We start from the raw sequence: 144179 nt of genomic DNA, 5'->3' as shown, positions 1-144179 counted from the left end.
CATGCTCTCACAAGTATGAAAACGACTAGGTAGAAAAAGAAGACGATCCTAGCTTCTCTGTGACCAAGATTAAATTCTAGGTGATAAAAGAAAAGCAACATTTTACAGAGAAATTATTAAGAGACAAAGATCTCAGCACAGGTACAATTGAGTTAGTAAGTTCACCCTGAATAATAATGGGACTCCACAAGAAAAAGGAAGAGATGGGTCGCTTCCAAAAATGTGCAGAAAAAAAAAATAAAGATGATCTAATTTTGGCACGATTTCAAACTAAAGGATTCATGTTTGAAAAAGTCCCACAAACGCAAATCTCTGAGTCCTAAAATGTAGTTTTGTCATATTTTCTAAGATCGCATTTTTTTTCTTAAATCTCAAGCGACTAGCTAGTCAAAATAAGACACAGCATATGTCACTGAGTCAGGGTTGAACAGATGCTAACTTACTCTCTGCGATATCACTGTATCCAACAGCCAGTGTGTGTGATTGGGGCGGTGCACAGTCAAGTCTGTGTGCATTGTATCTGCAAATTCCCACAAACAGCAAGCTACACAAACTGCATAATAATATTAAACGTCCTTACTAATTCTCAACTATAGGGCTTTCAGCTAAAATCCTTAAAATGTACACTGTGATTTCCCCTAAATATTTGTGTCAACTTTGAGAAGTCTTTTTTTTTTTTCTTCCCGTAAGGCTTAGTTAAAGATTCTAAGAGGAGTCAGAGGGCTTATGCCCTTCTTGCTCTCTGATTCTAATATTATTCATCTTTCTTTCTCCACTCATTCCATAAAGAAAGCAAAGCAAACAAACAAAAAACAACATTTCTGATGCCTGGGACATAATCCAATAGTAAAGAAGGCATTCCGGCAGCTAGAGAGCCAAGGTACTTACAACAAAGGAGGCACAGAGGGGACTTGTTTGGGACCTAACTAAACACTCAGAGGATATGAGGAAGCATCTGAGGAGAGGGACACTGAAATAAATAAATAAATAAAAAACACTAGAGAATATGTTCAGAATGCCAAAGTGTATTGAAAATGTGATGCTGCATTTAGGTGATAAAAACCCTGTGTCTCCTCAGAGGGCTTTTAACTAGGTTTTCATCATCAAAGGGATTTTATTACATTTTTTTCAAATTACGTTTAATTACATGTATTTATGTGGTCTAGATTGTGCACTCAGTGCAGTTGCTCACAGAAGCTGGGGATGTCTGTTTTGCTAGACCTGGGATGACAGCCTATTGTTAGCCTCCTGGCTTGAGTGCTGGGAACAAACTCAGGTCTTCACAATAGCTTTATGGGCTTTAGACTGCTGTCCTCACCCAGCCAAGGTGAACATTTACCTAAATCCTAATTGTTTAAAGTATTACAAAAAAATTATTTACATGGTCATCACAAATTTTCTGGATATAAGAAATAAAATATATTTAGCCACAAAATTTTAAGTATTTTAAAAGAGTTTCATACGTGAATATTGTGTCTAAACCACCCCCATGTTCCCACTCCCATTTCTAACTCATCCTATACATCCCACTATTTCCTGTTAAATTCAACAGTTTTCTTAATTATTAGTGTTACACACACACACACACACACACACACACACACACACGTGCGCGCGCGCGCGCACACACACACCATCCTGAGCTCATTTATTGTTGACATATACACATTTAGAGTAATCACTTGGGATTAGATAGAGTACTTAGGGTTCCTTTTTGGAGAAAGCAGATTCACCTCTTAGTGGCCTTGATTTTCTGTAGCTTTTCATCTAGGGTGGGTCCTTGTGAAATTTCCCCTAAACATACTGAAATGATGACTCATGTTTTCTTTATGTCATTATGTGATTCTTCTTTAAGCAATTACATTTTTGAGAGTTGATGGGGAAAACTTCCCTGTTGTGTCTAAAAGGCCCTATATAAGTGCAGGGTTCCAAAATACTCACAGAAGGAAATAAAGGGATGAAGAGTAGAGAAATAGCTCAGCAGTTAGGAGCTCTTGCTACTCTTCCAGAGGACTGGAGTTCACGTCCCAGAATCCCTTTAACTCCAGCTCCACTGGATTCCAACACTGTCATTCAAGTGGTTCGAGGAACATGCATGTATCTGCACACATGCACTGGAGCTCATATATGCATATATGTGTGTGTCTATCTCTACATATGCATATATAGAGATATAGTAGGAAAAACCAATATTTTTATTTTATTATTTATTTTAAGTTTATTTATAATATATTATTTATTATAAGTCATTTCATTTTTTCACCCATTTTGAGATTATAATGTAATTACAACATTTCTATCTGCTCCTTCTTCCCTCCAAAGCTCCCAGGTACTTCTTCACAGTCTCTTTTGGGTTTGTGGCTTCTTTTTATATTAATTGTTGTTACATGTATAGATTTATGTGTATATACATATATATTCCTAAATATAATTTGATTGATTTATATAATGTTACATATGTGTATTTTTTTAACATTGACTTTTTTGGCATTAGATAAGCAATTGCTGTGCTCTTCCTGGGGCAAATGCACACACACACAAAAAAAATATAATTACAAGCAGTCATATGACAAATTTTCTCAACCACACCAAACATGAATAGACTTAGAGAAAGCAATAGCTAATGGCCCAGTTACAGTACTACACCTAGTAATTACTTTTACTTATGCATTTCTAGACAATGCAGAGAGAGGTAAATATGTACAGCTTCCTCTTATGGCTTCCAACACATCCCTGACAACCCTCTCTAAGCCCCAAGCCAACCACCTGAATATTACCATACCATCCACACAATCTCAGAATTAGAATGTATCCCTACATAAATCAGAATATCTGGGAAATGCCATTGGTTAATGATGAGATTGGATTTATTCATGATTAGAAACATGCATGTAGTAATTATACGTTCCTCATATTTGTGATTCTGCCCTTTACATTCTCTTTATATTCTTCTAAAATTCCACGTGTGTCTTTCTTTAGCATAAGTTCAATACAAAAAGTCACTGGGTTACTACTGATACAGTTTAGCCAGTTTAGTTAACAAAACACTATGTCAAAATAAAATCAAAAAGGTTACGTGGGGAGATAATTCTTTAGACTTCATTGTCTTGTTTTTTTTTTTTTTTTTTTACAGTTTTGAAAAAAGAAGTGATCCCACAATATATGTGGTAGATTGGTTCCAGAAATGCACCCATTTCCCTGGGTTCTTATGCCTTGAAAAATATGAGTAGCATTTATGATAGTCTGCCAGATCCTGCTGTGCATGTTAAATCATTGCTAGATTATTTATAATCCAGGATGTAAACTAAGTTATATACAAGTAATTGTTATACTTGTTAGTATGGTAGACCCTGAGAGGGACAAATGTGTGTGGACACATTCAGCAATTTCAATTACTGTGGGCTTGGTGGATTCTTTTGACATTAAGTATAAAGTGTCTGAGGCAGGAGGTTGACTCCATTAAGGTGGGGTAACAATATTCCCACTATCACTAGACAGTCTTACACTCACAGAAACTCTTCTCCACATGATAGATTGTATGCACATACTATTCCACATTTCATTGTTTATATCAATAAGACTGGAGGATGTCTATGTAGTATTTGAAACTCAGGTCAAGTCCCATTGTTACTCCATATTTTTAATCTAAGTTCCAAATTGCAATAGACTTTCTGTGCTTGTATCTAGTTAACTGGTACATAGCCTTTATTGCTTTGTAATTTATCTATCTAAATACACACAGATGAAATGCCAACACAAGGTAATATAACTCTGTATTAATCACATAAAGATGCATTCTCTGTGAAAATCAAGTGTTCGTTTTATACATCTTCCCTAGTGCCACCAAGTGGGGTCCTCATGACACAAGAATCACCATTTGTCTACACTGGCATATCTCAAGTTGGGTTGCTAAGACCCTAAGGCTGAGAAAAGAGCATCCAGGGTTGTTATACATTGTGCCAAATTAAAAAGTGGGAGGAGGCCTAGGGTAGCAGAGCATCTGGCCTGACTCCTCAAACACCAAAAATCCAACTAGGGGGCTTTCGAATTTACACTGACTTCTAATCTACAGCTACCTTCCCATCTCCATGGGTTTCAGATAGCTGAAGGACTAGAATCAGAGGACATACAAGACTTGGGTTCATCCCTTGTCTTTGTTGGTTGTTCTTAATAACTTCTAAGCTGGAAAGTCCACATTCCTGTGCTGTCAGCCACATTTTGCAATCATGTAACACATAGAGTCATAGTACCAATACAGAAAATCCATACTCCTTTATCCCCATTGCTTAAAGGGATAGAGTCATATAATGTAGCCTTACCTTGCTGTTCTTCATATTGATTGCAGGAGAAAACATACATGTGTTAAGATTAACAAAATGTAATGTGGCCATGGCTGATTGTAGTGATTTAGCATGCACAAGTTCATGAGCTAATTTCTCACAAATACTGACAATAGTAAATTAAAATGTATCAATTGCCTATAAAATTGTATGTAAATTTAACTTGTTCATTTGATGAGTCTTTAAATAAACACCAAATATGAGGCCATATGGTAGATAAGAAAGGAAATCCAGAGGCCTGCCCACTGAATCAGATGTGTACACTGTAAAATCCAGGTGTATCACTGAGTAAGAACATTGACCTGTTTGTTATATCATCCTTAAAAGCGGTGACATATGAGGCTTATAGAGCAAATTATTGTAATAATCTTTGCACTTTTAAAGATTCATCTATTTCTATTTTACGCATAGCTGTTCTGCTTGCATACATGTCTCTGCACTATCTACACATATAGATCCCTTCAACCGGAGTTCATATAGATGGCTGTTAGCCTCCATGTAGGTGCTAAGAATCAAACCAGGTCTCTAGAAGAGTAGCCAGTGCCCACAACTGCCTAAGCATCTCTCCAGTCAGTAATCACTGTATTTCACAGATACTCAACAAGTCGGATCAAGTTAAAAATAAAAGGGGTAGAGAAAGAATGTTTTAGGGAAAGGAAGTAGATTGAGAAAGGGGTGGAGGAGACAGTGGGATAGGAAGAATAAAGTAGGAAATTATTACGCTATTTTGTGATTTCCTTCAATGATCCAACCATACCCTTAAAACTGCCTGTTGATTGTACGCCCATGCCTTGGAGTAATGTAGGAAAAACATAGGCCCTGGCCAAAATGACATCAGTGTTTACTGGAAAGCAGACCTTTATCAATAAACTAATTTCTACTATAAAACAGATTAAAAATCTTTTAACCTTTTGGAAGCTGAGAGAAAGTCAACAAGCCAATGAAACCAAATAACCAGTATGTTTTTAGGTAGTACATGAAATTGTGGGAGTCCTGGGTCTCTACTCAGAAAAAAAAAAAAGAATTTAGATTTTCAAAAAAAAAAACTGTGGAATGATTCTAAAAAAATTCTTGAAGCTCGTGAATAAAATAATCATCGCGATCTTTGGACACTTGGTGTTTTTCTACTACCACTTCTTTTAAAAATTAATATGTTCAAAACGGCAACCAACAGAATGGGAAAAGATCTTTACCAACACCACATCAGATAGAGGCCTAATATCCAAGGTGTACAAGGAACTCAAAAAGCTAGACACCAGAGAATCAAATAACCCTATTAAAAAATGGGGTACAGAGCTAAACAAATCATTTTCAGTTGAGGAATATTGAATGGCCGAGAAACATCTGAGGAAGTGCTCGACATCCTTAGCCATCAGGGAAATGCAAATCAAAACAACCCTAAGATTCCACCTCCCACCAGTCAGATTGGCCAAGATCCAAAACTCAGATGACAGCAGATGCTGGCAAGGCTGCGGAGAAAGAGGAACACTTCTCCACTGTTGGTGGGGTTGCAAGCTAATACAACCACTCTGGAAATCTGTCTGGCGATACCTCAGAAAATTGGATATAGTACTACCTGAAGACCCAGCTATTCCACTTCTGGGCATATACCCCAGAGACACTTTAATACACAACAAAGATATATGCACCACAATGTTCATAGCGGCTCTATTTATAATAGCCAGAAGCTGGAAGGAACCCAGATGTCCTTCAGAAGACGAATGGATACAAAAATTGTGGTACATATACACAATGGAATACTACTCAGCCACCAGAAACAATGACTTAACCAAATTCTTAAGAAAATGGCTACATCTAGAGAAGATCATCCTGAGTGAGATAACCCAGTCACAAAAGAACAGACATAATATGCAGTCACTGATAGTGGGATGCTAACCTCAGAGGCTTGCACTCCCCCAGAAACAACTCACAGACTGTATGAAGTCCAAGAAATAAAGAAAACAAAAAATATACATATATTCACAAAACAGGAAGACTTTGACTATTTCCATGTTGTGTTTTGTTTTGCGTGTACTTTACGCTTATTGCAACTAGTACGTTTTCAATGCATACTGTCAAGCCCTTGAAAAAAATCAAGTACTAACTAAAAAACATATTCACATGGTTTTATGTAAAATTTATTTTAATGTCTGAAAAAACAGTACTGACAAAAATGTATAATTTTAAGCAAAAAATGTTTAAAATCTTTACATTTATCTTTGTTTTGCAAAATAAAGTCGTTTAAAAAAAATAAAAAAAAATAAAAATAAAAAAAATTAATATGTTCAAGAAAATCCTTCAAGGGAAAAAATTGAGCCTTACAGTGCTGGGTGTATTAAATATCACAATTATATCTGCAAATAGCAATGTTGACTGACCACATGATGTTCTTGCATGTTGTCCATTTATACAGGGAAATTTCACACTCCCTGTCTCCCAAACACACAGACGAGATTAAAACGTAAGAGAAACACATAAAAGGAAAATCAAGTCCAACTTGTTTTGACAAATCACCTGCTAGGCATGCATGCGATGTTGTAAATCTTCCTTAATACCCTGCAAAGAAGGACTTCATCTTGTCATAAAGTTCATCAGCGTATGTGAACTCCCCTGGAGCACGGATTCTCCAACAACTTAATGTAATGTTAAAATAAGCTTAATAAAAAGAATGTTGTGGGCGGTGTTAAACTTGAGTGGATTACTTCTTGATAATTTTAAAATGTGCTTCCCAAACATTCTTGAACTTTAAAAGAAGAATAATACATTTAGCAAACCTTTTATTCCATGCAATTCATTTTGTCGGTATACAAATCTAAGGAAAGTAACAAATTTTGTCCATATGCTACTTAGAAAAACAGAAATGTGTACTATACAAGTGGTCACAGGGGGCTAGATCATGTTAAAAAGAAGAGTTTACTCATATGAAATATCAGATTGTAAGACAATCTGTTATAAAATTTTTCTAATTAAATATAGTCTATAAGATAAGACTAACAAAATATCTTTTATTTACTGATACTTTCATTTAGTTTGCTTTAACGTTTTTGTTTCTATAAAATGTAGTAGCTGCCCACACAAATAATAAAATTACAAAAATATCTCTCTATAAAATAAATTTCTAGTGACATGTTAGTTTTTTCTTATTATAAGCTATGCTCTGTTATAATTCAATATTGATTAACAAATTGAAGCTAAATTAAGAATAAGTTAAAAAATTAAGAATAAGTAAGTACATTTACCCCAGAAACAACTCACAGAGTATATGAAGTTCAAGGAAAAAAATGAAAAACCATTATGCTTAATCTTTACATACCAAGAAAACTTTGACTAATTCCAGGTTACATTTTGTTTTACATGTACTTTATGCTCATTATAACTAGTACGAACTTAATGCACACTATCAAACCTTTAAAAAAAAACCAAGTACTGACAAAAATATATTTGTATACTTTTATGCAAAAATGCTTAAAATCTGTACATTTATCTTTGTTTTTTAAAATAAAGTTGTTCAATTAAAAATGTACAAGTCATAATTTGTGCAAATTCTACACTGTTCAAATAAGACATGTAAACAAGTAATTCTATACCTGTGTATAGCTTATGAACCCCACACTACACCTTAGAAATTCTGTGTATTCAAATGTTACCTGAATACAGCATCCAGAGGTCTCAGATCTGTGAAGCTTTAATCTGATCCATCAGCTTAGAAAATGTTTATAAAAAAAATTTTAAAATGCAGTGTAAACATTTCAGCCCTGAGCCTTCTTTCTGGGCCTTTGAAAGTTCGCTTTCAAGTGCTGTGCCTGGAAGCCCACTGAGAATATCCACAGAAAGCCCCAAAGACAGGTAAAACAGAATTTCTGACTCAGGAAATAAAGATCAGCTCAACAGGATTCCCATATGGCAATCCAGATCAATGGGAAAGCCAGATCAGGAATTTACAGTATCTATCCTACACAGTAGAGCATGCAGGTTGTATTTCATTATTTCATTTCTGGTAAGGAAAATCCCAGTGGCAGAAATGGGAGAGGGGAATATATGGCGGGTAATGAACAGCTGTACTTTACCTTAGGTGGAATTAATACTGCTATTTTTTAAAGCATTGATACATTGAATACTTTTTCCCTTAAACAACTACTGTTCCTTAAAAACAAAAGCAGTTATAAAAATGGAAAATACTTAAATAAAATTATGACAGAAATTGCTAAGATATCCGTTTTGTGATGAAAAAGCCAGTGCACACTAAATACCAAGAAGAAAAATAAACTAAAGAAAAGAGATTACAAATAAATGTTTGAATGCTTAAACACAATTGCAATGCTATCAGCTCTGATGAGCTAAGTAATAGGACAGGTTCAAATGGTCATTGAAAGACCTCTGTGAAGACCACTGCTCAATAGTTCAGCATACCCTTACAGTGGCATTCATCGTGTGTGATGAAGTTTTATTTTCTGCATGTATCACTATCTAACCTCAATCTATTCATTCTCTAACTGCTGACAGAACATGAATCCCACATTCTACATTAATGAGTTTTAATATATTGGACACTATCACACCTACAGACATCCCATTAACCAGTCAGGTTTTATTCCAGTCTTTTGGTATGACTCTTGTTCTTTCCTCTTTAAACCTAAGTGAGATATCCAGACCCTCTTCTCTCTTAAGTTTTACTGCAAAGTACAAAACACAAGGCAGCTTGTAATAATAGCAACTTACTTGTCACACTGCTGGACTCTGGCTTTCTGTGATTACTATGTAGAACAACAAAGATCTGATAAGGTCCCTCCATGTTTATATTCTCACACGACAGAGAGATGGAAAAGATTGGTAAGGGCTTTAAAAAACATAAAGAATAAAATCCCTTTCATGACTGAACTAGATGTCTAAATTCAGGGATGCCATTGTATTATGGATTCAGGTGTCAACACAAGATTTCCAGAAGGAAATGGACATTGAGCTCATACATCTGCTTCTCAGCTTCAACATACATGCAGAAAAACAAATAGAATAAACACCAAGGCAACACCAACAACAAACACCACTCACTCCCTACTCCTCTGTAGCATGTCAAGGGTATATAAGACCTAGGACCTTCTGGCATCTTCATATCTTTCTCTGCCTTTCAGTGTACCATTGACAACTATTAAGTTCATTTAGCAGTATAAGGGTTGAAATTTTAAGTCAATTGGTAAAATATAAACTCCTGCCATTTGCTTATCAACTCTGAAACTTTAAAAGAGTTAAAATTTGTTCCCCTTGACATACTTTGCTCATCTATATGGAGGAAATAACAATATAATATTTCTCTCTGAGATACTATAAGGATTAAGACTAAATTAATCCCAACGCATAAAAACCTAGAAAGACCAAAGACATACAAAAGAGCATTACCCACTCTGAGTATCACTGGCAACTTAATTTTTTATTTATTTGATTTGTTATTATCATTTTATTTATTTATTTACTTTACAGCCCACTTATCTCCCCTTCTTGGTCATCTACATACAATTTTTCCTCCCTCCTTCAACTCTTCCCCTGAGTGGGTAGCCCCCAAGGCATGACTTATCAAGTCTCTGCAAGTTAGGCCCATTCTCTCCTACTGAGGCCAGACATGGCTGGCCATCTAAAGGAACATATCCAACATAAACGCAACAGCTTTTGGGAAATCCCTGATCCAGTTGTTCCAGACGCACAAGAAGGTCAACTTGTACATCTGGCACATATGGGCAGGGAGGCCTAGGTCCAGCCTGTGTATGTTCTTTGATTAGTAGTTCAGTCTTTGAGAGTCCCAAGGCCCAGGTAACTTGAATCTGTTAGTCTTCCTGTGGAGTTCCTATCCCCTTAGGGGCTGAAATCCTTCCTTCTATTCTTCCATAGTATTCCCAAGCTCCATGTACTGAGAGGAGAAAGGTTCACTGGTAATTTTTAATCACACGAACACAGTGCTGCTTTATTGCCCATATGTCTTTAGTCTGAATCTCCACCTTTCTCAATCTGGATACATAAATTGAATGGAATATAACATAAACCATTCTTATCCGTAGCTACAAAACTGATCATCCTGACTTCCTTCTCGCTATAGTCTTTACTTCAAAATTTTACTCATGCATCTCCTACTTTCAACAGCTCAGCTGAGTTTCTCTTGCCCTCCCAAAGGTCTACATGTAATATTTGAACAAGGCATGTTGAAAGAGTGGCAATCCAGTAAATCTCCCCAGTTACATGTATCCTTTATAGTTCTAACACGTGAGTGTTTATGACACACAATTTGTCTATTCCCCCAGTATGTGACTGAACTGGACATATAGCATTTGAATTACAAAAACCAACATGTTACTGATGTTAGCCTATGAAACTGAAGCTTTTGTGAATGTGTGTTTTACATAGAGTTTCCTGTGGATGGGCACAAGAATACGCTTTGTCGTGGACTTTCTGGGTGTTCTTGCTCAGGCCAGTGTGAAAATCACTAATAGAGATGATTTTTCCAACCATTTTTTAAGACATACAAGTATCAAAAATTACTACTAGTATATCTAGTGATGCAGTGCTCAGCGCATTAAATAGAGGAAGACATCCCCAATGCTTTAAAGGATGAGTCCCAGTCATTTACATGTTACAGATACTTAAGTACTTTACAATTGGTATGGAGAAAGAAAGGCTCCAGTAGAAACACTGAAAACTAAGAATGATGAAATAAAGAGAATTACTTAGCTCTCTGAGATTATGGACTCCCCCCCCCCACACACACACATCCTCACATTTACTTCTCTTGTGTTAGCCACATTCATCTCCATGAGATTCTAAACCTGACTAAAACCTAGTAAGAACAGCAAAGATGGAATAAAATTTTTAAAACTACAGATAAAAAAATGTGCCTTTGATTGTTATCAGTTGAATATTTCCATGTTTGTCAGAGAGAGAAAGCTGAGTAGCCCAAGCACTTGTTTGGATGTACATATATAAACATACACCATCACATATACGCATGCAATAATCATTAAAGGAAATGGAGACAATTCTGTGTGAAGGCACAGTTCCTTATATTTCTCCCATTCTGGAGGATGTGATTTGTTCTCTGAGTCTTGTACAAACTTCTTTGTCCAGTGTGGAGGAATAACCAACTCACCCATGTATCTTTCACACAGAAGATCAAGAGGTATGTAGGACCTTAGGTCTTTAGCAACCACCAAAATTATATGGCACATAATCAGAAGTCACTTAAAGTCAATGAATGTCATCTCAAAAGATTAAATGAAGTTTGTAGTCATTTAAAACATATAGGCTACAAGAATTTTTATAAAATGTACAGAACTACATATAACTTTACATTTTTCAATATTAAATTTATTCCTATGAGTTTTCAACTATTCTAGCCTGTCAAGATCATTCAAAGCTTTATTCTGACTTACTGAAGAAAAAGGTAGTCAAATTTTCAGGCTAAAATATAACCAGTCATTCATTGACTGTACCTGTCTATTCTTAGCCCCATCACACATTTTATTCTATCATTATTTTTGGAAAGAAAAGGTTAATAGTCTCCATTTTTAAAATCATACTTTAATGGTGGCAAACTTTATCTAGAAAAAGAAAATATGGATTAAGAAGGTATAACTGGTATAAACTCTCTACTAATTCAATTGTAATCCATAATAAGTACGTTTTGGAAAAGAATTTGTTCATTTTGTCATTTTTTTGTTCATAAATGTTTCAGAATATCCAACTACAATGAACCCAAGGAATATTAAATGAAGGTAATTAAAGAAGAGATATTAGACAGGCATTAAATGTATCTACCTAAATACGTGTTGGCATTCTATCTCCCTGTTTTTATTGCATTAGGAGGTGAGGCTTCTGGAAGGTGGTTAGGACTTGATTATGCCATGAGTTCTCCTGACTCCTCTGCTCAGCTTTTTGTACACAAAGATATGTGTAAGAACACACAAGCCGAAAGACCCTTAAGATACAGTCATGCTCTCTGATCTTGACTGTCCAGCTTTGAAATGCAGGAGAAATCCATGCCTATGATGTAAATGCTTGTAGTATATGAAAATTAGCTATAACCGCCCATATCAAAATTCTTAAGAATTCACTGACAATATAAAGCTCAAGTAGAAGGAAGACAAAATGTGGATGCTCCAGTTCTTCTTAGAAGAAGGAACAAAATACTCACAGGAGAAAATACAGGGACAAAGAGTGAAGAGAAGACTGAAGAAAAGGTCATTCAGAGACTGCCTCAGTTGGGGATCCATCCCATACGTTGCCAGCAAACCTAGTCATTATTGCTGTTCCCAAGAAGTGCTTGCTGACTGGAACCTGATATACATGTCTCCTGAGAGGCTCTGCCAGAGCCTGACTTATACAGATGAGGATGTTTGCAGCCAACCATCAGACTGAGCACAGGAACACTGACGGTGTTTGCAACCCCATACGAAGAGCAACAATCTCAACCAACCAACCTCCCCCAGGGCTCCCAGAGACTAAAACACCAGCCAAAGAGCACACATGGAGGGACTCATGGCTCCAGCCACATGTGTAGCAGAGGATGGCCTTGTTTGGTATGAATAGAAGAGGCCCTTGGTCCTGTAAAAGCTCTTTTCCCCAGTGTGGAGGAATGCTAGAGTGGTGAGGTGGGAGTGGGTACGTGGGAGAGGGAGCATCCTTGTGGAAGAAGGGGAAGAGGATGTGGGAGAGGGAAGAACTGGTAAGGAGGAGGATAATATTTGAAATGTAAATACATAAAATATCTAATAAAAATCAAATGACCTTGTTTTCATCTCAGTTAAACTAATGAATCTTGGTTGAAAGAGATCACCTAAGGTTCAGATTCCACAACTGTAAAATGGGAAGTTAAATATTAATGTTTAGAAGATCTGTCAAATATCACGATAGTCATATAATTGTAAAATATGGGGAGAAAGTATTTGTCATAATTTGCTTTCTATTGCTATGATAAAATGTCATAGCCAAAAGCAGCATGAGGAGGAAAGGGTTTTATTAGGCTTATTCAGATCATAGTCCATCAGGAAGCAAAGTCAGGAAGACACCTCAGGTAAGGCCTGAAGCATTTCCATGGAGGACAGCTGCTTCCTGTCATGACCACATGGCTCTACTCAACTTGCTTTCTTTTACAGCCCATGTCTGTCTTCCCTGGAGTGGCACATCATTCAGTAACCATTGCCCCAATGGCAGGCCCACAGCACAAGTTCATGAAGGCAATTCCCCAACTGAGATTCCCTCTTTCGAGATGTGTCTAGGTTTGTATTTAGTCTATGAAAACTAGACACACACACACACACACACACACACACACACACACAGAGAGAGAGAGAGAGAGAGAGAGAGAGAGAGAGAGAGAGAGAGATTTCAAGCTATATAGTATACAAATTTGTGGGAATAAATTGCATAGAAACATGAAACAATTCACCCAAAGTTTGCTAACCTAGCATCACAATTCTGTCTTGGAAATTGAACATCAGTTTTAGCAAGTCACATCAGAGGACAAGTTATTTGGTTGTAGGCTCCTCCAGCTTACTTTTTTTTTAAAGTATTTTATTGGATACTCTCTGTATTCACATTTCATGGATGGGACAAGGGGTGGAAAGGGCATAACATCTTGAAGTTCTCTGTGCATACTATAAAACTGGTTAAAAACTTGGAAATTGTAAAATAATGTGTCTCTTTTGCAGGTATTCTCTCAAAGGGAGCACCTGTGTCCAGTCAGGTGATTTCAAAAAAAGATCCTTTGCATTGTGGCTTGAGATTTATAATGTTTTCTATATAGATAAGTGTGAGTGTTGCTGAGAAAGATGGGGCAGTTAATCCTTGACTTCTGGTAAAGGTCCTTCTGCAGAGCATCCCTTGTCCACACGTCTTGCATCAGCTCATATCCTGTTTCTTCCACCATAGTTTTCATGGGTAATTAGCTGTACATTTTAGTCTCATACACTTTTAGTATCACATTAAATATTGTACTTCCTCATAAAATCTTCATATTTTAATTTTCACGTTTCCTATTGTCATCTACCTTTTGTCCGAACTTTCTCAACCTTCAGTTTTATTGTGTTGATTGTTCTTATCGTACTTATTGCTACAATCGTCAAAAGCATCTACACTGTTATGTACACTTTCTAATCCTAACACTGATTTAACCTCACCCATTTCTTTCTTTATTCCATTAGGATTTTGGATGTTTGAAAAGGTGTTTCCATTACGACGAGTAAGAACATGCTCAGAGGAACCACAAAGTAAAGAATGACATCCTGAGCCACTTTCAATATGAGCATTTTAAATCTCAAAATCTCAAAAATTATATAACCTACAGGTTTTGGAATGAACACAAACACACACACACACACACATATACACACACACACACATACACACACACACACACACACTTTATACCACAATCAGAAGTGCTTTACTTAGAACTGTTGCCTTCACTGACATCATCTTAAAAATCATTCTTGTCAAAAGCAAGAATATTTCTAGATAACTCATTTCTTGATCTGGCCATTTATTTAATAAACACTTATTTAATTCCTTCTCATAATATACCAACTGATAGGCTAGGTGCTTTGTCCAAACTCAAGGGAAAAAAAAAAACTATCACTCCCTTTTGTGAGCTGTTGTCTAGCTGAAGTGTGGAAGTGCAAGAAATTAATCAGTTGCCCTGATAGGTGTGTTTCTGTGGCCATGAAGTAGGACAGGTGTTTCGGTGGTCCTAATGTAGGACAGGACATGGGAGTCATTACTGCTTATCGTATAGATGGGGTTTGGTTAGGAAAGATGTTCATGAGGAATCCATGTCAGAACTAAGACACAAAGGAGGAATAAGGAAGCAGTCCGGAAAGGTTGTATACTTTTTACAATGAGCAGATTCAGCTCCTATGTAGGCTATGAGTCTAAACAAAGGTCACAATTAGAGTAGATAAACACCACAGCATGCTGAAGATGATGGGATAAAGAGGAGAAAAGATCCATGTCTTTGTTGTACAACTCTGAAGGCCATGTTAAGAAATCTAGTTTTCACACCTAACCATGGAATGAATGCAGTTGATAACCTCTGAGAGACCAAGACTTTTTCCTTTAATAGTGTGACCTCTGATTAGTTGGACGCATTCCAGGGTAAGAGCACATGTAGGTGAGTATTCGGCTAGAACACACTTGTCTGGCGTATGTTTGTAACAAAACTGAAACAAGGGGAAACACATATGGATGGGCAGAGAAGGAAGGAAGAATACAAAGATGAAAAAGTAGTGTCTACTCTTTTCCCTCCCAGAAATGACGGTCATTTCAATGAGACGGATGACATTGAAAATGAGGGTTGTGTGGCTGTCACACTAGCTGCAGTGTTAGATAGAGGACATCCTAATGAGGCTTTCAATGTGCTTGAGTCCTTTGCTCACACAGATTTACAAAGGGACTGCGCATGTCTGCATTTTATTAGGACACTGATACAGCAAACATGCAGACACATACACACTGTACACGTGCAAACACACACAAGCACACAAACAATAATAATAACAACAAAAAGACAAAAGAAATAGACAAAGCCACAGAACAAACACTGCTTGGAGATGAATTTTAGGGCACTACTTTAACATGACAAGCAAGAGCACCAATGCTCATTACATGGCTATGATCCTGAAGATGGAGACAATGAAATGGACTGGGGTAACTTTGAGGATGTTAATTGGACAGTATTTGATGTTTAAGAAGAAACACAAACAACAGGAACAATTGTTTATTTTTCATTTTACAGAACTGCACATTTTCAATTGATTAAGAAGATATTTTCATCAACTATTTGTTATTTTGATTTTCCCCCATGTTTGCAAACATTTCCAGTAGTTGCTCTGTTTATTCAATGAGCCTTTAAAGGTACAAAAGTCTAGAATATGGCTTCAATAATTTCAAAAGAGCAGATTCTCAATCCATCAAATCTCTCCCATTAGGTTTAGTCTGAAAACTGATGACCAATAACTGTACAGAAACCTAGAGCTAATTTTCAAACAAAATTCGGCCTTAGAATCTTTACACACCAAGAAAACTTTGACTATTTCCAGGTTGCATCTTGTTTTACATGTATTTTATGCTCATTGTAACTAGTGGGATCTTGATCACACTATCAAACCTTTAAAAAAAAAAAAAAAAAAAGTACTGACAAAAATGTATTGTATACTTTTATGAAAAAAATGCTTAAAATCTGTACATTTATCTTTGTTTCTTAAAATAAAGTTGTTAAAAAAATAAAGCTATGTAAGAAATGAGAAAAAAAAAGAAAAAAAGAAGAAAAAAAGTAGCAACTCACACAAAAACCAGAAACTCCAAAAAGAAACTAGATCCTGAAAGATAGGCTTGGTGCACTACAGGCTAAAAAAAATCATTTGCATACAGTGCAGAAATCAGAACACCGACAACTAGAGACATTGTTTCAAAACACAAAATTGAAGCTGCAGAAATTAAAAAGTTCAAGTACATCACTCTAACAAAAATACAATGATGCGGCTTATATGCATCAGCCGCTTTAATTAAGCACATCACATTGGAATTTGATGGCTTTTTTTTTTTTTTTTTTTTTTGCACTTTACAAAAACAGATACAAGAGAAACTTGGAAATACCTGTTGCTGAAATGTGGTCAGGGGTATAACCTGTTATATTACTCAGCACTGCCAGGCACGGGCTATGAACTATCTGCCAATATAAGATACGTTCTTCAATGGTGGATCTAAGAAATGATGATCATTTTCTCATGAAAATTCTTGTACGTCCTGTTTTTTTTTTTTTTTTTCTGCCAGATCGGTGGGAGAAGTTCACATGAATGTAGAACAGACAGCTTCATCCTCTTCTCATACTGCTTCTACTTAGAATAGCTTTGTCAATTCAGAACTCTTAGTTCTGGGCCAAGCATTTAACCCCACACCAATCTTGGGATTTTTATTGTTGCTGTTTTAAACATACAGAAAACTTTGCAAGTACAACTAATTTTTTTACAAGCACTCTGTTCCTGTTCCTTATGTCTGGGCATGTGTGTGTACATGTGTGTAGTTGCTAATATACATGAATATGTTTACAGGTGCGTATATGAGTACATGCATGCTGAAGCCAAACATGATGGTACTTTTCTTTCCCAAATGCTCTCCGTTTCAAAGGCACAGCCTCTTACTGAACCCGGGGTTCAGCAATCGGCTCCAGAGAGCGTCCTTCACAAATTCTGCAGCACAGAGGTCGGAATGCACACTGCTTCAATTGGCTTCAGCTTTTATATGTTTGCAGGAGATGCAAAATCATGTCTTTGTCCTTGCGCAACCAGTGTTTTACTCTACCATCCTTCTGCCCCAGTTTTTCACTTCCTTCCTTCAGTGAGAAGCTTTTATTTTTAACTCTTTTGTTTCCTATCACTATTTCACACTGGATCTGTGTTAGTCCCTGCCTTGGCAGCCTTGAACAAGACAACCTATCGTTACAGAACAAGAGATCACTAGGGAGACTATGTTATCTTCCAAGCTACCAATTCCAGTTGTTCCAGTTGTTTCCATAGCTTCTAGTTCATAAACCATTTATAATTCTATTTCTGAAGGATTGATTGACATCTAAAATACATATAATATGCCTAAGGAAGTTTCTAAAGTTAATCATAATGCATTCTGTTGTTTTGATTTTACTACTCGGTTTATTTGGGGCAATGTAAACTGGATTAATCGAATACATACACACCTGAGACACATCAACCTTGGGATTCGAGGGCCAAATTAGTAATGGTGAGAGTGTACAGTAAAGACCTCCAATTCCTTCAAATGTCCCACAACTATATTAGAAACTATCCAGAGGATAGACATGGTGTTTCTTTACTTACTTCTCCTAGTTCTTCTGGAACCTTCCTATTTTGCTTCTTTAGACATTAGCCAGCTGTAGCCTCAGGCAATGTGGACTGTGGATTTCATTTTAGCAACATCGTATTAGTAGGAACCATCCACAGGGAAGCAGCAACATTCTACTTCCTTGGCCCCCTCATTCTCTAATGCAAGTTGTCTATGTAAATCCCTAGGTCACTTAATATCACGGCCCCTAGTATTTCCAGTTCCATAATTACCTCAAAATTTTGTGCTCTAACTTGACTTTTTAAAGTAACATTATTATAGTAGTCAAAGATTTCCCCAATTACATTTGTGGTAGAACCTTGAATATAATGACTCAGTTAAGAAGCAAAATTCTGTCGTGTCTAATCAATCTTACAGGGACCCTTGCTCTGTCCTTTTTCCTAGGACTGTAACAGCATCTACATGAAGCTAACAGCAGTCATCTGAGCAGGTCATAACATCTGCTTAAATACACAGCTACCTGATTCATAATGTCCTTTGACCGTGGAAGGCTATGTAAACCCAGAATTTGTCTGTTAAGTTGAGTAAACCCCCATAAGGATACAATTACCACTCGGACCCAGAACACACTTAGAGCAATTCTCTTGGATTTTTATGAGTGCTACCCTCACTCTGACAACCCTCCCTCCTTGAAAAACCAATGAAAAGCATTGGATGTTATGTGTAAACTGTCTGCAACCAGATGCAATGTTTTATATATAACACCTCTTGCAGAAATGTTGCCAAAGTAACTTCTACAAAAGGAAGACAAAGAAAACATAAAAACGAATTTCTATATCTAGACAAGTTTTTATATCATTCATGAGATGTTTAGTATCTGGTGGCTTGAAACAAATATACGCACATACAATTTCTTAGGGTCTGGCAGTTATCTGGCGTGTTGAGGAGAATGCCCTCATGGTTTCAGGGCAAAGGTGTATGTCTTCTTCATGAGACTATACTTGGTCTCTTCACATAGTGCCATCAGCCTTTCAATAAAGGAAGATCCAATGTACAAGCGCTTGTCGTGCCTGGACCTGTATCCTTTTCACTTATAGCCCACTGAACAAAGCAAGTGACATTCCTAAACCAGAGTCACGATGGGAAGGGACTTCAGCAAGACAGTAGATCTAGAAAAGTTTGGTTCCCTGAAAGCCATCAGTACAGCAGCCAATGGGAGCTTCCTTCTAGGACTGTTGCTCATGGCCAACACCCTGCTAATACTTGGCTCATGATATTCCTTAACAAAGTGTCTTTCCTATTTTGGTCCATACCTTCTCTGAATGAATGCTTATGTGGGATTCAAAAGTACTTTAAAATTTAAAATGCACCATATGCCGGAGCAAATGCTCACTACTAAATTCTTAAAAGCTCTTATGGAAGGAATAGAAATTCTTTGAATATAAGTGCAAAAGCCTTTAGACACATCAGGGCGAGCAGTTCCCCCACCAGGATGAAACGTATCATTCACTATTGATGCTCCCGGTCAGGCTCTAGAGGCACTTTGGGTCTGTAATCAATATTGAATGGATTATCATACAAAATGTCCAAAATGTCCAAAGCCTTAAACTTAGAAAAAAGAATCACTTTCTTCTGGTCTGTCTGCCCAGTAATCTGAAAGGCAGGATAGAATATGCCAGAAAGTTTGCGGACGTCAACCATCTGTAAGTTTCAGTGCTGACAGCTACTGTTAGGTGAAGCTCTAACAGACTCTTCCATGTTATTTCTCCATACAGAGTGTTACCACTTTTATGATGCTCCCTGATGATGGCATGATGAATTTAACAGTCGAGTTGATAATAATGTAGAAGCTTTGAAGTTGTAACTACACTTTTGTGATCAGGGCTGGTAAAGCTATTGTGCTTTTTTTTTTTTTTTTTTTTTTTTTTTTTTTTGTAATCACCAATTCAAGCTCATGTCAGTTGACTTTTGTAAAAATAAATCCCTTTCAGAAAAAGTTATGTGCCTGTGCTTGAGACTCAGGTGGGTGTATCGGGCTGAGGAAGTTATACTGACTGGGGCTAGCACAGACTACCATGAAAAGAAAAATAAACTCCAAATGGTCCTTCTGACTGCAACCTTGCCAAACAGGGTGTTATTCTGTACGAGGTAGCAACATGCTTGAGAGATTTTTCCAGCAGGGGAGGAAAATGTGGGACTTTACTTATGCACAGAAGACTTTTTTTATGTTGTTGTTAAATTAGGCCAACAGCAGAGTTATTTTTAGATTACTTACTTCACTTTCTCTTCGTAATGGGCTGGTATACAAAATAGGACAGAAAACGCACCATATGGCGCAGCACGTGCTCACATCCTAAATTCCTGAAGCTCTCGTGGAAATAAAAGAACTCCATCAAGAATGTAAGATCTGCATTGGGGGAAAATTAAGACTTAAGAGGTCTGAAAGCTTTCCATCACTTAAAGGCAAAACGTTCATGTTATTTTTAAGATAATTTTTGAAAATACCAGGTCAAAATAAGCTGTAAGAAAAGAAACTCAGTTGGAATGAGTCTGGGTGCCTTACATTTGAGACTATAAGTCAGCATATTCCCCACACAGTGCTCCAAATCTGATGGTGGGAGATCAAAATTCCCCAAGAGTTACAAATCTTACATCTTTTTTATAATATAAAATATAATATCAATATAGTATCATCATTTTTTTAATTTTGTAGAAACATGAACATTTAAAACTTTGGTTTTGTTTTTCAGTGTGTTCTAATCTAATTTAATGGCTTTTTAAATTTAATTTTTGATTTACTATATCAGAACAGAGCGCAAAGATGGGACATAAGGAAAGACACATACTTTGTCATAAAAGGATAAAGGACAGATTTGTAAAGTGTTTAAAATCAGTTCAAACAATTGTCATTACATAACAAACATTCAATAAGCTCTTTGCGATGCTCTGCTTTTATTGACGCAAACAAATTACATCTCAAAAATAAAATTGTGAGCTCATGGGCTCAGTGGGGTCTCTACCACTAAGGGACAGCTAACAGTGGAGATAAAGAATACAGAGTTCTCTCTCTCTCTCTCTCTCTCTCTCTCTCTCTCTCTCTCTCTCTCTCTCTCTCTCTCTCTTCTCTCCCCCCCCCTCTCTTTCTGTCTGTCTCTCTGTCTCTGTCTCTCTCTCCCTCTCTCTATTTCTCTCTCCCTCTCTCTCTGTCTCCCTCACTCACTTGCTCTCTCCCTCTTGCTTTCTGTCTCTCTCTGTCTCTGTCTCTCTCTCTCTCGTTCTCTCTCATATACACATACACACACAATATCAAAGAAAATATTAAATAGTTAGCCATTTTCTTGTACATTATTTGATTATTTTTTGCACAGGCTCCACATGTTAAGTATAAAGACCTATTTTTCACTTAAAATTGGGGCAGACAAACTTTCACCATTCTATGTAACCTAGATTTAGCAAGTTAAAAGCAATCCAATATAATAATCTAAATTAGTATAGGCATTTATGGATCTGCACATTAATTTATCGATAACAGTGTTATATTCACTAAATTGTAATTCCAAATAAATATAATTTAAACATACCTTGGAAGTTAAATGTATATCATAAAACTTGGAAACTAATGGGTATATGTATTATCGGTGTTGCAAGATGGATTTTTATGCAAATATGTTACTTTAGACATATTCCAACTCTTATTCTATCAATATTCTTAGATAATCCATATTTTATAACATTTTATATGTTTATTTACCTCTTAAAAATAATAATGCCTTAAATTAAATATGTGGCTAAATACACACACAGTTCAAACCACAGAACATTGCCAAAAGGAAAAAACAGCTGAGACAGCAAAACAAAAATGGCTGCTTTTGGAAGAGAGGATACTGGAATGAAGTGAGGGAGTGGACACATCTGTATACACGTGGAAGTGGACACATCTGTATACACAAGGGAGTGGACACATCTGTATACACGAGGGAGTGGACACATCTGTATACACAAGGGAGTAGACACATCTGTATAAAAGAGGGAGTGGACACATCTGTATACACGTGGAAGTGGACACATCTGTATACACAAGGGAGTAGACACATCTGTATACACAAGGGAGTGGACACATCTGTATACAAGAGACTTGACTAGAAAATAAATGTTCATATCTAAATTCTGATTGAGAAACTTTTGAAGATCAAATCAAATAATCCAAAAGTAACTATCCCGGAAGTTATCAACAAAGCTAAACCATCACCAGATTTTAATGGACATTCAACCAGCATTATATTTACATCATATTTTAGTCAACTAAAAGCAATGGCACAATTTTTTTTAAGCAAGGAAAAAAACTACTAATATTTTTAACACATTATTGGACCTGCACTATATCTAAGCAATTTATTTTTGCCTTTTATCAGTTGCTAAATGAATATAAATTAATTAGCACGTATCATTGCTATCTCTTAAATTTAAGTAAGCAAAATATAACAGAACCCAAAGTTTCAAAGTTTCTATATTTTATGAACAGGTTATTTTTAAGGCTGGACTGGATATTGAAAATAATTGCAAAATGTGTGTATATGCATAAAGTCAATTATTCCCAATCAAGAAGTGCCCAATGTTACAATACTATGTAAGAATAGCTACTACACCACACAGTAACTGCGTTTAAGCATATGCTTCTCATTGTAGATTCACTAACACATGCTTACAACTCCCGTGAGCTAAAGAATATGCATTACTTGCCAAACCTTTCCTCCACTAAGCACATATCTCCTCAGCAAATCATTTCCAGATAAATGGAAAGAGGAATCCTGCTTCTTTGACTATATCATCCCATGAATTTTCTTGGTATCACTGAGCAAGAAAGACACAAGAGAAGAAAGGGTTTTTTGTTTGTGTGGTTGGTTTGGTTTGGTTTGGTTTTAGTTTGTTTTTCAATTTTTATTGGTTCTGTTATTTATTTACATTTCAAATATTATCCCTCTTCCATGTTTCTCCTCTGGAAACCCTCTATCGCATCCCTTCTCCCCCTATTTCTATGAAGGTGATTCAGGAACAAACCACACACTTCTACCTCAATGCCTTATCATTCCTTCAAGATAGGGCATCAAACCTTCACAGGATCAAGGGCCTCTAAACCCATTGATGCCAGACAAGGTCATCTTGTGCTAAAAATGCAGCTGAAGCCATGGGTCCCTCCATGTGTGCTCTTTGGTTGGTAGTTTAGTCCCGGGGAACTCTGGATGTTCTGGTGGGTTGATATTGTTGTTCTTCCTATGGGGTTGCAAAGGGAAATGCCTGATGTCTACAATCCAACTTCCCTAAAGCCAACATGAGGCATAACAGTCAACAGGACACATAGGACATCATATTGAAGTCCAGATGTTGCTCTGTAAAGAGTTCACAGCAAAAAATAAAATAAAATAAAACAAAATGATCCAGACTACGGAACACAAGAAAGAGGATTCCAACTTCCCCTGAAGCATGCTATCAACTTTATTAGAAAAAAGAAAACATGAATTTTACTTCATCTCAGATTCAAACACAAAACAAAGTAACAAACAATAAAACAGGCATTATGAGGGAGAGATTTGGGTAGGAGAATGAAGGGGGAGGGGAAAGGGGATCAGCACAGTATAGGAGAGATACAGGAGAGAAGCCTAGAGGGCCAAGAGAATGAATGGAAATATGCAGCAGTGTGGAGAAGGGGGGAAGGGGAACCTCTAGAAAATCTCAGAGACATGGGATGTGAGACTCAGTGGGGATGACCTTAGCCAAAATGCCCAACAATGGGGAGATGGACCCTGAAGAGGCCACCTCCATTGGAGGAATTGGGCTACCCACCCATCTTCAAAAATTTTAACCCAGGACAAAAATGGAGTAGAGCCTGAAGGAAAGGCCACTCAGAGACCGCCCCAACTTGGGATCCATCCCATGCGTAGGCACCAAACCCTGACACTATTACTGATGCCATGTTGTACTTGAAGACATGGCGAACATGGCCATCCTCTGAAAGGCTCTACCTGTGGGTGACTGGGACAGAGGCAGATACTTACAACCAAGCACTGGACTGAAGTTGGGGACACCATGGAAGAGTTAGGGTAAGGACTGAAGGAGCAGAAGGGGATCGCAACCCCACAGAAAGACCAATGGTATCAACTAACCCAGATCCCTCAGAGCTCCCAAGAGACTAAGGCACAAAGCAGAGAACATATATGAGCTGGTCTGTGGCCTCCAACACAGATTTGTTGCCTTGTCTGGCTTCTGTGAAAAAAGGATGTTCTTAATCCTGTAAACTTGATGCCCCAGGGAAAGCAGATGCAGGTGGGGAGTGAGGTGGAGAAAGATTGGGGGGAGCACCTTCTCAGAAGCAAAGGGAAAGGAGGGTCCAGAAAGAGGGAAAATATCTGGAATGTAAATAAATAAAATAATTTAAAAAATAACAAAACAAACAAAAGAAAAAAAAACAGAAAAGCAAAAAAGCAAAACAGGCTTCCCTAACATAAAGCATAGTAAAGAGACAATTCCCACCATAACTACAAGCTAGAAAATAGCTTTCAGATCAGAACAGGACCTACAATAACAACCAAAATTACAATAGACATAAATGGTACGAAATCCTGCTATCTAAACCCACTAATGGAATGCTAGGCATATACTAACAGGAGTCAAAACAATACTCAAAAATGAGACTTTTAATTTATTATTTAATAATTTACAGAAAATATTTCTCCAAAAATTCATCATTGTGTAATGATTAATTGATTAGTCTAAAATCATTGTCTTTAAAAGCAAATCGAGGTTGGAGGCTTTTGATAGAGCTTTAAAAGAGAATGCTGGGAAACTGAGATAATCTTAAAGCAAAATAGAGCAACGTCCAGTTTTGCCACATCTAATAGCTTCAGAGAACTTCATGAATAAGCAATTGTAACATCACTTGCCAATGCCACAAACAAAACACAGAATTAATTTTTAAGTTTCATGTTTCAAGTTTCTAAGAATATATTGGTTCGGGGCAGAGATGATATCTGACTTCTGAGCATATCCCTGAAATTATTTTTTTCTCCAAAGAATAATCCTGAATCAGCATTCCTAAGTGAACTGCCTAACCGAAGGGGACAAAAGGGAAGGACAAGATAACTCTGCCTCTGGTAACTGATTCCCCTTCTTCCAGTTGCTCATCACTCCCTGGGTCATGAGGAAACCTTAACAGAAAGAATTGCGTCATAAGCTCAACACTTTCATTTGTAAGATGAAAAACATACAGGACAAAAGAAAATTTATTTTTAAAAATAGGAAATCCAAACAATCTTACAGGAAAGGTGGAGAGGCTGAAAGGGGAATTTTAAAGGCAGAGTGGTCACTGAGTTATGGCAGCCACTGTGCAAAATCACAGTGCACACTTTAATTTAAAGGAAAGTTCTACAGGATGTTTTCCCACACATACTTGATAGATTTTAAACATTTATATTTTAGGTTCAGAAAAGTAAATAGCACGTCTGTAGAAATATGACTGAGATATGGCTAAGCCTATGATTTGCTCCCCCTTTGATTCCAGACTCTCAGTATTTTTAGGTCTATATCTCTATTACCAAAAGACGCAGTGAGGCTTTCAACATGCTGCAAAGGCAAAGGAAGCAACAGAAGAAACCCAGGTAGCTAACATTCTGAAAACGCAGATGCCCAGTTCATGATAAGCAGTGTGGGATATCAGGAAGAAACAGCATGAACCACCAAAAGAGACAACTCTTAGTTCTAGGGTTTGCTAACTACATAACGATGGAGAAAGAGTAATTTATTCCCATCTTTCAGAAAGACAGGATGTATCTTCTTTTATTTTTTTCTTAAAGATTGTATACAGCAATCCAGGTAGAAACATAAGGACCATATTATCTGTAAAATGGTTACAAATATGAAGTTAATATTTATAGTCAAATGCTCACAGAACATTTCAGAGCTGCTAATATATATCTGACTTGGTTAATAAAGAGGTTAATGAATTCATTTTTAAAACTTCATATCCTTTGTTTTGCTTTGCTGGCTGGACACAGGGAGTGTTTGGTTATCGCTCTTGCATTTAAATTTCAAGAAAGTAAATTCAATGTAAACACTAATATTGCAACCTAATTTTCTATCAACTTTGAATCACCAGTTGATTGTTTTAAAAACAGTTATTTTCAGTGGAAAAAAAAGAATTCCCAATTCTATATAGCAAACAAACTCAAGAGAGCTTTTTAAACTTGAAATGTATTTTATTCAATATAGTAAATTTCTCAGAAAAACAAAATCCAAATGTTCGTTTATTTTTATATTGTTTGAAATCAACGACTATGATATTTATTCAGTAAGAAAAATGGACACAGTGGCTTCTAAAAAAATCACTGACTTTGGTTCTGGTAGATTATTTTCCATAAACTTTCACAATATAAAACGTTTCACCTTTAGCCACACGGATAACTTAACTATCTTTGTCTCAGTCTCTTGCTTCTCTTTTTCCAACTCTGTCCTACTTAAAGAACTCTAGTAATATTGCTTTCTTTATGTCATTTTTTTCTCTATACATGAACTTGCATGTTTCTGTTCTATTCAATTGAGGAACTGAAAACCAGAAAATCTAGATCAGACTTGGTAATCAGCCTTGTAACAGTTTCTCTCAAACTATTCTTGTCAGCAAAAAATATCACAGTGAAATTTTTAGACTGACTTAAATTGGAGCCAAGTAGATTCCTCAATAGCATCATGTTTAAAATTTCAGAAGCATATAATGTTCAACTGTATTAGAGCTTTTTTGTTTTTGTTGAATAAATGTTGTTATATCCTAGCAACAAAAGATGATTGATCCCTGCAACTAATGGTATATTTAGTTTGGTATGACATAACTTACTTAGGCATTGTTTTATTTGGGGTTTCTATTGCTTCAGTGAAACAAAAAACGACTTGGGGAAGAAGGGGTTTATTTGGCATACACTTCTGTAACCTAGTCCATCACTGAAGGAAGTAGGAGTGGAACTCAGAAACAAGGAAGGAACCAGAGGCAGAAGCTGATGCAGAAGCTCTGGAGGAAGGCTGCTTAATGGCTCATTTCCACAGCTTGCTCATCCTGCTTCTTTATAGAGCCAGAACCACCAGCCTAGAGACGGCACCTGCACAATGGACTCATCCCTCCCTATCAACCACCATTTTTTTTAAATAAAATTCCTAATAGGCTCAACTACAGCCTGTTCTTAGGCATTTTCTTAATTGTGGCTGTCTCCTCTCAGATGACTTTGGTTTGCGTCAGGATGACATAAAATTAGCCAGGACAGGTGTTTTGCAGGAGGACACAATGGTAGTATGAGAAAACACACTAAACTCACTTTTACATTTACTACTATATATTAATTGAGGTTAATATGTAACTTGTAGTATTAATACATAGTGCTATTAAATTGCTCCTATATAAACTAATCTAGATGAATTAGGAATTATGTAATGGGACTATGCCGTCTTGTTAGGAAGAGTGATTTCAAAAAAGAAGGGAACACTGTGCAACTAATACAATTAGGGCTACATAGGGAAAGTAAGAATCAATAGTTTTCAACTCAGCCTTTCTTAAATTTGAATCACCTTCCCCATCAAGCAGTTGTATTTTCCTTAACCTCTGGTAACATTTTCAATAAAGAAAAAAAAAAGAAACCAAAAAGACTCAAGAGCAAGAGCATCACACAGCATTAGCCATGGATGTCTCTGCAGCCCTCACACCTGGCTGCATTAGGTCTTTTGCACTTTGGGTCTTTTGGGTCACACAACTACTGTAAGTAATGTACTGAAACCACAGACTTGTCTGCATTCTCTCATAAAGCCGAGCTCTGACTCATAAATATTTCATTTCTTGTTTTCTTAAATCTAAAAATGATTAGCCTGATTTTTCCATAAATGCTTTTACTTAGAATATCTTCTTGTCTCAAAGCTATTCTGACTAAAACTTTGATAAAATACCATGTATACTATCATAGAACCAATTTCAAGCTGTATGGTGGTGTCGTGGGCTTTTATTCATTTTTTCCTTTTTTCCTTTATTGGATATTTTTTATCTACATTTCAATGTTATCCCCTTTCCCAGTTTCCCTTCCAAAAGCCCTTATTACAGCCTCCTTCCCCACCTACCTACACATTCCTTTCTGCCTCACCACCAAGGCATTTTCCTACACTGGGGCAATGAGCCTTAACAGGACCAAGGGCCTTTCCTCCCATTGGTGCCCTAAAAGGCCATCCTCTGCTACATATGCAGCTGGAGCCATGAGTCCCTTCATGTGTACTTTTTGGTTGCTGGTTTAGTCCCTAGAAGCTCTGGGGTGTATGGCTGACTGATATTGTTGTTCTTCCTTAGGGTTCCAAACCCCTTCAGCTCCTTCAATCCTGTCTCTAACTCCTCCATTGGGGACTCTGTGCTCAGTCTAATGGTTGGCTGTGAGAATCCACCACTGTATTTGTGAGACTCTAGCAGAGTCTCTCTAGAGACAGCCATATCAGGCTCCTGGCAGCATGCACTTAAGTCATGTGCTTTTAATTCAAAAATCAGAAGGCAGAGGCAAGCAAGCCCTGTCTAGAAAGTGAGTTCGAGGTCAACCAGAGCTAAACAGAAAAATCCTGTCACAAAAAAGCAAACATGCAAACATACAAACAAACAAAATTCATTCCATACAATGATAACCACTTCAGCCAAAATTAAATCAAGAATTTAAATATTCAATCAATAATAAAATTTATCTCTGGCCTACGTCATTTCACAAGGAATCGAACTATTACGGGACTAAATATTTTATAAGCCTCTACACAACAAGAACAGAGTTTTCATAAGAAGACCTAGGACAAAGAAATTCAAAGTGAGTTCAAAGGTCAGGATAGTGGAGGTGAATAAGTAGTTAGCTGGAGGCCAAAAGTCACAATTTATTTAAGATGTTGAACAGTAAATACATATATGTATTATATATATATACATATATTTTTATGAATTAAAAATGTTTAATTTCTTTTATAAAAAACTTTAGGATGATATTTCTAGGTCAGACCTCTTTGTTAAAGTGAGGTTTGTGAAGTGTTGCGAGTAGAAGAAGTAAAGACTGAAAGAAGAAAGGTAGAGGAAGAGAAGAAGAGGAAATATTCCATCATCCACTACCTAGATTTGTGGAAGAAAGAATATGAAGAAAAATAACCTTCCTTTCCTTATGATCTGTCTTCACATCCTCTATCACCTTAAGCTTAAATGAATGACTTCCAAATGCATGCCAAATATTAGAACAAATTCTGCAGCATAAAGAAATACCAGGACATATAAACAGTGCACACAGATGGAAATCTTTCTTACCTAAAGACTAAGCAGGACATGTAACCAAGGGACCATCTTGGTGATACCAGCTTTCAAAGGTCTCAGCCCAGCCACAAGCTTCCCTCATATCATGTTTCCTGTACCCACAGCCTACCTAATCTCTGCTTTACATATGAGTATGTGAGCATTTCTGGGACATATTGGGATTCTACCTACCTCAGGATGCTCCTGACATTTTGTTGTGCTCTGACCTCTGGCAGAATGGCAGTACATCCCCCTTGAAACAGTATCTAAAACTCTAATGACTCAACAAGTTGTGTGTCCTTGTCAAAATATATATTGAAATGTTAATTATGCCAGAAATTGGTCATAGAAAACTGTCTGGCTGATAACTCTCTCTAAAGAATATGTAAAAACTCCTTACTCGAGATTCAACCACATGGAAAAGAAATAGTTATTTTAGGAAAGAGCTCATAAAACAATTGTTAAAAGTCCATAATTATTTTTCTTCTATAAAATGGCAGTCCCCCCCCTCATTTTTATTGGATATTCTCTGCATTTACATTTCAGATGTTATCCCCTTCTGCCAATCCCATTCCCCCTACCCTTGCTTCCATGAAGTTGCTCCCTCTCCCAACCACCCACTCTCACCTCAGCACCTTGGCATTCCCCTACAATGGGAAAAGAAGCCTTTCCTGGACCAAAGGCTTCTCCTCCCATTGATGCTAAAGAATGCTATAATGTTTTAATTTCAAGTGAATAAGTTGAGATGTGTTGTGTGTCTTAGATTATGTTTACTGTAAAACTCTATGCATCTGTAACAGATCTAGTTCTTTGTTAAGCTGGATCACTAAATGATTTTGAATACTCTATAAGGCAAGCATGGATTTTACAGAGTTAAATAAAAAATAAGGAACGTCTATATTTTATGAAATATAAATTTGATCTAACATTAAAATTAAAATGTCCAAAAAGAAAACTTAGAGGAACACAACTACATTCATACATTTCAATATAATTCACATCTCCTTGTATTCATATAATGGGTAATTTCAACAGAGATAGTGGGTTTGAACTGTCTATACCAACAACTATCTGGCCTTTTACAAAAAGGGTATGCTGATCCCTGTTATATACAATACCTTGAGATAAAATGTTAAGTGCCAGAGTAGCTTTGATAATTCATTTATTAAAATTATGCATTATTAAAAGTAAGGTTATAATCCTTTAGCACTGCAAAGGAACAAGTGAGAACACAGAATAGAAAATGCATAAGGAGTACTCATTTCTTTGGGAATCTCAGAAATGACTCATGTGCCAAAAATAGTATAGAAACAATGCTCAGCGCTGGGGAACATGCTCAAAACGGACTGGACACGATCACAGAAACATTTCTACAGTCATTTCCTTATCTATTTGGGTGTGGGAAAAATACTAAGAAGAAGCTAAACCTTCAATTTGGTGACAATGTTAATTATCATTAGATAACAGAAAATAAACCTCTTGAATCCTGCATGGTTTTAACTTTTTAAACTAGAAAATAAAAATATGGATGGAAGGAAGTCTCAGGTATCATTAAGAAGAAAATCAAAGGTCAAGAGGAATACACACCAATTTAAAGGCAAGTGTACAGAACTAAAGGATCAAAGCTTTGATACACTTGTTACCAAGCCCAGAAGTGTTATCACTGAACCATAGTTCATAATCTCAAAATTGAAATCAAAACAAGAAAGTACACATGAGAAAAGCATTTTATTTTTAAGATTAAAAGATTATAGAAAATAAAGATTAGTGATCTTAGCATTATCCTCAAAAAAAAAAACTCAGAACAGGTTATTAAGCAGATGGTTTGTGAGTTCATACAAAGAGATGGATAGATAGATAGATAGATAGATAGATAGATAGATAGATAGATAGATGATAGATAGATAGATAGATAGATAGATAGATAGACAGACAGACAGACAGACAGACAGACTGACTGACTGACAGACAGACAGCAATCTGACATTGACTGGTCTAAAACAAATTGTGTTCAAACTTGTTTTTGGTACTGTCAATGTTACGCAGAAAGTGGACCAGGGAAACGCCTTAGCTGCAGAGTATCTGAACCAAGAAAATATGGAGAAATTTTCTCATGGCCAACTTGGACTTAAGCCACTACTATTTGTTTAACTTTGAATTTTTTTCTCAACATTTGGGATAAGAGGTTCTTTTCCATGGACCTCTCCTATTTCTGCATATGTTCCAAGCAACAGCTCTTATGTCTTCCAATCTGCATTAATTGCCCATGGCTATTTAAACAAGAGCCTCAGAATACAGGGAAGGTGCCTCCCAAAATAGAGGACAGGCTTGCTTAACATTAGGTATAAAGGTTTAACTTTTGTAAAAGGAAGATTTGTCTCTGGGAAGAATCTCCCCAAGTGTGCAACATTATTAAAGCCACAGGCCCCATTCTTGGGCACTTTCTGCCAGTGTTTTTAAAACCTAATTAAAAAAAATATATGATAAATTAATAAAGGTTATTGGTCACACAACTGCACACACACACACACACAGAGAGAGAGAGAGAGAGAGAGAGAGAGAGAGAGAGAGAGAGAGAGTAACCAAAAGCTCTTTAAACAGTAGACAGCTGTCAGCATGTAAACTGGGTTAAAGCGTAACAAATTTCCCCAGTGTGCAAATCGTATGTAAAAACAATTGCTTCACACACTATACTAACTAAAATTTATGTAAAATAAATGACAGGAATGTTAACAAAAGAAATGCTTGTTAACAAATGTTGGTCAGAGCCTACAGACACTGTGCTATGCACAGCTGAATACATGCTAACAAGAAGCTTCAGCAAATATAATTTTTTAAAGTGTGCATTATTTTGGCACATAAAGAATACTAAAGAAGACTAACTTCATGAGGTCAAGAAAGATAGAAAAATATTGCAAAATATAACTCCAGTTATGCAAAAGGAGGTCACTAAGAAATGTTTTGCAAATAGAAGGCACACAGGTAACATGGAGACTGACTGATTGCGGCCAACTGACTCCATCCAAGGATAAAGGAACACTGCAGAAATGGATGCATCATGCACATTTGGACATTATCACAGTGCATCTTTCCACAGAGATACTTGGAAGTCACTCTGAATTACATAGGGTAATTTTGACAGACATGAACACATGCGATATGTCCCTACTCTGCCCATGTTCTTTCCAATCCTCGCTCTCTGGGTTCTTTTCTATTTCAACTTAACCCCCTCAAACTCATTTTTTTTCCTAAAAGCTTCTCAGGGCATTCCCTTTGTATACTCATCACCACCCATAGACAATCAGAGAAACGCTTTCAGATAACAGTTTCCAAGCTGCATTTCTATTAGGCTTAGAATGGGATTAGAGAATTAATTTAACTTTATTATTTCAAAGATCTCTTTCTACTCTAGGATTGTCGTGTTCTTATTACCAAAATTTCCAGGAGTGCATGTGTGGTTGAAACAAAATACACCCATGATAGATAGATAAGCAAACAATTGAATACTATTAAATGGGTGATAATGAGCCTCTTCCTTTTGGAAGAAATAATTACATGAGTAGACCTCATCTATTTCAATCAAACAAAAGATGCCAAGGGCTGAAAAGGCATAAAAATAAACACCTATGGGAACAAGGAGGTTTTAAAAAAAAAAATGAGAACAAGAGGGGGAAACTTCTGATAGAACAAGGGTTGGAAAATGTTTCAGCAAAACCCTAAGGTTAATTGTAGATGTTGTTTGTTAAACAGAAAAGAGTCCTTTGTTCACAGTCAAGAAAAAGACATATGGGTTAGACTCTCTCTCTCTCTCTCTCTCTCTCTCTCTCTCTCTCTCTCTCTCTGTGTGTGTGTGTGTGTGTGTGTGTGTGTGTGTGTATTAAACAACATCTAAATAAAAGCTAAGAGAATCCGTAACTCTAAGCAATTATAAAGAGTAAACAGCAAATCATCAACTCTGGCAATCTCCAGAATGGTCTACCTACACAGGGTGTGAAACTCTCTGATTCCAAAGGTTACATTCCCCAACAAGAAAAGAAAATTTCACAGGTTTTGAAAACAGGCCAGTAGTCACAGGGACTAGGATTCAGGAATCAGGAAGAACTACTAGTCACACTACATGGAAGAATGGGGTGAAGGTAGTGAAGGCTGCTCTGTACTTCAGCTGTGGTGACAAAATGGCACAGCCCCGAACTCACTAAAATGTAGTCACCCTGAAAATGGGATGAAGTTTGCCATTCACACAAAGAATATGTTTCACTAAGGATGGGGAAAGCAAGAGAGCTTGAGACAATAACGAAAGATTAATTTAGCATTTTACATCTACATGGATTATCATCACCAAAACATATTTAAAGTGATGATTTCCTGAAAAGAACATGAGGCACAGGAATACGGAAAGAAATCTTTTATCTTAAAGTAAAATTTCGAATGTATACTAAATTTCCTTTTTGTAAATAATCAAGTTTATTTGAACTTTGCTGACTGGTATCATGTGAAAGTAAAGTCTTCAACCACATTCAAAATTTAAATTATCTTTCTATAAGAAATGTAAATCTTGTGATAATGAATAACATTACATTTGTTATCCATGAGTTCTGTACCTTTGCTGGCATGTTTATATGTATACACTCAAAATAGGGGCTTGAGAAGTGGTTCTGCAGTCAAGAGCACAGGTGGGTCTTCCGGAGGACCCAGGTTCAGTTCCTAGCTCTCACAGCTGTCTGCTGCAGAGGATCTGACATTTTGTTTCTGAGCTTTGTCAGCACCAGGCACATGGGTCATACACAATCATAGGCAAAAACACCTATATACTTAATTAAAAAAAAAAAAAGTAAGGTGTGTCATTAGTCAGCAAAGCAAAATGTTTCCAAAATGCAAATAAAACATACAATGTCAGTGCTTTCTATTATCACGTGAATAATCACATGCTTATATTTAAGATTTCATTTTGTTTTAGCTAATGGAGATTTTTTTCAGAACCATTATCACATGGGTATTAAAGAGAACAGATAATGTGAAACCTAATACCACTTCGACCTGAAAAGGTGAATTACCTTTTACCTGCTTGAAAAATACGATGAGAAATAAACATGTAGTGCTACAATGGCTTAATGTTATTGAACATTATAGCTGTCTGAAATAGGAGCAATAAAAACATAAGCTCATTTTATTGTACTGATGTGCTCACTGTGAGTATATCCATGCATGTGCCTGGCATGACACATGTATGTTTGGAAAGCAGAGGACAACTTTCTCGAATACATCCTTTCCTATCTTCTTTTTATTTTAGATGCATTTAGTTAATGAACAAGAGTGTTTTGATGCATTGTGTGTGTGTGGAACCCGTGCATGTCTGGTGTCTGCTGAGGCAAGAGAGTATCAAATCTCCTGGGAATGGAGTTACAGACAGTTGTGAGCCATTACATGGGTGGTGCGTATCAAATTTCGGTCCTCTAGAAGGCAGCCGGCACTCAAGTATTTAAGGAAAACAAAATCCAACAGTGTAACTCCGTATCTGTCACTGTCTGACATGTAGGACTCATGATTTTCTCATGTCCCAAGGACCTGGGCAACTCCTGGTTTCTGGCTTTTCAATTGTCAACACACACAGCTTGTCTAGCAAGCTCCGCACTTACTGCAGACCTAGGTAGTCATTCCAGTGCTGGAGTCACCAGAACCAAGGAGTCTACACTGAAATTGAGCCTGTATCTTCATCAGTGGTCCTTATGCCCTTCAAAGTGCCAAGTCTTAGGCTCTATCTGACCCCTCCATGAATTCAAAACCAGTACCACACGGGAGACTCATAAACCTTCTAAGTAAACCTTCTTGCATTCAACACAGCCTTGGGGCCCTCTAGACCACAGATACTGTGTGTTAACCCTGAAAGAATGTACTTCCCAAATTTCACCTCAATGACACGGCTGCTTGTTAATCAAAGTTGATTCTTTAGCACTAGCTGGCCAGTGTCTTAGGTTCACAGTGGAGCGCAAATTTCCTTTCTGCCTGCCCATAATAAAAGATAGGACACACACAGCCTCCAAACAGTCGTTGCTTCCCTCTGAAACTTCACAAGTCAGATCTGCATTGTGTACATTTCTTTCACCATTCTTATCTTCCAAGCTATCACAGACCTGGTCTTTAAGTTCCCAGCACTCAGGGACTTTTCCAAATGCTTATATTCAGGTTCACCGTGCTAATAGCCCAATTGCTGGCACCAACTTGCATTTTCGTTTGTTTTCTTTTGCCGGGAGAAATACCATGGCTTAGCTGTAAGAGGGGAGGAGAAAGTTTATTTGGGTTATAGGTCATAGTCCATCATCAAGAAGAGCAGAACCTGGGGGCAGGAACTGAAGGAAAGACAGGAAACACTGCTTAATGGACTGTTCCTTAGCTCACTTGGATAATTTTCCCATACAGTCTGAACCCACGTGTCCAGATGTGGAACAGCCCACCATAAGTTTGGCCCTGCTACATCAGTTAGAAATAAAGATGTCACACAGACATGCCCATGGGTGAAATGTAGATGCCATGACAAAATGAAGTCTCTTCCAGGTATAGTTAAGTTTGTGTCAAAGTATCAAAAACGAACCAGCATCAGATATGAAGTATATATGTTTCTGTATGGCCCTAAATGGTTGTAGAGGTCAGAAAACAACTTTCAGGATCCGACCCTGTGAGTCTTGGGGATCCAACTCATGCCATTGGGGCCTAGACCAAAGCATCTTTACCCCTGAGAAACCTGACAAGCAGGTGCACTTTTAAATGTGTTTTCAAGGTAAAATTCATCGAATACATTCCCAGATATTTTCAAATCAGTGCGAGTAACAGCTAAATTTATGACTCAACAGAGGACCAGGGCAAAATTGTGAGTAAGTTAACTTAGAACATGAGTTTCCTGACCATCAGGGAAGAGAATACTGCGTGGTGAAGTCTGATTCTGGATCTTAGTGTGTTTATGTTCACATGTTCACATTCACCCTCCCACTCCCCCAGCCCCCACCCCAGTTTCAGTATCCTGGCTAAAGAAGACGAGGCTTCACTTTCTGTCTGGGATGAAGAGTGATCTAAAGATACCTCATGAACAAAACAACTTGGGGGGAGAAAAGCCTTGCACTTTAATTCAACTTCCATGCTTCTTGCTATACAACAGAAGGAAAGCAACAGAGGTGATTTTTGTTTCTATTTTAGAACCCATTGCTTTCTTCTTCCATTCTTATCTGTAGGTTTATGTAGCAGTGAGTAAGAGAACAGTTTGTAGCTTCGAACTTGGTTCCATATGTTCCTTAAGATGCTTTACTTGGAAGTAATCTGAAAGCTAATTCAGTATCAATTTTTTTTAATTTTGGAAGAAGTATCATCTAAAAATCTCACCACACTAATACATACAGTTAGCTGTCAAGCTGAAATGTGGGCCTCTGGGTGCTTAACATGGGATCTGCATAGGAAGGCAAGCTGGCTACTTTTATTATCTGGGATAGCAATTAAGCTATTTTCAAAACTTTCATCTCACCCAGACATGTGGAATTATTATCAGCAAATCCTTGACTGGAATGTTTCTTAGCTCCAAACAAACACAGAGTACACTGGCAAATAGAATAATCAGAGAGAGCCACAGAAAACACTGAGTATCCAAGGGGCAGTACTGAAGGAGTTCTGCAGGGCTTTGTAGTCCTAAGAAAGTATCTGTCTGGCACTACATGGACGGGTTTCATTTCTTATTTATGTTTCAGTAGCCACAGGCAATTTCAGCAAACCATATGAGGCTTTAAGTTTGGAGACATGGACTTTTTATCAAAGCATAAATCTTCAATTTGTTCTGTTTAGGGCACAAAGATGCATGCATGTATGTATGAACAGATGTGTGTATGTGTGTATGTATGTATGTATGTATGTATGTATGTATGTATGTATGTATGTATGAATAGACTGATGGATCAATGGATAGATAGAAAAATTTGTAAACATATGACGTTTCTCCTTATAAAGATGCAATTTTATATATAAATATGATCTTGGTTTTTCAGATTTTTCCCCATATAATAGCAACAAGTCCCAGAAACACCTGGATTACCCACACTATTTTGACCATTAGAGACATGTATAAATTCTGCTGATGCTATTGTTACAATATAAGGCAAAATATGCCGGTTTAACACCTGTTTAAAAGCCTTATGTGAAATACCTCTTAATAGTTTGTTGTCTAAATGCACAAATATTTACTCATGATTTTCAATGGTAAAATGTAATATTGTTTCTAAAAAAAGAAAATGAGGGGAAAAGAGGCAAGAGGATTGCTCTAGGTCCAGCCTGGTCTACATAGTAGTTTCAAGCTAGCAAAGGGCTAGATCTGGGGATGTAGGGAAAGTAGTCATTGTCCATACCCACCTAAGGCAAAAGCCATAAGTTTGCCAATATAACAGTAAACAGTTTTTCTAATGTGATATGACATTCAAATGTTGTAGGATGAAAATTAAAATAAAAATATTGCAAGGACAATTAGAAGTAATAATATCTTGAGGCTCTTGTCACCTACTCATTTTTATAGTTTTGGTTGTGAGCCTGCCCTTTAAGGGTTGAGTCTTCTCTCCAGCCTGAACTGCTCCCTCTTAATTCAATATTGGTTTAAGGAGTTCCTGGCTAACGCAAAGCACCGTTAGAGAACAGAGGAGCCTTTCCATATCTATAGAATATGCGTTATACTGAATGTCTGTCATCATGAAATATAAATCACACTGAAAGAACATAATCATGGAATATATACCACAATGGATGTACATTATAATGAAGAAAACCGTTCTGGGTGTATATCATCTTGGATAATATACCACACTGGATTTATATCTTTAAATATACATTATATTAGATTTTTATCACATTAGAAAATGCAGCATGCTGGATACACATCATCATCAAAGACATGCCACACTGGATGTAAATCACCAAGTTAATCACACCACAGGAGACATATTACATATGTATATGTAGTTCACTCCAGATCATCCAGGATGTTTACTATCATGGAAAATACGACACCCTGAAGGTATATCATCACTGAGTGTTCATCATAGTAGAGGATTTCTTATAAATTCCCATAGATTATGGCGTTATGGATAAAATAATACGCAGTGAAGTTGGTAAAGTGCAGACAGTGGGCATGTGCCCTTTATGAAGGACAGTCAGAATGCTCTGTAGTAGGAACAGGTTGGAGCAGGGAGCTGGAGTTGGCAAAGGCACCTAGTGTACAGCATTCCAAATGGAGAACACTAAGAAACATACCTAAGTGAGAAACAGCCCATTGTGTTCTGAGTACACTACAACAGACTAACAGCAAAAACACCAGGACCTTATGTGAGGTCTTTGCCTTTCATTCCCAGAGGCTGAGAAGCCCAGACGTGAGAAGGTGAATAGAAGAATAACTTAACAGGGCCTAATGTTAAGGAAGTACTACCCCCATACAGAATGATGTGGTGTGTGGAGTCAGAAACCAGGGACTGTAATAGCTAATGGTTCATCTGACCATTTCCAAGGCTTCACGTTAGCACACCTATATGGTGAAGAGCCTTTTAGCTGACATTTTGCCAAAGTAAAGGCAGGTTTCAAGTGTTGGTTGGGGGGATGGGGGGTAGAAATTGAAAGGTTAACATGGGCATACAGACAAAACCAAAATGTTGCATGAAGTAACTGAAGAAGAGTTTTTAGAGATGCCGTGGCTCATTTTTAAGTAGGACTTTTGATATGTTAAGTTACATGGAGAGTGGACAGTGAGTCTCTCCTTCCTCTCAGGAAGTGCTTCCCTGTTCATTCCTGCTGAATTATGTTTTGAGAAGCAATGTCACTTTTTTCTTAGGGTTTATAAAAAGTTACAAAAATGATTGCTGTCATCGGAGATAAACACTAAAGTAGTCTAGAGGTTTGCACAGGAAACACCATCCAGGAAACACAGATGCTGAGATCAAAATGGAATAATGGCATAAATAAATACTAGGGGGAAAAAAGCAAACAAACACCTTCAAGTTCTTTCTACTTGGTTCCTTTGTTTGTGGAATTCAACGGTCCTTAAGCTGTTTTTCAAAAACTGTATTACAATGGTTTGACCTTATAGACATACCAGAAAAATCTTTAAAAGCAACTGTTAAAAAAAAAGCTTAAATAAATTTTAAGACAACATTATCTTCCACAAAGTATATTTTAAGTCCTCCAATACAGAAATTGAAGAAAATGGAGGAACATTAATAAACTAAAACTACTGTGAGCTTTAAAACCCCCTGGGAATTCATTTGCTTCCCAGCAATGTGCTTTTTCAACATTAAATCTTATTCACTCTTGCTAATGAAAATAATTTACCAGAGCAGAAAGGGATGAAGATGTCAGTTCCAAGTGACACATCTATCAATATGAAGGGGAAGGATGGTGTGAAGCTCCTGGGTGAACCTCAGGAAGAAGAGAGCTGAGCAGAACTGATTAGAAAGTTGAATTCAGGAGTGCATACTTCACAAATCATGGGACTCAAAAGGGTAACCGGGGCTAGCATCAGGGGCTGATGAGAAAAATGCTTTCAAAAGAAAATTGTAGGTAGATTCATATGAACTGAAATAAATGTAGACTTCCAGTTGCAGGCGGGCAGTTGGGACAGTGAACAGATGCCCACCAAGTAAAAGAGAGCAAACAAAGTTCAAAACTCCAAACTGAAGTGAATAGGTTTTGCTGGCTGCATGTCACTTCTCTATAACACAGTTTCAAAAATAGAACCAGGATGATGCCAATATTCTCTGTTTCAGGAGAACAGATAACAGAGCCGTTGGCTTCTAGGCCCATATCACTGTGCATGAGAAAAAAAATGCTAGATCACTTCAACTACAAAATAAGACATTTTACTAAAATTATTGAAGCCAGTATAGAATGATACTATTCTTTATTTTTATAGACAATAAACTATCAAAAATACTGCTTTTAAAATATAGCTTTACTGAATGCAATTAAGGGAATCAGAGCACCAGACACATCCTGGTTGTGTTTGTGGCTTGTTTGTTATTAGACATCACAGCAGCATATCTAAACCTTCCCTAGCACCCTCTCCTCAGTCCCGGCCTTTCAGTTATACTAAGCCTTCACGTCTCACAATAAATAGTGTTGTCTGTTTTGTCTGAAGAACGTTGTGGTAGAAGATGGGTGAAGACACGGGACACATGGAGTTGCACACACACAAATAAATCAGAGGAGATAAGAACAGCGAAACAGGCAAGTGACAATAACTACTTATTTTATCAAGCAACACTAGATACGGGGAAGAACCGCAGACAATATGGGTATTGTTAGACTTCAGCAATAAAGAATTTTCGTTCACTCAGTGCTAGGGTGTTAAAAAGAACTAAGCAGATTTTTAGATAGCCCTCCCAGCATTGCTTAATTAAGATGGCAAACAAAACAAACAAAAGTGCTCCTGGGGACCCACTTTGATGTTCTGATAAACAGAGCAGCTAGAAGTTCAGAACAAAAGCCTAATAGAGCAGTAGTAGAGGACCTGATAAAGCTCCTGTAGAAATCTATAGTTCTCAGACAAAACTTCCAACGCAAATTGTTTTCCTTGATAAAGATTACAGACACGACACAACTTTAGTCTGAGTATGTCCAAGAGATAAACAGTTGGACCTAAAAATGTTTTTGTTTCTTCTAAAGGGGAGAATCAAACACAGCCTATAGAAACTGCATCACCTCTCAACTGTCTGGGAACCTTGAACAATGGACTGTCTTTCTTTTAGGTTTTAACCATGTGAGTTTTTACAGAAGCTCTTAGAATACAAATAGTAATTTTTCAGGTTTGGATTTGTTTGCACTTTAGGAACCTTACAAATTAGGGGGCAACATGAGGTTGCTTTCAAATTCCTACAGAAATATTGTAATTCCGTTGACTTCCTTTTGGAACAGAGCTTAGAACATTTTGGTGCCTATACAGACAAGTAAAACTAATTTTCACAAAGACCATTAAATACTTTAGGGTGCCAAAATGTTAGTGAATGGAAAGTATTATTAATGGGTCTGAATTAAACTACAATTTTTTTTTTTACTTTTATTATTACCAATAAATCTGCAAAGAAAACTTACTCATGATCTCAGTCCTAAAATCACATTTTCTTCTTTGTAGTCAGGGGCCTTTCTTTGATAATATTTAGAAAAGTGAAAATTGTATACCTATTACTTAATTTAGAGTTCCAAAAATACAATAGGCAGTTCAAGGTGAGATTTTCAGCATTGAAAGAGACAAATATGTTGAACAGAGCACCTAAAAGATATCAAATATTATCCTTTTTATGTAATTTAAGTTCTTCCCACCTTCTCTTTCTACCAAAATACCTGGTAAATGTATTTGGCTCAGTTCATTAGACTGTTATGTTCTCTAAGAATATGAATCAAACCAGCTGGTTATTTTTTACATTGAAATATGGCTTCTACAAAATAATACCTGATAACCATGCACTAAGACTTGTTTTGTGTGTTTGAAACTTAAAGAGAATATGACCTCTCGCTATCAGATGACATGTGCATATATCAATGTTCGCTGGCTGGCCACCATTTTATTTCCTGACATGCCTGTTATGGTGAGTTTCTTCTTATTTAAAGTTTCTAGAAAACTGCAAAGTCTTTTCAAACTAAATTACTGCACTGTGCAAAGAAAGAAAATTCCACTGTTGATGTCTCCAGTACATCTATTTCCCAAATAAGAGTCCTTCCACACAAAAATTCTGTAACAATATTCAAAAGCATAAGGCTGTGTTGAAAGACTGTTAATTGTGTATAGTTGTTATAGTCATGCATAATTTCCTTTTAATTACTTGATTTGTTATAACAGACAATGAATGATGCTAATGGCCACATTTTAATCAACCATAAATATGTTTGCTGTACTCATATTTAATCTGAATGTCAAAAATCATTCCTCAAATAAATTCTACTTTTGATGCCTAAAGGTAACTTCAAGACTATCTCTTTCAACTGCGTCTCCTTTTCTATTAACCCAGGAGGCCTACCATCAGGTTTGTCTTCTCCTGAAAAGCCAGCAACTTGATTACAGCTAAGATTTCTTTCACTTAATGTTAGGTAACAATTATGTCCAGAACTGTCTTAAGGAAGTGAACAAACTTCTAAACATAGGAATAAAGAAATGGGATGAGGAATGACAAGGAAGGAAAGAAAGAGGGAAAAGAAAGAAAACTCTAATGCAGACATAAAATATTATAGCCCTAATGATCCTAGTGCCTAAAACTATATGCACTGTATTAATGGTGATACAAATAAATCAAAATTGTAAATTGTGTTTAACAGCATTAAACAAACACTACATTTAAAAATTCCAGCACACTGAGAATATCCTTAGTCATAGCTCATAGTGACAGAAAAGATAAACTGGACTCTTCACAACATAAAACATAGCCCAAGGTATGTCACACTGCAGCCTTTAGGAGGAAGCTATCTAAAAGCCCATCTCCCCTTCAGTTTCTACTTCAGATGCAGGCACTGCTTTCTTACTCTTCTCTTCCCTGCTGCCTAGCCAAACTCTTGGGAGCTAGGACAGCAGGCAAAGATGTGCCTCCCAGGCAAACGTGTTTTCCAAAGTAAATCTCTGCAAATACTTCCAGCTGGAAAATGTCCACCTCTGCCACTCTAAAGCAGGGCATCACCTTTTCCCTTGGGGCTTACCTGCTTTATCTAACTTACTCTCCTTCCATGTTCCTGGTGGGTATGTTGGGAGCATTTAAGTGCTTCTTGAATTTGTAACTGCAAAGATACACGTCATAGAGTACCGAGTCTCTGACACACTTCATTTCTCCCCCAAGCCCCTGAGCAGAACCCACCCAGGCTACTTCATGCATGCACCTCACACCCCAATGCCTGTCCACCTGGAAGAAAGTAGCACTCTGGGAATGAGCCCCAAGATCAAGGAACTGAGTGGATTTCAACATGTGGTGCAAGGAAAAGTGGGGGGCAGGGGGGGTGGGATGGGAGCCTTGCAGATAGCAGCTGTCCACTGAGTGGTTTAAAGCTGTTGGCTAAAGAGCTGAATAAACAAATACACAGATGGGTCTAGTTCCTTGGGGGGATTCCCAATGGTGGGGAGCCTCCTAATTCCTGGCCAGCTCTGCCACTAGCCTCAACCAGGTGCAAAATGCAAATTCAAAATGATTTCACTTTCAAAGGAAGGAGACGTGCACACATCCGGACCTTGAAGTTTCTTCTGATAATAAAAGCATGGCCCTTTCCTCTCCAGGTCCTGGGATACTTACCTATATGAGTTTTTAAGAGTCTGGAGTTAGGAGGGCAACTTTTTCTCCTGTCCAAACACTACACAGGTCTGGGGAGAGGGGGGCTCTCCTTAAGATGGAGATACAGGGGCTTCTAAGCTAAGGGTAGGGAGAGGCACACCTACAGTGCCTGTGGTCACCTGGTGGGTCTGACCAGTACCTACAGTCACAAGCGCCTCTCATAAGCATAAAGTGGAAGCTGGAGATGCTCTTCCCTCTCTCAGCACTAATCCCAATCACCCAGGACCCACAGGTGAAAGAAAGAGAGGAAGGAAGGAAGGAAGGAAGGAAGGGAGGGAGGGAGGGAGGGAGGGAGGGAGGAAGGGAAGAAGGAAGGAGAAGAAAGAGAAAAAGGGAAAAGGAGAAAAAGAAAGAAGAGGAAAAGGAACGTGAAAAAGAAAGAAAAAAAAAGAAGAAAGAGGAAAAGGAAGGAGAAAAAGAAAAGAGCAAGGCAAAGGAGAAATCCTTTCTCACAAAGGTGTCTGCGCCCCTCCCACACGCCCTCCCCCAGGAACAGCAAGATGTGACACCCACTCCGAGCAAGGAGCACTTCCCAAAGTGGAATAAAAGTAAAACCAGGACAGATCCCAAGGGAAGCAGGCGAGCTGGCTGGCAGACAAGTGGAGGAACATGATCAGGAGTGGCCTGAGAAGTGCGTGGCTATCTTAGGAGTCACTAGGGGCCAGGAGTTTCTTAACTAGACAGAAAAGACCTGTCCCCTTGATGCTTCGCCGGTTTCTGGATAAGTACTTCTGAGATGATCGCAGAAGTGCCTAACTAAGACCCATGAAATGTGTGCACTTGCCCGCTTGAGTAAATAAGGGTCAGCAGTCTGATCAATAAAGTGTGCGCTTCTAACCACATGTTTTTCCTGCTGTTTCTCTTCCCTAGGGGGAGTGGGAAGGAAGAGGGAAAGACAACAAACATTTTTTTTATAAGAGTAAACAAACACATCTGGTGTTTCGACACATCCCTTCCTCCTGCCTCTCTGGACAAGACAACATTCTGCATATTCAAAACTAAAATAAATAAGTAAATAAATAAATAAGTCATCCTAGAGCCCATAGAGAAATCTCTTTTTTTTTTTTCCTGCACACTCCTTTCCCTCCTCACAAAGCAAAATGCAAAGAAACAACAAGTGGTGATTTTGGTTCCAGAACGCAAAGGCGACCCCGACCCTACGTCGAAATCTGACACATGTCACCGTGGCCCCACAGCACGGAGCAGCAGGCGCTGGGGCGAAACTTTGCTGGGCGACCGGAGCGTGGAGCAAAGTCGCAGTCTGGCCGCGCGAGGCTGTGGTCGGGACAGGGTGGGGTGCGGAGTGCAGAGCGTCTGAGTGAGGGCTAAGAAAACTTACCGGGACCAGGGACCCCGAGGGCAGCGTCCCAGGAGATGGCACCCGCTGTGCGCCCAGGCAGAAGCCCCCGAACAACACACCCACGCTCGAGTCCCGGCAGCCACGGCCGGGAGTTCGGGGACACCAGGGGAGAGGGGACCCGAGGAAGCTGCGGCGGGAAGACGCGGCTGCGGCATAAATGCCCTGGGCGGGCGCTGACGGATCAACTGCGGGTGGCGCCGGACTCCGGCCCGGACGAAGCTGCGGCCGGGGAGCTGCACGCGCCGGCGTGTCTCGCGCTTTCTCGGAGGCTCTCGCTGTTTCGAGCTGGCAGCTCCCCCCCCCCAAACCCGGATCTCTGTATGTATGTGTGTGTGTGTGTGTGTGTGTGTGTGTGTGTGTGTGTGTCTGTGTCTGTGTGTATATGTGTGTGCGCGCGCGCGTGTGAGTGCTTGTGTGTGTGCGCGTGTGTGTGTATGTGTGTGTGTGTGTGTGCGTGCACTGACGGGCGCGCGCACCCGGGCGCGCGCGCAAGTTGTTGGCAATGCAAACTATACACACACTGCGAGCGGAGCCGCTTCTCCTCCGAGGGGCGGGCTGGGGGAAGGAACCTTTGGAAGACTCTTAAGTACTGTTGGGGCACTTGTTTTGTCTTACTTTGCTAAGTTGGGGTTGTTGTTGTTGTTATTTTTTTTAAAGTGCTTTGAACTCCACCAATCTCTTCCTGCACCCCCCCACCACACACACACACACACACACACACACACACACACACACACACACACACACACACACACACACACACACACTTCTTCCAGGGATGGGAGAAATCGCGGGCCAGAATGTCGCCGGGCTCTGCGGTGGAGCCTCCTGGATGACGTCAGGTCCACCTGCTATGTAAACAACTCGCTGGAGAACTTGTTTGTTCTGCCCCGATTCCCCCACCCCCACCCTTCTCCCCACCTCCTGCTCCGCCTCCTCCTGCCGCCCCAGACCGGAGTCGGGGATGGGGGTGGGGAGGGAGGCGAGAACAAAACCGTATGCTGTATTGGCACAACCGAGTTGTGTCTGCTGCTTCTTGGCAGTCCCCAAAGTACGTCCTCTCAGCAGACGGAGCTGCTGGCAAATGAAACAGGGGATTCCACGTGAAGTGCAGAGAACCTCGAAGGGATCCGAAGCCCTTGGTGGCAGGTAGTTAAAGCACAGAGAGTATCACAGAGGGAGCCCGCGGGAGCACAGCCACGCCAATTGGCCTTTCTCTCCTGTGTGCGCCTCTGCTGCCTGGATGGAGAGGCCGAACCTTTTAACCTCTCCACTGCCCAGGCTCCTGTGTCACTTGGGGCCAGTACTAGGGCTTTCTTGTAGTCGCGCAGCCCAGATCACCGGAGCAGGACTGGGGGGGGGGGGGGGTTATGGCACCACCAAGGTGTGGTTTTTGTTTTTAAACTATGAGGCTTTGGAGACTGACTCGATCAAAGATTGGGAGAAACAAAATAACAGGAATGAAAGGAAAGTAGAAATTGCCAGAGCCCGCTCGCAGTGTACTTCAAAGCAGTGTCCCGGGTGTGTGTGTGGGGGGGGGGGGTGCTCTGGCTCTGTTTCTGCCACCAGGTCCCTCCTACCATGCCCGTGGTGGGACCCAGCTGGCCGGAGCAGGGCGGAGGAAGAGATGACAGAGAAAAGGTCGGAGGAGATCAAGGCGGGCCCTGATGGAGCCAGTGACTTGAATCTGGGTGGGTATTCCTACGATGCCCCTCTCCACCCTAGCTCTGAGAAGGAAGTTCCTTCCCGCGGTCCTACCGCCAGCCCCTCCCGGGTCGCCAGCCCCCGCAACCCTTAAACCACAGGCGTCCCACGCGCGTCGCCGCCGCGGGAGCGGGCTGCCGAGCAGTCGAATCCGTCGCACCGCGATTCCAGAGGCGCAGAAACTTTCTGACAAATAGCTAAAGCCAAGAAGCCGGGGGAGGGGCGGATGGACACGGAGTCGGGCTAAGCCCCGGAGGGAAAGAGCTGCGAACTTCAGCTGCAGCATCAAAGGTGATGGTGTGATGGGGTGGCAGACGATCAACATCAACATGTGCCTTTTTAGTCTTCGCTTTCCTCAAAGACCAACTCGCCCTTTCTCTAAGGGGCCGAGTGAAGGATCTCTCTCTCTCTGTCTCTCTCAATCTCAAAGTCTTTGTCTCTGTCTCTCTGTCTCCCCCCTACACACACACACACACACACACACACACACACACACACACACACACACACCACAAATTCAGAACCTGCGGTTCTCTATGGGGAGGAAGTGGCGGCCCCGGCACCCACATCTGTAAACACATAGCCAGGTTTGCTAGTGAAACCAACTTTTGTCAATAAGCCACAGGGCTGGTCCTGGCAAGTCCGCCCGAGTCCTGAGCGCATGGAACGCCGGTGAGCTTTGGCTTTGAATCAAGGAGCTTTTGGTGAACCTTTAAAACTCGGGTCGTCCTGAGTGCTCTGCTCGCTAATGGTATTGGTCACTCTTCCAACTGGTCTTTTTGAGAAATGAAGACTCGGGGGGAGTCTACCAGAGTCAGAATCTTTGTTGAGAGTGGAAATGGGGGAAGGAAAGCATCCTTCACAAGCATTAAGAAAGAACCCTAAAGCTGCTCGCCCGCCCCTCTAAAAGGTGGGGGCTATAAGTCCGTGCCTCATCAGCAAACCTAAGTAAAATATACTCTGAATTAATGTGAAATGTTTTAGAAAGAGAGACGAGTCGACAACCCACCCACGTGAGAATCCTTGAAAACCCAAGGCGGTACTGTTCCCTGGGCCTGGTGAATAAAGCTAACCAAGCAGTCCAAGGATTTACAGAGCCTCAGGGCTATTCCTCCCTCCCCAGTACAAACCCACCCCCAGTTACTCCTGGTTCTTGCCCGGTGTCCCGAGAAAGTGGATAAGAAACATGGCTTACAAAGGAGCCTGGGTCCTCCTAAGTTAAGTTCGAATTCCTGAAGAGAAAAGAACCTTCGCTTTCTGGGGATGAGAGAGGGGTGGGGGAGTCTTTCGCTCTTGTATCCATAAAGACGGGTTTTGAGGAAATTTGGCGTTCCTTTACTAGGACTCTCGAAAGCATGCAGTTAGAGCTGCCAGAGCGTGTCAAAGTCTGTGCAGCCCGGCGTGAACTGCCTGCTCACTGTTCCCAAGAATCTCACCAGAAACTGAGCCAGCAGCCCCCATGCGCCCCTGCTTTTCTGCGCCCCACAGTATTTAGTGCCCTACGCCACTAACCATCCCCGAGGGAAGGATACGCAGGGAGTGGAGAAAACAGGTCTTGCTAGGAACTGCTGCCCTCCCTAGACTTTCAGCCACAGCCAATGGGCTGGGCCCGGGTTCGAGAGGTGAAAGTTCAGGCTCCGGGCTCGCCCCTAGCTCCCCGGCTCAAGTCGCCTCTCCCTCAGCTCCCCCGCCCTCGGTCCCTCAGCACTCCCAGCCCGGCTACCAGGGGCTGCCACGGTGGCACGTAGTTTGTTGATGGGTGGTCATAAAATATATTTATTTGCAATTCCTTGAACTCGCCCACCACCCCCGCCCCCGACGTGGCCCTGAACAGTGCAGGCTTTGTTCACCTAGGCTGGCTGCTGGAGCTGGCCAGGGTTTTAGCGCGCAGTGCAGACTCCAAAAGAAAAAAAAAAAAAAAAAAAGTTGCAGTATCATAATAGGAAAACCGAGTTTCCGCAGCCTAGGGAAATGCCAAAAGGGCAAGCGGCAAGGACTAGCTCTCTTTTGCCCCAGTCACCAGTCATTGGCTCTCTGCATCAGCTCAGTTTGTCCACCAAAGGCTGGGTGCCTTGGAAAGAGGGTGAGTCAAATTATGACCCTGAAGTGGCCAAGCGGCTCTTAGCCACACGTGGGTCTGCGAAAGTCATTCAAAGTGCTTCCAAGGGAAAGTTGATCAGGGTTACCTGGTGAATAAGTGGTTTTCACCACGTGCACCTTGAGCCTCTACTATCGCGAAAATGTATTTGATTTGAAGTTTATTTTAGGATGAAACCGCAAATCAACAAAATCTGAGAGACTGCCCTATTATGGTGCTAAAGAAAGATAAATTCGTTTGAAGTGGTATCTGTCGGAATATTTTGCACGAAGTAAACCACACCAAATGGGGCCAACTGAAAGAAACAGCTTATGAGAATAATGCTTTGGAAGTGGTAGGTTAACATTGGTCTTTTTTTTTCCCCTGAGTGAGTCTCTTGATCTTAAGTTACTTGTTATAAAAATATGGTCATTCACACATATGGTTTCTTTTTTCTCCCAAACTTTTAGTTAAACATGAGCTACTTTTCTTTCTTTCTTCCTTCCTTTCTTTCTTTCTTTCTTTCTTTCTTTCTTTTCTTTCTTTCTTTCTTTTTTTCTTCTTCTTCTTCCCGGCTGTTTTATCGGTATAACTGTGACAACATAAAATTTAAATGACTACTTATTTCAAAATCCAGAAGCGAGCAAACCAGAATCACTTTTTTTCCTCTCTCTCTCTTTAGGTACACCATCTTTCAAGTTATGCTACTTATCCAGAAGCCACTAACAACAGATAACTTTAGAGACAAGGGAAAAATACTGTGTTTCACACAGGCAAAAAAGGGCTGGTGTCAAAAAGGCCTGTTTTTATGTGTTACAGTCGTGTGAACTTGAACAAATAAAGACATTCTTTCTGGATGGATTATGTGCCCACTCTTTCCCTAAGCCCAGAGAGGAAAAGGAGAAACATCCCTGGAGTCAGACCAAGGATAATCTGTAACAAAGTCACAATGAATAGAGTTGTGAAATCAGTGGAGTTACACCACCATCTGTCGTTAAGCACTGGGACTACAAAATTTGGGACATAAAATAAATCATAATGAACTCTCCCAATGTAAATAATAATAATAATAATAATAATAATAATAATAATAATAATAATAATCTAGATGTTCCATCCTTTAAAAAATATGTAACTTATACTCTGAAGGTACCCAATACATATTTGTTCATAGCTCCATATTTCTGGCCACGTTCTCATTCCATAAAGCACATGTTCTCTGTCTTCTCCACTCCAGAGATACCGTTTTTAAAACTGTCTGAGTCTGCAGGTGTCCAGCTCCCACAGTAAGCATTTTGCTTCTAGTAAGTTGTTGAGGAGAACATGGATGACTTCAGGAAATACGGATGTCTCCAGTAAATCAAATGGTAATTCTTTTTGTTGTTTTTTTGTTTTTGTGGAGCATCAGACCCGGTCCTTTGTTAGTATATCTGACAGTGATGGCTGTACCACATTGCATCTTTGCTTTGAATTCGGCTGAGTCAAAAATAACAAAACTAAAACTGTTTCAATGGGCAGTCGGTATTCACTTGTGGTTTGGAGTTGTGATTTTAGAAGGCAAAGATGCATTTCTCTGGAAAAGACTGACCAGGCCGAGGATATTCTATATGAGAGCAGACTTCGGCCAAAATAACATTTTTGAAAAGATAACTTTACACATGTCAAACAAAAGCCTCTATGAAGCATTGGAAGTACTTTTACTGCGACACTCCAGTGACTCAATATATTTGTCCTGTGTGTCCTTTCTGAAGAACTCCGTTCATCACTGTGGACACTGTTGCCCCTTGTTAAGAAATCACTAATATTTGTCTTACCTTCCTGAAAATATAAACAAGTGAAAGAAAAGGAAATGGATTGTTTATAGTAATATGACATTGACCAAAACTATACCAAGTCAAATCATACGAATTGTCTGGCTGACCAAGTTAGACCCAAACAAATGACTGTTTACTATGATTTAAGGTAGTGGAACTGGTATTTTTCTGAGATAGCCTGTCTATAAGAATGTCAAATACTTGCTACATTGATTCAAATTTGTAGAACTGCCTAACATAAAAGACCTTTGCCTGTTGATATTTCTAACATGCATTTAGCATCAAACTTACTATGATATTTTTAGACTCCAAGCAAACTGCAGGATATTCTAATCAAGTCTTCTAATTCCAAAAATTATAATGAAAAAGCCTGGGTTAAGTCCCACTATTAGGTATTAAAATGGTGATTTAATTATTTCTTATTTCTAAAGAGAGGCCACTCTCTTTCCTCTTATGCCAGAGAAAGCATTTGCACAGATCCTTCCTTACTTTTCTCCTTAATCCATCCAAAATGATGGGGCCCAATGGTGGCACTAGCTTTGGATTTCATCAAAACACTGAAAATGGAAATTTTTTTCTGTCATATCTCTTGTAATAGATATGAGGCAAGAAGCCTGAAGACTTGCTGCCCTAAACACCAATTAGTTGGAAGACTTTATCAGTAGAAAGAGGAAGGGCATTACTATTGTTTCTGATAGAAAAAAAAAAAAAAAAATGGCAGTGGGAGATGTAAAATCAACCCCAACACTTAATGTGTTTAGGGTTATTTAAGAGAACCCCATCAGTTTCTCTTCAATACCTATTAAGGAATAAAGGCTAGCAGGACTTGGTACAGAACAGGGCAGTGGTCTTTTAAAGTGATGAGTGAACAAAAGAACTCTCTGAAGGCTCACAACAATGGGACCTATAGGTTTATATCTGGTTGGATAACCACATAGCTCTCATAACTGTGAAAGTCTCTCCAAATAATACACAAAAGTGGTCGATAGTGAGAGTGTTATGTAAAAGTGCACTGGTAACTGCCTTCTCTTAGCCTTTCTTACCTTTTTTCATATTCTGCTTTCTCCCCGCCCCTCCCCCTTTCCTTCTTCTGTCCTTTCCTGCTCTCTGCCTGGTCTTCAGCACTGTCTTCAGGATCACAACTTTGAAATTTGATCGCAGATATTTTCTACCTAAGAACCAATCCTGTTCATTCAGCAGGTCTTTAAGCCCCCAGCCCCATTTGAATTGATAGAAAGGTATGGGTTTGCCCTCTTTCTTCTTGTTCAGCTACCTCTTACACTGCCTAGCTCACGCATGCCATTTTCCCTGCCTTTTAAAACAGCATCCCACTTTCTTCATCTCCCATGGACATCTCCCGCAGTGCTTGCCTCACTGTGGAACCTCAGAGTTCCTCACTGGATGATAATTGATAATGTTCTACCTATCCTCCATAGGTTCAGTGTCTTCCTTTTCCAGTTCATGGTCATTTTTTTCCAAAATAACAATCATTTAAAATAAGGAAAAGTTCACTACAGTCAATAATGTCAAATATTAAGATTTTTAACTGGTTGTAGTTAATCCTCACAGTAAGCATAGTTTCAATTCCTTGAACTAAAGAACACAATTTTTCCAAGCATATCTTAGATGTTAAATACATCCCAATAGAATATTGTCAGATTTCTAGCCATATATCCTTTTCGGCAAATCTATCCTCTCTGCTATACAAACATCTGGTTAAAATTTTAGTTAGGACTGCAGATTTACATTATTTTTCATATTAAAGAACATAGTAGCTAGACACAACATATTTTAAATCTGCATTCAAATTCTCAACTGCATCGTTTAACGGCTCAACAAATATTTATATGCCACTCACCCACTGTAGTAGTCATCCTGAGAATTAAAGATGTATAAGATTCAGTCCCTGCTCAGAGCTTATACTCAAGTGAGAGAAATAAAACATATAAGTAGATTATTTCAATAAAACATGAATTTCAATAAACCATTACACAGAGGTAGCTCTAGTATACCATAAAACAAGGGATAGTATTTCTTAAGGCTCCAGTAAAAGGACACATAGCCAGTTGTGTGTGTGTGTGTGTGTGTGTGTGTGTGTGTGTGTTTTGAAAACTCACAAAGAGATCTAAGAGTACAGCTTTGAAAAACATGGAATTCCCCAAAAGGCTGTACTAAGTAGCTGCCTCAAGAACTTGAACATCATGAATTTGTGATGAAATGTGGTTATATCAAAGACCACAGTGTGTTTAACACCTATGAAGAGATTCAGTACATCACCTGAATTATCTCCTTTTTCACTTACACACAATATGTTTATCAAGATTGTTTACAGTTTGTCCCGCCACTTCCACAGGAAATTAGTGGTAGAATAGGAACTGAAAAGAAAAATAAACAAAACCAAAAGAACCAAGAATACCAATACAACACGAGTAAATAAATGTTCTGTATTTATTTACCTGCCTTCTGGAAGGCAGGCACTGGGTTTCCTTCTCAGTATCTTTTCCCTGAGAAAATTTTATTTTCCGATTTCTTCCATGGCTCACATTCTCTGTCCTGTCAAGGAATATGCTGCATTTCCTCTACCCTTCTCCCTTCCCTCTCTTTCCTCCATCCCTGCCTCCTTCCATTTCTCTTTTTTCCCCTCCCTCCTTCTTCTTCTCCCTTCCACCTCTTTCCCTCCCCTTGTTTCTCCCTCCCCCATTCCTAACACCCTCTTTCCTTTGTCTTTTCCTTCCTTTCTCCTTTATTTCTTCCCCTTTCTTCTTTTTCTTATCTTTCAGTGTTTTCTACAAAGGAGGGGAAGACAGCACAAACTGGTCTGGCCTTCAACTGAAGAGCCAGTTTCCTTCCTTGGCTTCAAAAATGCAAATATTCCTCCTTTTCCTCACTTTCCCCTCTGTAAAGACTGCCCTAGAGAACATCTCAGCCACCATCCTTCTAATTTCCTAGTGGCATCTCCTCTCAATTCTGCCATGACCATTTTCTTTCTCCCCTAACTACACATGGGAGGTTCGGGGGACCTGGGGAAACACACACACACACACACACACACACACACACGGGGGGGGGGGGACAAAGTTAAGCAAAGCCAGTGAAAAGCAGAATAGGAAAAAGTAAGATGAAATGAACTAAAATAGTACCATTGGATATAAAATTCATGAAGGAGCAGAGAAACTAACACTTTTATTACCCCCTGCCCCCCATGAAGTCATTTATATATTTCAACTAGGAAAAGGCTTGGAATTTCTTTTTTTATTGGTTATTTTACTTATTTACATTTCAAATGTTATCCCCCCTGGATTTCCCTTATCCCATCCTTCCCTCCCCCTGCTTCTATGAGTGTGCTTTCCCTGCACCTACTCACTCCTGCCTCAGCAGCCTAGCATTCTCCTAAGCTTTCAGAATGAATCCTGTAAATAAATTATCAATGCAAATGAAAGATTTTTTTGAAAGGCAGTCACTGTATTATTTGCAATAGCACATTATTTGCAAACAATTCAGAAAATAAACAATATATAGTTGGATCTAGTCCTTACTCTGGGACATCAAACCTTCACAGAACCAAGAGCCTCTCCTCCCATTAATGTTCAACAAGGCCAGCCTGTGCTACACATACAGCTGGAGCCATTGGCCTGTGCTCTTTGGTTGGTGGTTCTTTCCGTGGGAGCTCTGGGGAATCTGGTTGGTTGATATTGCTGTTCTTCCTGGTGTATGCAAAGTGGGTTGTGGATCCTGTTCCCACTGTGTCTTTTTGGGATGACGGAAGCCTTGTGCAACAAGTTGACCACACTTTCATGAAAGAATCTTAGACATCAGACAACCTATTCCTGAATATGCAAATGTTCCAAATTGTGAATTGTTAAGTGACTTTTGGATTAAAGTTGACACATTGGGAAATTACCACAAAGCAACAATTACCTAACTCAACTGTAATTTTAAAGGCTAAACTTCAGGAGTAGTATTTCAGGTTTCCCTCTATTTTTAAAATTAATACCAAAGAAGACTTATTTCATTTATAGAAAAAGTAATTTATTGAATAGCTATATTTAAGCCAATTTATGAGAAGACAGTGACCTCTATGTCGTTCAGAACTCTTCCTGGTAAACATAATAATGCTGGGCTTCCTCCAAGCCTAGAGCATAAGCTAAATATAAAATTATATTTCAACCTTTACTAAAATGAGTAGGAAAACATTATATACAGACTTTCTACATACAATGCATACATAATGAACAGGCAGGTTATCTGATGCCATGTCTACTGTCTCTGACTGCATGAGTTTCTTGTTTATAGAACTGATAATTGGATACTAACCCTAGAAAGCTCTAAACACTCCAGAAATTTGGATCTAGTCCTTACACTGGGACATCAAACCTTCACAGAACCAAGGGCTTCTCTTCCCATTAATGTTCAACAAGGCCAGCCTGTGCTACACATACAGCTGGAGCTATGGGCCTGTGCTCTTTGGTTGGTGGTTTATTCCGTGGGAGCTCTGGGGGAATCTGGTTGGTTGATATTGTTGTTCAATATAACTCACAGACTATATGAAGTTCAAGAAAAAAACAAAGGCCAAAAAAAAAAAAGAAAAGAAAATGAAAAATCTTTATGTTTAATCTTAACACACCAAGCAAACTTTGACTATTTCCAGGTTACATCTTGTTTTACATGTACTTTATGCTCACTGTAACTAGTAAGATTTTAATGCACAGCATCAAACCTTTAAAAAAAAAAAACCAAGTACTAACAAAAATGTATTCATATACTTTTATGCAAAAATGCTGAAAATCTGTACATTTATCTTTGTTTTGAAAATAAAGTTGTTCAATTTATTAAAAAAAAACTCATTCACATATAGTGTAGTTTAACTTGGCAGTTTCCTGTATAAGCCTACCAGAAATCATACAAGAACAGCCACATTTAATTTGTAATTCCTTCGAAAAAGATCATCATTAAAGCACTTTCCATCTTGTTTCAGGTAAATGAAGCTTTGAGAACATAAGACAAGCTTCTCAATTCCTATTTAATCACAAGAAATTCCCATTGTCTCTTGAGGTTTTCATAATTAGGTTATAGCACAGTTACAGTACTTGATGAGAGAAGGTCACACAAAGTTCTAAATGAGTTGAAAAAAAGGCAGCAAATCAATATGTGTGTTTTTACTAAGTTAAAGTACACATACTAGAAAAAATTCGTTGTTTAACCTATTAATAACTATGCTTTCTGCCTTTACATTGCTAATTTTATGCCCAGCTAATTTCCTAAAAGTTGAACAGACATATCCGGGTTGTAATGTTGGCCATATAACCCATTTTGAAGATAACTGGAGTGTCTTGTGAATTTAGAGATACTGATACCTTAAATTTGGCATATAAGCAATATCATACAATTAATATGTTAAGTATTAGTTATTTTGATAATATTTTCAGAAGAACCAAGGAACATCAAATGCCTTGTAGATTTTATCTCAGAAATTTTTGAGACAATATTTTAGGGTTTCTATGATAAGTAAATATGCGCCTGTAGTCAGAATATATAATGTGTTAGACACATACATATATGCCAAAGTGAGAGTTCATTTCCTTATCCAAAGATTCTTACATTTCCTGAGTTATTTTTGAAGTTAAAAAATCTTTTCATTACATCTATGATCCTTTGTCCGTCGTGTTGTTGATTCATCTTCTATAACAATTCTCTTTTCCACCTCCTCACCATATTCTGTGAATCAGGATCAAAGACAAAGATGTCTGAACTGCTGAAAGAAACGTATGATATTTTAACCAATTGAAGGAAACTCATTGATACTGTCTATGGTTTTTTTTTTCAAATAAGTAGGTCATTAAGGATCATAAATCATGAAGTGCCTTTGCAAGAAAAAAAATTGAAGACCTGTTGGGCAAAATTCCTTGTTAGTTATTGCATAAGCCCATGCACAATCAAGTTCTGATACTTTATTTTGTAAATGACATAAATTTCTATGTTTAAGAATAATAATATTGGTAAAAAAGAGATTACTTTGTGGGAAACTGGTTATTTTCCATTAGCCATTTGAGACTATCTGATCTCTGAAATATGGTTTGTAAGATGAACTCTTTCTTTACAGACTTCATCAAGGAAATATGGTACACAAATGTGAGATTTTCAAAGGATCAGAAGTGAACATCTGTTCAGTGTGAAAATTAGATAACGTGCAGTCATGAAATAGAGACATTTTACTTCCTGAATTCAGCTCACTTATGTTCATTCCACAAATATTTATTGAGTCTATGTTATTTTCCTGTCAACATTTAATACTTGGTATCATAATCTTTTGGCTAGATGGGAGCTTAGAGGTCACCTAATCCAAAATTCTTCCCAAAGAAAGATTGAAGTTTGGAATTTCTTTTTCACAAAGTGATATTTCTTGGAGTCTTCATATTATGGGTAGTCAAGGACCCAGAGTTCTAACATGGCTGACTCCCCAAGCTCTTTCCAAAATCGTGTAGATTTGTAAGTGAATATGCTCAGAGCTGTCTTGACTCCATGTTGAACAGTTTGCCACTGGAAGTTTGTAGCCTAAACTGGTGTGGGACATGCTAACTTTCCACGAATCTGTCATTCCTCAGGCAAAATGGAATATTCTATCTGTAACCCTCTGTTATTACAGTAGTTTTATACTAGTGCTAACTCCGTCTGGGTAAATCAGAGTCTGGAGCCAAGCTTCTGAGGAGTGACCTGGCTTTGGACCTGCTTGTCATGACTGGTGTTGGGTGTGGCATAAGACTCTTAGCCCTCCCAGCATCATCCTTAACTTCCCACTGGCTTTCTGAGATTATTCTGTAGTTCACCTCACTGAAGTTAACCAAGGACTTGGTACACCATACGAAGTCCTTTATCGCTAAATACTGAAAGCTGAAAGAAAATGCACAAAGAGCACTTGTGTCTAAGCACTTATATTCCTGGTCCCTTCTACAGCTCATCTTCAAAATGTGCCTCCTGAACAACATCCATTGGCTGCACCACCCTGTTCTCCCAGGGACTAGATGACCTACCAAGGAGTATGTATCTGGATCCATGGCTCCAGATACATATGTAGCAGAGGATGGCCCTATCTGACATCAGTGAAAGGGGATGCTCATGGTCTTGTGGAGGTTTGATACCCCAGCATAAAGGGATGCTGGAACAGTGGGAGATGCTGTGCATCAGGGAGAGCACCTCCATAGGGGAAAAGGGAAGGGAGGAGAGGGCAGATGAATGGGAGGTTTATGGTGAGGTAACTGTTAGCTGACATGTAACCAAATAGATGATTAATAATTAAAAAAAGTTTTTCCTTAGAATATCATGAGATGTTGCAGAGATTCATGCTTAGGTTCCCTTATTGTTTACATTCTGTAAAAAATGTTATTTCTAGTGTACTCTCTAGAGAACTCAGAAGAGGGCATGATCTTGAAATGCATATATAATATAGTAAGATATATTTCTTTTAAATATATTTTAACAACCTCTTCCAATGTTAAAAACATTTTATTATAGTCTTATTTGTGTGTGTGTGTGTGCGTGCGCGCGTGTATCCATGTGTCGTGACAAGTGTCTAAAGGTCAAAGAAACTGTAGCTCAAACTCAAGTGTTTAGGCTTAGTAGCAGGCATCTTTACTCTGTGAGTTAGTTATCTTACCAGACCTATGTAATTTTTTTTTCAGAATTACACCAACTATGAGAATAAGTCTCAGAGAGTTTTATAAATCATGGACTACATAGTGATTTGGTTCAGCAGGCTCAATGTAAAGTGTTTGAGCCATAGTGTAGTATCTTTACCATTTGTAGCCATAAAATACAGTTTGTGTCCCTTTTATTTCGCCTGCTATAGAGTTAGTTGTGTGTGTGTGTGTGTGTGTGTGTGTGTGTGTGTGTGTAAAATATCTATAAAAGAAGAGAGACAATGGGAATATTAGTTGTGATATTTTGGTTTCTTGATTATTTTTCAATATATAAAAAATTCATGACAAAAAGAAAATATTAATTTTATTTAAAGTTGTTTGGGGTTGTTATATAATCAGATTTACTGAATAGTGTGTTAATAATACAAGAGTTATTAAGGAATGAGTGGTGAAAGTATTGCATATATGCCAGGAAATACTACTAAACAAATAAAACAGAACTTACTTACGTAAATTTATGAAGGATATTATGTTGAGTCATGAGAAGGTTACACAGTGTAACCACCTAGATTGCATGTTCAAATAAATAAATTGTGAACATCGGGGAAAGTTTAACAGTTTTCAGGCATTAGACATCATTGAATACATGGGCAGATCTAACTGTAAAAGGGGAGCCAAGAGGTAACCCTTGTGATGGGACATTGACCTTCCTGAAGCTTTTTCACATGTGGTCACATGTCACGGAACTATATTGAACCATGTTAATACAGTTTCTTGGTTTGCTTCTTAAACTATCTTTCAAACAAAAGTTTTGAGTGAACCCAGACGCAGTTCATAAGGCCCTCTCAAAGTATTTGACCTTCATGCTGCTATGTAATTGTTTAAAGGGAGAACATTGATTTTTTTTTTTTTAATGTATAAAACAAAGAGGAGAAACAAGGATTGGAAGAGGACACAGGGGAGACAGCTTCTTACTCAGGCCAATGCAGGCTACCTTTAATGCCCGTGGATAGTATTTAGGACCATATAAAACTCTCAAACACATACTAACCTCAATTCTCCTACTTCTCCATGTCTAAGTGTAATAGTGCTGTCCACCCCTCTGTTTTCCAGATGAATGCTGGAAACCACAGTGACACCTTCCCCATCATATGTACATGTTTCACCCAAAAGAGCCTTGAGCCTGGAAGTGAAGGGCTTTGTGTATTGTGCTGAGTAGACTTCACTGCACACAGGGACACAAGTGGTTTTTGTGTATTCCACCCTGCCAGTTACAAAATGATTGTTCCTTTGTGTCCATGAGTTTGGTGTGAGCGACTCAGAGACCAAAGGCTAGAGCCCAACCCCGTAAGAAAGAGATTGAGCAAAGAAAGAATCCAATTAATTGGGTTAATTGGATTTAAATACGATTCAAGGAAAACATGCTTCAAAGATGTAAATAGTCATGACTTCCCTTCCGAAATATGAATGTTACTACTGTTTAAATTTCTGATTATATGGATTAACTGCTAATCAATCACGGGGAAAATCATAACCAAAGAAAAATATAAAGAAACTGATTAACCCTAGTTTTGTTGTCTGGATTTATTGGGAGGAAAATATGATTTAATTTTAAAGAATTCGTGTTGTTTTTCCAGAGACCCAAAGTTTGATCTAAGCACCCACACAGGGTGTCTCACAGCCCCTGTAAATTCAGCTTCAAGTAATCTGACACCTTCTTCATACTGTACACACAGTTTTTTTCTCTCCTTTTACTGGATGTTTTATGTATTTGCCTTTCAAATGTTATCCCCTTTCCCGGTTTCCCCTCAGAAACCCCCTCTCCCGTCACTCACTATGAGGATGCTTCCCCTTCCACTCCCACGTCACCACCTAGGCATTCCCCTACACTGGGGAATCAGGCCTTCACAGAGCCAAGGGCTTCTCCTCCTATTGATTCCAGACAATATAATCCTCTGCTAAATATGTGGCTGGAGCCATGGTTCCCCACATGTGTACTCTTTGGTTGGTGGTTTAGTTCCTGGGAGCTCTGGGGGTTCTAGTTGTTTGATATTGCTGTTTTCCCTATGGAGTTGGGAACCCTTTCATGTCCTTTAGTCCTTTCTCTAACTCTTCCATTGGGGTCCCTGTGCTCAGTCTGATAGTTGACTGCAAGCATCCTCATCTGTATCAGTATGGGTCTAGCAGAGCCTCTCAAGAGACATCCATATCGTTCTCCTGTCAGCAAGCACGTCTTGGCATCAGCAATAGTGACTTCTGGGTTTGGTGGCTGCATATGGGATGGGTCCTCCCCATTCCCCAGGAGGCAGTCTCTGGATAGGCTTTTCTTCAGTCTCTGCTTCACTCTTTGTTCCTCTATTTCCTTTAGACAGGGGCAAAACACGCACATTTTTAATCTTTAAAATATACTGTCATCCGTTATATCTTAGCATTCATGTTTCCAGGTTGTTTATATAGTACAGATCCAGTTGTGCATGTGGTCACACTGGCATACATTATTTTAATTTAAATGTGTCATAGACACTTATATATGCAATTCAAGCTAGAACTCTATCAAAAATTTAAGAGCACCAACTATGACATTGCATGATTGAACCATGATATCATCAATCAAATATCATGTAAATTAGTCCCTGATAAAGAGGAAAAAAAATTCTGCAATGATATAAATGTGCCTATTTAATCTCATAACTGTTACTATTGCTTTATATCTTTGAGAAGGCAGCAATTAAACGAAAACTTTCATGATTTCTTTTATCTTCTTGATATACAGTTCTTTTTATTACTACAGAATATCTCTCTCCATTATTTTTCATACTATAAAATTATTTCTGAGGGTGACTTCAACTGTTCCAATAAATATTTGGAAGGGTGGTATTTCTGCTTGATTTTAAAGAACATTTTACTTTTTCTCAAAATTTTTTTAATCAAAATCTATTTATAGCGTTACTTTAGTCTTAGGAATTTGGTGTTTTAGAAGTTTTATTTTTCTCCTGATAACTTTATTAAGTTTTTTGCAGGACATTGTTTGTTTATTTGTATTTTAGTAGTATATATCATTTGTGCCCTAGCAGAAGAGCATTTACAAAACAAAAATGTCATGTAGGATTATCAGAAGGTTGAGCTGAGGAACGATACATATCCGCCAATCGAAACTTGCTAATTGAATTATTCAAATGAACTGGGTGCTCTCTTCTTTGATGTTAGGCTGATGTATCTGAGGAAGGCATGTAAAACCCTTGCTCCATCTATTCATTATGTAACCCTTGGATTCAAGGTTATTGTTTTTTATACAGTTATTCCTACACTAATCCGTAGGCAATATTTCTGAATCAGAGAGACTGTATTTATCTGGTGTAATGGTGCACACCTGCATTTCTCAGCAGGCTAGAAATGGAGGCAGAAGGACTGTGAGCCAGCAAAAACAATGAGATCCTCTGTCTCAAATAAACAATACAAAGAAAGAATCAAAGCAAGAAAGGAAAATAGAAATGAAGGGCTAAAGGAAGGACTTAATGAGGGAGGTAGAGAGGGAGGAAAGAGAGAGGGAGGAAGGGAGAAAGAATGCAACCACTCTGCAATGTCAGCGAGTGTACTCTGGAAGATCAGTTGCTTACTCTTGAGTCTGGCTGGTGGGCTTAGTTCTGTGGCTCACTACCGCTCTGAAGCATCAATAGGGAATAAAAGAATACATAGACCCGACGCAAGAAGACCGCAAAAATCTAATTTTCCAATATTCCGATTCTGGAATTTGAGTTCTACTGAATGTAATTTACATTAAATCATAGAAACAGTTTGTTGAAACAGTTGGATTTTATTAGTTTTGAAAAAGTGTGCCAGTTTCTGAATATTTTTGCCAGGTAACAGGTCTAATGTTGGTCTTTTTAATCTTTTGGGTTGTCTTACTTCTCTTTTGCAGCCTTGAGATTATAGAGTTAGGTCATTATGCAGCAAGGCAGGTCCAGGATAAGGCAATGCCTGTCATTTGATGAGAAGGAAAGGTAGGCAGGGAAAAGTCTAAGAAGGAGAGAGGAACAGGAGAATCAAGATGGAAACAAACCAAGATACAGATCCTGCTGGTGTATCTTGTCTAGGTGGGTTGTTTTTATCTTTATTGAGAGTACACTTGTTATGTGGATGCATTGTGGATTGAGAATTTAACATATAAATCTGATAGATATTTTGCAGCATGTTGCTAACAGGTGACTGTTAGTGGAGATTTGTCTCTAACAACTGTCTCAGCTCTGGAAACCTTGTTAGGCTTCCTATGTTTTTTTAGATACTTGGCCATTCTCAGATTTCTGACAGAGTTAAAGACTAAGTTAGTTTTATAGCCTACCCAAGCTAACTAACTTTGAGAAAACCTAGTCATTTAGAATATTTTCAAGTGGTAATAGTTACACACAGCTTACATTTGAGGGTCAAATTTGTTTTATATTTTAAGTAAACAGAAAGCGTGATGTGTAGGATTTCGTTAAGGCGATACGTGATTGGACAGTGGAGAGATGGTGGGGGGAAAAGAGGCTGGAGGAGTGGAAGAGAGGGAGGAAGTAGGCAGAGGTTGAAGGAGGAGGCAATGGAAGCAGACATGTTTCTCTCAGCGTATCTCTAGCTTGATAAGGTTGTTATTATTTCTAAGGTTTCTGTGGGTCTATTTATCTCATATAGATGGGCAGTTCATATCTTTGTCTATTGGTAAGCTTATTGTGGAGAGGGCTAGTGGATTGAGAAGTTAACATATAAACCTGTTTGATAACTTACTGGGCTGTGAAGTCATGTTTGTACTGGGGAGGGGAGGAAATATCCACCTGGGACAGAAGCAGCAGGGGCAGAGGAGGGAACCATGTCTGAGTTCTTTTTTCTTCTTTTTATTAGATACTCTGTATTTACATTTAGGGTGTTATTCCTTTCCCCCACCTGCTTTCATCCCCTCTCCCCCTCCATTTGCCTTTACAAAGGTGCACTCCCTCCTAATCACCCTCTCCACCCCACTGACTTGACATTCCCCCACATTGGGAAAACATGCCCTTCCTGGTCCAAAGGTCTCTTGTCACATTGAAGCCTGACAATGTTATCTTCTGCTATGGGTGCAACTGTATCAATAGGTCTCTTAATGTGTGCTCAAAGGCTGGTGTTTTAGTCCATGGGAGTTTTGGAGGGTTTGGTTGGTTGATAATGTTGTTCTTCCCATGAGGTGGAAAACCCTTTTAGCTCCTTTAGTCCTTTCTTAAGCACCCTCATTGGGGTTCCCGTGTTCAGTCCGATGGTTAGCTGTAAGCATGCTCAACTGTATCTACATGACTCTGGCAGAGCCCTTGAGAAGGCATCTCTATCTGGTTCCTGCCAGTAAGTACTTCTTGGCATCAACAATAGTTCTTAGAGGTGGGTTAGAAATCCCCATAGTGCCAGATGGCCCAGTGGGTACCAGCAAATCGCAGGATAAAAGGTTAAGGCAATGTTTTAATATTTACCACAACATTGATAGATTACAAGTTTCCACAACTTTGATTTTATGGGGCTACAGGGGAGTAAACAAAGTTCTGGGGGGGGGGGGGTGGCAGGCAGAGACACAGCCTCTAGAGGGCAGCTATAGAATGCCTGGGGCTAGTGTGGCCCCACACTAGAACGACCTTCAGAATACAATGTGTGTGTCAGGTGTGGTAACAAGCCACCAAGGGAACAGTGTGAAAGCTGCATGGCAGAGAATCAGCCAAGGCCTGTTGTTCTGGAGGACCTGGCTCAAGGGCCCACGGCTCCTACAAATCTGACCAGAATGAGGACATGTGGGAGTGGAAAGCCGCTGTTCCATTTTTATTTTTACTGCAACATGAGATTTTACATGTTCTTGGACTAGGTATATAGCACAATGGGAGAGTGTTTGAACATAGAGTGTAGGGATTGACCCCCAACTCCATGTAAAACCTGGTGTGAATCTGCAGGTGAATCTAGGTTGGAGGGACCTAGAGGCAGCCAGGATAGATGTGCAAAGTCATCCACAGCTATGTAAAAAGTTTGAGGCTAATTTCAGGTGAGCGAGACACTAGGGAAGGAATGAATATGTGTCCTTTATTCAAGATAAGCAAACTTGCCATCCCAATGGATGCTTTTCTTCCCAGATTCCTAGTGGCTGTATCATGAAGATTTCCCCAATCCATTCTCTACTTTTAGTGAGTGCTCATTTATCTTTTTCTTGCTTTTTGTCCCTGTGCTTTTGCCTCACACCTGACACACCCATGGCCGTTAATGATATTCCGACAAAAGGAGATTCAGGGAAAAGGGGTTTACTTTTAGCTCACAGTTCAGGGTATAGTGAGCATCGGGGTAGGAAAGTCGAGTGGGCGGAGCTTGAAGCAGCAGGTCACGCGTCATCCATAATCAGGATGGGAGAGCAGTGGATGTACTCTGCTGTTGAGTTCATTTTATCTGTTTATGTAGTCCAAGATCCCTTGCCTAGGGAGCAGCCCCGCCCACAGACAAGATGGGTCTTCCCACATCAATTAATGCAAATCAAGATAAGATAATCCCCCACAAGCATGCCCAGAGGCCTGTCCCAGGGATTCTGGATTCTGTCAAGTTGACAATTAACACTAGCCATCACAGTCCCAATTCTGGCGTCAGTCCCTTTATCAGTACTAACTCTGTATCTTGTGAAAGGCACCATATTGTAACCAGGATAAACATATTACGCTTGCCTAATTTGAATATTTGTAAAACTATAGCAGGACAGGTGGGTGAATCAGAGCCATATGCACACTAATCACGCTTAAAAATTAATAAACTAGGTTTATTTTACCTGTGTGTATAATTTATAACCAGGTGTTTAGGAGTGAGAGAACCAGGGGACTAATTGGATAATTATAGAATAATTAACATGAATTATAGCAATCATAGCTGAGATCTGCATAAAAGGACTTACATGCAATGAAGTCTCTATGGTCCAATGGTGTTTGTTTCCACAGGAATGGCACATTGCCCTTCCATTCTGATGACATTAGGAAACCAAGTATCTGGTAGGATACTGAACTTCAGTCTGATAAAGGCTCATGATTAAACCTGTTTATCAGTGATGGACTGACCACAGTTAGCAAACTATATATTTGGAAGCTCAGTACATATTTGGAGTATGTAGATTATATGTTCTTTGCTACAAAATTCAACAATGCATGAAAAATAAGATACAGGAATTAACATTCATAAGACTAATGTATGGAAATAAAAACACAAGTGAATTTCACATCATTCTATATATCACAAAGCACTATATTCCTTAATGCTTTTCATTTACATCTAAAGCTTTAAAAATGGGGAAAAACCACTTGCAGGTGTGAGTAGGGAAGAGGTGAATTAACATGATGATTCATTTAAAGAGTCTTGCCCAGAAGGCTATGCATGTACCCATTCCCAGCTTGCCTTTGAATAGTAGAGAAGTGAAGCTTAAGGCCAAACACCCCACCACAAAGAACTGTATGTCTCCAAATATTCAAATCAGAAGTTTTGGGTGACACGGTTTATATAATTGCATATTTGTTAATTTCCATATTCAAAAATTCTGAAGTAATGTACACACTGTGAAAGGTTTCCACACTGATGTATTAAAGCTAGTTTAGTATATGTATAGCATGGTTCATGGCCACCCTATAATTCTGTCAGGATTTAATAACAGATTTCTCCAACTGATTTTGAATTTTAGTTTGAAAAATCAATTAATGGAGAGTGGTGAGTTTGCTGTTTCCTTGTCATGCTCTTTACACAATGAGCAATTTCATATCAGATGTACCTGGTATTCGGAGACTCACTGTCTCTAGCTAGACTCTTTCGGGCAGCATCCTACAATGGTGATATTTGCGCAGTGGTCCTCAGTGCATTTTGGCTTTTAGCTCATCCTAGTTCTTGCTACAATCTTCCCCTTCTTCCTTCATATCCCAAACCCTGGTCCCCACAGCGTCTGCAAATTTAATACTTCATGATTTTATGTTTTGTTTCATAGATATTTATCCTGTTATATTCTATTTCCTTTTTTTTCTCCAGAATTTTTTACTTTCTAGTTTATATTTTACACTTATGTGCTGTGACTTTGATCCAAGGAAAAAAGCTTGACTCAAAATATTATTGGCTTTATTAATTATTAAACATATATATATATATATTTTAATGCATTTCTGATTTTAAAATTGATTAAAATACAAACTAAGTATAAATATTGTGCAACAGGATATGTGTGAAATAAATTTTCAGGATTCTAAAAATGCATTTTTCCTAATGTTTATTTAATTTCTTTGTAAATTATGATTTTATATATATACATATATATGCTAAGTGAAAATAACTTATCTTTTATTTTTGATTACCATTTTAAAATAAGATAAAATTTTAATAAATATAAATGATATTAAGTACATAATTAAAGGAGTTCTGTAAATGGCTTCACATTAATACATTGCTTTTTGTAAAAGATTTACTTTTTTATTATCGGAAGATCTCTTTGTTTACCAGACTCTATAGTATCCAACCTTACAGTGAAAAGCATTACTTTGTGTTAGCCTGAAGCAAATGGTTTTCCTTAGTAAATACAATAGAAGTCTTTAGTTAGCATCCCCCAGTACCTAGGAAGCTGAGGATGTCTCTAACCCCCGAGTTTGGGATGAGAGGTAGAAACAGGTGGAACCCTGGAAAGCATTGATCAGCTAGCCTAGACAATCAGTGAACTCCAGTCTTAGGAAAAGGCTCTCAAAAAAGAAGGTGTGTAGAAAGCAAGGAAGATATCTGAGGTTGAATTATAGTGTTCATATACATGCAAAAGAATGTATATATACAAGTTTAAATACTTGCACACATAGATAGATAGATAGATAGATAGATAGATAGATAGATAGATAGATAGATAGATAGATAGATATAGATAGGTTGGTAGGTAGATAGATATGTAGTGTAGATACATAGATAGATACATTATAGATAAAATGATTAAGAAAATCTGGCTTTCACTGATATAATTGAGGTGAAATAATTGAAGACTATCTATTATAGGCAGATAGATAATTTCTTTTGATTCCTAAATGGTATTTCTTTGTATAAATGTTATACAATTCCTTTAATTATTTGCTTACTGGTATTATTTGGGATACTTCAGATTTGGGGGTACAGGAATGGGTGGGGATGGGAGTTCTAGAGGTAAAAACACATAGTTGCCTATAACTATTGATTTGGTAGTCTAGCTGTGTTATGTATGAAACAAACAAATTTCGTTTTTGGGAAGTTGTCCTTGGTATGTTAATTACCCTCATATTTGTGAATATATGATTGTAAAACAGCTGAAAATACCAGATGAAACCGAAGGTAGGGGGTGAATGGGACAAGGCCGTTTCAAATGTTACCGTCTAGTACTTTCAAAAGGAACCTTCACCAAGGCTCCCAGCAGCCTTCCTCTCATGTACCATTGCTCTCCGTATTTACAGCAACCGGGAACAGAGAAAAATCTAAGAATGCCTTCTCTAGATGAATAATTTTTCATCAGTTGAAGTTGAGTCGACCAAACCTGACAAACTGAGGTAATATTAGCAAGGAGACTGAAGGATATGCTGGCAAATATGGCAGCAGTGCTGTTTTCTGTAATATTTCCACTGATCTCTTTGTACTAACTTATTTTTTTTTCTCATTTTATGTCTCTTCTGCTGTCACTAGTGTTTTTCAGAAAATGTGATTTTTTCCCCCAATGCCACTATGTAGTAAGATAGAATTTACTTGCCTAACATGTTTTACAAGGTAACAAATGTTCCAAATTTTAGGCAAAATATAACCCCTCATTTATTTTATTTTTTTCAGATTACAGTGGCTTATTCATGCAGAAGGAATACTTGGTGCAAAGGTCCTCCTCTCATCCCTTTCAAGAGAAGTGTCCTCGGTATTTTGTTCTTTTCCGAAACTCTTAACCAAATCATCTTTGGTAGAACTCGAAATATTACTTCTAATATATACCAGCTGTGAAAGGGTGACCATGAATTTAAGATATGGTAGACTGAAAAGAAAAGCTTTTATCATAACTTCCTATGTACATTTTCATCAACTCATGTGGTATACATCTGGATGGGCCTTTGATAGCTGCATTCTAAAAGAGGGATATAGTCTAAAATGTTATATTTTATCTTTTTACAATAATGTGAAAAGACAAACATTAAATATAATCAAAAGCTCTGTAGTTATAAATTATATTCTTAGGAACTAAATTTGCTACATTCAAGCAAAATCTCATTGGAAAATAAAAAAGAATGGAACAAGTGTTAAAGAGTTAAACTATTTCCAGTACATGGCCTTCATATTACATATATATATTTTTCCTATTTGCAGAGAAAAATATTTTGTCTCCATTAAGTAATTTTTTTAGGATATAAATACACACACACACACACACACACACACACACATACACACAGTTCTTACTCAGAGATAAGATAGCAATTCTTATTTATTATTATCCAATTAAAATGTTAATAAAGGACAATCAACCAACCACAAAAGAAAAATAAATATGAACATAGGTATAATTAGTTGATTTTTTTTAAACTGGAGAGTTGAAGATGAAATGTACAAAGTCAAGGAAAACATAAAACTTAATGCAGAATCTCTTGCACATTATGATTATTTTCATAAGTTAAAGCAAAATGGTTCTTATATTCTGATATCTAAGCAATGGTTACTTGCTAGCTCATGGATTTAGAGTATCAGAAAAGACATGTGAAAATTTCATTAACCTCGAAACTAATGAAATGTAAAAGCAACCAAAACCAAAGAACCACATATTTTGTGCACAGATAGTACTTGGAGGAATCATGGAGGAATTAAACACCAGTGGCATTTATGATGTTGTCAGGATAACAGTAATTGTGATAAAAGAACATACTAGTGAAAAGCAATAGTGAGAGGTAGTGAAGGCATGTCACACACACATTTATTTACATGTAAATGTATACAACTGACCCAGATGGTTTATAAAATAAGAGTTGGGTTATTTTCATACAAATGACAACTGGTGGCCAAAGTTTTGTTGAAAATTTGAAGATTTTTTTGAAATAATTATGCATGCTTAGGAGACGAATGACAAGAGTTTTATAATGGCCAGAGCAGCAGAAAGAATAACCACCCTGGTGGGGTCCAGAAGGACAAGTGCACACAGCCAAAGAAATGATGGCTTCTAAGAGAGAGAGAGAGAGAGAGAGAGAGAGAGAGGAGAGAGGTTGCATGTGTAATTTAGCATGGAAAAGAGTGTCTGAAGTCAACTGAGAAACAACACATTTCCTAGAACCTTTTATTGCTGGATAGACCACTGAGACATTACTACTAATTATTGAAATTAGGACTATAATTTTTTAATGCTATGTCCATTAGAATAAAAGACTTGTTTTACTTTTTTACCTTACAAAGGGAATGATGATGTGATTAATTTTAAGAGAATCAAGTATCTAAATTACAAACATACATCATCTCATCTAGTGACAGAAGAGATATGAATGTGGGAAAAAGACTTGTGGGGAAAATAAAGGATGGTAATGAGAGACAGTGGGGCAAGAGAGGAAATGCACTACATACATGTATGAAACTACCGACCAAGTTAATCAGAAAACAAAAAGTGAATAAAACTTACCAAGTCAGGGTTAATGATATGATACATGTTCTAGACTAAGATATAGAGTATTAAAGTAAGATAAAGAAAGTACTTTTGATTCTAATCAACTGCCCTGGAAAAATAAGGGTAAACAATGCATATTTCTCAATTGAATGGGAGTGAACCACTCAAGAACTTCACAAGGCAAGTCAAGTAAATAGTGTTTTGCCAGTGTAAATAGAAAACGTTCATATGTTACTATTCCACTGGGGGTTCTAATCACATACACTGCTTTGATATGGTTGTGGAGACTATCACAGCAAATTTGAAGATAATAGGAAGAGCAGATGCTTACCCAGTTAACTAATAAACTAATACTGCCTGAGAATTGCTCTTATTATAAATAAATGTTACAGTTGATTATTAATACCAAACCTTAGATAGGAGTCTGTCTTAGTCAGGGTTTCAATTCCTACACAAAACAACATGAACAAGAAGCAAGTTGGGGAGGAAAGGGTTTATTCAGCTTACACTTCCATATCCCCGTTCATCATCAGAGGAAGTCAGGACTGGAACTCAAGCAGGTCAGGAAGCAGGAGCTGATGCAGAGGCTATGGAGGGATGTTACTTACTGGCTTGCTTCCCCTGGCTTGCTCAGCCTGCCCAGGGATGGTACCACCCACAGTGGGCTGGGTCCTCCCCCTTGATCACTAGTTGAGAAAATGCCTTACAGCTGGATCTTATAGAGGCATTTCCTCAACTGAGTCTCCTTTCTCTGTGATAACTCCAGCTTGTGTGAAGTTGACACAAAACCAGACAGTACAGAGTCCATATATACTTTGTTCTGATATAGATTCTATTTAACTACACAGATACTTACAAACTCAAACACACACACACACACACACACACACACACACACACACACACACACACATACACACAAACTCTCACTACTGTCACAGAAGTAAATTTTCTGGTAAATCTGGAGCACTCTCAATTATCTTCAAATGAAGTTGAATACTCGCTTTTTATTTTTACTCTATTGATGTAGAGTAGGTTCTGACAAAATTATTTTAGAATATCGGGCAAAAGAATTTTTGCTGACTTAAAAATATAATGTATTAATATATACAGTCTGGATATCTTTAACTAGGGGCTTTACAAATATGATGAAACTATTTGTGCAGTAAATCTCATTCTATAATTTAGCCTGATATTGCAATACATGTTAAAACAAGTATTAATATGCATTTTTAAAAACAATGAAGAGATCTTATATTAGGATAACCTATATATTTAATGGGTATACTTTGCAAGGCTATCTCATTTCTGATACAAACTATAAAGCCAGTGTGTTCTCAAACCACATTTAAAATCCATTGTGTTAATGGATGGCAGTAGTAAACTTCAAGGCCTAGTTTATAGATCCAGTCATCCAAAGCAGGGCATAAATGGGAAATTATCTGACCTGGTCCCAAATCTCTATTATTGTTCTGGGTAATGCACACAGGGTTTACTATAAACTTCATGCCATTCTTGAGACGCAATTATAGTACAAAAAAATGAAGGTCTAGGGCAATGGGTCCTGGGATAACCTACTTTGTATAAGCATGAAGATTTGATTTTGATTTCCCATAACACACACACACACACACACACACACACACACACACACACACAGATACACATACCACAGAGATTTATTTAATAATAAAGAATTGGTTCATATTAGTAGTATAAATTATTAGTAGTATAAATTAAGGTGTTCATGGTGGTGATATTTCTGAGGCTCCAGTTTCTCTTTACTGTGACTTTGGAAAAACATATTTTTTATTCTTATTTACTTTTTATAACCAATAACCTCTAACAAATAAAATATTCTTCACAATAGGAGGAATAGAAATCACTCTTCAAAAAATTTCACAAACATTTCCAAAAGCCAATTTAAACATTAGAATATCTTTTCAAACTTCTTTTTCTACCCCATCCACTCCTCTGATTACTATACAGCAATCAGGATACCATCAACAGTTTTGGATATACCATAGACTCATGCCCCATGTCAAGAAGTCCTATCAAAGGATTCTCTTTTTTTCTGATATTTTATCCAGTGGGTGGCAAAAGGACCTGATTCATATTTTTTTTTTTTTTGATAAAATGTTAGGATAGAAATTATCTTCCTGAAAATGTCTTTATTAACATTAAGTAATTATTTTATTTATTATATCCTGATTTTTTCTCTCTTCTCAACCCCCTTTGCAGAATTCTCCCGTGTCCCACTTCACTTTCCCCTCTGAGAGGATGCCCCACCAGGCATACCCACTCCCTAGGGCAGTCTGTACAGGATTAGGTGCATCATCTCTCACTGAGGCAAGACAAGGCAGTCCTCTGCTATATATGTGTCAGGGTCCCTGAACAAGACTGTATGCATTTTTGTTAGTGGCATATTTTCTGGGACTCTCCAGGGGTCAAGGTTAGTTAACAGTGTTGGTCTTCCTATGAGGTTGCCTTCCCCTTCAACTCTTTCAATCCTTCCCCTAACTACTCCATAGGAGTCCTCAGCCTCAGTCCAGGGGCTGGCTGTGAGGATCTCCATCTGGCTCCATCGGCTGCTGGTAGAGTCTCTCAGAGGACAGCCACGTTAGCTCCAGGGATGGATCCCAATTTGGGCAGGTCACTGGTCATTCTTTCAGCCACTGCTCCAGTTTTATCTCAGCATTTCTTTTAGGTAGGAACCAAATTTAAGTCAGAATTTTTGAAGGTAGGTTGGTGTCCCTCTACTGGGGCCCTTTGTAACTATTGGAGGTTGTCTCTTCAGGTTCCATATCCCCACTATTGTGTATTTTGGCTAATGTTACTCATATTAAGTCCTGGGAGCATCCTCCATCCCAGGTCTCTTGGTCTTTCTAGAGGTTCCCAGGCCCCTGCAACCGCAACAGCTGCTTATTTACATTCATTCTCCTGGCCCTCTAGGTTTCTCTCCTCTCTCGCCCATACCTGATCCTACCTTCTTACCCCTTCCCTTCCACTCCCCCTTCCAGGTCCCTTCCTCCCTTCAAATTCTTCCATGTAGCACTGCCCATTATCTTCATTTTTGTCCTCCTTTTCACTAATTGTTACTGATGTATATCAAGTGTACACATATACATGCATAATCATACATACATACATACATCCCTAGGTGTAACCTCTTCAGTCCATATTATGCTACTTGCATGTGTTTTTATAAAACTGACTATTTGACACTGGATAACCCATAGGTATGTGCTATCCTCGAAGAAACCACTTCCTTAAGCATCTAAAGAAGAATCCACCCCCTAAAATTCTGAAATTTCATCTTTGCCTTTTTAATACCTGTATCACGTACCATTCTATACTATAGAGGATTCTGTGACCATTGTGAACTCAAACATCATTTTCCTCATCTGCCATAAGTCTTCTTCCCAAACCACATAATTCAGCAATTCAGGGATCTTCTTGGGAATGCCATGTCATGTAAACCAACTCTAAAGCATTAGCAGCAGCTACATTGTTGCAAGGCCCTCTTACCAGTATTGCTTTTTCAAAAATAAATAAATAAATAAAAGTGACAATTTGCTAGCATCCCCCAAACTTGTAAATTACTAATAAAATCAAGATTTACAGCAAGGATAATTTTTATTGACTATGGTTTACAGAAAGAGAAAGATGCTTTTTAAAACCAGTGTAAGGTAGGGAATGATAAGTGAGAGACTAGAAGAGTTCTAAGCCTCTAGTATTTTACAGTGCCCTGGAATCAGTGTGTGCCAATATAAAGAGAGACTCACATAACTATTATGTGGCAAATAGTTGTAGAAAACACATGGTTGATCTGAAATTCAAGTTGAACACATATTGTTTGACTTAAAGTCTATAAGCTGTTACATTGCTGGTCTTTCTGTGTGGCTAATAATTACCTCAGGACTATTATATGTAGGTAACCTTATCCTAGTATCATATATATATATATATATATATATATATATATATATATATATATATATATACATACATATATGTGAAAAATGACAGGTTATTATAGTAAATCCAGGATACAAGGCCAGATCTGGAAAGTCAGATTCATTACTATACCATAGCAACCAGTTTGCTGTGTTAATCTACATTTCCTTCTTCATAAAGAGCCATGTTAGTCAACTTTTTTTTTTTTTTAGTGTAATGGACATATAGGATAACTGACTGATCAAAAATGTTTATTTTGGCTCGAAATTTAGAACAGTGGTTTTCAACCCGTGGTCACAATCACTTTAGGGTCACCTCACACCATTTGAATATGTAGACATTGACATTACAATTCTTAACTGTTGCAAAATTAGAGTTAATGAAGTAGCATTGAAAATAATTTTATGGTTGTGGGTCATCATTTCACGAGGACCTGTATGTAGTAAAGATTACAGCACTGGAAAGGTTGAGAACCACTGATGTAGAAGGTTCTCGTCCATCACCCAGTAGCTTCCAACTTTGGGACTAATGCAAAGTAGAACACTAGAATTGGAAATATTTCGCAGATAGGAAATTCTCATCATATCATAAAACAAGCAACAACAACAACAACAACAAAAGCCACCCTTTTAAAGATATTTACTACCTCTCCATGTCACCCCATGACAGTCTTCCTATTGAATGGCATCTCCACTCATAGATTTCACTTACCAAGCATTACCCGAAATGGTTGCACCATTTTATCCATAGAGAAACTTATTCCGTACATCTTGTATGCAAACAGAACTTGCATGTCTGTTTTTTTAATGTACAGAGATTGCTGGTTTGTTGAACATAAGTGTGGTGGTCTGAATAAAAATGGCTTTTACAGAGTGATAAAGAGGAATTCGTAGACAGGGGTGGTCTTGATGGAATGGGTGTGGCCTTGCTGAAAGAAGTATATGTCAGTTGAGTTTGGTTTTAAGGTTTCAGAAGCTCAAACTAAGCCTAGAGACTCACTGTCTATTCCTGTTTCCTGTGGATCCAGATGAGATACCCCAAGCTCCCTCTCCAGAATCATTTCTGCCTATATGCCACCATGCTTCCTGCCATGATGATAATAGACTAAACCTCTGGACTCTAAACCATCCCAATTAAATGTTTTCTTTTATAAGAATCACCATGGTCCTGTGTCTCTTCTTAGCAACAAAAACCTAAGACAACAGGTAAGAAACAGTGTTAGAAACCACCTACGTCCTGCCTGTTCTCTGTTGCAAAGTAATCTTTGCAATTCAGACATAATGTTATTTACCAATGGGTTTGCATGACCTAGATGAGCTGTTGGGTAACAATAAATAATGTTATAATGTTCATTGAGAATGTTTCTAACATATATATATGTTAGTGCTTAAACATCAATATTGATAACAAGAACATTGTTTTTATATTTAAATAATTTTATCATGCTACACTGCTAATAATTTTGCAGGATTTTAAAAAATTTGCTAAAACATTATATCTATTCATGTGGTAGGTTTAGGACATTAGTTTTCTTTTAGTCTATGGGAATTGATGGTACAAAATTGTTATATGAAATATTTGGCTGCTGTATACCTTGAAGGCAAAATTAATGAAAATGAAAAATTTATAGAATCTAGGCTAATTTGAAAGTATGATGAAAAAAAATGTCCTCACAAATTAAAGTTTGGAGAATGGGAGAAAGTACAAAAGAAAAAAAAAAATTGCAAGCCTTTCTGATGGGTTTCCCTCCTTCCTCTTTTACTCATTAATTGTTAAATTAATATTCATTTAGATTTCAGTTGACCTCTTTAATGGCTGATTTAAAACTATAGTGGAACTAAAGGCAAACTACCTTAATTTTCTCTTTTTACAGTGCTTAAAATTTTTTTAACCAGCATTCCTAATATAAAATTGTAAAGCACAAAAAAAAGTCACTTTAGGCAATGGTTTAGTGCAATCTCCTTAGCTAAGTGAGGCTTAAGTTTTGTAAGCCTTACTTAAAATACATAATTAGAAGGACATACTCCCAGTATTTCTTCCTTGCCTATATTGGCGTGACAAAGGGAAATCTAATGGAACCTAGACAGTATAGCAAAGAATGCTTAACAGTAAAAACTCAGTGGTAAATTTTACACCTAAATTTTTAAAATGACTTGAAAAAAAACCCAACTATTTTAAATTCAACACAAAACACAATTAAAATGAAGTTTAAAGAAAATACATTGTGTTTGTGAACCTAAAAGAACCAGTTATAAAAATGAAGTTAAGTTGTTCGTTTTTAAGTTATTTTCTTAATGCAGAAAAATTGCTCATTGACGGTCAATGACGGGAAAGTGAAATGTTACGTCCCCAATCTCAGAAGCGATGGCTTTTAAAATGGAAATTATGGTAGAAGATCTACCATCCCATAGACTCTTTGTCATGGAAGACTCTAGAAGCCTCTAAAAAAGTTTTTACCATTCCATGCTTACCCTTCATAACCAAATTGTATAACTAAGATACAAAGATATCACACACATCAGCTGCAGGACACAGAGAACTGAATCTTAAAACAATAAGGAAACATCTGATAGCTTTCATACTGGAAGAAGTTGTTCTGCGTGGTGTTGACAGAGAGAGAGAGTGTGTGCCAATGATCTCATCCAGCACTGGATCCTGCATTGAGTGACACTGGTAGCCGGGTAAGATGTGCTCCCTGTTGCAATAGTGACTTGACTGGTATGAGCCCTGCTCCACAGGGGGAAATTCATGGTTAGTACTGTAATCCAAACAGCCCATGGCTAGGAAGGTCACTGATGTGGAAGAGCCAAAAGAAATCACAGAGCCAGTAAGGTACATGACTCTCCAGGCCTGGGAGACGGTTGATAGTTTCTATGGGAAAGATAACTGGTTTTTGAGGCCATGAACCCGGGTAGGTTTCCTCTTCTCCAGGATGTGGCCCCATGTCCAGACAGGAAGCACTGACTAGTTTTCATGAGTTATCAACAAACAAACACACAAACAAAACAGTGGGGGATGGACATGTGAAGAAATAGAAAAAGTAAATAGGAAATATGAAGGAAATACGATTATATTTACTTGTGCGTATGTATTAATTTCTCATAAACAAATAATACATTCCCTGTGTGTCCATTTGAAAAAGTGTTAGAAAATTAGGCATTGAAAATTTTAATTTCATGAGTCTATCATTACAGAACATAGTAATCATTCATACTGGACTTGAAATATTCAGACTTGATTTCATCAGATAAGTACAATTTTGGAAAATAAGAAAATTAAGAGAATCAGAAAGGTGTTTTAGATGGAGTGATCCTAGTCAAATCTTTACAAGTTTTTTTTTGAGACTTTTCTTAACTCCCTTTGATGCCTTTCAGAACTCTCCTTCTATTTTAATATCTTTTAAACTTATGAACAGACTTTATGATCCTGAAGATTCCGGATCTCTAACAAGTGAGGATTTGCTAATTCAGTGATGTAAGTTTCACTGACATGTGTAGCTCCTACCAGTCAGAGAGGAAGCTGTGGATCATAGTTTTCTAACTCATTGAGTCCTGCAGTCACCCAGACTCATGCATAATGCAAGTTTCTTCCATACCATAAAACTAAATAAACAAAAAGAAAAACAAACAAAAATCAAAGAACATCTCTAGTTCCACCTTAGTTAGTTTATGGCATAAGAAGCCCACTTCATTAGTAGATGGGACAGTTAGGTAGTAGACTGTTGTGGTCTTGTTCACATGGGATCTGAGCTGTAATGGTTCTCAATGAATCAGTGATTTAACATGAGTTTGTGGAGGACAGTCAAGTAACAGGGCTATTACCTCATTTTGAATTAAAACACTGATGAGTTTGTAGTTAGATGGACTTTGGGGAAGTGAGGAAAATTCCAGAAGCAGAGCACAGATGAAGGCATGCCACTGCAGGGGGTTTCTTATCCTCAGCCTATTGAGCCATCTTCCATCCCGACTGACAAAAAGATAAGTCACTTATGCTAGCCTGCCATGATGGTTGTGCTTGCTTCTGACACAACAGGATGGGAGTAGAGCTGTGGACTGACACCTACGAAAACAGGAGGCAAAAGAAAAACTGTTGCTATTGCTCTTATCGGGTATCTTGAACAGCAATTGAAAAGACTACAAACACAGAAAAGCACATTTCACAATGATACCAAGGGATAGAAACATGCCTATGAATCCGCACTAGCTGCGAGATGGGCTAAGGCAAGACTTACTCTCAATATTCAGTCTCAGTGTGACCCAAGGCATCTTTCTCATTTCTTGACCTCTAATAAAATATACAGAAGAAAGGTGTTTTTTTTTTGAGAATTTTGCACAGCACGGTAACTGTAGTTAATAATATTATACAAAGACATTAAGAGGGAAACTTTCTAAATATTGGTACCCCCAAATTGCACATACAAATATTTAGTTTGATTCTATATATATCATGACATCACTTTATATATATTACATTCTGTCACAGTTTAATACAACCCAAAGATTCTCAGAAGACCCATGAAAATGTTATGTAAAATATAACACAGCATTTACTATGTGGTATAGTATGTGGTATATAATGCATAATCTCTCTCTCCTCTATTATTCTTACTTTGGTCTTTACTAGAAGAACTAAAATAACTTATTTTATTGAAACTTTCTGATAACATGACAAATATCTAAACTCAATTTCATGGTTTTGTTTTTGCAATAGTTTTTTGCATTCTAAACTTTACCATTTCTTTCTAAAGTTTCTCTCTTGACTTCCTTCCTGCCCTTTCCTGTTCTATTTAATTGGCATTCATTTCTAATGTCTGTAATTGGGTATAATAATTCGTAGAAATGAGCAACATAAAATAACTTTGAGATGGTAAAATGCGCTCATCTTTTGTTCTCAATGCAACCTTGTCTTTTTTTATTCATAATTTTGACAAACATGAATTTATTGACTTAATGTAAATCACAATATTGGATAAAGATAACTTGTTATGTCCATTATTTTCATAACTGATACCTAGAAAACATACACATATGCACATGTGTGTGCGTGCGCACACACACACACACACACACACACACACACACGAGATACTTAGTGAATAAATGATCCTGCATTTAAATCACTTTGATCAATTATTAAACTTGGAGACAAAGGTTGACTATCAATTTATGAATCACAACATATTTATCGTGAAAAGAGATGAATAGAATATGAACTTTGCAAAAAATGTTTAAAATCTTTACATTTATCTTTGTTTTGCAAAATAAAGTCGTTAAAAAAAAAGAATATGAACTTTGTTTTCTTGTACTAAAATGAGCATGTGGAAGGCAGAGTGATTAGTAGGTTGTAGACATTTCTGTGATTGACTTCACTGCTGAGCCCTTTCTTTTGCTCAGACTTGATTAGTGCATTCTAACCCAAGGCCACTCCCCAGAACAGGATTTCTTTGTGCAATGCAATCAGAAGTAATACATGTCCCTTCTCCTTCCCAGCCCTCTTTCTGTGATTCACACACAACTGATCTACAGTCTTGTTCTCCTCCTCACCCCCTGTCCCATCCAGTTGTGTCCCTCCATCCACGTCTTACTTTTATTGCCCTTTCTTTGTGAGATTCAAGCATCTTTCATTGAGCCTTCTTTGTTACTTAGCTTTGTTGGGTTTGTAAATTGTAACATAGCTATCATATACTTTATGATTAATGGCTGCCTCTAACTGAATATATACCATATGTTTATTCCTGGTTCTGGGTTACCTCATCCAGAATGATCTTTCTTAGTTTGATTTGTTGGCCTGCAAGTTGCTTGATGTCTTTGTTTTTAACAGCTGAGTAGTATTCTATTGGATAATATACCACATTATCTTCATCCATTCTTCAGTTGAGATACATCTAGATTGTTTCTAGTTTTTGGCTATTAGGAATAAAGTTGTTATGAACATATTTGAGCAAGCCTCCTTGTGTTGGGGTGAAGCATCTTTTAGGTAAAGGCCTAGGAGTACTGTGGCTGAGTTTTAGAAGTAAAGCTATTCCCAATTTTCTGAGAAACCTCCACATTGATTTCCAAAGCTGATATGAAAGTTTGCACTCTCAACACATCCTTGCCAGCATGTGCTATCACTTGAGATTTTTTTTTCCCTCAGAATATGTTTACTGGGAGGGTTCTCACTCATCTTGTGGATGACTATAGAAAAGTAAATTTTCCTGCCACATCAAAGTCTTAATTGTAGTCAATCTTTAACACGTGATTCCTGAAAGATGATGACGCGAAACTGCAATACACTGAAGCTGGATCTTACCAGGTTGTTCTATTCAAGAAGTAGTATTGCATTTTCTATAATAGATACTGGTTACTAAAATGTTGTTCCATCAACAGCAAGATGGACTGACATGTGATTCTGCTAGATCCCATCTCCTTCTTCACACGTGCACACTGCTTACAGAATCTAAAGTGAAGATCCATATTTTTAAGGAAATGATGTCTTGTACATTAACTAGTTTTTAACGTTTTAAACAAGAAATGAGATTGGATTGTGGCATACAGGACCTCAAACTTCTGAGTTTATTGTTTTTGCACCTAAGGTCTATCTTGTGGTGTGCCTTAACTGCCACAATAAGGAACGGGGGACTTGGATAACTTACTTGAAAGTCCTTGGCAGTGGGGAATGTTATAAATGAAAGTGAATACCTAGAGTGATCGTTGGCAGTCAGAGCTATGCACCGAGCCTCTGTATAATGTACTCTGTGTGTCTGGCAATGCTAAACAGACAAGCTGTCAGAGGCTGTACTTGCTGAATATTCTGGGGTTCTTTCTCTGTCAACCAAGGTAGAGGACATGGCAGTAGTCAACCCCAAAGTGACAAAACCTGAAGCACTGTAGTAAGTCTTGCATTTTGGAGGGTGATTTACAAGTGTAGGGAGTGAGGCAAAGCTCCCACACAGCACTTACACCATAATCCCAATGCAACTCTGGACTGAGAACATCACTATTAAGTTAAAGGCACATTCTCTCAGAATAGAAGCACAATACTGTAATAACAGACCTTAGACTACAAAAGCAAGATCTCTAGAAAGGGCCACCTTAACATAAATCAAGGAAAAACATATACTATAAATGTGACAACTTAGTGGGAGAAAAGAATGTTGTATTGTTAAATTCAACAAGGAATGTTACCCTGGTTTTATTAAATAGACCACACAAGGACATTACAATTCAGCCAAAAAAAGAACATGTTTTGTTTATTTCCAAGACATTTGCATTTTTATTACTTATTATTAAAAATAGAAATATTTCAATTCGTCTTTACAAATGCTTTTTACACGAAAAGGGTTTATAATTTTGTTAGTTTGAAATATGAATTTGTTTTGAAAGGACTTATGACTTATGGCTATTTGGTGCCACCTAGTGGCACAAATAATTTTGAATTAGTTTGCATTTTCCCTGCATTTGGAAAAATTAATCTAATTAGAAAGTAACTGATATATCAAGTAAGAGATGAAAATTAAGTCTAAACCCTTTACACACAGCAGTTGTTGGCAGAATTGTCTTCTTTCCTCCACAGTGAGGACGTATCTGTCCCGTGACAATGTTTTAAAACTAAAGGGTGTAGATTAAATATTGACAGGATAGCAGTTAGTTGGTTTCTGAAGTCAAAAATAGATAAACATTACTGAAGCTTTAGAAATGATATATCACTTCATAATAAGTATTATCTGTATCATCAGTATGATAAAGACCATATTAGTGCCAACGTGTTGGCAATGTGAAAGGAACAGAAGCATTATAACATACATGTTTCTCTGGGTTGTTGTTGTTTTGACAATTCCAAACTAGGGATTTTTTTTTCAGAATTTAAAAGTAATGGACATTCCAAATTTAGTGCTTTTCTGTCTAAGCAGTCATATCTTTTCCCTCCCCTCTCCATCTTCTCTTCTTTTTCTTTCCTCCCTGTTCATCCCTCCCTCCCTATTTCTTCCTTCCTGCATTCTCCTTCTCTTTGGAATCTGTCCCGCTGGCCATTTTTAGAAGCAATGTAAACAACCATCCCTTGACTCAGTGGAGTGAGTCCTCTTGTGATGATCAATTACTGTATTATGTGTTTGATGTCACTCATAGAGCACACTTGGTGCGTGACAGGGTGTGTGGGATATGAAAGAAAGGAGGAAACTGAAGACTCGAGTTTCTGCTCTCTTCTCTGTGAGCAGGACTCTTTTTTTTCTTTCTTTCTTAATTTGATATGCTTCTGAATGACTTTCAGTTCTTTTTCTGTATTATCCAGTTTCTCCCACTTTCCAAAACTAGCTGAAGAACCTATCTTGCTTCTCTATTGAGGAGTCTCGGTGGTGTGTGTATGAGTGTGAGTGTGAGTGTGTGTGTGAGTGTGAGTGTGAGTGTGTGTGTGTGTGTGTGTGTGTGTGTGTGTGTGTGTGTGTGTGTGTGTGTGTGGTATGACTTAATGCTCTGGAAGCACTATGTTTGCAGTGGGTGTGTTTTAGGATTGTGTGGTAGAAACCTGTGTCTAGAAGAAATAAGCCAAGAATGAGACTTCTCCTTGTCTATAGAAACAGTAACATTGGACAGTGCAGAAGAGATCTTTTACAGCACAAGAGAGTAGCACAGTGTTGGAGGAGGAGCTATGTTCTGCTTCCAAATGAGAAAAGAGCAAAAGCTTTATTTAGGCAAGAAAACACATATGTCTCAGTTGTACTTCAGCCGGAGCAGCAAAGAGCACAGAGTATGTGGGACGGAACAGCCAGACAGTAAGTTCTGTTCTAATGTCCAAAGCCAGATGGAATCCTTTACTCCATCCTGTGCTGGGTAAAATCTGCAAACCAACAACAGTATCCAGGCACAACTCAGGAAAGAGAATTGGTGAGTTTTCTGGAGGGTAAGAAGAATGTGGTTTAGGAACTAAACTTGAGCTGCCACAGAATGGTATTTTTATAGGCATTAGTGCATAGTTTGAGAGAGCACATTGTGGCTCTAAAGTACAGCAGGTCTCATTGCTACTTCAACTGAATGACTTTCAAATTAAATTTTATATACACTTTATGAATACCTGCTAACACACAGCTATACCACGTTTCAAACACCAAATTAAACAGATAATAGATAGGCTTTTTCCTCAGAGTTGGATCTTGGGGTAAATTTTAGAAGAGAAATACCCTTTGGTCTTGTAATTTGCTGTTAGTTTTGAACCAATATGCGAGGGTAGCCATTAAAATTACTCTGAGCTTTAGTCTTAGCTGTTAAATTTTTCTTTTTTTAGTATTCTGCAATTTATTTGGAGATCTTTTTCTATAGGAGAAAGACACTTATTTTCTCTATGCATACTTTATAAACACTGTAGGAAGATGTCTGGAAACCACCGCTAACGATAACAGTCTTATTGACACCAATTCACAAATACTGAATTCCTTGGGTAAGGCACTTCAAACACCCTGTTTATGGGAGAGCAACTGTAATGGTAGTTCATAGTCCTGCAAGTGGGACTTAGATCATACCCATGGTTTCTAACGTGGACTTGGTCTGTAGTTGCTAATTGTCTGCTTGTTTCTTCTGAACTCTGGCTCTCCAGACAACGGCATTAAGGGCTTCATCCTTGATGCTCTCCTGTTCTTCTTCCTTATACAAACGTTGGCGTCTGATGGACTTCTACTTTATTTATGTCCTCTGCTGAGCCATTTATGGTTTCTAAGAAAATCATTGGCTTCGATATCAGAAGTCTGTGCCTCATGCTTCATAGTTTGGTGAAGAAACACAAAGAAAGATACCTGGTGGGTCAAATTGATTTAGAAATTTTGTAAAAAAAAAAAAAAAAAAAAAAAAAAAAAAAAGAATGAAAAGAAAAAAGAAAGGAAAAGAAAAAGCAGTAAGACCAATGAGCACCCAGGACTGTTCTTACAAAACTAGGACTGTCCCATGTAGCTCTCTCCAGAATCTATTCTATTTCAAGGGAGTTCTAATGCATTTCCTTAGGACCCTGTGGCTTCAGGAAAACATTAGTCAATCGCAGAAATGGAGAGAAGACCTGCTTTAGGCAAAAGACTAAAAGCCTTATCCAATGGCTCACTAGCTATGCCTCTACTTAGTCTTTGTGGGTTTAGCATTTATCAGCCAAAACCACAATTGCTTCATGAACTCATTAATACCAGGTGAGATAACATATCAGAGTAGGCACCAGGACATGGGAATCTCAGTTTTCTTGCTTTTACCATCTATAGGCATTGATGGAAAATGTATGGGTCCATATAAAATCATAAACTCTTATTATGTAAAGAATTGAGAGTTAGTATACCCTTACTCACAAATTCTTTTGAAATATTCATATTACATTGTTATTTCATAGGTAGCCTACAATTGGTTGGGCTTTCTGTCTGTGTCTCATCTCTCACCTTCCTTTCTTCTCTTGCTCCTTTCCATGTTCTCTCTCCCTGTCTCCTCCTTTTCCTAGTCTCCTTTATTCCCTCCTCCTTACTTTCCCACTTCCATCTTGCTCCATCCGTTCTCTGTGTTTTGCCCCTCCTACCCTTCCTCTCCCCTTACCTTACACACCCCCATCATTTCTTAATATGTACTGTTTCTGCAACACACACCTCAGGCTGAGTCAGAAGTTGAGCACATTATTTTTAAATATACCTTATAGAACAGCATACATTATGTAGCTACACAAGTTTTAATAGTACTTCTGTACGTTTCAAAGCTAAATGATCTATGACTGCTGAGAAAGTTCATAGGCAAAGACACCTCACAAGTCTAACAATAACTTTGGATTCTCATAACCCAGAACCCAAGAACAGTTAGAAAGAGAGAACAACCTCCACAAAGTCTAACCTCCAGAAGGGCAGCTGTACTATGTCATGTGGACCTCCTCCTCTTGTCATAATGCTATAACAATAAAAGCAAAGCAGAAAGTCAGGCTTTCTTTATGCTGTAATCTTGTCTTGGTTAAGAGTCTACAGAGAAACAATCTGTAAATGCGTGTATACACATGCAATGGGATAACCTGTGCTAGTGTTTTTAGAAATATTCTTTTAAACGTGTATTACATTCCTACACAACTTCACAGATACTCCCTCCTGGTCTTGAGTCTCATATTATTTTGAAAGAGCATAGTTATGGCAGATGGTAGCCTTGTGTTGTTCATGAAAGTGCACAGGTGTGCTTCACTGAGCTCCATACACACAAATGCACAGTTATGAAACCTGCCATAAGCTTTGGGTTTTTGGGGTGACAGGCAAGGCCTGGACTCAAATCTTCCACCTGTTATCCTTCCTACCACACGTTTTTTATCAACCCTGCTCTTTTTAATATAACTAGCATACACCCCATCATTACTCTCATTAGTTCCCGAATGCATTCTTGTTAATTTTCTAATTGAAGTGAGCGATCAGGAAGCAAGCATAAGGTTCAGGTATAATATGAGAAACACATAATATACCCTATTACAATCCTTGATTAAGTCATTATACATTTATCAAACCAAGACATAATACTTTTATTAAATATGCATGCATTTTGGCTAATTTTAAAACAATCTTTTACATTTCTATTATGAGTATAATATGTTCACTGTAGGATATTTGATAAGTGCACACAAAGATGTAGAAATTATAGAGATACTAAAAGGATATCACTTAAATAATTTTTGCACCCACATAAATATTTTGTGTGCTTTCTGGATAAGTTAAGATTTTGTTTTATTCATTTTTTTTCAATTTTCACTTTATGACTTGCCATATTAGTATGACTTAATTAAAATGTATTAGAGTAGTTGAGCAGAACACTTAACTATGCAAGGATATATGGTTTTAGTACATGATGGAATCTGCAAAAAAATGTATTCTGGCTGTAGAGATGCCACATCAGTTATGAGCACTGACTACTCTTCCAGAGGTCCTGAGTTCAATTCCCAGCAACTACAGTGCTTTTTTATTTTATGCAATAATTATAGTGGTATTCAAAACACCTCATATGCATATTTTTGTATACCAATACAGTCTTTAAAAATGTTGGAATATAAATGTTTACAGATTCCATTATATTCTAAAAACAATACAAATATGCAGTTAAGTGTTTTACTCAACTACTCAAATCTATTTTAATACTGTTTTGAAAAAAACTGTAATTTGTGGATATTTTAAAATAAAACCAAGGCTTAACGATGTGAATAGTTCAAAATAAACAAATCTCTTCCTTGAGTTTCTGCCACACTTTTGAATATGCATTTGATTTTAAACCTATTGTTATGAAACTACTGGTTACTGTACACATTACAATCTAGTTTTGCAGCAGCAAGACTTAAGCAGACTGAACGTACAGGGATCTGTAACTGCGCCATTCTTATACCTAGTACCTTCAACTCCGAACACTCCTCTCTAGAACTGCACCATTCTTATGTCTAGACTCTTCGATTAATACATATACCTTGTTCAAAGTTTCTCTGACTCTGCCTTAGAACAATGCTGGCATTTAGAGGTTCTGCTTTTAGACAGCTCTTCTTCCCATGTGTGACTCAACTACATGGCCCAGTTTTCAGTGTTGTTACCTTGAGTATCTTTTGGACATGACATTGTAATTAGTGATTTATATGATTTTAATTAATGATCATATTAGTTTAAACTCTGGTTACAAGGAACAGGGAACAACCTCTGTTCAGTGTATTTTTCTCATAACCTCCAAAGACAGGGAAGGGCTATAATTCAATGAAGAATTCAGATCTCCTGGCTTTGCTTATTTCCTTTTGTGGCTGCTTTCTTCTCCTTGTGCTCTTTGCTCCTCTTCCTCTTGCCCTTTCTTTGTTCTGTTTGGGGACTTTTCATTCATATGACAGACTTCCAATCCACAGTTAATACCCTGGCAGCAAACTTCAGTCCAACAATCAAATATCAAAAGTTTTTCATCTACTCTCTTGTTCACAGTGGCTCTGCACATATAGATATAATATTATAAATCTGTATTTCTCACCCCTCCCTTCTCTCATGTGATAAATAGCAAACAAAGTCTAGGAAACTCATCTAAGGGTAAATCTGTATTTTTTTTCTCATTCCTATTTCCTGCAATAATTTCATTTAAAGGAATGTAATTTAGTTTAAAACAGTATACTCTTCATGTATGTATATATATATACATATATCTCACATAAATATAAATATGTTTAGCACATGAATCTTAATTTATTATAATCAATCAACAGCATTTACAGCCAATAAAACCATCCTCTTGCTTTTCTCCACACACCTGTTTATCTCTGTGTAGAACAGCTGCGCCCTGGATCATTCCCAGTTCAAGCTTTTGTTTAAATGGCACGCATGCACTTCCCCATAAGTGTAATTAACTATTTATTATTTGCAGGTCATGTTACTTCAGCTCATGTGTACATTCTTCTGCTGCTGATATTTTATTCTAAAAATCACCCTTTTGGATATGTTTATGAGGCCAAGATGTGTGTGTGTGTATAACAAACCCCTTCCTGCAGGTTGTCCTGAGATGTGTAAGCAAACTGAGCAATCCATAAAGAGCAAGCCAATAAGCAACATTCTTCCATGTTTTCTGCATCATATTCCTCCTCTGCTTGAATTTCTGCCTCTTTCAGTAGACTGTGAGCTGGGATATACAACCCAAACAAACCCTTTCCTCTCCAATATTCTCTGAGACAAAATTTTACAGTAGCAATAGAAACCTTAAGAAGGTCAATGAAAGCCTTCTACACTTACAAGCACCTCTATTTTTTTCTATCATATTCTACTTAATATACTTCAGTTTTTCATTAAAACATGAGTTTGAAAGCATTCATTTATAAAATAAGATTAAAAAATAAAGAATGCAAATATCTATTTGATTAAATATCTATTTGTCCTCTTGATTAAGAAACAGACACTACAAACATAGGTTTATGTTCCTTTTGCCAATTTTATACAGACATTAGAAACCTTAATTTCCTTACTTGACCCCAGATTTGTGAGTCATGAGCTCACAAGACAGAACACACTAGAGCATACTGTGCTTGAGTTTTAATTCATCCTTTTAAAAATATGTCGACCTGTGCTTGATGGAGCATCCCTTCTGTCTACTGGGTGGACCCCTTCAGTGCACTGTGTTACATAGTTAATATGGTTCCTTGTATTAAACTCACTGATTTCGTGGCCATTCCTCTCCTGCCCTTCCACTTCCCTCAACTCACCGTTGACATTGGTGAGTCTAGAGATCTAATTTGACTAGCCGCTGTTCCTTCATAATTCTACATATAGAACAATCTCTTTGGACTGTTTGTTTAGACCCTTGACGAATATGGGCTAGCCTCATAGTTGCTCTACGGTGGCAAAAACACAAAGCAAAACAAACGCTTTAACTTCTAGAGATTCACACTTAGAAGACCAAACATACCCCCTCCCTCAAGAGATGTTATTGTTTGTATGTTTTTACAAAGTTTCCCCAGGTGATTCTAATGTGACCATAACTAAATGATACTGTCCTAAGGGCATAGTCTTGGAGGGTAGAGGAGAAGGTACCAGTTCCTGTTGCCATTAGGGTAGTTGCTCGTGTGATTTGGTCCCAAATGACAGCAGCAGGAGAAGCAGAAGAGTTGCTTACTGAGAAGAGGGTAAGTTTTGATGTATAAATTGTCCTTGTACTTGAAGAGGGATATTTAGAGACCTCAAAATTCAATATACATCATATCTCTAGGATCTTATATATTGAAGCAACAGATGATTTACCTTCTCTGGATATGATATACAGTTATCTTCTTAATAAGTAAAAAATAAAATTTATTGGTTTTATTAAGTCAGTTACTGCTTCTGGTCAACTGACTAAGGCTCTGGTATTTTTTTAATTGATGTGAAGGTATAAAATTCCCATAAAATTATATTGTGATAAGACTATATAACAAAATATGTAAGTGTTGGCTGGACATTCTCCCTTGACAAGAGGAATGAAATAATGTAACTGAACTCTATGTTCACTTTCCCCCACATTATCTCTATTTTGTTAACCCCTCTGAACAGCTGAAAATGTTGTCTTTTAGCATACGAGGAGCTGGGAATTGTATTTTGGCTATGAATGTGTCAAAATGGTTCTGATTTAAAAACAGCATTCATGAGACAAAGACTTATTCCCAGCAGTAATATTTAGAATGACCTGGGAATTGGGACTGTACAAGTCAAAAGTCTTTTGCTATATGAGAAGAAGAAGGTCATTTTGAGAAAGAAATTGATTTATGAGGTCTATATAGATCCTGAAGGAGCTGGGAAGCACAGTTGTAAAATCATGAAATGAGAGATATCTTAGCTTTCACGTCCTCTTTTATTCAATGGGTCTATCATTTATCACACAAGTTATGTCACCTTCCTGATCTTGGGAAGTACTTTCATTGGTAATTCACAGAATTTCAAAACTTTCCACACTCTTGGGGAAAACTCAATTATGGGTGCCTATACATAAAAAAACATTGAAGCTGTCACTACTGCTTAAGGAAAGAAAGATAACAAGCAATATCAAATAGGAATACTTAGTAAGAAAAGAAACATGATATTAAAATTTGATTGAACTACCAATGAGTTGTCTGAGAAGGACATGTCTCAGTCAATGTAAATTGCTGAAAAGATACGGTGAGTTCGGTGATGCAATGTCATCTTTGCATATATGAGGGACGTATTTTGCCTCCCAACTCCACATCTACTTAGACAACTTGACTGGTAGGTAGATAGGTAGATAAACAGATCAATGGATAGATAGTTACATACATATACAGATACATAGATATATGATAGGTACATAGGCATATTATAGATACATAGATATTTAGATGATATGGGTAGATGGTCTATAAATAGATATTACAATGAAATTTATTCCCAGGAATGTTCAAGAGTATGTGATTATATTGACAAATGTTATAGAATTATTTATTTTACCTTTGTATGCATGTTTATCCTGCATGTGTATGTGTGTAATAAAGCAAGTGCCCACACAGGTCTGAAGAGAACTTCAAGTCCCTAGAATGAAATTACAGCTGGTTGTTAGTTCCTATATAAATGCAGGGAATTGAACTTAGGTCTTCTGCAATTACCCAAACTGTTCTTAACTGATTAAGTTATCTTTTCAGCTATTTCTTTGATACTGATTTTAAATAATAGCTTTTAAGATGATCAATATTCTCAAGTTTAAATAATACACTCATACAGATATACCTTTTGTTTGCCTCTCAAGAGCTGGGATTAAAGATGTGCACATCCATGACTGTCCAAAATTAGCTTCTTAAATTTTAATAATACATGTTATCCTCAGAAACTTCATCTTCTCCATGAAATGTGTCCAGAAAATTCTATGTCCTTGTATGGTATTTTTGTAGATTGTCTTGGTAGTGCCATTCTAAATTCATCTGATTGTTTATCTGAAACAGTCATATAATCATTGTGACTTACTCTAATTGAAGCTCATGGGTCACTTTCTGTCATGTGTTCTTAGGGGCTAGCTATTAGGACTTACTAGAGGACAACCTGAGTTTTTCAGGAAAATTGATGAAACTAGAAAATATCATCCTGATTGAAGTAACCCAAAAGAACGTGCATGATATGTACTCACTACTATGTGAATATTAGCCAAAAAAAAAAAAAAAACCACCTCAAAATCCAAACAGCTCAGAATACCCAAGATAAAGTCTACAGAACTCAAAATGGTCAACAAAAAGGATGCCCCTATCACACATGGGAGGGAAAAGAAAGCACCCACAAGGGGGGAGGGAAGGAGGGCTCTGAGTGGTAGAGGAGACAGTGAGAGGAAAGGGGGACTGTGATCAAGTACTGGAAGAAACAGGACTGAAGCCTTGGGTGCCAGCAGAAAAAAAAATGAAAACAAGTAATCTCAGGCGGTAGGAAGTGAGGAGGGCCCTCCAGAATGTACCAAAGACCTGGGAAGCAAGAGACTCTCAGGACTGCAAGGGATGAAATGGCCTACAGTGGGGAGGGGGAACTTGTAGAACCCACCTCCAGCATCAAGTGAGGAATGAGGTTGCCATCCCACAGTCAAAAGTCTGACCCATCATTGTTCCTGTCTGAAATAACTGAAGAACAAACATGCAGAGGAGCCCCAGGAAAAGGAGGTCCAGTGACAGGCCCAAAGTGGGATCCAGCTCAAGGGGAGGCCCCAAGGCCTGACACTATTATTGAGGCTATGGAGTGCTCACAAGACGGTACCTAACAGGATTGCCCTCTGCAACAAGCAGCTGAAAGGGCCAGAAGCAGATATTTGCACCCAACCAATGGATAGAAACTGCTGACCCCTGTGGTTGAATTAGCAAAAAGCTAGAAAAAGCTGAGGGGTAGGGCAACCCTGTAGGAAGACCAGTAGTCTCAATTAACCTGGAATTCCCCCCCCCCCCAGTATCTCTCAGAGACTGGACCACCAACCAGGCAGTGTAGACCAGCTGATATGAGGCCCCACAACAAATATACATCAAAGGACTGAGTTTAGTCAGAGTAGACGCACCTAACCCTCAAGAGACCAGAGGCCCCAGGGAGTTTACAGGTCTGGTGGGGTAGGGGATGGGGGTTTGGAGACATCCTAGTGGAAACAGAGGATAGAGCAGAGGTATAGGATAGGAAATAGCCTGAATCTTAAAGCTTCTCTCTTCCCCTCTATGTCTCTCTCCCTCTTTCTCTTTCTATGAGTCCTAGGAAAGGAAATACTACTTTTATGTATAATGTAATATAATTTAAGCCTTTTCTATGACTCAAGTTTATCTTAATGGCACATTGACTAGAATGAGAAGTTCAAACTACAGTTAGCATTAAAACTTGAATTTCTATAAATGAAGATGTGTATTCATTAAAAAATAACAAGAACACATTATACATTTTTGTGTATACATATACCTACATGCATACATACATATATTATATGTGACTGTTATTTTGCCCAACTGTGTAGCAGTAAGCTTATTTATTTTGCTGGAATGTATATAATATAGTATTATATAAACTGATAAAATATTAATCCATAAATATTTAGTTATTTTATTTGGTTATTAAAATACTGCAACAATGAACTATTTTATTATGCATGTATTAAGCTTTTTATATCCATGTACATAGGCATTGTTGAGCACTAATGAGCTTGTGTACTGTATCTATAAGGTCAATGAAGATATGTTTGAAATTTTAATACCTTTGGCTAACCTGCCTCTCATTTTCCCGGCGGCAGCTCTAACATCTGCGAGAAGAAACTATGTTTGGCATGAACACTGTTTGACATGACAGAAAGGTTTAAATCTCTTCTGTTTGGGAGTGTTGTATATTGATTAAAACTCATAGTGAATGGATTAATTTTGATTTAATGATCTGGCATATCAAAAGAGGGAAATCCTGCCCTATCTTCTCCACCATTTCAATCCTTTCCGATGTGTCTGAGTCTCTCAGGAGGAAGAAGAATGTCACTGTCAGGAAGTACATGATAGATGCTGTTAAAATAAAGGATGACTTGGTACAACCTGGTAACATTGGAATTAAGATTTAATTTCCCTTACTGATTTTTTTTTTTTGTATAGGATGTATATTGTATACGAACCATATTGATAATTCATTGTGTTTTGTTTGTAGTGACTCTCTAAACATGCAGACAATGACAGAGGATCAATTTTACATAGATATCTGTACATTTTCACTGCAGCGGACGCATCAGGCTGACTGCTGACTTCTTTCATGATGAGATAATTTTCCTTCAAGTCTTAATACTGCGGAGGTCACATGGTTTGCTGATATTCATGAGGGAGCTGTCACTTTCAGGCTTCTAATATCAGTCACTCTTCTATCTATATTTGGCTTATGGATTCAGGAAAGTGTGATGTCAGTTATTAGCTGCTCTCAGAAAATCCTCTTACAAGATAGATTTATTTCCTGATTAATGATGGAAATGATCCAGTATTAATTTCAATTTTTGATATCAACAATGTTGTGTTAACATCAGTCTTGCTGTGTTCACCTTTCAAATTACTATGATCATTCTAATTATTAAAAGGGATTGTTTGATTCAGACATACTATGTAATTACCAGACAGAGCATTTTTGACATTTCTAACTAAATTTGGGTACTCGAGGTCACATCACCTGGGCCAAGCAAAGGTTTTCCTAGAACAGAACTTTTTGATTATATGAATCCATGCAAGCTGAAAGCATGAAGAAACAGGGGATAATATTTCTCATAAGTTCTGCTTACTAAATATTGTCGTCAATAGGGTCTTTGGGATTTTAAAATTTTTATTACTTTGAAATTAGATACATTATTCAATCTCTTGTTTGAACTGTCATATATTTCTCAACTTTTATTTCATAATAACAACAAATTGCTCAAAGTGTAGGGGAATGTCAAGATGCTGAGGTGGGAGAGGGTGGTTGGGAGAGGGAGCACCTTCATGGAAGCAAGTGGAGGGGGAGGGGAGATGAGAGTGGGAGGGAGGGTAAGGGGATAACTTTTGAAATGTAAATACAGAAAATAGCCAATAAAAAAGAAAAATAACAACAAATTGCTTTTTCCACTGGTCTAGTATTGCTGGTTTTTTTTTTCCCTCACAAATTTCAGCATTCCTGCTGGCTGAGTACTTTCTTTATAATCCAGGCTTACCTTACATCTTCCTGGGCATTATGTCTCATCATTATGAAAATGTTCACAAGACACATCTCCATGCAGTTCAGTCTTATGTTTTCTCAGTGAGTGGTGATCTTGAATGTTTTGTATTCTTGGGACAAATATCTATTCAGGATTTCTCCCCCTTGCCTGCACGTGCAGTGTAAATGGTTGATGTACTTTGCTATTTTAAAGATAATGAACAAAGCAGATCTACACCTGTTTAGTCGAGGCACAAAGATTTTCTTGAGTACTTTCTGTCTGCAGTTGACTGAATATTGAGATCATCTGTATTTTGCTGAAGACTTACATAACTGATAACTTCGAACATTTTATTGTTGTTTTGTTGCAATGAATATTAAAAAATGATAATCAGTTTATCTCTCAATTGGCCCAGAGGTCTCACTCCTCCGGCTGGACCCTGATATGCAGCCCCACCCACACACCTCTGGAGCCCAGTCTGAGCAGGAACAAGGCCCGACTTGTCTGCCCAACTACCTTCCCTGGCGATCTTCTACTACCTCTTCTCTGCTTCTGTCCCAGGGTGTTTCTGTACCCCCAAATTCCACACAAACACAACTCTACAGCCTGATAGCTTTTCACACAGATTTATATATTCAACTGTCAATCCACAAACCCTCCACACAAGATTGTATCAAATGGACAAAGATACAAACTGCTCTTCTATATGACATATTAGACCTGTAAAAGCCTTCATGCTCATAGCTATTTAATGCCAGTATTAATATCACCTGGGTCTAGCTGGTCCACGGGAAGCTCCATGTTGCCCCATCTACCTCCTCCATCTTCTCAGCCCTCTCTACTTCCCTCACCCTACCCAGTCACTGGCTTTCCTTTATTTTACTAATTAAAATGGGAAGGTTCAATTGCAGTCACTAGGCAGCCCTTCTTGTGGGGAAGTGGAATTAACATTAAAATACAAACAGCTTCAGGACAATCTACTTTGTTTTATCAGCCTTTAGTATCTGTGTGGTTTTATTATCAGTGAAACTCTAGCCTAATAAATGAGTTTTGAAGTGGCTCCCCTTCAGCATCTTTTGAAACACAGGTGAAATAACATTGTCATTAATTACTTCAATATTTGGTAGAACAGATTTGTGGAGGTTTATGTTTCAGGAATTTCCTTTCTTGAGACATGTTTAGTCACTAGCTCAACTTTATTACGTTTTGTCAGTTTGTAGTGTATACTTCTTTTTAACTTTCATTTCTTTTATTCTTTTGCTGTGTAGTTGATATTAAATATGAAACTTTTTATAAACACTGTGAAATTATTATAGCTACATTTTAGCATCTTTGTTGGTTAACAAAATTACAAGGATTTATAGAAAACTACTACATTTTGGGAATATAATGAACTTAATTACTTATCTGCTCTTGCAAATGGATTTTATACTTTCTATGACTCATATTATTTCACATCCTTTACTTTTTAGCAAGCGAAATTCTTTTAGTTCTTTTACTAGGTGTTGTGATAATTTTATTCAGAATTCTTTTCTGGAAATTACTCTGTCTTTTATTTCTCAGGGAAAGTAGCTATATATAGTATTTTGGTTGGTGTGTTTTTATATTTTTTTCATAATTTTGAACATACCATCTTCTCCTTTCATGCAAGATTTCTGCTGAGAAATGCAATAGTAGTCACATGGAAACTCCCTTTTCTATGTCAAACATTGATTGTGTCTCCTTCAGTTTATTTTTATTTTTATTTTTAAAAATTTGTCTTTGGGAATCACATACATACAATGTATTTTAAGCAATCTTCTTATGTACCCTTCTTTTTCCTCCCAGACCCCTCCTCTCCATACCATACAAACTTTGTTTCCTCTTCTTCCTCTTCTTTCCTTCTTTCCTCTTTTTTTTTTTTTAACTTTAATAACCCACTAAGATATTGTGTCGCTGGGTGAATGGGTGTACCATGAAACATAGAAGCATGGGCAGACTCACACTAAGACAAACCCTCAGCAGCCATGAATAGTCAATCCCACTTTAGTTAGGTTTAGGGTCTAGTGAGCCCCTTCTGTATCCATAGTGGAATGATGACTGAAATGCACAGATATTCTATGTTTAGGAGTACAATCAAGCTGCCCCATCTTCTGTGTCTTTTATTCTTCTTCCTTCTCCTCTTATTCATCTTCTTTCCTTTCTCCCTCCTCCCTCCTTCTCCTTTTTCTTCTTCTTTCTGCTTCTTTCTCCCCTGGCTGTCCTCAAACTCCTCTCTCTCATCTACGATACCTTAGAAAGTAGTAAAATGTGACACTGATGTCATAATTAGGGCTAAGCACCCCATCGCCACTTATTCTCTGAATATTGATCAGTTGTTTAAAATCTGTTAATTACTACCTGACATAAAAATCATCTCTTTTGATGAGAGGCAAGTATTGCACTAATGTATAGTTATAAGGATAAGCATCTAAAAATTAGTTTGATATTATGTCATTTTGCCAAAATAGGAATATGTTTTCCCTAGAGTCTCCAATAAACCCTGTCATGGGTCCTTGGCACATGTTCTCTCTTACCAGATTAGCAAAAATTCTGATTTCTCTATGTTCTATGATCAAGGTATAAAATATCTTCAGAAATAAGGTTTTTATCATATATCTCTAGTGGTTAATGAAAGGTAGCAACAATGTTCTTTGTCATTTTAGAAGTCTCTGGAATGCTAGGTAATAATCAGAGGGATGGTCCCATGTCGGTAAACTTTCTTTGATAATCTATAGTTTTGTGGAGAATAATTATTCCTCTGTCTATAATAGCCCCAATTAAACCTATGTGTGTCTCTCTGTGTGTGTGTGTGTGTGTGTGTACATGTTCGTGAGTGTGTGTATAAAATAGAGACATGAACAACATGCGGATGTTCTCTTAGATGTGACTACTAGCTTCAAATTTGTATGTTTAAGCTGGTGGACCTATAAAATCAAAGAAAATTGAAGATAGACATGGAAGTAGCGAGTAATAGAACACAGATATGATGAAGAGGGAAAAGAGAATAATGCTGGTGGCATCGAAGTGAGGAAGGAGACACAAGAATAAACCAGAGGAGGTGATGAAGGGAAAGGAAATGGCAAACATTAAGGATACTTGTAAACCATTTGAAAATCTATGTGTGTGTGTGTGTGTGTGTGTGTGTGGTTGGAGTATTTAAGTGGCATCGGGAAGTAAAATGGAGCTGAACCCTGTGTTCAAAGATCTTGAACTGAGTTAAAGGAGTAGTGACTTTGGGGCAAGATTCTACCCAGCTAAATTTAGATTCAGGCATGGTGGTACACACCTTTTGTCATAGGAGATAAAGCCAAGCAGATCTCTAAGTTCAAAGGCCTGTTCAGAACACAAGTTTTAGGTGAAGAAAAGCTAAAGTCTAGGATTGGTGAACCACACCTTTTATCCAAGTGAGACAGGCATGCAGAAATCTGAGTTCAAACTAAGAGCAATTTCTAAACCAGTCAAGATCAAGCAGTGAAGGAATTGCAAAATATAAAGCTAGTGATAATGTAATAGAACAAAGGGGCCATATTCCCGCTCCAGCAAGCAGCAGAACTCACCAGCACTGGCCATATGGCTCTGGCTTTAGAGCCCAGTAAAACCCTAAAAGGCCCCTCTGGCTTTAGAGCCCAGTAAAACGCTAAAAGGCCCCACAATCCAAGCTCCACCTTCCTTCTGGCCCACTTCTCCACCTGAGACAGATCAGAAGCCTGGCCAATACCCACACAAACATTGTAGCCTTTAAGCCTCCCAGGTCTGCAGTAACTGAAAGCACAGGTAAGAATTTCCTCCAAATACCCAGGCTAGATGGGACATTCTCACAGCACAGCTGATCTACCCTCACCCTCTACCTTCTTTCTTTCTTACCATACTAGTGGCATGATACCCAACCAAATGCTATAGCCTTTGACCCTCCCAGGATGTCCATTCTAACAAAGCATACAAAAGGTACACAGTAACAAGGGGCAGTAGAGGCCTATTCTAAACAGAGACATAAGAGGTACACACTAACCAGAAACAACACTACCTGCCTTCAAGAAGACCATCACTAATTCAGGTCACAGAGTTCTGCCTGTCTCCAAGCTGGTTATGTTCAGTGAGAGACACTTAGGCCAGTTGACACAAAATAGAACCAGATGGTTAGAGGCAAGGGCAAGATAATAAGTCATAAAGGAGAGAACTCAGTGTAATTTGGCATGATCAAAATCTAGTTCTCCCAACAAGGCAAGCCCAGGCATAGAAGGTATATACCATAGAAAATATTGACACATTAGTCAAAGAAAGAACAAAGTGCAAAATCTTCTAACCTAAAATCTGGGACTCACACCTCCCTGCTGGGTTGAAGAGAGACTCAGGCCATAATTAGGAACCCTGATTTGCTACTGAGACTGGTCAATGCCCCAGGAATAGCAAAGGAAATGGCAGGAGCTTCCCAAACTCTTGAGAAATCAGGATTCTTCATGCTATCATAAGCAGTGCATGGCATTGGCCATGTCCCAAGTCCTGCCTCCTCAGGAGGATGTGACATGGACCCCAGCCAGATTGGCCATGCTCCATGTCCCTTTCCTACATGTAAAGGTGACTGCACTTAAGGTCTAGGCAGAAGCAGGACCACTCCAAAATATGTAGACAAGATCTTCCCAACAACTTCAGCCAAGCCAATAGGAAGCTGGTTGACAGACTTCAAATCATTTCAAAAACTGTAATTATATGGAGGTTGGGCATGAAAGTAAAGTGATACACGGGTAGAAATCATTCATTGGCTTGAGTTCTTTTGCTCTAAAGAGCTGGTAACACCTCTGATTGGGAAGAGATTTTCTCTCCCAAAGTTTCTTGCATCCTGTGCCAGAGTCTCTTGCTGGCCCAGTTTAGCTTGGCCTCACAGCCAGTAGCAGAAGCTTTCTGTTGCGTCCTGCTAGGATTAGCAGCAGAGCACTGTTCTTATGGGCTCAAGCCTGAGTCCATGTATTGCTGAGCGTTGGTCTCATGGGTCCAGGGTAAAGTTCTTATACCCCATTGAGTGCTTCTCACATGTGTCCAAGTCTGACTTCATGCACATTGGCCAGACTCAATGGTGGAGGTAGCAAAGGGTGCCTTTTACCCAGTCAAAGAATTGTGTGGAACTCGTGGCACAATATTCAGGTCTCACACCAAAATATTCAGGAAATTTGAGACACAATGAAGCCAACAAATCTAAGAATAGTAGTAATAGAAGAGGATGAAGAATCTCAGCTCAAAGGGCTAGAAAACATTTTCAACAAAATCATAGAAAACTACCCTAACCTAAAGAAAGATAGATATAAATGTACAAGAAGCTTATAGAACATCAAATAGATTGGACAAAAAAGAAAATTTTCTTGTCACAAAATAATCAAAACACTAAATGCACAGAACAACAACAACAATAACAACAACAACAACAAAAGCTGTAAGGGGAAAAGGCCAAGTTACATACAAAGGCAGAATTATAAAAATATACCAGGATTGTCAACCCACACTAAAAGCTAGAAGATAATAGACAGATGTCACCAAGACCCTAAGAAAATACAAATGCCATCCCAGTATAGTATACCTAGCAAAACTCTCAATCATCATAGATGGAAAAAACAAGAAATTCCATGACAAAACTAAGTTGTATATACTAATCCAACCTTATAGAGGATATTGGAATAAAATCTCCACTGCAAGGTGCGGCGCACTCCTCAACCAGCGAGGAAAGACGACCACTACCAGAGGATTCTTCTCAGATCACGCTTTATTGTGGGAGCCTCTTGGTTGAAGGGGCGAGCAGGAAGCGAGAGGCCTGAACTACCCTAGCTGTCCGCTTATATAGGGAGAAGCACATACGGGCTTGCCATGATTGGTTGTCACCAGTCCGCTGACACCAGAGGCCTCAGGATTGGCCGGAGATAGGTTATGTACTGCGCATGAGCAGGGTGCAGCACCTTAGCTGACAAGAGCATTACTATATATGGAGTTGTCTACCTCAAATCGCGAGGGAGCCAGTGCCATCTTGTAATGGCATCCGCATTCGGCTCCCCACAGCAAGGATGGTAACCAAACCCAAGAAAACTCAAGAAACTAAACAATTTACAATAAATCTAAAAGTAAAAAATAACACACACACAATACCACATTCAGCAAGGAAATAAACAGAAACTAAGAATTATCAGGCTTTAATATCTCTCAACTTCAATGAACTCAGTTATCTAGTAAAAAAGACACAGGCTAACAAACTAGATATGTAAACAGGATTCAGCATTTTGCTGCATACAAACACACCTCAATGACAATGACAGACACTGTCTCAGATTAAATGGCTGGAAAAATTTTTCCAAGTAAATGGTCCCAATATAGAAGCTGAAGTTGTGAAATGAGATGGGGAAGGACACTTCACATTCATCAAAAGATAAATCCACCAAGAGAAAGTCTCAATCCTGAACATCTATGCCTCAAATGTAAGGGCACACACATTTATAAAAGAAACTTTACTAAGGCTTATAATACACATTGTACTTCACACAGTAATAGTGAGAGATTCCAACACCAAACTCTCACAAATGGACAGGTTATTGAAACAGAAATTTAGCAGAGACACACTAAAACTAACAGAAGTTATAAACCAGCAGGACTTAATAGATATCTACAAAGTATTTAACCTGAAAACAAGAAAATATATCTATTTTTCAGCACCTCATAGAACCTTCTCCAAAACTGACCATATAATCAAACATAAAAACAGGCCTCAACAAATACAAAAATATTGGAATAATCTAATGCATTTTTTCATATCTTGACTGATAAAGGCTAAATTTCAACGTCAACAAAAACAACAAAGAGCCCACAGACTCATGGAAACTGAACAACTCTTTGCTCAGTGATAACTCAAACAGGGAAGAAATAATAAATATAAATAAATAGATAAATAATTAAATGGAAATAAATACACATCATACTCAAACTTATGGGACAAAATGAAAGCTGAGTTATGAGGAAAATTAATAGCACTAAGTGCCAAGGAATTCGACAGATTCCATACAAGCACCTGAACAGCATTCCTGAAAACTAAAACAGAGAGAAGAAAACACACCTAAGAAATAGTCAAGTCAGGGCTGAAATCTACCAGTTAAAAACAAAGAGAATGATTCAAAGAATGAACAATACCAAGAGCTTGTTCTTTGAGAAAATCAAGAAGCTAGATCATGCTTTAGCCCAACTAACTAAAGGGCACAGAAACAGTATCCAAATCAACAAAATTGAAATGAAAAAGGAGATGTAACAACAGAATCTGAAGAAATTAACAAATCTTCAGAACCTACTAAAAAGCCTGTACTCTACAAAATTAGAAAATATAGATAAAGTGGGTAATTTTCTAGACAAACACCAGGGAACTAAGTTAAATTAGGACCGAACAAATTATCCTAACAGTCCCTAAGCAATAAGAACATAGACATGATCATCAACAACCTACCAATCAGAGAACAAACAAACAAACAAACAAAAAACAGAACCAGTGCCAGATGGTCTTAGAATTCTATCAGACCTCTTCAAACTTTTCCACAAAATAGAAACAGAAGGAACACTGCCTAATTCTTTCTACAAAGATTTAGATTCATTGGTATGATACCTAAACCACACAAAGACCCAACAAAGAATAACCAGTCTTGTTTGTGGATCTCAATGCAAAATTACTCAATAAAAAGCAAATCCAAGAACACATCAAAAATACTATTTACCTTGACAAAGTAGGCTTTATCCCAGGAAGACAGAGATTGTTGAATGCATAAAACCCCATCAATGTAATGAACTATATAAACAATTTTGAGGAAAAGAAACACATAACCATCTCATTAGATACTGGAGAAGCACCCCTTTATGTTAAAAGTCCTGGAGAAATCAGGAATTCATGTCACATACCTAAACATATAAAAGCAATATATATCAAATCAATAGACAACTAGATTCAATCCCTCTACAATTCAGGACCAGACAAAGTTTATTACTGTCTCCTCATCTATTTAATATAGTATTCAAAGTTCTTGCTAGAGCAATTATACCACAAAAGGATATCAAGGGGATACAAATTGGAAAGGAGTAATCAAAGTATCACTACTTGTATATGATATGATAGTATATATAAGCAATCCCAAAAATTCTACCAGAAAATTGCTACAGCTGATAAATAACTTCAGCAAAGTGGTAGGTTATAAAATTAACTCAAACAAATCAGTAGTCTCCCTTTATATAAATGATAAACAGACTGAGAAAGAAATTACGGAAACAATACCCTTCACTGTAGCCACAAATAGTGTAAGATATCTTGGTGTAATCATTATCAAGCAAGTGATAAATCTGTATGACAAACACTTCAGGTAGATATGGTACTGAAGAGGTAGCTGAGCATTCTATATCAGGTTTAGCAGGCAGCAGGAACAGAGAGTGAATCTGAGCCTACCTTGACCATCTGAAATCTTATAGCCCACACCCAGTGATACTGTTCTTCTTACATATTCCAAGAAGGCCACACCTGTTAATTGTGCCCCACTCTGTGAGTATGAGGGTCATTTCACTCAAACCAAGAGTGTGTTTTATTTCAAAAGTCTTGCAACGACTCGTTGCAATATTTACTGAACATTTCATAACATGCCCTGCATCACTGTTTTAAATTAGTTACTGAATTTTGAATCAGTGATTTCTTTGCTACCTCACCTTCTTCTTGCAGTCCATCAGATATGTCTTCATCTAATCATAATGAACATCCGGATCAATTTAGATTGCTATTCTTACTGATGTACTGGATGATCATCGAATTTCCAACATGAAGTTTAATTAATTAAGTTTTTCTGAGGTCACAGTCTAAGACAAGAAGGAACTAAGTGAAGAATTGTGACATTCAAGTCTATATTCCGAAAACATACATTTCAGAAAGTTGGCCATTTTTAGTGTTTCTGCACAGCAATGAATGTATGCGGCATCAACATTTATCTTTGGTTTTTCCTCAATAGGATTACTATGACTGGTTCATAACCCCCAAAATGCTCCCTTCATTATTACCACAGGACTTAATTTCTTTGATAGACACTGGTCCCCATATTAGATCAATATGCTTTTATTTTAAAAATTAAGGCTGTTATAAAGAAAAATTTCTATTCAAAAGCAATAAAGAAAAGGTCAAATTTATACTTTTCCTTATTTGAATATATATTTAATCCTCATGTAGATATAAAAGGAACGTGAAAATGGCAATGTGGATCACACCAGAGAGAACAATTTGGACACAAAATGCTTATTTAGTAAAGACATTGTTTAATATTCAGAACACTTTTTAGAGTCGATTGAGTTCTAAATTTTAAACTCAGAAGACAATACACATCCTCTTACATTACACGCACTTTATTGGCCCCGCAAATGGAATTGGAAATGATTGCAAAAGGTTCATAAACTTTAATAGACGACAAGCTGGGTTGGCTACTTAGTGTTAGAAGCAAGTAGGAAAATCAGTTTCCGGGATCTTAGTCAAGTGTTCGATTATAAAAATTGCTCCTTTGACTTCAAAACCATTGCTCACATAAACCTTCCCTGCTTTTTAAATACAATGTCCTGAATTTCTCTTGGATTGTGTTTCCTAGTTGTTATAATTTGCTGTCAACTGTTGCATTTAACTTTAAATTTTTAAATACACTTTTTTTGCTATATTATACACTTTATAAACAATGATTATTAGTATAAATTTAATGCATTTTATTTTCTTAATCTAAATAATATCCGATTTTTTTTTCTAATTCAAAGTCTTTGTGACACTGCCTTGCAAGCCCCCAAAATCATTAAAGGGAGGGACATTATTGTGAAAGCTTTTCAGGTGTGGAGCCACTTCGTTCTGTCTTTTTCTATCTCTGAAAAGTATGTGTAGGATAATGAGCAAATTAGAACATAATGTTTACAACAATTTTAGACATACTATATTTTATACAATCACCAAATCATTTAAGGTTTCCTTTTTGGTAACCAACTATGCAGCATGGATTCATTTCAGCCATATCTCACAACATTGAACCAAATTTTCATTTGCTCTGTATTTTGTTTTACTGTATTGCTGTTGTGTGTACTCTAGCTAAGAAAACATTCTTATTAGTCTGCATATATTGAGTGTCACTGTTTATTGCCATTTACGGCTTTGTATAAAACAGTCTGTGATTAACAACTGTGGTGACTGTCTCTCTACTTAGCCTCTTATCATCTACTGGCTCAGAGATCAGCACGTTAATTTGTGCATCTTGTAGTGCTCTATAGATATGTTTTTCCTTCCATGTGTTAGAATAACTTCCGGGGTTTAATCTCTGTGATTAGACTGTAAATTTTAAATAGAAGAATAACATTTTTATGTTAACTTCTATCCTTACTTTCAACTACTCTTCCTCTTCTTACTTTTTTTTAAGTCTTGAAAGATGTTTTACATTTTGATATATAAAGTATACTTAGATGTTTTAAATTGTATTGCACTGCATGTTGTTACTTGCATACAACATTAATGTCAGTTCCAGATGGAAGATAAGAGAAAGCTTAGGCTAGAGGGTAAGCATAAGGATGAATGAAAATTGACTGTAAAAATTTGGATGAATGAATAAATAAATAAATATAAGAGAGATATCATTCTATTCCTGATATGTCAAAGTAACAATTACTTGCCAAAATAGTTGTTGTCTCATAGAATTTCTACTGAATAAATTCACTATTTCTAGCTCTTTCTGAACTCTCAGTGGTTGGTTCAACTCAGCTGTTCTTGTTCAAACTTCTCTCCAAACTAACTATTCAATCTAGCTTCTCTTGGCTTCTGACTGAATTGTTATGGTTAACCTCAAATTATTGTTGCAATTTGTTCTAATCCTTTGGATCTCTCTTATTTTCTGGCTTCTGCTGATCTGCAAGTAAGTAGTAGATTGTGTCTAACACTTCACTTCTTATAGCGACAAAATCAGTGTAGCTTTACCCTGGGAATCAGGGAATGTACCAGGGTTTGGAGCTTCTATTGAAAAACTCAATACTAAAACATCAGAGAATAAGACAGGAAGAGCCTCTGTTTATGCACTTCTGATTTTTGTCTATTCCCTTAAATTAAGATCTGTTGAATTCTGCTTAGGCTATTAGAAAGTGAAGAATCTTATTTAATAATTCCTATTATCCCATTTTTAGTTGCTGCCTGAAAAGAGGGAAAAAATTAAAAGTCAAAACAAAAATAGAGAAGAAACACCCTACTCACAATTGTGTAAAGTTAGAAACTGGGAACACTATCAAAGTGTTTCAATTCATTATTGTTATAAATAAAAATTGATGATTGTAAGTAAATACATAAAAATGTCAATACTAGATTGGTAGTAACAGAATTAAATAATTGGAGAAATATCTTGAAGTTTTGAAAATGAGACAGAGATACCATATTTAAAGTATGGAGGGCACAGGGGACATGAATGGACTGTATGGAGCAATTCTACAAGTATAAAACATAAGTTCAGTATGTAGGCTAGAAGATGCCAAAGAGAAGAGTACATTTTATCACTTTCTAATGACCAATGCTCATCATACAGATCTCTGCAGATAGAAAGACTAGAAATTGACTGAGGCTTAGGAGAGAAGAGACGGCGATGTAACTGCTTATGGGCACAGATCTTTCCTTTCATATAATGAGATGTTTTGAAGCTGAATAGATGTTGTAAAACATAGACTGTGTCATATATTCAAAGGAGTTAGACATGCCATGTGAATTGGCTAATGTTAAGCTAATATTATACATTTAACCTTGATTTTCATCTCCTTTTCCTCCTCTTCTTCACTTTGTTTAACAAAGAATACAAATTTTCTGTTTGTATAAATGCAAAACACATTTCTTTTTATTATGTGACAGTAATTACATTAAGTACTCACCAGGAAGCTTTCTTTTTAGTTGACAATAAGATGCAGGACTTTATGGATCACAAAGATTATGAAGAAAATAGAGAAAAAGATAACTTCCAACAACAATGTGTTTAGTGATAGATTCTGGATAATGGTTATGCAAAAACATCTCAGTCAGAAACAAACAACCAGGTAAGCAAACAAAATCAAATTGTGAATAAAGCTATCAAGGTCTATTAAAACACAGATAGATGCAAGAAAACTTCAAGCTAATTATCAGCATTTTTTAGACAGAAACCTATAAAAATAGTAAAATGTAATATATGATACATAAAAACCAACATAACAAAATTGACAAAATGAACAGAAGAAACCGAGCAAAAAGGAAGGTAGAAGATAGACTCTGAAATTTAACAGTAATATATGTATATTATATGTATATAGTAATAATGTATGTACAAAAATGCAGGTGAAATTTAGACAGTTAAATTTTAGTAGGTATTGAAATGGGATACAGAGATAAATAAAGAACACTCAACAAATTTCGAATAGCTGAGAAACACCTAAAGAAATGTTCAACATCCTTAGTCATCAGGGAAATCCAAATCCAATCAACCGAGAAAGCAGATGCTAGCGAGAATGTGGAGAAAGAGGAACACTCCTCCACTGTTGGTGAGATTTCTGGTAAAATCACTCTGGAAATCAGTCTGGCTGTTTCTTAGAAAATTGGGCATTGTATTACCTGAAGACCTAGCTATATCACTCTTGGGCATATCCACAAAAAATGATCCAACATAAAATAGGACACATATTCTACTAGGTTCATAGCAGCCTTATTTATAATAGATGGAAGCTGGAAAGAACCTAGATGTCCTTCCACAGAGCAATGGATACAGAAAATGTAGTACATATACCCAGTGGTGTACTACTCAGCTATTAAAAACAATGACTTGCTGAAATTCTTAAGCAAATGGGTGGAACTACAAAATAGTATCTTGAGTGAGGAAACACAAGGACAAAGAATGACGCAGAGACTGAAGGAAAGGCCATCCAGAGACTGCCACACCTGGGGATCCATCCCATATGCAGCCACCAAACGCAGTCACTACTGGTGATGCCAAGGAGTGCTTGCTGTCAGGAGCCTGATATGGATGTCGCCTGAGAGGCTCTGCCAGAGCCTTAGTGATATAGATGAAAATGTTTGCAGCCAACCATCAGATTGAGCAAGGGAACCCCAACTGAGGAGTTAGAGAAAGAACTAAAGGAGCTGAAAGGGTCTGGAACCCCATAGGAAGAACAACAATTTCAACCAACCAGACTCCCCAGAGCTCCCAGGGACTAAACCACCAACCAAAGAGTATCATGGAGGGACCCACGGTTCCAGCAGAATATGAAGCAGAAGATGGTATTGTCTGGCATCCAGGAAGGTAAGCCCTTGGTCCTGTGAAAGCTAGATTCCCCAGTGTGAGGGAATGCCAAGGCCGTGAGGTAGGAGTGGGTGTGTTGGAGGAGGAGCATCCTCAGCATCCTCGCAGAATAACTGGGAGTGGAGATTGGAGAGGGGGCAACTGGGAAAGGGGATAACTTTTGAAATGCAAATACATAAATTATCCAATACTAAAAGAAAAAAAAACAACAACAACATATACTGTCCTAGCCTACAGTATCTCACACTATAACATACATTTTGAAAAAAATATATGGGAAAAGAGTTATAATATTGATTACTGCACTTTTCAACAACTGCAGGCTTTCAGATCCCATTTGAGTATGTGTAGTATTGTTTGAATAATTATCAACATTTGGGTGGAAAATTATTAAGATGTTTGGATCACCTTCAGGGCTATATTGATAAGTTGATATGATTTCTTTGGAACATAGAGTAAAAAATTTGGCTGAAGTCTGTAACTGCTTTTTCTCTGATTCAGGGCAGAAAGTGTACAATGGTACTTTTTGTCCCTGAAAAGTGAGGGACTTGTACCACACAAGGCACTTATATGCTGTGCAAATTTGAATATAACAGATCTATGCATTTAATGTACCCAGGGACCATCCTGATTAGGATGAATTCACTACAGTGTATATTTAGTTGGAATGCAGATGACCTGCATTGTACTCTTGACACTACTGTAAAATGTCAGGTAGGTTTTTAGTCAAAGAAGGGAGGACATTAATATCCACTTTCTAGTTCACAGTACAATTATTTTCTTTTTACAAATATAGGGGTTGGCAGTAAAGAGATTTGGATATAGATGTAGCAAAGCAGCAGTTTCATTAGCTGTGATTTATAGTGACCTGGACTTGGGTACTGAGTGTTACCCTCTGCGTTCACAAACCCAGTCAGATCATCTGGATTCCATATAACTTAGTTTACTACAATATGGGGAATATTGTATAATGATGTCCTTTAGTTATACTTTTTTTTAAATAATAGTTTGTCCTGGAAAGATACCTATATTTGTTTTCAAAATGTTGTTTGTGGTCTTCATGCTATTGAATGAATAATGGCTGAATAAATAATAGAAGAATGTTAATACCATGAAATATCTTACTCTGAAGATGGTTTTATTGCTGACACAAATAATCCATTTATTACCATGGTGAGTAACTGTAGATTCACCACTAGTGCATTCTGATCATTTCTGGCCTTCACTAACAGCAGTCACATCTCACAATATCTTCGTCAATGGCTTATTCATGTACAGGGGGACATTTCACACTGTTGGCCAGTTCTAATTTATTTACCATGCATACATTCCCAGAATTAAAACAAGTCAAAAAAACAAATCTAGTGTGAAACGTGAGAATGCACAGGAGGACATGTGAACCCAGGGCCATTAGTGTGAAACAAGTTCAGGGAAAGCATGGTGAATATTCACATGGGACATAAGATGGTAAAAAATGGTGTGCGCAATGTTAGTGTTTGGTAAAGGGGAGGGAAAGGGCTAGTGACTGGACGTGGTGAGAGCTAAGAGCACAAACATTCAATGTTCAAGTTCAGTTGTTTGTACTTAGATTCTATTTTAGGTTGTGTCAAGTAATACTTTACCCACCTAGCTGTTGGATACTGACATTTAATTAGTGAATGACGAGCAAGGAATAGCAAGGTGAAACAAGGAACATTGGAATAAAGCAGAATGATTTTCTTCTCTTTGCAGCTTGTGCTTAACACCATTTTCTGTTGCCTTTTACTAAAACTTTACAAGATGGATAACAACTAGTTATTTTTCCCCATGTGGCCTAACAAGTGGCAACTGGTTTATACATAGTTAAGTAAAAATTTCTTGGGTGAACTTCACAACTATGCTAATAATTATTTTCTGTAGAGCTGATATGAAATTTACTCATCTTTATTATTATTACAACGATCATAGGTTGACATAGAAGGCAAAACAGCTTCCATAATATATGATTAAGTTTTCTCTTGACCTCAGTTTTCTTCCAAAGTGCTGCCTTGCTTTCTGATTTTTTTTCTATATTATTTATTCTTTGAGATGATTCAGTGAAGAATCCTACAGTGGAAAATAGTGTCTCGGCAACAGTTAAATTAACATTGAAATGTCCACACTGACATATTCAGTTGTTTGTTTGAGAATAATTTCTAGCCATCTAGAAAAGTCTATAAAAAAACCATTGTACAAGAGAAAAAAATTTTCAATGTAGCAGGAAATTAAATTAAGAATAATGTAAGGAAAGATTTCTGGATGGTAATTTCTAGTTATGGCTTGTGATCATAACTTTCTCCCATGAAAGAACTATCCCTTTAAGGAACAAGGTGCAGTGAGTCACTGAATCATTGAATCACCCAGAATTAAGTCCAGAAGATGCACTAAGCACTGTCCTTGGACACAGATGTCGGATGGTATTAAAACAAATGAACCCGTCTGTCCTCATAGAGAGTAAATTCCAATGGGAAAGATCGGCAGCAGCAATGATAAGTAAGGCGCATGCGAGGTAGACTGCTGGTGTACTCCTAAGAGAACAAGAAAGCATAGCGTGGCATATAAAGTATTCTTGTGATTTCCAGACAGGAAGGTTATCTTGTGGTATACGTTACATGAAGCAAAGAAAAGAGTCTACTGGGAGAAGATAATTCAGGTTCTGGAAGCAGTCAAAGGCACTGATAAGCTCACAAGGATAAAAGAAAAAGACATTTCAGAATAAATAAAGACCTGAAATAGCTTCCTTAACAATTTTTGTTGTCAGATGACATGGTCATCTCCCTTACTTCATCATTCTGCTTTTGGTTCCCTATCTCCACAAAGTGATTCCTTTGTCAGCCTTGGTGACTCTCTAGGTCTCTGGCAAGAAGCAACCATGTTTTGGGTTATGTATTGATAGGTTGTAGTCTGCAGAAAGGGAAAGGCATGGCCAGTATAGAGCAGCTCCCAGCTGTGGGGTCAGGAGCAAGGACCTCCTTGTTTACATTTTTAGGAACCAGGGAGCAGAGAAATATAGGTAGTGGGCCAGGTTCAGCATTTATTTTCCAATTCTTTTATTCACTGTCCACCTCCTGCTTGTTTAACAACCTCTGAAATAGTTATCTGAACTGGACACCAAGATTTAAAAGTAGGAAACAAGTGGGAACGTTTTATATCCATACGAAAGCATCCATTTCAGGCTGAAACTCAGGTTGAATGCAGTTATCTGTCAGCGATCCAGATTTCTCATGTTCTAAATGTAAGCACAATATCATTCTGCTCCAGAAAACTTATATGCCTTTACTATTGTTGCTTCGGTATTCCTACGATGCTAATCTCAACAGTGTTAGGTGAATTCTGTCTCCATATTGACATATGTTTGAATATGAAACTTTTAAACAGTGACAACTTTTACCTTTTTCAATACTTCCCCCTAAACTTTAGTTACTTGCATAATTTTCTAACAAAGGCTTCCTGAAGAAACCCCTTTCCAGTCTAACTGGATGTCTACATGTTGAAGGATACAAGTAGATCCATATTTATCACTCTGCACAAAAAATGTAGCCTGTCCATGGGATATGTTTTTCTAGCTGGACTGCCTTGTCTTGCCTCAGTGAGAGAGGATGCACCTAGTCCTTCAGAGACTTGATGTGCCAGGGTTAGGGGATGCTCAGGGTGCCTCCCAACCTCTAAAAGGAGAAGGGGAGCAATGGGGAAAATTGTGGGAGGAGACAATTGGGGGCAGAGCAGGAGAATAATGAGCTAATGAGTGGGATATGTTTGTTTGCTTTTTTAAATTGATGGATACAACTTAATATTAATTAATTAATCAATTTTTACAGTCCAGACTTTATCCCCCTCCTCGTTCACCCTCTGATTGTTCCATATCCCATACCTCTTTTTCCTGCCTCCAAGAGAGTGTGTCCACCCTTAACCTGCTCACCATCAGATCTCTCCGTTCTCTAGGACCTCAAGTCTCTTGAGGGTTAGGTGTATCTTCTCTGACTGAATCCAGACTCAGATGTCCTCTTCTGTATATGTGTTAAGGGTCTCATATTAGTTGGTGTATTCTGCTTGGTTAGTGGTTCTGTGTCTGAAAGATCTCAGGGGTCCAAGTTAATTGAGACTATTGGTCCTCTTACAGGCTTGCCCTCCTACTCAGCTTCCTCCATCTTTTCCCTAAAATTCAACCACAGAGGACCCCAGCTTCTGTCCATTGATTGATTGCAAATATCTGCATCTGAATCAGTTGCCCTTTGAGCCTTTCAGAGGGCAGTCAAGATAGGCCCCTGTTTGAAGGCACACATAGCATCAGTAATAGTATCAGGTGGTGGGTTGAACTGGATCCCCCTTTGGGCCTTGTCACTAGATCTACTTTTCCTCAGGCTTTTTCATTTTTGTCACTGACATTCTTTCAGACAGAAACAATTCTGGGTCAGAGTTTTTGACTGTTTGATGGTAACTCCATACCTCCACTTGATGCTCTGTCTTTCTACTGGAGGCAGACTTTACAAGTTCCCTTTCCCCATTGTAGGACATTTCATCAAAAGTCCCTCCCTTTGAGTCTTGATATTCATTTGCCTTCCAGAATTTTGGAATAATCTAGATCTTCCCTCCAACCTCCTACCTCCCAAGGTTGCCTGTTTCCATTCTTTTTGTTGACCCTCAGGGCTTTAGTCTTGTTCTCCAGATATCCAATTAAACAGTCTCATAACCTCCAAGAAAATAAAAGCACTCATTAGAAGTCTCCCAACCAAAAAAAAAAAAAAAAAGGCAATGGCCAGATAGTTTTAGTGCAGAATTCAACCAGACCTTCAAAGAAGATCTAATACCAATACTCTCCCATAAAATAGAAACAAAAGGAATACTACCCAATTCATTCTATGAAGCCACAGTTACACTGATAACTAAACCTTAAAAAGACACTACAAAGAAAGAGAATTTTAGACCAATTTCTCTCATGAACATTGATGCAAAAATACTTAATAAAATTCTTGCAAATGGAATCCAAGAACACATCAAAAAGATCATTCACCATAATCAAGCAGGCTTCATTTCAGGGATGCAAGGGTGGTTCAATGTATGGAAATCCACCGACTTAATCCACTATATAAACTAACTCAAAAAAAAAAAAAAAAAAAAAAAAAAACAAACCAAAAACATCATCTCTATGCTAAGAAAGCATTTGACAAAATTCAACACCCCTTTATGTTAAAAGTCTTGGAAAGGTCAGGAATCCAAGGTCCATATTTAAACATAATAAAAGCAATATACAGCAAACCAGTAGCCAACATCAAGCTAAACTGTCGGAAACTTGAAACAATCCCACTAAAATCAGGGACTAGACAAGGCTGCCCACTCTCTCACTTCCTATTCAATATATTACTGGAAGTACTAGCCAGAACAATCAGACAGCAAAAATAAGTCAGTGGGACACAAATTGGAAAGGAAGAAGTGAAAATATCACTATTTGCAGGTATGATAGTATACTTAAATGACCCCAACAATTTCACCAGAGAACTCCTACAGTTGATAAACAACTTCAGCTGGGTATAAAATTAACTCAAACAAATCAGTAGCCCTTCTCTACTCAAAGAATAACAGCTAATAAAGGAATTAGAGAATCGAAACCCTTCAAAATAGTCACAAGGAATATAAAATACCTTATTGTGACCCTAACCAAGCAAGTGAAGGATCTGTATGACACGAACTTCAAGTTCCTGAAGAAGGAAACTGAACAAGATCTCAGAAGGTGGAAAGATCTCCCATGCTCATGAATTGGAAGAATTGACATAGTAAAAATGTAAAAATTAACATAGTAAAAATCTTACCTAAAGCAATCTACAGATTCAATGTAATCTCCATGAAAATTTCAACTCGATTCTTCATAGAGTTAGAAAGGGCAATTCTCAAGTTCATTTGGAATAACAAAAACACCTAGGATAGCAGAAACTATTCTCAACAATAAAAGAACTTCTGTGGAAATCACCATGTCTGACCTCAAGCTATAGTATAGAAAAATTGTGATTAAAAACAACAACAAGAACAAAAACCCAGCATGGTGTTGGTACAGAGGCAGGCAGGTCAATGTAGATCAATAGAATAGAATTAAAGACCCAGAAATGACTCCACACACCTATGGTTACTTGATCATTGACAAAGGTGCTAAAACCATCCAGTGAAAAAAAAAAGTATTTTCAACAAATAGTGCTGGTTCAACTGCAGGTCTGTGTGTAGAAGAATGAAAATTGATACATTTTTTCTCTTTTTTTTCAATTTTATTAGATATTCTCTGTGTTTACATTTCAAATGTTATATTCTCCCCCCCCCACCCCCCTCAACTTGCTTCCTTCTCCCAATCACCCTCTCTACCTTGGTGCCTTGGATGTTTGATGATGCTGTTCTTCCCATGAGAGTGCAAACCTTTTAGCTCTTTTATTTCTTTCTCTAGATATTTCATTGTGGTACCCGTGTTTAGTCTTATGTTTAGTTGCAAAGATCCTCATCTGTATCTATATGACTCTGGGACAGCCTCTGAGGAGACATTCATATCTGGTTCCTGCCAGTAAACACTTCATGGCATCAGCAATAGTACTCGGGTTTGGTAGCTGCATATGGGGTGGATCTCCAGGTGAGGCAGTCTCTGTAGATCTTTTCTTCAATCCCTGCTCCTCTATTAGACCTTATATTTTCTCCCGTTTTGTTCTCCCTTCTAAGAAGGACTGAGGCATCTGCATTCTGGTATCACTGCATTTTGAGTTTCATAAGTTTGATAGATTTTTTGGGGGTATTCTAAGCTCTTTAAAAAAAACAACAGAAAGAAACAATGAAGAAAACTTTTTAAAATCTATATACAAAGCTCAAGTTCAAGTGGATCAAGTATATTCTCATAAAAGCATATATGGTAAATCTAATAGAAGAGAAATAGAAGAGCCTAGAATAGTTGGGCAGAAGGGAAATCTTACTGAATAGAACACCAATTGCTTATGCTTTCAGAGCAAGAGTTGACAAATGGGGCCTCATAAAATTGCAAAGCTTCTGTAAGGCAAAGGACACTGCCAATAGGACAAAAGAGCACCAGCAGAATGAAAAAATATATTTACCAACCCTACATCTGATAGAGGGCTAGTATCCAAAATATGCAGAGCACTCAAGAAGGTAGTCACCAGAAAATCAAACACTATTAAAAAGTGGATACAGAGCTAAATTGATAATTCTCAACAAAAGAATCTTTAATATCATAGAAGCACTTAAATATGGGTTAAAAATCCTTAGACATCAGGGAAATGCAAATCAAAACAGCCCTGAGACTCTTCCTCACACCAGTCAGAATGGCTATGATCAAAAACTCAGGTGACAGTAGATGCTGGTGAGGATATGGAGAAAGAGGAGCACTTCTGCACTGTTGTTGGCCTTGTAAGCTGGTCCCTCAACAGAAGAATGGATAAAGAAAATATGGTACATATACACAATGAAGCACTATGCAGCAGTTAAAAAAAATGACTTCATGAAATTCTTAGGAAAATAGAAGGAACTAGAAAATATTGTCCTGTGATAATATTAGTGAGTTCACACATGGTATGTACTCACTAATAAGTTGATATTAGCCCAAAAGCCCACACATATGTAAAGGAACACTGGGGTGTGGATGCTTCAGTCCTGCATTGAAGGGAGAATAGGATAATGTGGAGAAGTCGAAGGAAAGGGGGACCGTGGAGGGGAAAAGTAGGAGAATGAAATAAGTGTGGCAGGATCAGGACCTGGAGGAAATGTGGGAGAGGAATGGAGGGTCAGGAAATAGAATAAAAGTATAGCCACTGGAGATCTCAGACACTAGGGAAACGTGAGGCCCCCAGGACCTAATGGGATGACTTTAGCTGAAATTTGCAGAGAAGGGGTAGACAGATCCTGTAGAGACCTCCTCTATTAGATAGGCATGGCCCCTGGTCAAGGATGGGACACCCACCCATATCAAAGGTTTTAACCCAGAAATCTTCCTGTCCAAAGGAAGAACAGGGACAAAAAAAATGGAGCAAAGACTGAGCGAAGAGCCAACCAGGGACTGCCCCACCTGGTGATTTATGTCTGCAGACACCAAACCCAACACTTTTGCAGTAGTCAAGAGGCACTTGCTGACAGGAACCTAGTGCAGTTGGTCCTAAGAAAGTCTGGCCAGCAACTGGCCAATGCAGATATGGATACTTAGTGCCAACCATCATACTGAGTTCAGGGAAGCTGGTCGAGGAGCTAGTGGAAGGACTGTGGAAGAGGAAGGAGGTTACAACCCCATTCGAAGAACAACATAGGCTGGCATGACCACTCAGTTCTCCCAGAGTCTAGACCACCAACCAAGGAGTGTATCTGGAGGGATCCATGGCCCCAGATACATATGTAGCAGAGAATGGCCTTGTCTGACAGCAAAGGGAGGGGAGTCCCTTGGTCCTTGGGAGGCTTGATACCCCAGAGTAGGGGGATGCTGGAGAGGTGGGGCAGAAGAGTGTGGGTGGTTGCAGGAGCACTCTCATACAGGGAAAGGGTAGGGGGAATGGCAGATATGGGGTAGGGGGCTGGTAGAAGGGTAACTGGGTAGTGGGATATTATGGAATGGGGGATTGTTAGAGGGGGTAACCAGAAGGTAGGATATCATTTAGATGTAAACAAGTGGAATGATTAACAAAACTAAAATTAAAACTAAAATTAAAAAAATAATATAGAATGATTATAAAGAAATACTTTTGGAATTGTAGTTTTTTGAGCTTTTTAAAATTGGCATAAAATTTAATATAAGCTACTTTCTTAATTAACAACCATTACAGGATACTGAAATTCTTTGTTATCTCAGAAACTTAATTTAAGTGATAAAACATTTCTATATGTATATGTAACATATGAATGTTTTGTCTACATGTATGTGTGTGCTGCCAGTACATGCCTTGTGCCTATAATGACCAGAGGAAGTCTCTCAAAACTCTGGAACTGAAATTAACTATTATGTGAACCATTTTTGGCTAGGGATGAAAGTCTGATCCTCTATAAGAACAATTTAACAGACCATCAGCCTCTCTATCCGCTTATGTGTTGAATATTTTTGCTAGAGTGTTTCCATGTACACACTTTTCTTTGCATCCACCTGGACATAATCTTATGTGATCGTTCTTTCACGGTGTACAAGAAAGACAGCTTTACAGCAGGTTGAAAGAGCCACTACTGCAGAAATTAATTCAGTTTCCTATAAAAAGACTGACTTTCAGAATTTAGAATATTAATTTTAGAAATCTTGCCAATTTCGGCTTTTGTTTCCTTCCAAGCCACACATGTCCTACTGCAAGATAAACATTTTCGATTGCATGTATGTGGAATTGCTTGGTAGAGGCAAATATGTCTTCATGTTTACACACAGTGCTTAGGAGCTGATGGAAGAGTTTGATGTCTTGCACTTATTGGGTATGATTAATAGTTGTCAAGCTCTCTTGTTACTGGGGATGTTTATACCCTGGTGATAAGAAAAAAAAATATGTGTGCCTAGTTTAGAAAGGAGCCACTGGTCACATACTTTAAAATTGAACCACTTCTAGAAACATTTTTATAAAAATATCCCGTTATTTTTCATAGATTGAGCTTGAATGTTCCCTTCCTTACAGAGTGGGAATTAATCATTCAGCCTGTCTATTCAGCAAGCTGAAGGAGCTGTATGTCACACAGGGCTAATGTGGAATTCACATTCGCCTTTCTAAACCATATCCTATTAGAGAGATCTCGTGTTTCAGTGTATATTGGGACTTCTTCCAAAATGAATGAAAATAAATGACCAGTGATAATTAGCATTCTGAAAGAGAATTTGCAGGAAGGCAAATAGTCTGGCTTCAGTGACTGCAAACCCTACTTTGCAGACTTCATTTTGGTGATTATTAACATAGACCTGGAGTCTAGTTAACAGAGTTTTATATAAAAGTTCTAGACAGGAAAAGAATGTGAGAGAAGACTGTTGTTTCTAGTCCTAGAGTCCTAGGGGGAAAAGAGAGAGACTGGAAAGGCATGGATATGGTGCTTCTTTCCCCTGAGAAATGACATCACCAGAGACAGCGAGAGGCAATGCCATTTTTTCGTCTCTCAGAGCTCTGCTCAAATAGGGCCATCTCTTTCCCATTCTTGCATTATAGTGGCTAGTCCTTGACTACCACAATAATTTCAAAGGCGTAACCTGACATTTTATTTTCCTACCTCACTCTTACCCTTTCCTGTATATTACAGGCCCCAGAGTAGTGAGTCTTACTGGCCAGTGGCCAACAGGAGGAAGCGATGTGTTTCAGTGGTGGACCACCTAGGTTGGTTAGTGTTTATAGCAACAAGCTGGGCACAAGTGAGCCTGAACGTGTTCAGGTGAAACACTGGCACATTGTAGAAGACAAGCCAGCATTTCATCACGTTCTGGCGTAGACCAAATTGTTGGGGACTGTATAACACACAAAAGTCCACAATTCTACAGTATCACTAGGACACACAGATAAACTACATTTGGGAACTTACTGCTCAGCAACATTTTCTCTCAGATGCCCAACTGAGAGGTATCTGTGAGGAAGGAATTGTATAAAAGTATGAGAAACCCTAGAGACAATATTTCTATAATTTCCGGATGTTGTCAGTCATTTCTGTTGTCGTATATTTTTAGAGTAGACTACGCTCCCTTCTCTACTAAACACCAGACAGAGATTATTGGAGAAGGCATGTTGTTGAGACAGAAGTATAGACAGAAATAAATGGCTGTCCTCACTTTATCTATCGGTTCCTCTCATTATTTTGAAAGAAGTGGGGTATTTATTTATCTCTGAACTACACTTCTAAGTCAGTCAGGCAACATGGCACAGTTTCTTCGGTGGTTGGCTTATGTTATGTTCTCATCTTATTCCATGCTGAGGACCAAGACTCAGGGGCTGGCTAGGTTGGTGACAGTTGAAAATTTATTACTTGTCACGCTGAAGGTCATTGCTATTATGTCTTCATATGATTCTCTCTTTATAGGTGTACATATCTGGGCTATCATCCTAGTGGTTGTTTGAATAGGCTTGTCCCATGGAAAGTGGCACTGTTAGGAGGTGTGACATTGTTGGGAGAACTGTTACACTCTGGAGGTGTACTTTAAGATCTCTACTCAGGATCCACCCAGTGCAGAAGAGACTTTCTCTCCTCTTGGCTTACTTTGGAAGAGGTTGCCCTTTAGCTGGCTTCAGATCAAGATGTAGAACTCTTGGCTCCTCCAGCACAATGTCTGCCTGCAGGCTGCCATGCTCTCTGCCATAGGGATAATGGACTGTACCTCTGAAGCTGTAAGCCAGCCCCAATTAAATGGGTTTTTTCATATGATTTGCATGTCATGGTATCTCTTCATAGCAAAGGAAACCCTAACTAAGACAATCCTTAACTATACACAGAGCCTATTGTACTGGAACATTATTTAATCTTGATTGTTTCCTCAGAGTTCTTGTCTCCAAATGTACACATATTAAGTAGGGTTTTAACATATGAACTTTGAACTTTGGGACTATACAATTTACTTGTATATAACTATATTATCTATACAAAGATGAGAATCTAATCTATTCTTTTTAACATGGTGATTGACTCAGACTAGATATTTAACAAATAATGACTAGTTACTAAAGAAAGTAATATAATTATACAGTATAATACAATATATGTAATTGAAGATACATAGTTTGATACAGTGGTTTAAAGCCCAGTTTCACCAGGTGAAACAAACCTAGTTTTTATGTCTGTATGGCAATGCAATAACAATGTCACCCTTTTGAAATGTTAAAAGATTAAATGAGTGTCTGATAAACAATTAACTCCCTCTAAAGGTTACTTCTGATAATATTTAACTATACTCAGTTTATTTAGCCTACTTTCATTTGCCTAACAGCCAAAGCTGAACCTACCTTGTGTGATAAGCAGAAACAGAGCATGCTGGCGAAGTATTCTCTTGGGTTTGTTTCTGTGTGCTTGGTGGTGATATTTTGGCTCTCATGATAGTAATATTTTTAGTGTTTTCAGGAAAAGTTAGGCTAAATTAATTTTAGAACTGACCCACTTACATATTGTTTCCTTTACTTTAGAATACGGCAGCTGAACAGCTAACTTAGACAATTTACAAACTTTAATATGGCTTATATGGGGCGAACAACTCTAGAAATAGGACCAAGCAGCCCATTCCAATCCTGTTCTTAACCCTTGTTCTTCTTCTCCAGGTTCAGAAGTTTGGAGGGTAAGAAAGAAAGAATGGTATATTTTATTTGGTGTGTATATAACTCTCTCTCTCTCTCTCTCTCTCTCTCTCTCTCTCTCTCTCTCTCGTGTGTGTGTGTGTGTGTGTGTGTGTGTGTGTGTGTGTGTGTGTGTGTATGTGTGTTTGTGTGTGTGAGAGACAGAGACAGAGACAGAGGGACACAGAGAGACAGAGACCAAGAATATATATAGTCAAGTTAATAAACAGAATTAGAGCAGCTTTCAGTAACACTGAACTATTTTTACTTGCTAAATTTAGATGATTAAGCTTGGATTAGTTTACAAGCTTTTGCAGGAATTCATTATTAGGGCTAGAGAGATGCCCCAGTGGTTAAGAGCACTTGAAGCTTTTGTGAGGAAGTGAGGACTTGTTTCAGGCACAGCCATGCTATTTTTTAGCCATCTGTAATTCCAGTGCTAGGGGATATAATGGTCTCATCTGGCTACCAGAGTCACCAGGCACTCATGTAGAGCACACACATATATATATTCAGGCAGACCCTTATATGCATAAAGTAAAAATAAATAATTCTTTATAAAAATAAATCATTAACCTAAGCAACAGAACTATATTGAACTAAAATAAATTTTAATTGAATATATTTTATTTACATTATATTATATTTATATTTTATTTATTTAGTTGGGGGGGGGGAACTCATTGGCATAAGAACAAAGCCTAGTTGACATTCTGATTTTTACCTGTCCAGACAGATAAGGTAGAAAACCAAACTAATCAAAACCAAAAATGTGACCAATCATTACTTGAATATGTGCTTACATATGAAGATTTGGAGGCAGGGGCATCAGATGAGAGAGACATGTGATGTTTGTCTTCCTGGGTCAGGTTTACCTCACACAATATGTTCTTTGTTGTTTTCTATTCATTTACCCATAAAGTTCACGATTTCTCTTGTATTTGCAGGTGAATCACCATGAATAGTGTATGCATACCATGGTACTATACATTTGTCAGTTGAAGACCATTTACCTGGTTTCCATTGCCTAGGGTTAAAGAATGGGGAAGCATTGAACATGGTTAAACAAGTTTCTACCCAGTAGGATGTCGAGTTCATTGGGAATATGCCAAGGAGTGGTTACAGCCTGGAAATATGAGAGATTTGGTTTTAGGTTTTTGGACATTCTCTACACTAACTGCCATGGGGGCTGGAAATCCTATGCACTGTGCTGTTGCAGTAAATATTAAAAAATAAAAGTTGGTTTATCTCTTTACCGGCCCTGAAGTCTCACTCCTCAAGCCCGGTTTTAGTTCGGATTCACATGCTCCACCATGGCTCAACTCATCCATTCAACTTCCTTCCCTTGGTGGTTTCCCACTACCTGTTCTCTGCCTCTGTCCTGGGGTATTTCTGTACCCCAAATCCCACACAAACACGACTCTACAGCCTGATAGCTTTACATACAGGTTTAAATGTTCAACTCTCAATCCACAAACCCTCTACTCAACAAGATTACATCAAATAGACAAAGATACAAACTGCCATTCATACAAGATGCTTGACCTATGAAATCCTTAATGTTCATAGCTATTTAACACCAATTATTATCACCTGGGTCCACCTGGGAACCTCCAAGTTGCTTACACCTCTCACCTGCGTCCTCTCACCTCCTCTGCCCCTCTGACCTCTGACCTCTGACCTCTAGTCCTCTGACCTCCTAGACCTTCTACTTCCCTTGCCCTTCCCAGTCACTGGCTTTCCTTTGTTTTGCTAATTAAAATGGGAAATTTCAGTTGAGGTCACAGGACTAGCCAGTCCTTCTTGGGGAAAGTGGAATTAACATTAAAATACAAACAGTTTCAGGACTATCTACACAGTACAAAAAGGCTTCCTTTTCTCCCCAGTCCCTGCAGGAAATTGCTGTTGTTTATTTTGTTGATCTTCAGCTTTCTGAAGGGTGTAGGACTTGTGATAGCCAGAAGTTTGAAAGAACCCAGATGTCCTTAAGCAGAGGAATAGATACAGAAAGTGTGGTCCATTTACACAATGGAGTACCACTCAGCTATTAGAAACAATGACTTCATGAACTTAATAGGCAGATGGATGGAGCTAGAGAATATCATCATGAGTGAGGTAACCCAGTCACAAAAGAACACACATGGTATGCACTCACTGATAAGCAGATACTAGCCTCAAAAGCTCTAAATACCCATGAAACAATTCACAGAAAATATGAAGCCCTAAAGAACGAAGGCCAAAATTTGGATGCGTCAGTCCTTCTTAGAAGGGAGAACAAAACAATCACAGGAGGAAATACAAGGTCAAATAGAGGAGCAGGGATTAAAGAAAAGATCATTCAGAGGCTGCCTCATCCTGGGATCCACTCCATAAGCAGTCATCAAACTCAAGCACTATTTCTGATGTCAAGAAGTACTTTCTGGCAGGAACCAGATTAAAGATGCCTCCTCGAGGCTCTACCAGAGTCATACAGATGGCAGCTGAACATGTTTGCAGCTAATCAAGGTGCTAAAGAAAAGACTGAAGGAGCTGAAAGGAGTTACAACCTCATGGGAAGAACAAAATTATCAACCAATTAAACCCGCCACAACTACCATGGACTAAAACACCAACCAATGAGCACACATGGAGAGACCTATGGCTCCAGGTGAATATGTAGCTAAAGATATCAGTGTCTGGCATCAATGGGACTAGAGGCCTTTGGTCCAGGGAGGGCACGTTTTTCCAATGTATGGGAATGCCAAGGCAATGGGGTGGAGAGGGTAATCACCCCATTTGGATAAGATTGCACCTTCATGAAGACAAGTGGAGGGGGAGGGAGATGGGAGCAGGGTGAGGGAAGGGGATAACATTTCAAATATAAATACTGAGAGTATCTAATAAAAATATTAAAAAAAGAAATCTTAATGTTGTTTTTGATTTTTACTTCCATAATTTCTAGAGACAATGAACATTTTTGAGATATGTCTAAGCCTTTTTTTTTCTGTTGAAAACTCTTCATTTTTTAAAAAGTGGATCAGAACCATTTTTTAAAAAAATTGGAACATTTTCTTTTTTGACTTTGTTTTTAAGGTTTTTGTTCCCTGTATTTTTGATAGTAATCCTTGGTCAGATGTATAGATATACAGCTCTTACCACCTTCCTGTCTGATGCTTCTCCTTTGTAGAGTCAACCAAACAAAAGTATTTATGGACAAAATTGTCAACTACACTAATCAGGTGCAGAATTGTTGTTCATTATTTATATTATTGCCTAAACAATGCAGAATAACTGTTATTTATGTGAAGTTTACATATTACATATATTAAGTAATTGGTGACATATTTATATATAGTAGATCATCTGGAGAAGTTATATGTAAACACTATAATCTGATGATTTTGATATCCAGAAGAATTATGAAACTAAAACTCCAAATTGTTAAGGGCTGGCTATAGTGTTAAAGGAGATCCTATTTTAGTGTATGAAAACCAGGTAGTTCCTGTCAATATTTGATACAACTAATAAGTGTGGTATTTCACAATGTATATTACAAAGCATTATGAGTTCATAATTTTGTCATTTTTAATTTATTAAATAATCTATTAAATACACTACTCTTATTTTGATTGATTTATTCAATGTAATAGCAAATAATGTTAGGATGTTCGTTCACCGTACCCCCATAGAATTCAGTTTGATTGCTATATTAGAGTGTGGAATCCTCTTCATCCACATTTTCTCATTTCAGCCGCCTTGAGATGCTTATAATGTCCTTCCGAGCTGTGCTAGACTTCTAGTTCATCATAAATAAATGCACTGTTCTGATAATTGGACAGTGTTAGTTCTGATGTTTATTTCATGTACATAAAATTATTACTTCTTTCTATACTTCAGGGAAAAGTTTGAGGCTGAGTGCTGCTTGGCCATGAACATAATTACTCACCTCAGGAAAACACCACAGAGCACATCCTTCTTGCAGAAGACTTGGAGAATCAGTTGAATCAGTAGCACAGTCTGCAAGTGACACTATCACAGTGTGAGAGTGGCCGAGTGCTGTGTTGTCCCTTCTCCATTGTGGAGATATTCGCAGAGACAGTGGGCTTTTTTCTGCAGCAAGTGGTCTCCATACATGTTACCCTAACAAATGGCTGGTGGAAAATTAAAAGTTATAGGATATTTCATAGTAATTGAAGCAACAAAGAATGTGATTATACATTTAAGAGTTATTCATTGGCAAACATTTTTCCATGTCAAAAGTTACAAGGGTATGGTTTTTATAAAATTATAAATATAGAAAAAAATACAATGATAATTTATGGCCTATTTTTACTTAAACTACCTTTATAGAAAATAACATTGTTTCAGTTGACCATTTATTGAATGAAAAATAATGTTGCCTTTTGTTAATATAAAATCAGTGTTTCTGGATATACCTTGCCCTTGCTTATTTTTTTCTAAATTGAAGAGACATTATGTGAGGCAATATTCTGGTTGGATTTGGTTTGAAAATTAATTTATGATCCTTTCTATCCAAGTAAATGTAAATTACAAAAAAGTGACACTCAGGTTTCTAACGTTTTGCTAAATAGGGACTATAGTCCAAACACTTGCAGTCGCATTTGTACTTGGTAATAGTGCTGACTTCATGTCTGAGAATGGGGCACATTTGAACTATAGCAGGTCTAATGCAGAGCGAATGCTTTAAGCATATGTACGTAGTTACTGGAATTTATTGGCTATTTGTAATGATTATATTCACCTAATACATTTTTCCTGTAGACTCAAATGTTTAGTGCTACTGATGATTAAAATATTTAGGGATAAGTACATTTCAACACAACGTAAGAATCTATGGCTGCAACAGAAGTATGAGTGGCAATCAGAATGACAATGGCCTGACACCTACAAACCTCTTTGCAGTTTCAAGCTGTTTCCACTGTTAAAGATGAAATCAGGAGACCGCAGCTCACTTCTCCATGAGAGAATCAGTCTCTCCTTCACCCCCTATTACCCTCAGATAAATAACATCCCATAAGTTCTCAGTTTCATGTTTTTATACCTCTCTAAAACCTAAAACTGGGCTGGGAAGATGGTTTAGCAGATAAAAGCTTTTGCTATCATGTCTGATGATTGAGTCCTGCCAGGATTCCACAAGGTGAAAGCCGAGAGCTAACTCCCACATGCTGTCCTTTGACCTACATACATGTGTCCTGCCACCCATCCACTGGTGAACGTGCGTACACATACATAATAAAAATTTAAAAGTTGGAAATTTAAAAGGAAACGATTCCATTATTCTAAGATTTTGCTTTTGCTTATTAGATTTGTGTGTATGATGAATATGCATGAGGGAGCCAAGCTCATATACTACAGCAAGCTGGCTCTACACATGCTTTCCACCTGAGCCTTCTCCCTGCCTTTATGCTCACTGTACGTTGTATTTGCTTGTTTTGCATAATTCTTTAAATCCTTCTTTGAGCAAATGAACTGAATATTTACAGGGCTGAATGATGACCCAAGCCTCTTGATCCCCAGTATCTACTTTGCTATGAATTTAGGCCCGCCTTGATTTTAGTCATTCTATTCCAGCCTTGTCTTAGTTCTTAGGAGGAATTTAGAACTCTACATGGATTGCTTACAGGGAGTCCCTACATGGAGCATGCCTGATGCGTGCTGGGCAGATAGAATCTGCAGTAATTCCTAATTTGCAAGGGCTGAAACTTAGATGCAGAAAAGGTAATCCATTTGTGAGAAGCCACGTTGAAGCAAGCATTCTCTGAGATGGGGATAGAAACCTTTAATCAAGAAGAGGTTAAAATGTCAGGATTCCAAATCTGAAATGGATGGTCTGAAATGGAGGATTCTCAAGAGAGAGTAATTAAAGGCTTCGACGCCTCATTGTCTTTAACGATATCCCTCACTGTTCCATCAAACCACTGAATAGATAAGAGGTGAGCAGTGAGTTTCAAGCTGATCTTTTATGTGGCAAGATAATTTAGACACAAAGCTCACAGGGGTGATATGTAAAGAAAATTCATCTGTCTGGCAGCCATGTTTCAGGTTTTTGCATCAGGTGAACAAAAAACCCCCACATGATGGCTGTAATCCAGCTTCCTTTTACCGAATTTACTGTGTGGAACAATAGACCCTGCATGTCATAGAAGGTGTGCATTTGAGCCTTAGAAGCAGACTGATAATGTTGCTTCTGAACTTTAGATAAGCAAACTTTATTCATATTCACCTGTGCTCAGAACAGGTGACGCGTAATGTCATATGACGGTGAATACAGTGTTTGAAGGGTGGAAGAAACTGGGACAAATAGCCTCAGGCACAACTGTAGACAATCACTGCCACATCTGGGAAGTTGTGCATGGGAACACTAACATAGCTTCTTTTCTTCCCTGATTCAGTTCTGTCGACCTCCTGGGGGAAGAAAGTGTGCTGTTTCCAAATTTAAACTCTCTACGACTCAATAGAAGCAGTATCCATGTATCACATCGTCTCCAATGGCTCTAATTACAAACTACCAGTTTTGAAGGATTGGTTCTCTTACATCTTCATCTTTTATATAAAAATAGAGCAGAAAATCATGTAAAGTTTGTCCACTTGTGTCTGGATTCTCATTTTGTCTACCCCTTTAGTCTTGAAATGTTGACACAGAACAATGTGCCGATATCCAATAGGGATACTACTGTGAGATATAAACCTTATTTAGAACTGGTAGCATACATTACAGGATGGATTTATTTTCCACAATGGACAGCCAATAAAGTGTCTGGACAAACATGGACTGTCTCTTTTATCTACTACCAGCATAGGGAACGTGCAGAAGGTCTTTGCCTACAGGGCCACAGCTAAATTTCCCAGAGAAGGCCTCTCTGTGCTTCTCGGCTGCCTCTGTCAAGCTAAGGACAATCACTGCTGAGCTAAGCTGGAGTTTTCCTTCCCCCTAGCTCCAAGCTAGGAGCTGACACCAGTCCAGGGCCCCTGACTCTGTCCTCCAGAACCAGCTTCTGCTCCTCTTTTATCTCAGACTGCACCATAGAGCAGATTCTTGGCACTTCCCTGTCTCTGAAGTTCAGCATCCACCCAGAGGGTGTGATAAACACAGTCAAACTTCCCTAGTGACCTTCAGAGTAGCTTTCCCCTGACGTAGGGCACAGTCATTTATATAGATGTCCCCGAAGTTAGTGGCAAATGCAGCTTACTTCCCTTTCCATACCTCTCTAGTTTTCTGGATATCTTCCTTACTTCCAGAACAACTTTCTAACTTGAAGCTTGACTTAGATTAGAACATTGAACCCAATGGTTATATCTGAAACTTTTGAGAAATGGAGTTTGAAAATTTCGTGAATTTTTAGAATTAATAAGAGTCCCTACCATGTTGTTTCTGGTGCTGAACTATCTCCAGTGCCCTGCCATAATGGTTTTTATTTGTCTGTCTGCCCATGGCATTGATAACTCTTTCAATAAAGTCTGTATTCTCTACCAAAAAAAAAAAATCTTGGGTGTTAGGTGGCTGTTCATAAAGTTTTGCTATATTGCTCTTGCTTTAGCTTCAAAGCTCAGCACTAAAACTCTTTTGCTGAACACACCACATGTTCAAGTCAAAGAACATGAAGAATCCAAACTGTCACTACCATGGAAGCTTCATTATAGCTAGCCTGCATAGTCCTGGAGGAATTTTGCAAGCTATTAGATTAAAAAAAGAAGTAATCAGCCATCTTACCCAGCAGTAGAACATGTAAATTATAGTAATAACCAGCCTGGTAAGATATGCCTACCAGAGGAATAGTGGCAAGAATGTCCAGAAAGGAACCAAACACTTTCTGTTTGAATTTAAGACCCACCACACTCAATGAAATACATACATGACCTATGGCTACGTAGATCACAGGCTCTGAGAGAGAAACTACCACTATTATTCTTCAGAATTGACATATAGTTAAACCAACTCTTAATTATTTATCACAGTATCCATAAGGCAACTCTCAACCCCAATCATGAAAGCTTCTGCTTAAAGTAGACGAGGACTAATACTTAGAATTAACTGGCCAAGATACAGAAAATAGAAGACTATAGAATATCCATCTCTAAATGGAATAAATCAGATCTTCCTACATATACAACATCCAAAATTTCAGAAATAATTGTAGAAGAGGAGACAGAGTGGAAGATCCAGAGGTGGTAGATCACTTCAGGGAAACCTATGTAGTCACAGCAGGGTAGATGAACATATGACCTCACAGTGAAACAGTGATTGTGACATCATACACAGGACTCATGCAAGACTAAATCAGATCTAACCTCAATACAAAACAAAAAAGATTTTGGCATACATTTTCATCCCTATCCAAGGAGTTATCATAAATATTTAGCTGTTGGGAGTGAGAAGACCTATTTTCTCTGAAAGGGTAACCTCTGATAATTCAACCAAACTCTAGAAGATAGCCACACATCCAAGAACATTTGAGTAGGGAACATTGTCATTGATGAGAAAGAGAGAAAAAATAGAAAATTGGGTGAGAAGGAAAGTGGGGTGAACCTGGAAAGTGTTTATAAAGGGAGGGTAATAATATTAAAATGCATTATTATAAATTATTTACATATAATTATATATAATATATAAAAATTATATATAAACTTTTAAATTTTATTTTTGTTTACTTTTAAATTTTGTCTTATTTTAAAGTATCTACAAAATAATGGATTTCTCTTCTTAAGTTTTCTTGATTCTTTGAAAATTTCATATTATAATATGAAATATTATAAATAGTATAAGTAGTTTGTTCATATCCAATCAAAATTTCCCCTACATCTCAGACTCTCAATATTTCACCTTTCTATCTTCACAATTTCCCCTCCTTTTCTTTTCTTTATGGTCTATTAAGTTCAATAAATGGCCTGAATATGGAATTACTGAAGAATTACTGAATGTTTTCTTTGACTAGGAATGTTATAATATCTTTGTAGGTGTTAAATCAAATAATTATTTAATTAATATGTATCAATTAATTGACTAATTAATTCAATTAGTAGATAGATCTAAAACAGGGTACCCTTAAAAGATGAACCATAGTTTTCTCAAGGAAAAAAAAGATGAGATACCTCCCAATTACCACTTGTTTAGTGAGGTCTCGAAGTCCCCCAAAATTACTCGAGCTATTTCTATTACTCTTGGTTGCTTTTCATTAGCTAGCTGGTAATATGTTTTGATGAAGATACAACATACATTTCAGAATGTAGAAAAATTAAGCTGCATCCAACATGGAAACATCCTGTTGGTTAGTTAGCTTTTATATTGATAGAAGTTGTTTGTGGGTCTCTGAAAGGGAAAAGTTAACAATTAGATTTACCCAACAATGAACACTGAATGACAATCACTAACTTTCCAAACAAAATATTTCATCTGATACAGTTGTGGCACAGTTGTTATGAAGGTAGCCAACTGCTCTCTGATTGTATTTGAGGCTTGCATCAGAGGAAGAGAGGGATGATGGGTATTGCAATCTGGTCAAAAGTTCATGACAGAAAAGTTTATTACTTCCAGGGTGGAAAATCTATTTTGTTAAGTTTCCAAATTGCTTTCAACATACCAATGTTTATATCCATAAATTAGTGCTTCTGTCTATCTTGGACAAAGAATCTTCTTCTTGCAATGAGTAGCAGTCAACAAAGAGAGTCACAAGTGGTCAAAATAATAAATGACTCTCATTCTGTCATATAAGTGCTCAGCCTCATCTAGGACACTCACACCAAGCATCTCTGTCAAGATTCTGACAATATCATAGAAGAGGGGTCAGAAACCACATAAGGGGAAAATAAGATAAGTGCTATGAAATGGGATATTCTGGACATGATTTTTTACATTCACACGCTCAGCAGCTATGGTTACATACACAGGCCATATACAAGATATAGCCAGTCCCCATTCTAACATAGACGAGAAAAGGGTTTATGAGGATCTAACAGTAAGTGGAAGATATTTTACAATTGAAATCACTTGGGGCAGAGAGAGTCATCTTTCGGTAGGAGTGTGTCTGGTGGCTGATCTCCATGCTCCTGTGTATGGTCCTATATCCATGCACATACAAGTAGTACTGATTGAACTCAATAGCTTATACAAAGGAAGAGGAAGTAATGAAAGCAGAAAGGGGCAAGTATTGGAGGAGTTCAGGGTGTCGGTGGGATTTCAGATGTATATAATCAAGATATTTCATATGTATATATGAAACTTTTAAAGAACAAGTAAAAATTCAAAACAAGAAAAAAACTCTGCATGAAACCCTGTTACTTTGTAAGCTATTATGAAAACAAAAATTAACATTAAAAATAAACATAAAGGCAAAATAAACCCTGTTTAGTTGTTATTTTTAAAGGGTTCTATGAAAGTATAGGTCAGCAATTTTAGTAGAAAGATCTTCTTATGAAACTGAATAGTTCAGTAGTGGCATTAGCAGTGCCGTAGGGCTCTTTTTCTCTTACCTTTCAGACCTTTAATTATAGATGTTACCATATCACTAATTAAGCAACAACTATTTAATACAACCCCCTAAGCTTTGGCTTTAAAAGTTGGACTATGCCTGAAAGGCACAAGAGTAGACTCTACAGTGTTCCAGTTAATGTTTTCTTTTTTTGTTTGTTTGTTTGTTTTTTCGGTTTTTTTATTTAATATTTTTTAACAGTCCGGATTTTATTTCCCTCCCAGTCCACACTCTGACTGTTCCATATCCCATACCTCTTCCTCCTGTCTCCAAGAGGGAGATTCCACCCCTAACCCCCGTCATACCAGAACTCTAAAGTCCCTAAGTCCTCCAGTCTCCTAAGGGTTGGGTGCATCTTCTCTGGCTGAACCCAGACCTCACAGTCCTCTGATGTATAAATACTGGGGGTCGCATACCAGCTTTGCATGCTGCCTAGTTGGTGGTCCAATGTCTGAAATATCTTGGGGGTCCAAGTTAATTGAGACTGCTTGTCTTCCTTCAGGATGATCCTCCTCAGCTTCTTTCAGCTTGTTGTTAACTCAACCACAGGGGTCCCCAGCTTCTTTCCATTGGTTGGGTACAAATATCTGCATCTCTTTCAGCTGCTTTTTGGGTCTTTCAGAGGGGCAGTCATGATAGGTCCCTGTGGTGAATGTTCCATAGACTCAGTAATGTCAGACCTTGGGGCTTCCCATTGAGCTGGATCTCACTTTCAGCCTGTTGCTGGACATCCTTTTCCTCCAGCTCCTCTCCATTTTCATCCCTGCAGGTTTCTTTGACAGGAGCAACTCTGGGTCAGAGTTTTGACTGCAGGATAGCAACCCTATCCATCACTCACTTTCTGCTGGAGGTGGGCTCTACAAGTTCCTTCTCCCCACTGTAGGGCATTTCATCTAAACTTCTTCCCTTTGAGTGCTGAAAATCTCTCACCTCCCAAGTATCTGGTACATTCTAGAGCCTGCACACCCCAGCTTCCAACCTTCTGAAGTTGCCTGTTTCCATTCTTTCTGCTTGTACTCAGGCCTTTAAAACTTTTATCTCACCCCATAACAGATCATGTTCCCCTCTTCCTGATGCATCCCCATTTCCCTCCTAGGTCTCTCCCTCTGTCCTCTCCCTTGTCATTTTTTTCTTCTCCCTCCCAAGTTGGACCTAGGTGTCCTCAGTTGGGCTGTTGTAGGACTTCTTTATCAGCTGAAGAATCACTGGACATTCTCCTTGACTGGGAATGTATAACAGTCACTCTGCAGTTGCAGAGATGAGAGGCTTAATAACACATTCAGCACACTTGCTTGACTCTCATATTCCTCTCATGCTCATACTTCTATTTTGCCATTCATCACCAAAGCAAGTCAGGACTGGAATTCAACCAGGCCAGGAAGCAGGAGCTGATGCAGAGGCCGTACAGGGATGTTACTTACTGACTGGCTTCCCCTGGCCTGTTAGATTGCTTTCTTAGAGAACCCAGGACTACCAGCCCAGGGATGGCACCACCTATAATCACTTGATCACTAATTGAGAACATGCATAACAGCTAGATCTCTTGGAGGCATTTCTTCAAAGGAGGCTCCTTTCTCTGTGATGAGTCCAGCTTGTGTTAAGTTGACACACAAAACCAGCCAGTACACATCTGCTAAGATACTCACCTACAAAAGGTCATTGAAAAAATTACAGGTGAGGAGGTTGTAGAATTATAAACCTTATCTGCCAAAAACAGCATGTGCTTGGTGGTGTGGAAAATATATTGATATCCATCCATTTGGGGGACAACCCTCACTTCATAATGTCTGAAAGCAAAAGATAAAATTAATTTAATGTTTTTCAATAATTTATTTCTCTGTTCTCTTTACATCCCAGGCACAACCCTGTTCTTCTTCTCCCATCAGTACCTTTACAAATCCTTCTCCCTTTCACCTGCTCCCCTTCTTCTTAGAGAAGGAAAAGTCCCCTTGGGTACCAAACCTCCTGGGACATCTAGTCCCAGAGCGACTAGGCACATCCTTTTCCACTGAAGTCCAATCAGACAGTTCAGGTAGAAAAAGGGGATCCAACGGCAGGCAAGAGAGTCAGAGACAGCCCTTGCTCCAGTGGTTAGGGGATCCACATGAATACCAAGATGCACATCTGCTACAAATTTGTAGGGTGCCTAGGTTTAGCTCCTTCATGCTCTTTGATTTGTTGTTCAGTCTCTGTGAGCCCCCATGGGCCCAGGAAAGTTGACTCTGAAGTTCTCTTCTTGTGGTGTCCCCTCCAGGTCGTTAAATTATAACTCCAACTCTTCTGCAAAACACCTTGAGCTCTGCCTGTTTGGTTGTGGGTATCTCTAGTTGTACCCATTTTTTAAGGGAGACATATATGCTAGGTTTCTGTCTGCAAGCATAGCAGAGTATCTTTAAGTCAATTTTACACCAGTTTGAAACCAACAATAACACCTCGGAGCACTGGATGGCTGGACTGATAATTCTTCTGATACTATTGTTATTGCCTGTTTCATTGTTATACAGATTGCAGGATAAGCTCCCAACAATATTTGCTATAGAAGTATGGTATAGGCCAATCTGATGCATTTTTGATGTCTGCAAATGACCCAGTTTGTATGAGAAAAGCAATCAAGTAAAATTAAAAACAAAACGGAACGTCCCCAGGAGAAGGACAACTAAGTCAGAGTTGTAGACATTTCCTGAGATATACTGTAGTCTCCTCATGCCAGGGAGATTTCACAAATACCTCGTTAGGATATGAAACTTTCACACGAGAGTATCAGAGTGTATTCTGAAATCTCCTAAAGCACAGCCTTGTGAAATGAACAATACTACCTGTTCCAGAATAAATGTCTATGTGCATGCATATTGAAAAAATAGGCACAATTTCAAGTACAGCTTCAGTAACTGTGTAATAAAGTTTGTGAGCCACAGAGTAAAAATTACAAAATTAAACAGGACCTTGGAGATCAACCGTTTTAGAAAATGAGATTTGGCTATAATGAGAGGACATATGTAGAAATCACATACTCATTCTGTGGGAGCTGTGTTAAGAAAGTTATATTTAACCTTTCAGCAGGAATTATCAAATACAATCAATTTATATTTCAGAAATGTCAAAAGGAGAGCATCTGAAAGTTTTCTCCTGAAGTTCCTTGCCCTTTAGATGACTGGCCACTCCTTGTGTTTACAGAGTTCTTTTGATGGGAGGTGAGAATCAAGTTGACTTCTTCAGGATGATCTGGTGGATTTTGTTGGTAGGAATGAAATATTAGAATGGTAAAACTTCACTAGAATACAGCTTATAGGTTGGAAAGTGATTCTTGAGAATTATTTCCCTTTATTTATTGAAATGTTAATTATAAATGACACCTTTTAAAACAAAGCTGATGACAGAAATTGCAAGGGAGAAAATGCTGTGATAGCAATAACAGACAACAGACATTTGAGTATGTGATGTTTTACACAAGTTTAAGGCATTAATTGGGCTCATCACTAACTTTCATAAACTCTCCAACTAATTCAACATTTGTGGTATGTTAGATACTTTGCTTGGATTTTCTGTGTTATTTGTTATTCAGAGAATTACTGTGATCATTTGTGTTTCTCATCTACTTAAAGGAAATGAAGGTCCCTCATAGGGGAAGCATGAAAGTGTGTGGATAGTTGGGTAGGGGGGTGAGTAAGGTCTAGATGAGTTAAGGAAGGGAAATATGCTCAAAATACATTGTATGAAAAATATTTAATTAAAAACACTGATTTAGCTTCATAAAGTTAAATGCCAGGTGGGGGAGAACTGGCAAATTTATTCAAATACATAATTAACTTTTCTCTTGTGATACTATAGCTGTGGAGGACTTATCCACTTTCTGTTATAGCTGGAAAAAGTGCAGAAATGGTTATCAGGCATGCTTGTTTTGAAAAAAGGCTCTATTGTGCAGTTTCATTTGTCTTGCAACTTACTATGCAGTCTCGTCCTGTGTTCCACCTGCCTCTGAATTCTTGGCTTTTTCCTGTTCCATGTTCTGATTTTCCACCATCAATGCTTGTTAATATTGTGTCACTTGGATGGTCTTTGAGGCTCCAAAAGCTCACGTTTTAGGCATTGCCATGGGTGAGAATTGAAAGGACTTTTTATTTTTTGTTACTTAATTACTAATTAATTACTTAATTACTAAGAGATCAAATATATATTTGTGTTCATTAATAATGAAAAGCTTTTTCTCTCAGAAATGTTTGGCTAAATATGAACTTTCTCTTGGGATATATCTCTTTTGATTGAGTACTCCGAAGTTCTCTTTATTGACTGTAAGTCAGATCTGTAATGCAGTTACAAACTCTTGTTCTGTAAATGGTACTTGAATTTCCTTTATAGTAAAATGAATACCATAAAATCTTTATAGTTTGATGATGTACATTTTTTTGCTTTGGTCATTTGTGGCTTGAATCTTACAGCTATGAAAGCACTGTATTATTAAAGGAAATGAAAATCCATGCCTGTTTCTGTCTAAAAGTTTATAGTCTTGCTTTTCAATTATTCACCTTAGATGCCAGTTTGAATTTACTTTTAAATATGACAGAAGGTAATAACAATTAAAATGTCTGTATGTATATACCTGCCTTAAGCTAACATCATATTTTATAAAGAAAGAGCGATATGTTTAGTCTTTTGACAGCACCACAGCATGCCAATCATATAACAATAGTGAATACTCTGCTAAAATTCTTTGCCTAAGCAATAAAGCAAAATCAAATCTAAAGAGATAAAGAAGAAAAACTAGCAAGCAAACTGTCAGTATTCATAGAAGACAGAGTGAAATCACACACAGAAACATAGACTGGAGGAGAACTGCTGAGTCAGGAGATATAGGAAGCTCACTCTTTATAAGACCAATAAAATACAATGAAAACCAAACTAAAAAGAAGTAAGTTTTGTTTACATGCTCCATTATATTATATTTATATTAAATATCACTAGTTATATTAAATATCAAGCAATTAGTCCTATAATACATTGAATATCCTTCATTGTATGCTGCAAATTGTTATTGGAAACAATTATGACAAGCTATGTAATATTTGCAGGTTCAGAAGCAGAGTGTCCAAACAAGCTGATTTTATGAAAATTCTTCAAAACACTAAGAACTGAATATTAGTAGTAATTTTTTTAAAGGATTGGATAATTCTAAAATTTAAATGGAATTGTCAAGGGCCAAAGATAAGCAGAAGGATATGTTTGAGATATTTCTGACAAGATATGAAGGTATCAAAATCCCCAATAATTGGAGTTTTCTATTTAAGAAAAGCATTGAAATATAATGTAGTGGTTTGAATAAGAATGGTCCCCATTACCTCATATATTTGAATGATAGTCATCAGGACTTGGAGCTCCTTAGCAGAATTAGAAGGTGTGGCCTTATTGGAGGAAGTGTGTCACTGGATGGGCTTTGAGGCTCCAAAAGCTCATATTATGCCCAATTCCTTCTGTTTGTTCATTGATGAAGATTTAGCTCCCATTGACTTTTCCAGCATCACTGCTGTCTATTGCCAGGATCCTTGCTATGATGGTAATGGACTAAAGCCTCTGAAAGTGTAAACAAGCTCCTGGTAAAATGTTTCCTTTTGTAGGTATTGTCCCTCTCATGGTGTCTTCTCATAGCAATAGAACAGTGGCTAAGACATAGAACAACTCTCCACATTAGAGAAATAGATCCAAACAATCATGGCAATGAGTTTTCACTCAAAGGAGGGCAGCATAGTGTTACTGAAAACTAAGCTTCTCAATAGATAATTCTGGGTTGATTTAATAGCTTTGTGCCATACAAGTAAATCTTGCTTTCTTTTTAAATGCCCTCACATTACTTCCAGATTCACTGTAAATTGACATTTGAAAAGGAAAACGAAATGTGATGAAAAACTAGCAAAGGGGCTGTATTTAAAATAAATTAAAAGGTTCCACAGTGGAAAGATAAATCATGTGAGGAGAGAAGAAGAGTGTATATACACAGGGAGGCATGTGTTTATAATAAAGGATTCTCTACCATGTCCTTCTATTATTGTCTCATGAAATATTTGCTTCATAAATAACCATCCAAATATTCAGAGGAAGAGCATAAGATACCACACTTCAAATGAAAAGGAGGACATTACTAAGTGCTGAAAAGAATAGGAGCTAGCTACATTTTTCTTACATTTCTGTTGGGCAGGGGTGTAAGTTTGGCCTTTGGGAAACTGGTTGCTGCCTCTAACATTAACTATATACATTCCTGTAAACCAGGGAAACAATTTCTTACCAAAACCTAGTGGAAATTTATGTATCTGTGTGTAGTCTAGAAAGCTATGGAAACCAAGGAGAGCAGACCTAGTCAAGAATGGGATCAAGGCTTGTCCAAGACCAATGAAATCTCATTCTGAGATCAACAGGATTGCTTCCCCCTTCTATCCTAGGCCTGTGTGTCCCTGGTAACATACCCCTGTACCTCCATGTTTACCCCAAAGCAGGAGGTAAAGTAGTCCAATAGCAAGGTTATACTTCCTTTGCCTTTTAAGGCCATGTCTGACAGCATCTGAAAGTCCTCTTTGTGCATTGAGATATTCCTAGCACCCTGATCCTAGACAATGATATACACTCACCTGAAAGGCCTCCCCCCTTTGTGCATTGAGATATTCCTAGCAACCTGATCCCAGACAATGATATACACTCACCCCCTCCCAAAGATTTAAGTACCCTCTCTTTATCCCATTAGAAAAGCCATCTCACTGAGAGTCTGTTCTCATTAAGCTCACCACTGCTGTGCTCTCTTCTGCTCCTTAACTTCCTGCCTTGCTTCCCTTCCCAGGATCCACCATTGGAATAGCGGCATGATTATGCTGCTATGGGCAAGGAAGCTGAGCCTTACTGGCACCTGTGTACAAGCATTACATTAAAAACTGCCCAGGGCAGAATTATTCTTAGTGTTTCAATCCTAGCAAAGTGTTACTAGACCAGAGAGCTACCCATCAGTGCTGCATAAGACAGATTACGGAACAAGAAGGAATTAATCTCTTGAATAATATATTACAGAAAGAAATACAGATACCAGTGTTTGATTTTTTAACTGCACAAATATTGAAAACAATAATTTTCAGTATTTCCTAATGATCCATATCAAAATAGTGGGAATTTCCATTGGACACATTGCTGCCTTTGGTGTTAGTAATAAATTGCTTAAACTGCTTAGAGTTATATAGCTAAGCCCACAGTGACAATGTTACTCTGAATTATTAGTACAAAATAATATGTCAGTTGACACAATAACTTTTTATAAAGATGTTGGTTCATACAATTGGCTATTCATGGATACCAAATTGTCCTTTTAAAACAAAATAAGATACACAAAATGCAAGTTAAAGTGTGAATAAAAAGCATTAAGCAAGATATTTTCATTCACTCATTTGTAAAGAAATAAATGAACTGAATTGAAAAGAAGACCTGTTGTCAAGCGTCACTGGCTGAATGTGCACTGAGCACAGAGGTGTCTTAGTAAAGTGTCTCAAGAGGGGAATATCTTCCCAAAATGGGTTCTGAACTAAGTGATCTCTAAGCAACTTTCATTATAAAGTATAATTTTATGTCTTCTCATGCTGTGTAACATTGGGTGCTACCACATGATTTGACAGCCTCTGCCATTAGTCCGTTCCCTCTGTGAAGAAATCTTTTAAACTTTCATGGCGGCTCTACCCGAGGAGCACCTATCTATCATTTCTGCTCCTGCTTCGGCCACTGCTAGATTATTACAGGCACAGGTGTTGTCTATACATATGGCCGAGTCTCTGGGTCTAAGCAGGAAATCATAACTGCACGCTTTTCTTTTTTAAAATTCTCCTGCTTTTAAGAAAAGACCCAGAATAATCCAAAGATAGTTGACTTCCATTGGTAAAAGCTGATTTGCCAGTGAAAATGTAGACTGATGCTGAATATATCTAGCCACTGTGGGAGAAGGAGCGGTATGAAAAATGAAGCAAGTTCTATTTATTTCTCCCCAAAATATTCAGATTAGCTCCATATAATGCATGCACACATTCATATAAACACTATCATGTATTTTTAATATTTACCTAGAAAAGATTTTTTTTTTTTACATAATACTTATTCAGTTTGTGCTGAATAGTAACTTTATATGGCTAAAAGCAGACTTCTATTTTTTCTTAAACTTTCAATTCACTAATTAATTTATTTTAATTACCATGCGCATTTTCGTAGTTAAGAATAATAGGAATAATCACATGTACACTTTGATGTTTTAGAAATCTGAGATTGAAAATTTGTACTTTGTAACAGAATAAAGTATAGATGTATACAAGTTTAACACGTCATTACAGAGGATTTTAAACTCCTTGATTTTCCATCCCTGGATCCTGTTAATAATATAAAATATAAGGCTACAAATTATCTGTTGAAAAAAAATAAATATTTGAACAATTTAGATTAATAATCTAAGTACATCTAGCTTTCAATACTAAGGCTTCCTAAGTTACATGATAAACTCAGTTCATTCACTGAAGGTTTGGGGCAATCTCCAATCTCATTACCACTCAGAAAGTATGATGCAGTGCATGCTTTAATCATTTACACTTTTGGAGACACTCACAGTTACTGCTGAATATTTTACTTTTATTCAGTAAGTCAAGTAGCAGAGTTTCCCTTGAAATATAAGTAATATATTTTGATCTTACTACCATGCAACAGATTGAAAAAAAAAAAATGTAGTTTCTTATAGGTTGAATTATGTGAGATGTCACAATGATCTTGACTTTGGTTTATTTACTTCTGTATTAAGTAACTTTATGATTTCGACTCATTTTTAGCTCAATGGCATCAATGAATGAGGAAGCTAATCACAATCTTCAGGCATTAAAAATGTGACAGTAAAGTGAAAATGAATAAAGTAGAACACTGAGGCATGATTGGGAAGTCAGAGTTCTTTCTTTCTTCCACTGTTCCTTAAATACAATAGAAGGTCACCAGTAGCCTAGACAGCTCTGTGCACTGATTACAATATGTTGCCCAAAGCAAGAACAGAAATGTTTGGATTCTTTTTTTATTGTTTCATTTGTTTCCTGGTTTTTGAGACAAGGTTTCTCGGTAGCCAAGACTGGCCTTAAAATTTACTGCATTTACTTGATAATATACTGCAATACAAGTCTACAAATTGCCAGAATTACACCACCATGCTAAGTACAAAGTTCAATATATTTAAGGACATAGAGACTTGCCACATATACTAGGCATATATACATCTTGTATTAAAATATTAATATTCCAGGTATGCATATATTTAGTATTAGTTAATAAAATTATTAGGAACTTATGTGTATTGCTTTTTTATATTATAGAAGTAACAACAAGTGCTACTATTAATAAAATTATAAAAATACATCTTGCCATCTATTCATAAAATAATCAATGTGTATACTATGTAAACATCTATTGACACAACATTTTCTCACTGGAAACATTTCTAGAATAAATGTCACAAAAGTACAGGATAGTAACAACAGAATTTGTGTGTGTGTGTGTGTGTGTGTGTGTGTGTGTGTGTGTGTGTGTTTGTAACCATAAGCTTATTGGAGTTACTTAAAGGAGCATAGGTAAGTCAAACACAGATGTCACATCGAAATCCTATCCAGTATGGGTACCACATACAAAAGCTGAAACCATGAAGCACACTGTATAGGAGGCCCAAAAAAAATGAGTGTCTCCTGTTTTTCGCAGCCTTGTTGCTCATATAAACAGAGTGAAAGGGGCCTTGTTGGATCATGTGTATTTCAGAGATTTCTGGAAACTTGGGAGTTAATGACCTCCTGAGTCTTTAATTGAAAATATTTTCTCTCACTTAATATATCCTGATTATAACTTCCCGTTCCTTTGCTCATCCTTCTTTCCACCTCCCCTATTGTCTGTGTCAACTACATTTCTGTCTCTCATCAGAAAAAACCAGAGGCTTCTAAGAGAGAATAATATGATATAAAGTACCATAACGTAGAATATACCAAGCCCAGTGCGTGTTGCCACAGTCCCTGTCAGTTCATAAGTTCATATAAGCTTTATATGATGTTGATTTGCAGAGCCTTGTATTTTTTCCTGTGTGTGTGTGTGTGTGTGTGTGTGTGTGTGTGTGTGTGTGTTCTACAGCCATGCTAGCTCTTACATCCTTTGTATCTTCTCTTCTTCAGGATGACCTGATCACTTAGGGGAGTGTTTTGATGGAGCCCTTCCAGTTAGGGCTAAGTGTTGTAAGGTCTCTCACTCTCGGTATCCATTCCCGTATGCTGCAGGAGGAAGCTTCTCTAATGAGGGCTGAACAAGGCTCTTAGCTATGAGTATAATAGAATACAGTTAGGAGACTTATTTTTACCCTATGTTTCTTGACTATTTAGTCAAGAAGAAGTCGCCTTCGGAATAAGTATCTTTCTCTACTAAGGACTCTAAAACCTATTGGTGAAGACTCTGTAGGCCGTAGCTGAACTTCACGTTGAATGAGTGGTACAGGTTTTGTCTTTAGGAATGGGTTTTTGCCACGAATGTTTGGGTAGCAACTTAATGTCTTTGAAACAACCTGAGTTGTTTTGGGATTCCCATGGGACCCCTTTGACCCAAAACTCAATTACATATAACCCAATCTCAGTACTATAAAACTTCACTTGGACGAGAGATTGGCAGTAGGAACTCTATTGCTCCTGTTGTTTGACAGTTTCCTTTAGATCATGTTTTAATATGTATACATTTTAGGAGACTTCAACTGCATTGAGTTTACATCCTATCCTGCCATCAAGTGACCCCTTAACTTTATCTGTTCCTCCCTACATTTCCTGTGTTTTACCTCCCTTCTTCCTCTCCACACTAAATCCTGCTCTCCTAAGTCCTAATCTATCCATTACTATCTATTATATTTCCATTCCTGAAAAAGGCGCATAGGCTCCTCATACATTTCCTTTGCTCTTTACTTTTCTGTGTTTCTACAGGTTGTAGCTTTGTTTTCTGTCAGAACATGGTCAAAAGAATGACAGAAGGTGAAGAATGCCTTTGGGGAACTGTGAACAAGGCTCCTGGGGGGTGGGGGATGTGTTTGTTGCTCCCTGAATTGTTCTTCAATGTGATTTCATGTCTCCTTTATTAAAATTTTACTTTCAATTTATAAGACATGTGTATTCTTGGTGGATGTCAAACTATAGAACCCCATCTGGCAATGTACCCTGAATCTGGAAACAGCCTTCTGCCTTGCTTTCTTGCTTTCCCAGATAAAATCTATAGTGCCAGGCAATTGTATTTAAATTTGTCTGTCCTGAGAAAGTTCTGGAAAAGACCTGTTCTATGACTATTTAGTGTGTGCTTACTGATGTTTATTCACATGCTTTACTTACCAAGTATTTCTGAACTCAAATCTTTCTTGGTTCATTGGTTTTTTTTGTTACATTAGTGTATAAGAATACATTAAAACTAAAATAATACTTTTTATAGCATTAGACTGTAGTCTGACACATGATTTTAGGTCCTTAGTTCCCAAGTACCATAGACAAGATCTGCACAGAGTAGCTGAAAAATAGTTATCATAAACAGCTAGTACTGAGATACATGCAATTACGGACTATGTTTGTCTTTCTGTGTCTGGGATACTTCAATCAGGTTATTTTTTTCTTCTTTTTCTAATTTCATCTATTTACCTTAAAATTTCATAATTTTGTGTTTATTTTGTTTCTAATGAGTGATATTTAAATGTACCATGTTTTCTTTATTCATTCATATGTTGAGGGACATTGAAGATGCTTTTTAGTTTTTTGGCTGTTATTAATAGCCTAGCAATGAACATGGTTGAGCAAGTATCTCTATTGTAGGATGAAACATACCATGCTGCATAGTTCGATTCACCTTGATATAAGCTTGGGTTATCTGAAAGTAGGGAACCTTAATTGAGAAAATGCCTTTATAAGATCTAGACAATGACTGGGGGACATTCTCTTAGAGACAAAGGGGAAAAATAAGGGGGGACTGGAAAGAGGGGCAATATTTGGGAGGTAAATACATTAAATACATAATTATTATTATTAATAAAATAGAGTATAGAGCTAAACAGAGGACTCTCAACAGAGGGATCATTAATGGTGGATAAACAAAGAAAAGTTCTAAGTCCTTAATTATCAGAGAAAAATAAATCAAACTGACTCTGAGATTTCATCTTACACCATTCATAATGGCCAAGATAAAAAACTCAAGTGATAAGTGCATGTTGGCAAGGATGTGGAGCAAGGGGAATACTTATCCAATGCTGGTAGGAGCCCAACCTTTATAATCACTTTGGAAATCATGTTGGAAGTTTCTCAGAAAACTGGAAATAGTTTTCCCTCAAGACCCAGCTATACCATTCTGGGCATGTACCCAAAAGATACTCGACTCTCTTACAGGGACACTTGCTTAACTATGTTCATAAACAGCTTTATTCATGACAGTCAGAAATTGGAAACAACCTAGATGTCCTCAGCTGATAAAGACAATGTGGTACATCTACACAGTGGAATACTACTTACTATTAAAAGCAAAGACATCATAAATTTTGCATGTAAATAGATGGAGCTTGAGAATATCACCCCGAGGGAGGTAATTCAGACCCAAGTGGATATGCATGGTAGGTTCTCACGTATAAGTAGATATAAGCACTAAAATGCAGGATATTCAGTGCTACACTATGCAGACCCAAAGAAGCTATATAAGAAGGAAAGCCCAAGCAAGGACGAGTGGCTCTCACTTAGAAGGGGAAATATAATAGTTGTAGAAGTCAGATGGAGGAAAGGAACTGTGTGGGAGAAGAAATAGGGAAATAAGATGCAGGGGAGGGTGTTTCAAAGTCAAGTGTGGGAAGAGGCAGGGGCTATGAGAATGTATCAATCTGCAGCTGGCAGCAGTGGGATGGGGTTGGGGGCATCTCCAGTATGTGCCAGATGCCTGGGATAAGGGAGGCTCGAAGAAATCAATGGGGGTGACCTTAGCCGAGACAAATCAGTGAGGACACAGAGCCTGAAGAGGGTTATTGGTTTTTAAGGAGCTGAGGAAGAGGTTCATCTGCAATTAGCCGAAGAGGATCCTTGGTTAGAGTGGTCTGCAGGTTCTTAGGAAATGCAACTTGGAGTTGGGGGGTGGAATAAAGCAATGTCTGGATGGATGGAATTTAGAAGGAGATGTATGTGATACACTGGGAATGGGGACACAGGGGAAAAGAGGCTGCCCCAGATGAGCTGCTACAAAGGTGGGAATAAAACTGGGGGTTAGTTTTTTGAGGAGCTGGGGGAGGTGAAGATTTTCAGTTAGTCTCCCTTCTCAGAGAGTTTCTGCCTGAATTAGCAGTTGCTTTGGTAGACTACTTCAGAATGGCTGCTGGGATTGTGGGCTGGAATAAATGGGACTAAGCAATGAGTGGAGGGTAGAGGGGTTTGGAGGGGAAGACCCATGTGATGGAGATGGGCCTTAGAAGAAGGTGGTCTACTCTAGAGCTGGGGGTGAGAGTGGGTGGTGCTTCAAGGATCTGAGGAAAAGATGAAGAGCTGTGATTAGCCAATCTGCTGTGCTCATCAGAACGCCCTTCTGGCATGCACTATAGAGTTTTAAATAAATTTTTCTGCCATAGTATTTTAAGGATTGAATTTTTTAGCAATTATTTCTATTTAGACAATTTACATATTTTTCATATGTTAATAGATCTGTTTATCATCATAAACTCTAGAGGTTAAGAGTGGTTAATATTCCTACTTTAAGGATAAAGGGATTGAAGAGTATAGTTTAATTAATCAGCTAATTTCAATTGGTTAATAAGTAGGATGAATGGATCTTAAGCAATATATATGACATTATGTTCATATGTGTGACTACTACATTTCTCACAATAGCAAAAGCATTTTTACAAATCAACAATATTGAATTATTATGCAGTAAGTAGTAATAATGACTATACACATATATGTATATATACATGCACATATGAATAATTTTTAAAGCATCTCATATTCATCACTAATGACAACTATTTATGAGCATGTTTTACTCTCTCAGAACAAGTAAATGAGTTAGATACTGTTATTCAGTCATATAATGAAAAAGTGACATATTCTGACTGCAATCAGACAGTAAATTATGAAGAGCAAACATTTAAACCAAGTCTTTATTTTAAAATGTATTTTCCTAACAACCAAACTCAATCCAGTTAAATACACTTAAGAAAAGTAAAATTTGTGTTCAAACATGATACTTGAGAATGAATCCAAGTAAACACTTTGTAAAATTTAATGACCATGTATCATAATTTCAAATCTTATGCTAATGTTGAAAAGTATTTTAAAATTTACACTAAAAAGAGAAAAGGGCGTATTGGGTGATAATTTTTCCATCATCTTGGCAATCAATGATTCTAGACTGTATTATATAGAGACTGCACTCTTTCCTGGATTCCTAACTCTTTCTGATACTCTTAGTTTGAGTGACAGTGTGGAGTGAAAAATTAGCATCACTGGTTTGCATTCTAAAACCAGATCCCAC

The sequence above is a fragment of the Micromys minutus genome (assembly GCF_963924665.1).
Source record: "Micromys minutus genome assembly, chromosome: 23".
Taxonomy (NCBI): domain Eukaryota; kingdom Metazoa; phylum Chordata; class Mammalia; order Rodentia; family Muridae; genus Micromys; species Micromys minutus.
Note: the sequence above shows the minus strand (reverse complement) of the source record.